Source organism: Salvia hispanica, chromosome 5, assembly GCF_029641045.1.
Source record: "Salvia hispanica isolate PSC_SH4W2 chromosome 5, Shi_PSC_v1, whole genome shotgun sequence".
Classification (NCBI taxonomy): Eukaryota; Viridiplantae; Streptophyta; class Magnoliopsida; order Lamiales; family Lamiaceae; genus Salvia; species Salvia hispanica.
In genome coordinates, this window is record NC_142696.1 from 44474733 (window position 1) to 44609483 (window position 134751).

At 36.6% G+C, this 134751-nt stretch overlaps 18 protein-coding genes and 3 pseudogenes across 30 annotated transcripts; 9 read left to right on the plus strand and 12 right to left on the minus strand.

Moving 5' to 3' along the window:
- Nucleotides 1-6171: 6171 nt before the first annotated feature.
- Nucleotides 6172-8613, plus strand: LOC125188515 (uncharacterized). The gene is made up of 2 exons (XM_048085411.2): nt 6172-7348; nt 7474-8613. The coding sequence occupies exons 1-2, from the start codon at nt 6204-6206 to the stop codon at nt 8342-8344; spliced, it is 2016 nt and encodes a 671-aa protein (XP_047941368.2). The 5' UTR covers nt 6172-6203; the 3' UTR covers nt 8345-8613.
- Nucleotides 8614-13405: 4792 nt separating this feature from the next.
- LOC125186564 (uncharacterized protein C24B11.05-like) lies at nt 13406-15268 on the plus strand. Its single transcript, XM_048082945.2, has 8 exons — nt 13406-13469; nt 13721-13792; nt 13899-13964; nt 14061-14158; nt 14242-14367; nt 14466-14729; nt 14816-14881; nt 14971-15268. The coding sequence occupies exons 1-8, from the start codon at nt 13406-13408 to the stop codon at nt 15121-15123; spliced, it is 909 nt and encodes a 302-aa protein (XP_047938902.2). The 3' UTR covers nt 15124-15268.
- Nucleotides 15269-17473: 2205 nt separating this feature from the next.
- LOC125186836 (receptor protein kinase-like protein ZAR1) lies at nt 17474-20304 on the minus strand. Its single transcript, XM_048083299.2, has 2 exons — nt 18614-20304; nt 17474-18492 (listed from the first exon to the last, which is right to left on the minus strand). Exons 1-2 carry the CDS (start codon nt 20070-20072, stop codon nt 17819-17821), a joined length of 2133 nt encoding a protein of 710 aa, XP_047939256.2. The 5' UTR covers nt 20073-20304; the 3' UTR covers nt 17474-17818.
- Nucleotides 20305-21963: 1659 nt separating this feature from the next.
- LOC125190853 (reticulon-like protein B9) lies at nt 21964-23269 on the minus strand. The gene is made up of 5 exons (XM_048088260.2): nt 23109-23269; nt 22805-22985; nt 22576-22699; nt 22425-22494; nt 21964-22336 (listed from the first exon to the last, which is right to left on the minus strand). Exons 1-5 carry the CDS (start codon nt 23212-23214, stop codon nt 22167-22169), a joined length of 651 nt encoding a protein of 216 aa, XP_047944217.1. The 5' UTR covers nt 23215-23269; the 3' UTR covers nt 21964-22166.
- Nucleotides 23270-28210: 4941 nt separating this feature from the next.
- Nucleotides 28211-28841, plus strand: LOC125190510 (non-specific lipid-transfer protein 2 pseudogene; annotated as a pseudogene).
- A 424-nt stretch (nt 28842-29265) lies between these two features.
- LOC125190509 (uncharacterized) lies at nt 29266-32645 on the minus strand. The gene is made up of 6 exons (XM_048087832.2): nt 32013-32645; nt 31148-31359; nt 30399-30621; nt 30224-30309; nt 30032-30123; nt 29266-29908 (listed from the first exon to the last, which is right to left on the minus strand). Exons 1-6 carry the CDS (start codon nt 32280-32282, stop codon nt 29676-29678), a joined length of 1116 nt encoding a protein of 371 aa, XP_047943789.1. The 5' UTR covers nt 32283-32645; the 3' UTR covers nt 29266-29675.
- An 8317-nt stretch (nt 32646-40962) lies between these two features.
- Nucleotides 40963-41731, plus strand: LOC148926904 (LEAF RUST 10 DISEASE-RESISTANCE LOCUS RECEPTOR-LIKE PROTEIN KINASE-like 1.2; annotated as a pseudogene).
- A 55-nt stretch (nt 41732-41786) lies between these two features.
- On the plus strand, nt 41787-48482 carry LOC125188151 (Protein kinase superfamily protein). Of its 2 annotated transcripts, none has more exons than XM_048084902.2 (4): nt 41787-46502; nt 46663-46698; nt 46794-47039; nt 47412-48482. In XM_048084902.2, exons 1-4 carry the CDS (start codon nt 45824-45826, stop codon nt 48344-48346), a joined length of 1896 nt encoding a protein of 631 aa, XP_047940859.1. In that variant the 5' UTR covers nt 41787-45823; the 3' UTR covers nt 48347-48482. The 2 variants fall into 2 exon arrangements, with proteins under 2 accessions (XP_047940859.1, XP_047940860.1); XM_048084903.2 differs by having other exon boundaries at nt 46666-46698.
- Nucleotides 48483-48570: 88 nt separating this feature from the next.
- Nucleotides 48571-51340, minus strand: NDT2 (NAD+ transporter 2). The gene is made up of 9 exons (XM_048084904.2): nt 50929-51340; nt 50733-50828; nt 50509-50615; nt 50164-50212; nt 49924-50042; nt 49620-49714; nt 49399-49487; nt 49160-49254; nt 48571-48993 (listed from the first exon to the last, which is right to left on the minus strand). The coding sequence occupies exons 1-9, from the start codon at nt 51002-51004 to the stop codon at nt 48628-48630; spliced, it is 1092 nt and encodes a 363-aa protein (XP_047940861.1). The 5' UTR covers nt 51005-51340; the 3' UTR covers nt 48571-48627.
- A 1626-nt stretch (nt 51341-52966) lies between these two features.
- Nucleotides 52967-56288, plus strand: LOC125188025 (putative protein phosphatase 2C 15). Its single transcript, XM_048084756.2, has 9 exons — nt 52967-53193; nt 53349-53868; nt 54167-54338; nt 54433-54586; nt 54671-54734; nt 54845-54952; nt 55040-55165; nt 55337-55563; nt 55855-56288. Exons 2-9 carry the CDS (start codon nt 53659-53661, stop codon nt 56069-56071), a joined length of 1278 nt encoding a protein of 425 aa, XP_047940713.2. The 5' UTR covers nt 52967-53193; nt 53349-53658; the 3' UTR covers nt 56072-56288.
- A 1644-nt stretch (nt 56289-57932) lies between these two features.
- Nucleotides 57933-60301, minus strand: LOC125188023 (LEAF RUST 10 DISEASE-RESISTANCE LOCUS RECEPTOR-LIKE PROTEIN KINASE-like 2.5). Of its 2 annotated transcripts, none has more exons than XM_048084753.2 (3): nt 59505-60301; nt 59309-59341; nt 57933-59217 (listed from the first exon to the last, which is right to left on the minus strand). In XM_048084753.2, exons 1-3 carry the CDS (start codon nt 60181-60183, stop codon nt 58109-58111), a joined length of 1821 nt encoding a protein of 606 aa, XP_047940710.2. In that variant the 5' UTR covers nt 60184-60301; the 3' UTR covers nt 57933-58108. The 2 variants fall into 2 exon arrangements, with proteins under 2 accessions (XP_047940710.2, XP_047940709.2); XM_048084752.2 differs by having other exon boundaries at nt 59309-59344.
- Nucleotides 60302-70306: 10005 nt separating this feature from the next.
- On the minus strand, nt 70307-80461 carry LOC125188022 (rust resistance kinase Lr10-like). Of its 3 annotated transcripts, XM_089058357.1 has the most exons (6): nt 80355-80461; nt 74473-74685; nt 74335-74384; nt 72019-72222; nt 71704-71736; nt 70307-71502 (listed from the first exon to the last, which is right to left on the minus strand). In XM_089058357.1, exons 2-6 carry the CDS (start codon nt 74679-74681, stop codon nt 70394-70396), a joined length of 1605 nt encoding a protein of 534 aa, XP_088914483.1. In that variant the 5' UTR covers nt 74682-74685; nt 80355-80461; the 3' UTR covers nt 70307-70393. The 3 variants fall into 3 exon arrangements, with proteins under 3 accessions (XP_088914483.1, XP_047940707.1, XP_088914484.1); XM_048084750.2 differs by lacking the exons at nt 74335-74384; nt 74473-74685; nt 80355-80461 and having other exon boundaries at nt 72019-73089; XM_089058358.1 differs by lacking the exons at nt 71704-71736; nt 74335-74384; nt 74473-74685; nt 80355-80461 and having other exon boundaries at nt 70307-71534; nt 72015-73090.
- Nucleotides 80462-81262: 801 nt separating this feature from the next.
- LOC125188024 (LEAF RUST 10 DISEASE-RESISTANCE LOCUS RECEPTOR-LIKE PROTEIN KINASE-like 2.4) lies at nt 81263-84130 on the minus strand. The gene is made up of 3 exons (XM_048084755.2): nt 83419-84130; nt 82696-82728; nt 81263-82501 (listed from the first exon to the last, which is right to left on the minus strand). The coding sequence occupies exons 1-3, from the start codon at nt 84089-84091 to the stop codon at nt 81399-81401; spliced, it is 1809 nt and encodes a 602-aa protein (XP_047940712.2). The 5' UTR covers nt 84092-84130; the 3' UTR covers nt 81263-81398.
- A 1607-nt stretch (nt 84131-85737) lies between these two features.
- LOC125186090 (rust resistance kinase Lr10-like) lies at nt 85738-88242 on the minus strand (annotated as a pseudogene).
- Nucleotides 88243-88333: 91 nt separating this feature from the next.
- On the minus strand, nt 88334-89050 carry LOC125189259 (uncharacterized). Its single transcript, XM_048086552.2, has one exon. The coding sequence runs from the start codon at nt 89048-89050 to the stop codon at nt 88334-88336; it is 717 nt and encodes a 238-aa protein (XP_047942509.2).
- Nucleotides 89051-93727: 4677 nt separating this feature from the next.
- LOC125190416 (heterogeneous nuclear rnp K-like protein 2) lies at nt 93728-99614 on the minus strand. Of its 4 annotated transcripts, none has more exons than XR_007170913.2 (12): nt 99349-99614; nt 98616-99057; nt 97395-97496; nt 96487-96708; nt 95981-96039; nt 95804-95895; nt 95592-95704; nt 95397-95459; nt 95180-95301; nt 95036-95098; nt 94439-94666; nt 93728-94005 (listed from the first exon to the last, which is right to left on the minus strand). XR_007170913.2 is itself a non-coding variant. In XM_048087729.2 (11 exons), the coding sequence occupies exons 2-11, from the start codon at nt 99021-99023 to the stop codon at nt 94555-94557; spliced, it is 1356 nt and encodes a 451-aa protein (XP_047943686.1). In that variant the 5' UTR covers nt 99024-99057; nt 99349-99614; the 3' UTR covers nt 94223-94554. The 4 variants fall into 4 exon arrangements, 1 of the variants encoding a protein (XP_047943686.1); XR_007170910.2 differs by having other exon boundaries at nt 93728-94018; XR_007170909.2 differs by having other exon boundaries at nt 93728-94059.
- A 4054-nt stretch (nt 99615-103668) lies between these two features.
- On the plus strand, nt 103669-106926 carry LOC125186535 (putative leucine-rich repeat receptor-like protein kinase At1g68400). Its single transcript, XM_048082915.2, has 2 exons — nt 103669-105095; nt 106061-106926. Exons 1-2 carry the CDS (start codon nt 103754-103756, stop codon nt 106726-106728), a joined length of 2010 nt encoding a protein of 669 aa, XP_047938872.1. The 5' UTR covers nt 103669-103753; the 3' UTR covers nt 106729-106926.
- Nucleotides 106927-107032: 106 nt separating this feature from the next.
- On the minus strand, nt 107033-108511 carry LOC125189258 (core-2/I-branching beta-1,6-n-acetylglucosaminyltransferase family protein). Its single transcript, XM_048086550.2, has 2 exons — nt 107987-108511; nt 107033-107729 (listed from the first exon to the last, which is right to left on the minus strand). The coding sequence occupies exons 1-2, from the start codon at nt 108509-108511 to the stop codon at nt 107085-107087; spliced, it is 1170 nt and encodes a 389-aa protein (XP_047942507.1). The 3' UTR covers nt 107033-107084.
- Nucleotides 108512-108913: 402 nt separating this feature from the next.
- Nucleotides 108914-113126, minus strand: LOC125185999 (Metallo-hydrolase/oxidoreductase superfamily protein). 2 transcript variants are annotated; one of them, XR_016130498.1, is made up of 13 exons: nt 112788-113124; nt 112186-112333; nt 111672-111826; nt 111351-111533; nt 111200-111275; nt 110919-110996; nt 110711-110796; nt 110499-110572; nt 110217-110262; nt 110023-110132; nt 109759-109933; nt 109382-109498; nt 109095-109233 (listed from the first exon to the last, which is right to left on the minus strand). XR_016130498.1 is itself a non-coding variant. In XM_048082297.2 (12 exons), exons 1-12 carry the CDS (start codon nt 113052-113054, stop codon nt 109054-109056), a joined length of 1578 nt encoding a protein of 525 aa, XP_047938254.1. In that variant the 5' UTR covers nt 113055-113126; the 3' UTR covers nt 108914-109053. The 2 variants fall into 2 exon arrangements, 1 of the variants encoding a protein (XP_047938254.1); XM_048082297.2 differs by lacking the exon at nt 109382-109498 and having other exon boundaries at nt 108914-109233; nt 112788-113126.
- A 6345-nt stretch (nt 113127-119471) lies between these two features.
- Nucleotides 119472-126595, plus strand: LOC125187980 (zinc finger protein BRUTUS-like). Its single transcript, XM_048084685.2, has 14 exons — nt 119472-119874; nt 120653-120862; nt 121349-121543; nt 121623-121939; nt 122065-122281; nt 122525-122693; nt 122789-124000; nt 124265-124436; nt 124553-124774; nt 124857-124994; nt 125220-125454; nt 125554-125613; nt 126044-126115; nt 126197-126595. The coding sequence occupies exons 1-14, from the start codon at nt 119590-119592 to the stop codon at nt 126323-126325; spliced, it is 3633 nt and encodes a 1210-aa protein (XP_047940642.1). The 5' UTR covers nt 119472-119589; the 3' UTR covers nt 126326-126595.
- Nucleotides 126596-127305: 710 nt separating this feature from the next.
- On the plus strand, nt 127306-132445 carry LOC125191164 (chaperone protein dnaJ 15-like). Of its 5 annotated transcripts, XM_089059715.1 has the most exons (13): nt 127306-127464; nt 127757-127999; nt 128593-128716; nt 129099-129181; nt 129259-129370; nt 129479-129583; nt 130132-130182; nt 130518-130607; nt 130685-130793; nt 130914-131062; nt 131162-131215; nt 131862-132120; nt 132418-132445. In XM_089059715.1, the coding sequence occupies exons 2-12, from the start codon at nt 127872-127874 to the stop codon at nt 132084-132086; spliced, it is 1230 nt and encodes a 409-aa protein (XP_088915841.1). In that variant the 5' UTR covers nt 127306-127464; nt 127757-127871; the 3' UTR covers nt 132087-132120; nt 132418-132445. The 5 variants fall into 5 exon arrangements, with proteins under 5 accessions (XP_088915841.1, XP_047944612.1, XP_088915843.1 ...); XM_048088655.2 differs by having other exon boundaries at nt 131862-132445; XM_089059717.1 differs by having other exon boundaries at nt 127321-127464; nt 127765-127999; nt 131862-132445.
- The last annotated feature ends 2306 nt before the right edge of the window (nt 132446-134751 follow it).

The following is a 134751-nucleotide window of genomic DNA, read 5'->3' on the forward strand; positions in this document are numbered from 1 at the left end:
AAATAATGCAACATGAACCGAATACGAATGTAAAGAAGTATTAAATCTACATGTGATTAAATAAAATTACCGTAGATTTACCCTACGGGCCATAGGCGATGTACTAAATAAAAATATTTATCACAAATGCATAATTAATCGGGTTTAATCGGGTATTGGTCGGGTACCCTAATACGGGTTTCGGGTACCCAAAACCCGAAAAATTCTAACATTAACTACCCAAACTCATAACCGAACCCATAATTTCGGGTACCCAAAACCCGTCGGGTATTGGGTCTGGATCGGGAATACCCGAAACCCGCGGATTAAATTTTCAGGCCTATCCACAACTTACTTTCTTCTTCCTGTGCAAGCTATTTTTTTTCTCAGCCAATTATATTTATTCTCAGCGATTTGATTTATTCTTTGTGGAGTTGTTATATTTTATTTCATGTATCCCTATCCATAATGATGAGAGGTGTTTAAAAAATTAAAGATAGTAGTCAGCAACATACCTTTACGGGCTTTACCAAGTGATCTAATGATGAAGTTTAATGACCTTTTTTCACTAAATATTTTGAATTATGATAGTATTAGTATTAACTTTTCACTCAATATTTTGAATTATGATAGTAGTAGTATTAACTTTTCATTGTACCAAAATGTTGAATTACTCGAACCACCATACACTCGGCAATCGATTATGCCAATCAACTATTTCGTTCCAATTCCCCTAAAAATATACCTCTATATATTACTTCCACTACAATACTCTCTCAGTTCATCACTTATAACTAATGACATAAATTTTAAGAATTAGTCCGTATTTGATATTATGAATGGAAAAATAGTAGTGAATGGATAAAGTGTCCCAATTTTTTAACGTATTGATAGCAAATTAACAATCACTACTATCTCATGCACACATTGTCAAAATACCAAGTTACATTATCCAATCAAAGAAATCAGCTCCTAACCATACAACTCCCACGAATATTCCATTTCTACCCATAGTTTGTAAACGCATGGACAGGGCCAATTGAACGTAGAGCACGCGAATTCCAGAGTTTGTAAGGAAAAGGTGGTGAACCCTAGTTTGGAGGCTAGGGTTTTACCGAGAGCACAACAGAGAGAAAAAGGTGTTAATTTTTAGTACTCCTTCTCAATGACTTGATCTATTGGAATTCTATAATTTATAGAATTCCCCCTACTTGATTTGACTTATGACTTAGGAAAAAATCAAGAAAAAAACCCAAGAAGATTTGACTTTATAATCAATGCTTATTTTAATATTCGTATTACTTGTGGCGGGTATAAAGATGGTATTCTAATGCGACACGAAGTCGTTGTGGCTGGCGGGCTTCATCCTTTGTCTCTTCGGCTTACTTGTCATCCCCCAGTCATTGACAGGTTTGTATCCCTCGCCGGTGCTGCTTCATCCGGACGAGTCGACAGGTCATCTTGCATGGTGTCTTGTACGTGGTGTGGCTCAAGATCCCTATCATATACTCATAACTCAACACTAATTAAGCTGAGGGCTCGTTCGGTTATGGATAATTGGAAATGCAAGATTCATCTGTTGACTTAAATAAATGTGGGTGGTCCCACACAACCCTGCACCATTGCTGTATGTTTGGTGTTTCACATTTGGAGAGACGAAATGGCAGGATGCGTGTTGTCAGACGATAATGTCCTCATCAATCTTCCAAAATTCCTCCAACTACCCCTCTACCCCAAATTAAGCTGGATCTCCACCTTGAACAATACTGGCTCACTCTCCTCCAGATATTTCCCCCTTATATCGACGAATTCGTCGGAAAATTGATCCGCTCGGATCTAGACTCCCTCCATTTCTTAGTTGCTGAGTCCGTTTTCATCTGGCCTATACCGCCATCGCTCGCAAGTACAATCTCATCAATGTCTCCTTCTATACTTCTCCAGCCCTAGTCTTTTCTCTCCCTACCATTTGGATCTTATCAAAGAAAAGAGGTCATTTTCTACTAAAAGGTACACATTCTGGGTGGAATTCGGTGGTGGAGAGCATGTGGTGCGGCGTCCCGATGATCTGTTTCCCAGTGGATTTCGATCTGCCGACGGTTAGGAAGCTGGTGGTTGGTGATTTAGGAGATTGGAATAGATCTCAGCGATGCGGCGACAGTTGACAGGGAAGGAGTGGCGGAGAAGGTTAGGGTTTTGATGAGCGGTGGTGCTTCGAGAAGATGCGGAATGAGGTTGCAAAGGTTAAACGGATGTGTGGTGCAGGGGTGGTCGATGGATCTTCAGTCAACAATTTTAATCGTTTTACAATTGATTTAAAGAATAAACTCTGTATCAATTAATTGGGTTTCACAGCAGCGTGACGGCCGATGAATTTTATACGCCGACGACGACCTTGCAGCGGTGGATCGTTGTCGTTTTTTTCACAGCAGCATGTGGAGTGCAGACTTAGAGAGAGAAAGTAAAAAACAAAATGCACAACTCCAAACAGTGACGGAGCCATAAAATAGTACCCTTGGGGTCGGATAAATATTTAAAAAACTTTACAGTAGCCAAATTTTTTTGTCTAAGATTTTTTATGTGGGATAATTGATTTATATGTACATAAAAAATGACTAACTTTTAGTACTCAATATGTTTTCATTAATTTAAAAAAATCAGTAAAATCAAATAGAAATACTAATAAAACTAATAAAGTAAAATTTTCAAAATAATTATGTTTAATTAATCCAGTACCAAAACTAACTAAAGCCCTATAATAAAATAGGCCAAAAACTTTTGGCCTTTAACCTAACTAAAGCAACCTTCGTCTTCCTCATCTTTCACTGTAAAATATTCGAATTTACTGTGTTCACCTCAATTCTTCTTACTATTGTTTCCCTCTCTTCTTATTTCCTAGAAAAGGTTGAAGGATCGGATGAATTTAAGTTATCGTGGGGTCAGAAGTGTATCTGTGATAGGTGGAAGATTGATTATGTCATTCTCCGGCAGTGCCCGGTGGACCGGCGGTGGGGTCGGTCGACCCCACCTGGGTCCGTCTCTGTCTCCAAATGACCACGGAAGGCAGACTTGGTGGAAACCAAAAAAGTCAGGGTCACTTTGGTAAACTTGCCACCATTTCTTTATTACTGTAGCGGTCGAGAATTCGAATATTAAGTGGGAGTCGTGAATCATTTCATGTAAGTCAAGCAGCACAGTGCGGGCCTGAGGGTGTATCGAGGGTCGTGCCGTTTCATTTAATGAACACCGAACTGGCTTTATTGCATTGATTTGACCCGAATCGAGGTCAAACAATGATAACCGAACGGGTCCTTAATGTAATTGCAAACATTTACTATGCCTATTTGAATAGCCCATTAAATTTAAAGAATTAAAAATAAAAAATTTTAATCTAATAAAATTCTAATTTTTATTTGGAGAATTGGGGCCATAAAATTTGGAGAATTCCAAAAATTCTCATTTTGGAAAGTCCATGAAAACTAAACATTTCCTTATAAATTTCTCTATTTAATAATATAAGATGCATTTTATTTTTCATTATAAATATATAAATATTTTTTTATTTCTCTTTTATTAATAAGGTTATTAGTAATAGATGGAGTATATTACTAGTAGTATATAGTAAAATGAATAAATGAGGCTTTTATTTATATAATATAACTAAAAAAAAGTAATGTAATTAATAATATTATACTACTAATCAAAAATATAATTCATTAAAAATTAATGATAATATGAACTCTATAGAAACAATTCTCATTGATTTACCATAATATTTCAATTATTTAAAAACAGCTGGAGGAAAGTAGTACTCCCTCCGTCCCATAAATATTGTCCCATTTTTTCATTTTCGTTCGTCCCATAAAGTTTGTCCCATTCTCTTTTTACCATTTTTGGTAGTGAACCCCATATCCCACTAACTCATTCATACTCACACTTTATTAGAGCATCCGCAATGGTCGGCTAGCGACCGGCTAGCCGATTCGTCGCGCTAACCGATCGGCTAGCCGAACCATTGCAACCGGCCAGCGCGAAATCGGCGAGCGCATCGGCGTGGGCTGGCCGATCGCTCGTCGCTAGCCGATCCGCTGGCCGATCGGCTAGCCGCCATTGCAGAGGCCCGATCGGCTAGCGATCGGCCAGCGGTATTTTCCGATTTTTTTTTTTTTTTTTAAATCATATATAAACGCGATTTTCGTTTCATTTTCATTTGAACCACTTGTTTTAACGAGTTTTCTCTCTCTCTAACTTTCTGTTCAAGAGCATCATCGAGCGATGGATCACAACAACGAGTCCAGTCCGGCGACGAGCGGCTCTCAGACTCCCACAGTACCCGTGGGATCTGGATGGGGGCAGATGGGCCCGGGATTTAACATCCCTTGGAATTAGATGATGGGGATGATGGCTGGTGCGCCGGGGGGGGGGGGCGATGGGGGGGAACCAGGGGGGTATGCCGTGGGGGATGCCGGGCGGCGGGCAGGGGAGCGGCGGGCAGTCAGCGCCCGGGTGGGGGGGTATGCCCCAAATGCAGCAGCAGATGATGGGGATGATGTGGCAGGGGGGGATGCCGGGGGGGATGCTGCACGGCATGTATCCCGGGATGCCGGGGGGGGGGGGGTACAGGGGTCACCGGGAGGGGACGCGGTATATCGGCCCTCGCTTGATTTTTTGACGGCTTCGTCTCACACGTCGACCCCGGTGGAGACGCAGTTCTCTGGCGATGACCTTCTGTCATTGCATGATATGGGGATCGATCTCGGGGACGATGATACTCCCGTTCGAGCGACGCCGGGCGCGCCGAGGAAGAAGACGAGGGGGAAGGGGAAGGGCAAGGCGGTCGGCGAGTCATCGCAGCCCACTGCCACCGGCCGGAGGAAGTGGACGGAGGATGAGTACGCCGCGGTGGCCAAGGGGTGGTTGGAGGTGTGCGACGATCCACTGGTTGCGAACAACCAGCGGGTCGTCAACATGTGGGCGAAGATCAGGGCTGCCTATAAGAACCACTGCCCGCACGGGAAGGACTTCAGCAACGAGGAGGTCCGGAAGGGGTGGGAGCGCATCAGGGCCGCAGTGGGCCGTTTTGCGAATTTGTACGCCAACGCCCTCCGTCAGCTCAAAAGTGGGCAGACTGAGGACGACGCCCGGAGGATAGCCGCGAGTCAGTTCCCCTTGGAGGGGAAGTATAAGGAGTTCACCTTCTGGGAGTGCTTCTTGTTGCTGAAGGGCTCGGAGAAGTTCCGGGCGGGGTGCGACGCTGGGTGGCCGAAGAAGCAGCGACTTAACTATAGCGGCGACTACAGCGGCAGCAGCGGCGGATCCCACGACCTCCCCCCGGATGCTGAGGAGTTTCCATCCCCTCCTTCATTTACTGGTCGCCCCCGCCCGGTTGGACAGAAGCGGGCGCAGCGGGCTGCGAGGGGCGGATCCCCCCTATCGCCCCGCGAGGTCCAGTCCTCCGCCCTCCCAGCCGCCCCACTCGAGTACACTCTCCATTCGCGTAACCAAACGCGGGCTCAGATGTTACAGGTCTTCCGAGAGTGGAAGAACGCCACTGACCCCACGGAGAAGAGGATTCTTTTCGAGATGCTCGAGAGCATGCGTGCTGATTTAGAGATCGCGACGAGGAGGCTGGGGGTTCCGACGTGGGCTCAGATACCACGGGTGGCGGCAGCGGCGGCGGCGACGGCGACGGCCACGAGGAGGGCGACGGCGACGGCGATGAGGAGTAGAGAGTGGCGGGGCTCGGGTGTTGAAGCCCTTTTTTTTAAAAAAAAAATCATGTACTTTTTTTTTAAAATCTTTGTACTTTTTTTTTAATGGAATGGATTATTTTTCCCGTATATGTGTCGTAAATTTAATTCCGTATATCGCAATTTTAATTCCGTAAATGTAGTATATTTTGAATTGTTTTTATTGCGGCTGGCCTATGGCTGGCCTAAATCTGACGTGGCAGGTGGTTTTTTTAGTGTTGCTGACGTGGCAGAGGAGAGAATGGCTGGCCTATTAACCATTGCGGATGCTCTTATGAAACTAATATATAAAAATAGGATCCGCGTTCTACTAACTTTTTCAACTCACTTTTCATTACATTTTTAAAAACTCGTGTCAAGTTAAAGTGAAACTCACTTTGTGGGACGGAGGGAGTACTGTACAAAAATATAAAGTCCACCAAAAACCTTCTCCCCCAAATAATTTCGATTCGACCTTCTCTCTTACTCTCTCCTTCAATGGAGGCCCCACCACCCCTCCTCCCCGCCGCTCCTCCCGCTCCCGCGCCCGCCGTCTATGCCGATTCCGTCGACTCCTCCCCCCGCTCCCGCCACACCGACTCCTGGGACACTGAGCCGCCTCCCCCGCCGCAGAAGCTCCGTCTCATGTGCAGCTATGGCGGCCACATAGTCCCCCGCCCCCACGATAAATCCCTCTGCTACATCGGTGGAGACACTCGCATCATCGTAATTGACCGCCACACCTCCCTCTCCGACCTCCGCCACCGCCTCTCCAAAACCCTCCTCAACAACCAATTGTTCTCCCTCAAATACCAGCTCCCCAGCGAGGATTTGGATTCCTTGATTTCGGTCACTACCGATGAGGATCTCGAGAATATGGTGGAGGAGTACGACCGCCTCAATAGTCCTGGCGGGATGAAGCCTGGCCGCATCCGCCTCTTTTTGTTTCCCCAATCGTCGGCGAATATTGAGCAGCTCCTCGTTGAGACGGCGTCGACTAAATCGGATGATTGGTTCTTCAACGCTCTCAACGGTAAGTCGAGTACGATGTCGGCGGCGGCGAGTGATCGCGGATTTTCCGAGTCTTCTTCGGTTAATTGCCTACTCGGATTGGACGATGATTCGATGGGGAAGGCGACGGCGGCAAGTCAAATTGAGGGGGCGAAAGTTGGGGGAAATGGAAACAGTGGAGCGAATCAGGATGTGCACTCTGTTCCCGATTCTCCAATGCTGGAGACGACGTCATCGTTTGGGTCGACTTCTAGCTCGCCATCGGTGGCGAATTTGCCGCCGATTAGGGTTCATGTCGATGAGAATCAGAAGATGGGGGCGCTGGGAATTGAGGATCAGTTTCAGCAGATGACTGTTGGGGTCGCGGCGAATGTCAATTTTGCAGCGACTACGAAGACGGACGGAGTTTCTGCCGGTGGGGTGGTTGCTGGGGTACCGATGGTGGTTGGTGGCGATCCCCCAAATCGGGTAATTTCAGACGATGAGAGATCAGATCCTGGAGGATACAGGAGGGTACAACAAATCCAGCCGCATGTACAATCACAAATGCAGCCGCAGCAGATTTCTCAGGCTCAATTTCAGCAGAAACAGAGTGGTGGCTTTGATTTGGCTTCTCCAGATTCCGCTTCAAGGTGTGTTGTTCTATTAATTTGTGGCAATTCTTCAAAGTTGTCCCAATTTCGTCAAATTGATGCTCTTACTTACACTATTGCATGGATGATCTGAATCAAGCTTTTTGATGATTTGATTCATACAGTGAAGGAGGTATAAGAAACCCCCTATCCAGTCAGAGACAACCTGTTTATCAAGATCAAATCATACAAATTCAATCTGGAAACAATATGGTTGCTGCTAATCAAGCTGAATTGAAATCTGGTGATCAGAATGCTAATAAGATTCAGATGCAGCAACAAGTTCAAGAATCGGGCTATGTTATATTGAACCAATATGATCAGAATCACCCCCAAATGCATCATCCCCAACAATTTGTTCATTCCGGCAACCAGTATATACCCGCTGGAGCGATGCCGTATGGGTCATACTACTCCGTTTATCCTTCCCAGCAGCAGCAGCACCATCAACACCAGCAGCCCGTGCTCGACCAGCAGCCGTTCTACTTCGTCCCTGCTAGACAGCCCCAACCTTATAACATGCCTATACAGCCACAAGGTTATAGCGAAATGGCCCCAAATGCCCCTTCCGTTCGCCCTCAGACTCCTCCTGCTGCTGCAGCCACCCCTCACGTGGCTTACAGCCAGCAAGTAAACGCTCCTTCCTCCAAACTCGAAATGGCTACAGGGGTGTACAGAACGGCAGCTGGAGCTACTCAGCATATGGTGCAAGTCCCGTCTAGCCAGCAACATCAACCTCAATATGTCGGGTTCACTCAGATTCATCATCCGTCTCAAATGATGGCTCCATCTTCAGCATCCAATTCTGCTTATACGTATGAATTTACTGACCCGACACAGGCTCAAATGTATTTTACTCAGGCTATGCCGCAGCAGTTCTCTGCTCAGTACCACCAGACCTTGACATCAGCACCTCAAGGCGTTTCGCCTGATGCTTCGTCTCATGCTTCCTCGGAGAACATGAAGCAGCAGCAAGTTAGGACTATGCAGCAATAATGACAAGTAAGTTTGGATTGTTGATGAAAATTTTTGCAGCAGTGGGTTTGATTTTATGTTTGGAGTTTATATTATACAGTGTCAACAAAGTGTTACTACTATTCTTCTTATTGGTTTGTGGTATGTAAGTTCATTAGTTAATAAGAAACTCGTATTTTACTTCTGTTTATATTGTGTCTGCCATTACTGTTATGGATGGTGTCTGATATCATACTGTAAAAGTTGAACCTCAAATTTACGTGATCAACCTTATAGCACTTATTGAATAAGTATCAGAAACTTTGAACCAATATAGTGAATTTACTCTATTTGGTTTCTGAGCTCGGGGATTTATTGATTGCTGATGTCCAGCATCATATCATACTGTAAAAGTCGAACATCAGAAGTTACGTGGTCAACATATATAAAACCGTATACAACTTCATTAAATTACTCTGTTTGGTTTTCTGAGCTCATCGGGGTTTCAGTGATTGCAATATGTTTCAAGTACGTTAAGACAATGTGTTCTTGCATGAATTTTCTATGTGAAGCTTCAGTTAGGTGATCCTATAATTTTCTATAATCACATTTCTTAGATTTTGCCTTGTATTTCGTACTTAGTAGTTTTACCATTATTATTATCATCTAGCATTTGTGGCAAGTCTCATCTTTAATGACATGTTTAGTTAGCCGCCTCTATGATTTTTATGGTGCAGTTGAATTTGTGTGGCCTGCTAACTTATATATTCTATATAGCTAACTTATATATTCTATATAGCTGGAATGACTTATCTCACATATCATGCATTTGTTGATGTTTTTGTGCTAACATTGCATATTTCACGTGGTAATGAATGAACGTTTGCTTGAAAGCATCTCCTTAGATATTTCTTTAAGACATCTGCAAGTTTTTGCTTTCCCAACCTTTTTTAATGTTCATGAAACCTTCTATTTTAATCTGTATTGCATTTTTCTATTCCTACTTGACCCCACACCACATACTATTGAAATAGTAAATGTCATCTTGTTTTAGATAGACGGTTTTGACTGTTTATCCCGTTTCAAAATATAGATTGTTTCTCTAATAAGAATATTTTTTTCTTGTGTTCTTGTCTAGTTTGCCTTCTATGGAACACTTACCTATCTGGGTTTATTCATGAGCTTTTACACCTTAAATATCTTAATGAATTACACATATGGTTTCTGAATTTTGCGTTTTGCACGTCAATATTCTCTGAACTTTAAAAATATCATGTATAGTCAATGTACTAAAGTGTAATCACATTTGTGGTAATTTTTCACTATTCATCAAGATTTTGCACCAAAAATGCTCCTTAATGCATTGAGGATATTTTGAACTTCCATAAAAATGAGATATATAGATATTGAATATGATATTTTCTCTATCTTTCTCTAATATTGGATATGATATCTTCTTATAGTTTGAGTGTCTAAAATGATATTTTTCGCTTCACATTTTCATCACCTTATCTCAAATCATTTCCTCTTAACTTTTAGAAAGTAAAAAACTAAAACAAAAAATACGAGTACGATTCTTAACTATATTAATTATAAAAATTAAAATTATAAATATAATTGTCAAAATAAATCGAATCAATTATAGTATCACATTTTTTATTTTAATTCCAAATTATATTACATATTTTATTTTAATTTAATTTTTATTGTGATACCTAGTAATTGGCCTTTATAGCCTTAAGGGTATTTTTGATAAAAGAAAAGTAGTTCAAATGATATTAAATTGAAGTTGATGGACTTCAAAAGGTATTTTTTAAAATTTACGAACCAAAAATGATAGTTTGGCAAAGTCATGGACAAAAAAAAAATATTTCCTCTTTAAAATAAAGTGTACTCAATAGTAGTAAAAGGAATGCTAAGTTGCACAAATATATCATTCGATTATTTCGTGTTGGAGAATTTGTGGATTTTTAATACTAGTATGAAGAACAAATCAAACGGACAAAAAACAGTGATTCAAAGTCCAACATTCGACAAATCAGTAAAAAATGGGGACATAAAAAGTAGACAAAATGATCCAAAACCTGCAAAATAATCTTATGCGCATGGCATGGGCCAACTAGATCGAATATTTGAATCATAAAAAGTGCCAAAATATTCAGTCAAATACACTGAATTCAAAATTTCGTTGATTCGTTCTAAACTTCTGAGATAAGTAAGATTTACGGTTAGATCTTCTCGATTTGGAGTGTTTACTCGGTTTCTTGCCAAAAGTATTTTATGAGTATTAAAAAGAATCATGTGAATAAAATATGAGATTTAAAATGACCACAAATTCTAGCATTGTAGAATGCGTGGAGTCGAGAAATAATCAAAATTCCAAGCTCAAATGTGACGGCTTTCAAATTTAAAAGTAGTGGAGAAATATGGGTTTTTTTATCAATCGACGGCCGTAAGGGAGACTAGAGTTGATTTTAGCAAATGTGACTTGATTAAATGCTGTCGTGTTTGTCCTAACACATCGTCTCATTGTATGAACTATGAAGGATTCATGTTCAATGTGATAGATTATGTATAATGTATATTTTGTATGTATGTATATAGACCGATGCATGCACTTTATTTACGAAAAGAATGCTACATGCCTACATGGCTACATGTGATCTGGTAAGATCCATTTGGGTCACAGAGGCATGGTCAATCATACCTCATTACTGCTTCATCTTCAGTAGTTTCACATTAAACATACTAATAATAGAGGAAAATGAGGGAGAGGTTTAACCTTTTAAGCTTCTGATTGTAGCTTACCTTTGTCGCCTTGTCGGACTTAAATTAGTTGGGATTTGGGAAAATGAATCCCGATTTGCCAGCCAATTGTAGAATACAGAAATATCAAATAAGTCCTTGATTTGGGAAGGGAATAGCTCACATTCAAATGGGCCAATGGATTTGCGCATATTGAGCCCAACACTATCTCATATTGAGCCCAATAGGTAATTCTTCTTGTTTTTGAACTTTAATTAAAATTATGGGTTGTAGAAATTTATTCGAAAATTAAGAGCAGAACTAGACTTTTTTATTTTCAATAAGATTTTTTTTGGTTCACTTGGCAGACTATATAATAAGATGATGTTGTTATTATTAGTTTCGTATGAGTTTCCGGAAAAGTAGTGAAGAGAAAGTTGTTAAATATTTTCTTAAAATATCCAGAAGTTATCATCTATACTGGAAAAAAATAAACACTTTTGTTTATTAACATTTGCAGATTTAATTTGCCGTGTACCATGTATACAAAATATTTATATTCAATTCCATACACAGCAAATAAGATATAGATTAAAACAATCGATTTAAAATTCAGGAAGAGATGAACAAACCTAAAACTAAAAAGAAACCAACTTCAGTTTCCAGTTTCACTTTTTTCATGCTTTATTGGAATGAACCAAACTATTTTATGTGCATTTCTACAGTCATATATAAAAAAGGTGTACACATCTTCATAAAATATGGAGATCTGCTTTTGTATTTAACAAGTATAGCAAATCAGCTTTGCCGTGTTCAGAGTTCAGTGCTCACAATAACGTTTATGCATATTAAAACGTGCAAGTAAAAAAATAAGAGACACCTAACCTAATCCGTCATTGAAAATCAGTGTGTAAAAGGAATCACTTTAATTGTTTAATTGCCTAATAAACAATTACAACACAATAATTCATCATATACAAATACTATACAAGCGTATGTGAGTAGCCAATCATGCAATTAATTATGGTTGAGTGTCTATTTTTTTGAGGGGATAGCAAGGTGTGAATCAATACTATATAAGGTCAATTATATTTAGTCATATTAAAGCTCATTTTATACTATCCACAATATGCCATATGTGAAAACTATTTTTCTTTAGCTACCAAAAGTTGTTACTAACGAACATGCTTTGGGGTCTGGATATCTCGATTTAGCATAAAAACATGTCAAGAATTCAAGATATATTTTGAAATTTTTGTTCACTAATTTGTTGAAATTGATAATATATTGTGTGTTTGTTGAAAGTTCTCTTAGGTTCTATGAATAAAGATCTAACACAAAGAGTTATGCTTGATACCCAGGATTATACTTTATTACCTTGTGTAATAAAGAACATATCCTCGGGAGCAAATATTCTTATCTAAAATCCACTATTCTAATTACTTTGTTTTCTGTTTAGAGAATAAAATACAAGTGGAGACATACCAAGCAAGCAGTTTCTATTGCTAAATCCACTCATATCATATCACTATGAATAATCACAATTCTTTTCTCATAAGTATTGCAATACTTTTTTAGTGTATAGTTTTTTATGACAACCTAAATAAAGCATACAGAACCAGAATAAAGTAGAAAGAGGTGTGGGGTGGATCATGCATTAGATTATGACACACATGAATCATTATTTGGCTATTAAATTGTACTACATGATTTCCTTGCTTGAGGTCTATTGCTTCAGATTTGGTCCTTCCTCAGTATTTCCTCTTAATTGGTAAACAAAGAGCAAGTCGCCTAAATATTTGACATAATATTATGTATAAGTTGGCTTTGGGGATTAATCATTATACTAATTACTTGTGTGGCCAAGTGTCACTTTTCCCCCCAGGAGAGAAAAAGACTGTTACAAATTTTCTGGATTATTTTTTATGCGAGAATTATTCTATTCCTGTAATGATATCTCAAACCAATCAAGTGAAAATGAAATCTAATAAATTTCATTATTTATACTCCGAAGAAGAGGCCATTTTCTACAACAATTTTCACTTACAAGGTGGATTACACGCCTAGAAGATTAATGGGGACATACTTTATAATACAAATCCTGAGATAAAAACTATTATTATAACATATCTTATGAAGTTTCTTAATCATGACTAATATAAAATCAATAACAAGATAACGACCCATATGGTCATATAGAATTGATTTGAAAATTCTCTTATAATAGTGGCTACACATGCTTGCCACCTCAGCAAGTGCATGGTATAATTGTAACCTCTAATTATTCTTTATAATGGTGGACACTCCATTATCAAAACATGATCTCATCCTACTCAGCTATAAATATGTGCCCCCTCTATGGCTCATAATCCATTGTGCAACAAACTAAGAGCCACTTCTCAAAAAACAAGCTTAGTTCAAGGTAATCTTATTGTGTGTTTTTTATTACTATCTTTTTTTCATGTTTCTTTCCTATCAAAATTTGTTCCTCTAGTTTCCATGCATGGATTTTATCAAGGCATATGCCTATTGCCAGATTCTATCCTGTGTCAGTATACCTCGGAACAAGATCATTTGTCTCGACAAGACACCTATGGAAAAATATGTTAATTTTGTCAGTAAAACTATGGATACAGATATTGAAATACTAAGGTGAAAGTGAATGTTTTTCAGGTTTTGGTTTTACTCTTACTAAAATGGAAGGTGGAAGCTCTAATGGTCCTAAATACGAGTGCTTGCTCTTCGGTATGCTGCTCATCCTACTCTTTTCCCATTACAAATCTTTTCCTTCATAATTTAAGTCTGCAATATATAGCTAACTATTGAAAATGATTTTCCTGTTTTTCGTCAGATATGGATGACACTTTATACCCTTTGAGTTTGGGGATCAATATGGCCTGTCGCAAGAATATAGAAGGTACTTACACTGTACACCCTTTCCTATCCTCTATTTGAATGGATTTTGTGAATTCATGATGATTGATTACTTATTCACGGTTCACCTTAATTTCAGAGTATATGCTGCATCATATGCATATTGAAGAAAGTGAGGTCCCTAGGCTGTGCTTAGAGCTGTACAAAGAGTACGGGACAACGATGGCTGGCCTTAAGGTATATAAACAAGTAACAGAGATTAAGCTCAGGTAATATGGAGTTAAAGATGGAATAACTTACATCCATGTCATTTCTTGCAGGTGATGGGATACGAGTTTGACAATGATGAGTTTCATGCTTATGTTCATGGAAGATTGCCATATGAGTTGCTAAAGCCGGATCCAGTGCTACGTAACCTCCTGCATTCCATGCCCCAACAGAAAATAGTATGTCCTAATTCTTCCATTTAAATAGTACTATATGTTCTGTCCAAGAGATGCATAGATGGGAAAATATTAAATTTACCGCTGTTTTCTGGCTGCAGATCTTCACTAATGCAGACGAAGCACATGTAGCTCAAGTGCTTAGCAGGATGGGATTGGAAGATTGCTTCCATGGTGTGATATGCTTTGAAACTCTGAACCCTCCATCAGAACCAGTTAAAATCAAGGATGGGACTGTTGAAGCTAAAGATGCACCTGAGATGAATAATGGAACCTCGAGCCATAAGACTCAAATCCTGTGCAAGCCATCTGTGGAAGCAATGGAAGCTGCTATTCGTATAGCAAACGTTGATCCAAAGAAAACAGTTAATACAAAAACATACTTAACATATTAGTACTAACTTTATGTGAAAGCATGTGACTGATGAAGGTTTCTGTTTTTGATTCTCAGATATTCTTCGATGACAGCATTCGCAACATTGCTAGTGGCAAAGCAGCAGGGCTCCACACCGTAGTTGTAAGTTCAACAGATCTCCCAAGCATATTCCTACAGCACGAGAAGTCGAGAATTATTCCCCTTTCTAACCAACTTGAATGAAAATGCAGGTGGGAAGATCTACTCTAGTTCCGGGTGCAGATCATGCTTTGAACAGCATACACAATATAAAAGAAGCCTTACCTGAGATATGGGAAGATGAAGTGGAGCACTTGGAGCAAGTAATCCAATCTTCTGCAGTAGAAACTGTGGTCCTAGCATAGTCAACACTCATATGAACATGCTATGTGCACCATAAGAATCACAAAAAAATGTGACACCTATTAATTAGAGGAGACTACTTACCAGATATACTGTAATGATGTATTGCCTATTATTAATCAATAAAGTTCCAGTATTAATATGAAATTGGCATGGCCACAAAATCAGCACAAAAATCAATAACATTCTGAAACTTGCATCTTCCACATTCATGCATCCAAAGTTCATTAGTACTACAACCTAAAACCATCCATATTCTATGACAGATTCAGTATTTAATAGTAAAGCACTAGGCATTTGAAGTTGTAGATGAGTACTCCAATCCTAACAGCCACCAGGAATGCTATGAAGAAATATATATGTAGCAATAGCATTATGCAACAGAGCATCATCTATCTCCTAATTTGCAGTATCAAGTAAGCGAAGTTCCTTGATCTCTCTACTTACAAAATAATCCTTTCTTCAAGTTCATTGCTCAATTCCACAATCATTGACAGATCACACATGAATTCAAATAAGGTCGCCTCCTGAAAGTCGCAAAGCCTTTTTTTCAGATGGATTACAAATCCAAAGTACTGAAGTTGTTTCTATCTGGGTGAAGTTTTCGATCTTTTCGAGGATGTGATCCACCTCCACCTCCACCTCCACCTGTTTTACGCAATTTGGAAGAGAATTCTCCAATTCACTAAAAAATCAGTAACGAAACTCGATTCGTAGTTTACACTGTTGCTTAAATGCTTAGAAATCTCACAGCCCAGCCCAGCCCATAAAGCTGATAGTTGAGTAAGGCCCGTATTAGTTCACTAGGGGGTGTTCGGTTGCCAAGATTAAATCTCATGATTAATTATGTACTATCATATTTGGTTCATAAGATTGAACCCTACAACTTAATCCTAGATGGATAGTCTCATGATTATTAGTCATGGCAACCGAACGTCACTGTTTGATGGATTTGATTTATTTAAATACTCCAATATTCGAATTATATATTGTAAATTGTTTTTATTTATATTCAAGTGCTAAAATTTTATTATATTATTTTTAGTAAATACGTAAAAATGAAATCATTTATTATGATTATTATCAATAGCAACATTTGAATTTTGCATTTTTATCTTCCTAAAAACCTGAATACAAATTCCGCCTATATATTTATTTATTTTATTACGTGAATGTCATTATTATTATTTTTTTAATTACTAAGGATATCTATCGTCGGGCCTAGGGCTAATCTATTGGAGAATTTTATATTTAATCAAATAAAGCATACTATATTCTGATTTTCATTTTCTCCACTATAATCAAACATTCAGCCTCAACTTTCAAGTTGCTGCATGATTAGCGGCAGCGCCGTGGAGTCCTAGTATAAGTAGTAAAATTCTATACTGCGTTAGGTAAAAATCCAAATTTAGAAGACTAATGTCATTTTTTTCTAATAACCTAAGGTCAAAGTTAACAGTTTCTAACATAAAATGCATTCAATAGGCAACGTAATAATTAAAAATGAATTCACTGTGATTAACATGGACTCATTCATGGAGTATAACTTTTAGAAAAAGATGAGGTTTACGGTTTACCAAGATAGAAGTTGTATTAATTGTTTAAGATCATTAAACAAATCATAGTTTTTTTAATTCTGAAATTAAGAAATGAATATTTTAAAACTAAGTAGACTGATAATAAAATAAAAATGAATAAAATATAGTAAAGCCTAATGCTAAGTCAATGGCCCTTTCTTTTCAGCCCGATTGTGAAATCTGGCTATATTTTTGCTACATCACACATGTGCGCACCTTACTATCTAGGTCGTACACGAAAATAATAAATGTTGGAATGAAATTTCTCATAAATAAATCTTATCGTGTTTGCCGACATATATCTGAAATCATTTTCAGCAATTAATTCACAGAAAAACACATTCAGTGTCCATTGACGATGTATTGTAAGACCCAAAAAAGAAATTGGAAAAATTTTAAAAAAAAAAGAGGAAAAATAATTGATAGATCAATTTAGTAATATTGAGACCCTCATCTATAATGTGTGGTGAATAATTTTACCAAAATAAAAGATAGACTAATTTTTTATGGACAGACTAAATGACAAAAATAGAGTAAAGAGTCAGTGCAATAATCTAAGTACGAGTACTAGTATTTACTCTCTTTTTGTTACTAATTCTTTTCATATTCCACTTCCCACACTAAAAAGATAGTGACAAAAAATGAGACCAAGACATTCGTAGTCCAAACGGTGTAAGCTTGTTGACAACTTCACATGCACAAAAGGAAAAACCATCTACAGACTACACTACAGCTATAAAAATGGATGAAAAGTGAAAACTGAAAGGTAGAAACATAACAAATCAAAGACGAACAAATTATATATAAAATTAATAGCACTAACAACAAAAAACAAACACAAAGTGACAAACTGACTAAAATCACAACAGACAACAAACAAATAATGAGGTCTCCAATAAGAGCAAGAACAAGACAACTAACATCACAGCATTCTTACACACACGGAGTCACAACCACCACCAATGCTCTCAAAATAGACCTAACCTTCAACTACACCTTTTTCCTAGCCATGGAGCAAAGGAGATTCCATACACTTTTTCATCTGAAATGTGACATGTTCATCACAATAGTCTCATTTAAGTTGCTCCAATGAGATCACCTAGCTCAAAAATCTACTATTTCAACACTCTGAGGGTGCCGGTAGTCTCTCTAGGGCGTCTGAGACGTGCCTCATCGAAGGCCTCTTCTCGGGGCTGCTTGAGGTGCACGCCATTGCAATCTTTAGAACTGCGATCATCTCCTCTTCCTTGTCAGCTTCCTGAGCCAGGTTCGGGTCCAGGACATCAGAGACGGGCCTCTTTTCCTCGATGCATAGCTGCATCCAGTGCACGAGGTCCATCTCCGACGTGCCAACTTGGATCAATGGCGTCTTGCCCGTGATCATTTCAAGTAAGATCATCCCATATGAGTAGATATCCCACTTTTGGGACGGCTTCACTGCTTTCATTACCTCGGGGGCTTGGTAGTAGGAGCCAAACAAGGGTTTTGAGGCGAACGTTGCAACATCTGAGGCCGAGCTGCTCTGCTGCCCTCGTTGAGGCTTCTCATAAACCATCCGGTTGGATTGCAAGGTTGGTGAGCCACCAGCTATGTTAGCAAGCCGCCCGAGCCCAAAATCTGAGATTTTGGGCTCCATTTCATGCCCGAGTAACACATTCGATGGCTTGAGATCACCATGGACATATTTCTTCGGACTGCACTCATGCAGGTAAACTAGGCCCTTTGCAACTCCTTTCATGATCTTCAATCTCACACACCATGAAAGAGGCGTGAATGCTACCAAACCGGGCTTTCCTGCAAGATTACAAACGCGAAAGCAGTCCAAATTATGACCAACAAAACACACAAGAGCCGAGAATCAATGATCATACTCAACAAGAAAATATATATAGAGAGAGTGGTTTTTTAGACAAACCATGGATAGCAGCAGCAAGATTTCCATTTGGTACGAAGTCGTATATCAGCAGCTTCTCATCCACAGACCAATAATAAGCTCTAAGAGTTACTACATTAGGATGTCTGAGCTTCCCAATTGCTTCCACCTCTGTCTGAAACTCCTTAAACCTTTGCGAACCTCCCTCGCCCAATCTTCTCACAGCCAAGATAACTCCATCTTCGAGCACAACTTTGTACACGATTCCTATGCCACTCTTACCCAGCACGAAGGCAGAAGCCTTCAAGAGCTCATCAAGATCAAATGCCACATGCTCATCGAGAGGCACTAGATCACAGTGCTCTACATTTTCAGACAATGTCTCCGACTCATCCTTCCTAAAGCACAAGCATTCCTTTGACCTTTTACGCCCCTTCTCAAAACCATAGCCACTCTCATCCTTACCCTTCCCACAACGACAGATCTTCGAGTAACAATAAGAGAACAGCAGCCCAATCACACATATCCCCACAACATCTCCAACAACGATGGCAACTATGCTGGCCTTAGTCAAACCCCTCCCACCACCACCATTCTTCCCCGGAGGGTAGTTGCTAGGCAAGTTTGGAAATGAAGAAGGTGGATTCGCCTCACTGTCAGACGAACAAAGATTCTTCAACGGAGGACCACAGAGCCCCGGATTCCCAATAAAGGCCGTAGGTCCTCGGTTTACAAGAGCACCATTCTGAGGAATTGGGCCCCTCAAATTGTTATAAGTGAGATCAATGTAAACCTTCTCAGGCAGGTTACCAAGACTAGCCGGAATCGAACCGTTAAACTTGTTATAAGACAAGTCAACAGTTCCTTGCAAATTAGAAAGATAGCCCAAATCACCAGGAATAGAACCACTAAAGCTATTGTGGGAAAGATCAAGTTTTTCCAGTAAAACCAAATTCTTTCCAAACTCACTAGGCAAAGAGCCACTAAAATTATTCTGCCTAAGACCAAGATTCCTCAACCTCTTGCACTTAACCAGTGAAGATGGCAATGACCCATTAAAGAAATTCTCAGACAAATCTAATGTTATAAGATAATCAAGATTGCCAACCTCAAATGGCAAAACCCCAGAAAAGGAATTTCCATAAAGAACCAAACTTTGCAACCCCTCAGCCTTGAAAAGATCAGAGGGCAACCCCCCAAACAACCTATTACTCCTCAAATTAACATGCCTTAGCTCAGAGAGGGATCCTAGAGAGGAAGAGAGAAACCCAGAGAGTTTCTTTTTGGGAATGCTGAGAGATACAACTCTCTGTTCATTGCATGTAATGCCATTCCATGAACATGGAGTTTCATCTGAGGTGTTCCAATTACTAAGAGTTCCTTCAGGGTCTAATGTCATGGAATTCTTGAATGATAACAGAGCTACCCCTTCTTCATTTACAGAACTCACAACACCAAAATTTAGCAAATTGAAAAGCAAGAAGGCAAGAAAAGCTAACATTTTTCAAGAAAATGACAGTTGCAAATACACCTACAAGATTGAAGAAAAGGGTAATCTTTACCTTTTGTGAAGCAGAAAACCAAGAAGATGAGAGAGAGAGAGAGAGAGTTGTAGGGGCGAGTGTGTGAAAGCTTTGACAGTAGGGAAGAAGTATGGAGAAGAGCAAAAACAAAAAAAAAAAAAGTCGTTTTGGGGAAAAGGTAAAGTTGTTTTCAGCTAAGCAAAGAGGCCTTGGGAAAATGGATTAGTTTATCCGAGAGATAAAACAACAATGCAAAAAACGAAAAGGAAGCACTGAATTCATCCATCCATCCATCTTGGTTAAATTTGGCAGTGTACTGTGATAACTCCGTAGCGGGAAATGCCAGTTGTGAATTTGTGATAATAGAAGTTACTGTTAAAAGATCTTCTGTATCTATTTTTACAAGTGAATTTGTACGAGTATAAGTGTAGTACTCCAGTAAGATAATGGCCCTATTCATTTTATTTACTTTGAATATTAACCCTATTAGTACATGGATATTGTGTATACTTTTTATTTTGAAATAAGAGATGATAGCAAATTTACAATTGGGAATGCTACACTAGGGAATGGTATTGGAGTGAGGAATGCACTGCTGTTTCCCAAAGTTTTGATTGGCTATTTTGTTGGGAAATTTAATTGGATTATAGTTTCATTAAATAATCTGCAAAATAAGGTTAGTAGAGTCTATTATTTGACCAAAAAATGACTTTGAACTTTATTTGGTTTGAAGTTTGAACCGAGAATCTCGACTTTTGCGATTTACTTAAGTTCACGTTGACAAAATTGGGAGTAGAAATATAAGGATAATCTATAAATATTAAGTAGTACTTATCCTATGTGGAGTGAAGACTTTTGAATTTTTTTTTCTCGTCAAAAAGCATGAGAGCAATAAAACTAAATGCAAATAGACATGTCTGTAGTGTAGTGTGTAGGAGTACGATTTTTTCACCATAATTTATTTTTAAAATATTTTGTGTAGATACGTGTAACTTAACATAAAAAACCTTATAATTTGGAAAATCAAATAACTTAATCAGTGTCAGTGACTAAATAAAAACTAAATAGCTGCATAATGCAGACAAGAACAAGATGATTAAATAATTTTACGAATAGAAAAAATTAAATTATAAAGTGCCTACATTATTTTGTTTAACTTTGAACCACAAAGTTGAGGCACGACAACTTGTATAAAGTTGGATTAAATCACTTTTGCTCATAAAAATAGTCGTTTTGTTGATAAAAGAAAATGGTTTTGATCAATCTGGCCATTTTTATCTAATTTTTTTTTAGTTACATATTTTTGGGTTAGACAATATTGCAAAATACTGGCCATATTTAAGGAACTATTAAAAGTAGACTCGCTTTGACGCTCTATGTTGTCTATAAATAGGTAGACCGTTGCGAAAAAATTATAATTAGAGAAAAATAATTCTTCTAATTCCATGATTAGATCACATGCCTATTTTGATGCTTTTACAAATTTAGAAATATGCGGATTAGAAGCTACTTAATTAATAAAGAAAATAAGGACGGTTATTAGCTGTTAAATTGTTACCAACATTATCATATTCCGTCAAGGATGAAGAATAACGCTCATGGGAAAAATAGTACTTCTAGTATTATGACAATTATTATCAATATATTCGTAAATTATTTCGTAGCGTTTATTTATATGTCACAATTCATTGATGACAAATTCATGTTAACTTTTACCGAAAGGTTCAAAATACAAATTCATTTTGGTATGTCGTAAGTAATTAAATACTACTATATTATTAGTTTTATTTTGATAAAATGCACAGCTTTTTATATTATTGATGAAATTGTAAGGTCAACCAATTATTTCAAATTTTCAATTAATATAAGTTGATAGGAGTAATTTTTTCACTATTCATTCCCCCTTCATAATTACTACAATTTTACAATCATTCATACATATGAGTTTGAAATAAAGTATCAATGGATCTCCCATACATGTATATAGGTGCATACAACACAAATTTAATTAAGTGAGCCAGCCCACCAATTTCAAATATTTCACATATAAGGATTAGTAGTATAGTGTAAATTCAATATTTCTTCTTATCCTTGACTGGGCCTCTTGGAATCTTGTTAAGAAATCTACGATCAATTTTCCTATATATTTTCTTGACATCCCTGCTTCCTCTTCCCGCCAAATAATCCACCTCATCTTGATACCGTTCGTACAGTGCCGGTAAAGTCATCACGCAAACAAATCCTTCACATTTTCAATCAAAATTCATTTATTATTTGTTTATTATAACAATTACTAATATAAATTGATTTATCAAAACAGTGTAGCCTACCAAGGTATAACAGGTTCAAGGAGCTGAAGTAGTTTCCTATCCCCGATATTATCCACAGAATTGCGATCGTCTGTATCCATAGACGAAACGAGATCAAAATTAATGAAAAACTATCACTCTATTGATAAATATAAATAAATAAAATTAATACCACAAAGAAGGTCTTCAAGTCTTGCCCACAAGAAATGTAATAAAATTTGTATAAAAATCTATTGATTTCCGCAAACAGCCATCGAAATGTGGATTCGGGGATTGTAATTGGCTGAGGAGGATTCCTGGACATCAATATACATACCAAATCATTTTTAAACTTTTCTTTATTATACACTTAGTTGGAAAAAATTTATGACAAATTAGTATATGTAAAAAAAAATTACTACCATTCAATTATGCCTGCACCCGAAGACCATATGAACAAAATTAACATAGTAGTCATGAAAATGTAGCAAAGAAGAGTGATGAAGTTGTATTCTCCAACTTCAAATAAAGACCAAATCACTGTCGATCCAATTAATATTGCTGCTGATAAATTCTTCTCTCTCCATAGCAATATGTCAGCAGCTGCAATAAATTAAATTAACCCGTTTATTTAATTGTGAATATAGGAGTATATATGGTCACCTTTTAGTATTTAAATCAATTGAAAATATATAATGTATAAAGAAATTGGTAAGTGAAATAGACCTCTCCCTCCTCCGAAAAGGGAATGCAATGGCTTTTCTCTTCCAAACAATCTTCTTGGGATTGAAGGCGTCTGTGCATCATCTGAATCTGAGGAGTAAATTGGCATTTTTTGTTGTTACTTTTGAAGATGAGAAAGAATAATTGTTCTAGAATGTTTTTGTGGTAAGAGTAAAGAGTAATAGGTTTAAATAGGAGAGGTAATATGCCAAGATTTGACTCCAAGGAACTTTGTTGCTACAAAGAAAGGAATGGCTTCTCCATGTCTTGAAAGATCACCTCCAAGTTTAAGACAAATCGTTTTTTTATAAATTATTTCACATGATGTTTCTTCCTCTTCTTCTTTCCTTTGCCTAACTTACAATATCTCAATAAAATAAAATTGGAGAGAAGTGTTATTTATATTTCTAGCTCGACAGAAGGAAAATTGAAGTTCATAACAAGTTTTCCTGGTGTAAAATTATTAAATTTGTAAATGAGTAAAAAGAAATGAGAGAAAAAAGAAAGCCAAATCAGGGAATGATGGAATTAGTCTGGGCTTAACGAGTGAAAGGCAAAGATATGACCAATGTAGCCCAATCACAACCCAAACAGGCCCAATAAAGAACCTACACTGTAGTGTTCATTTTCGTTGGATAATAACTCAATCTGGACTCACTAAATTAAGTATGATTGAGTTTGACTTCAATTTGGAATTAAACTAATTTGCTTGCTAATCCAACTTATTTATATCCTAGAGCATTGTGAAAATCTAATAAAAATTAAAATAAGAATGGAAAATAAAATATTTAGTTGCCAGTTAATGTTTATATTGCGTAAAGACTCCCATAAGGGCCTCTTCTCTTCCTACCATGAAATGAACCATCATACTTTTCCATCTTCCTCATTGTCGCCTCCTCCTCCTCGTGTCTTGCTTCGCTGTCACAGTCTCATTCCCCCTTCTGAAATTAATTCATTTCTTATCCATATACACAAATACATAGTATATTTTTTACTTTATCAAAATCCCAACTTAATTTAATTAAATATTTTTATTCTTGATAAATACTTCCCCCGTCCCGAGATAGTTGGGGTATTTCTATTGAGTACAATATTTAAGAATTTGATTTGTTAAATTTTAAAATGGAGAGAAGAAAGTAAGAGAGATGATGAAAAGATAAAGCAAAAGAGTGAATAAATTTTTTACTAAAAGACGAAATGACTCAATTATTTTTGAAAAAATAAATAAATACAACTCAATTGCCTTGGGCCAAGGGAGTATAATATTTATAATTAATTGAAATATACTCCCTCCGTCCACGAAAATTTGTCCCAGTTTTCTATTTCCGTTCGTCCCCCAAAATTTGTCCCATTTCACTTTTACCATTTTTAGTAGTGGACCTCATATTCCACTAACTCATTCCTACTCACATTTTATTATAAAACTAATATATAAAAGTAGGACCCACAATCCACTAACTTTTTCAACTCACTTTCCATTACATTTCTTAAAACCCGTGCCCGGTCAAACCGGGAATTATTTTCGTGGACGGAGGGAGTAATAAACACTCATATATTAAAAGTAGTACAATAATAGAAAATAAAAACAATTAAATTTAAATGATAATTTTAAAACATAATAATTTGGTTGATTTGAAAAGAATATACTCCATAAAGAAAGAAAAAATAATAAAAAGTAAATAACCGCATCAGTACAGTAAAGTAAAAAAGAAATAAGTCCTTGACCTTCAGTTTTTGTGGGGTTGCCGAGAACTATTGGAAGAGCGTCACAATTTTGCATTTATCATTATTTTTAAAATTATTTGTTCTACTAGTACTAGGAATTTAAGAGTTTGGTTTATACAATTAAGATTATACTACTACAGTATCCTATATGGCCACCAAATTTGATTCACGAATATATTTGCTCCTTCTTCCCCTCTTGGAATCCTAACAACTTCTAAGATTACTTTTTTTCTTTTTTTCTTTTTTTTTTTTATAATTGATATACTCCATTAATTATGAAAATTTGCTGCTTCCGCTCTCAAATTAGTATGGCATGAAAAATTAATCATTACAGCCATCTCATTTCCACCACACCGCACATGTAAAATTGTTAGCTCTAACGTTTGACCAGCTAAACGGCGCCGTTTCAACTAAACTTGGAACCTTATTAAAGTTATTTTGCTTTTTAGTTTAATATAATATCCACCACCTCATACAGAGAATCAGATTCATCATTAAGTACTCATTGTCAATTCACTATGGAGAGAATATCCTTTTCGTTTGAGTATTTTCCAATATTTTCTCATTGATATATAGATTACATAAATATTGTATAGATAAAGTGCATTTCGAATATTTAAAAGATTGATCCTATGCAAAATTAAAATATTTGAGCAGTCTCAATTGTTTTGAAGTATATTAATAAAGAGCATCGATAAAAATGCATTTTTATATATAAAGTATTGATGAATAAATTTGGAAGATGAGATATGATTAATAACGGCGCATGCGACTCATCACCGTCCACCGAAAAGTAATGTATGCGGCCAGATTAAATTAATCCAACCTGTTGGGTCCTAACCTTGGTCAAAGTAGACCCCAAATGATGTTTTTATAGTATAGTAGTATCAATTTTAAATAATTTTTGGTAATTTTTTTTCATATCTAACTAATTAATTTTATATTTGGCATTCGTGTCTAATTGTGTGAGAGGTCAATATTTTAATCCAAATATGAAAAAGATGTCACAAACACCATCTAATATATCCCAGCTTATCAGGTAACTTATAAGGGCATCCACATCGCGTCTCGATGCAGGCTTTATCTCGTCTCGAAGAGACGAAACCACATCGAGACGGCGATGCGGCCTCCATCTCGTCCCATGTCTCCTTCCGAAAAGGCCAGCCTCGAGACGTCTCGCCACGCGCCTTGGCGACGTGGCGAGCTGTGGTTCGTGCGTGACGCCCACTCGCCGACCCGCGAGTGGGCGTCGTTTATATCCGTTAAAATTGATTTTTTTTATTTTTTTTTAAATCAGAAAAAAATTCAAAAAATAAATATAAAAAAATTCCAAAAATTCTACTAGCCGTTTATAGCCGTTTTTTTCAAATTTGTAATTTTTTTTCATAAAGCCTCCAATCACTTCTATAAATACCAAGTCATTCCCACAAATTATCCACCATAAAAAAAAACTCTCTATTCTCACTCAATTTTTTTTAATGGTGTGTTTTTTTTTTGTTTTTTTATGATTTTAATTATGTATTTTTAAATTTTTTAGGCCTTTAAATTGTATTTTTTATTTTATTTAATGAAGTGTGTTTTTATTAATTGAATATGTTGGAATTAAAAATAAAAAATGAAATTGAATGAATAGTTAAGGGATGAGATGGTTAAGAGATGGAGGGATGCAGATGTTGTCTCTTAGTTAAGAGATGGGGTGAAAAGTACAGTGGGGCCCATGAATAGTAAAGATAAGAGACGGATAAGAGACAGAGATGCGGATGGTCTAATTCAGAATATTTACGTAACAATTAATGTGGCCGTTCGATTTATGAAATAAAATTATCTTGAGATGAAGTTTAAGATACACTAAAATAGATCTTGGATAGGATTAAATTAGTCTTATGCATGGTTGTAGAGTAGGGTGGAGAGGAGAATAATGAGGAGAGCGAGATGGACAAATTAGTAGGAGGGGGTGGGGTGAGATGATTAGTCATGAGATTAGGAGAAAATGAGTCCATTCAAATGGGCCGAAACAGGCCCAAATCTACAATTGTTAGCTAAGATTTGGTTGAAAGTGTGAATGGAGAAGATAAAAGTTATCACGGAAACCGAATGGACACAAAATTGACTACTTATATTTTTATTTGTGCTAAAAGTTATAGTACTATAGTCTGTAGGGAGTATATACGAATTGTAAAACTTAGATTATTTGCGAGCTTTAGATATAGGCAGGAGTAGACTACTTTAAATTTTATTGTGAACGCAATATGTAGCAAAAATGCCAGAAAAGACTTAAATATGAGAATGTTAGTCGTAAAATAAAGGAAGAAAAATGGAAGGGAAAATTGAAAGGTGAAGGCAATTCATTGCTCCAAGAATGATTAAACACGCATTAGTATGGGTATGATGATGGTGATGATGGATATATAGTGCATCATGATTATAATTTATAAACCATCATTTATAAGCGTGACTTGCCCAATGCCTACAAAGTCATTCCATTATTACTTTAATTTTTCTCATCATTTTATTTAATCCGCATTTGTCTGCATACAAGTATTATTGATTTTGCCCACACAATGCATATACATATATATGTACTTTCCTAATTCCTAGTGTATATGGAGAACTATATTCTTCTTTATTCGCCAAATTTTTAGCATTACGCATTTAAATGTCATCTGTCAATCATCGTTTAACAGAAAATAATTATCTCATCATAATAGCTCTAAGTCTAAGCCAAAAGAGAAGTTCTAATAACTATCTCAAGAGAATTAATGGTTACCGCTTATTCAGACATAAAATGCAGTTCAGACATGTTGATTGCCATCTACCTAAATATAGATATATATAGATTTTATGAATATAAAGAGACCAATTTTTATGAACCAAAGAAAAGGAATGTTAGTTGTGGAAGGAGGAAATAATCCATATTATACTCCTATAGATTTACTCAATGACAAAAATTATGTATATATACATCAGTGTTTGTTTTCCTATGTACCTTCCTTACATTATTATTTGCTACTAATTTAATATGACTACAAATTGATTCCTAATACAGTAATACTAGATGTAATTTTTCACCTCATGTACTAAAATCAAGAATCACTTACGAAATTAAAACTTGGTAAGTACACATAAAATTGTCTTATGAATTACTAGAACAATTATTCGTAAATATAACGAATTCATAAATGGCTCTAGTCCCTCCAACACACACACCCCCTAACAAATTTCCTCCACCAACCCTTAAAATCTTGCAATTAGCAATGTGGCATTTGTAGAACAATTGAGTCATGATTCCACCTACATATACTTACAAACATATTAGTAAAAGCAATGTGAAAAGAGATCCAACATTCACATCTCTACCTCTATAAATTGAGCCACAAACCAACCAAATTTCTCATCCAACCCCATAAACACACACACACTCTACTTCAAACCACAACACAATACCAAAAAAATGAACACCAAAACAGCATGCCTAGCAATTCTTGCACTAGCAACGCTAGTCCTTGCCCAAGTGGAGGTGTCCACAGCCGTGACCTGCAACCCCCTGCAGCTGAGCCCCTGCGCGGCCGCGATCACTTCATCGGGGAAGCCCAGCGGCACCTGCTGCGCCAAGCTCAAGGAGCAGAGGCCGTGCCTGTGCCAGTACATGAGGAATCCCAATCTACAGAAGTTTATCAAGTCTCCTGGTGCAAAGAGAGTCTCTAGTGCTTGCCGCATTCCCTATCCTAAATGCTAAATCACAACTATTTCTATTGTTCTTCAAGTGTGACATGTTTTTAATTACGTCCTCCTACTTATTAGTGTGGCATGCTTTAATTACGTACTACTTATAGTTTATAGCTAGTTCTCATCTATATAGATGTTTATTTCTATGATGATGATGAGACGTGAGTGTAATGTGTTACTTGAGATGTACTAGTGTTAATGCCATATTTCCTGCTTCGACCTTTGGTTTGTTTGCTGGATTTTACTCTCGTTTGTTATGGGAAGCTTTTTAAAATTTTCTTTGAATTATTGCATACTGACAAATTGTAGTTTGAAATATGAGAGTATGGTTTGATTTTAGGGATAAACTTAGAAGACGACAATTCTCATGTATTAATTGATGCCCCAAAGTCCATTATATGTAGCTCATCGTAAGAGGTGAATTCAAATTTCGAAACTAGCCGAAAGTTTGTGATTTAATTTTCATAAATCATGATGTAGATAAAGAATTTCCGTTTTAGGTTCAAGGTTGAGAAATTCAACCTTCGACAATTTATAAGGATTTACAAAAAGTTATGTATGATTTGCCACAAAATGATTTTTAAGTAATATTGAGTTATTCAAACCACCAATGAGTGAAATGTGAAATATGAAGTCTAATAGTATCTCTCTATGCCCACCAAAAAATAATAAAAAAAATAATAAACATTGTAAAAAATCAAGAACCAAATTGCAAAGAGAATGCAAAAACACTCCATTCGTCTACTATTTTGAACATTTAGTTACACAATTCAATTTCTCTATAGAATCCCCTTCAAATTAAGACATTTTAATAAACATACTACTACATCATATCGGCAACTAGAAAAAACGCAGCTTGTTCTATAATACAAATTGCGAAAAAACAGAGCATCAACTTCAGCCACCTTTAATCTTGCTAAAACAAAATTTATTGTGTCGTCGCTAAATTATAACCTTATTCCACCATTAAAAAAACACTGAAGCACATTCCTTTTTTCTCCCCTCGGTTTTGTTTCACGTGCTAGTTGGAATTAACAGCACTTCAATGGCATTTGGTGGCGTTTCATGTAGAAGGTTGAAGAAGAAGGAGACGGAAAAGGAGGGGAATTGCAACCAAGTTTACCTACGGCAGAAGAAGGAGAAATCCGGGTGATTGACATGGAGTAAGTTCAGCCAATTGTCAGCAGCTTGCAAGAGAGAATTTGCCAAGTCCCGCTGCTTTCCTGCATTCGGAGTCCATAGTGAAACTTTGTACTTGTATGAGGCCATGCCAAAAGCCGGCAGCGAAATCTGTGGAACACCATCACTCTCAGATGGAAAAGTGAAGACTGGAGATTGCGCAGCTTCGTTTCCTACAGATATGCAAATTGAGTAAGCTTATTCTTAGACCACCACTAAAGCATTACAATGTGCATGCTTTGTAATTTGTGTCACGGGTGAAGAAAAAAATGTGCATCATAATAGCCATCGCCTACCTGTCATGGGGGTATGAAGAGAGTGAAAAGTTAGAAAGCAAGCATCCAAATCTTTAAGAGTTGGCCCAGTTGGTATTCTGTAAATTGGGTACCTATATATGATTGTTGGTAAACATAAGGTTAGGATTAAGAATAGCAACTAATAGATAGTATTAGTATGACGAATTCAATTCAAACAAAGGGAGTGTATACCAGGCCACAGAAAGCCAACTGGAGGGAAGCAGATCACAACTTCTCAGAGTTCTGAGCTCGGGGAATTCACGAGCTAGATCAGATATCTGCGAAAATTTCAAAATAATAGTACGGTCTAAGAAATAAAAGAGAAAATCATATCTCAGATAAGGAGAATATTAAAGAGACCACTGACCTTGTCTGCTAAAGGTTCCCTACAATATGGTTGGTCCCGTGCAAGATACTCAAACAACAAGCTGCCCTCTGAACTTCCAAATTCGCCTTCATCACTTGAAAAGCCTTCTTGAAATTCCATATGATGCTCACTTAACGGGGATGGTACTCCATCCAGTTCACTGTCACTGCTTCCATCACTACTAGAATCCCTACAATATTCTCCATCACTTTCACCAAGCCGCCTGTACATGAATCAGTAAAACGAGGAAAATTGCATCAGAAGTCATTATCCTATGTCAGTTAATACATGGGCTGCAAATACAAATGGCTAGTACCACATTGCATTAAGCACAAAATGTTTGTGAAAGGAGCCAAGCATATGTTTTATAGTAAAATAAGGTAGTACATAATTGTAAAATTAAAAATGACCGACAATGCCCACTTATTTACTCAATTTTAATGGGCAGGCATTTGGAGGATTGGTTCAAGTTATAAGTCAATCACTCATTACTATTGAACAGGAGTGGTAATTCTAAGCATAAACGAGTAGGCTCAGCTCATCCAAATCTATCATATGCCGCTGACAACTAGGGAGGGAGAAAGCACCGTTATTATGCATAGATAGTAAAACTAGACACCAAACATTAGAAGAAACCAGAATGATCATGGCCTCCTGCCAACAATATTAAGGACATCAAATTAAATACTAATAATTTCTCAACAAGTGAAGAAATTTATGATAGAAATCTAAGAGCTGAAAGAAGATACCTCAACTTTGTTGTACTCTTTGAATGGTCGGCATACAACTGGATGCCTGATAAATACGGAACATAATACTGAACGACGCTATCAGTGTCATTTAGTAGTAAAGGCACTCCAGCGCCATAAGCACTCCATTCCTTGAATGCCACCCATAAATCACTAAGCACAAAGTATGGCTGAAACTCAGCATTGCATTGTCTCCAGTCCCTCGCCATCATCTGCAACATTTACATATATACACTCATAAAATTTTGGATAGGAAGAGTAGCATATTCAGCCATGCAACTAATCAACTCTGACTTTTGAGCAATTACACATGGGACAGCAAAATAATTAACATGAACAGATTGACAATGTCTTTTTTTTAAATACATGTTTTAATAATAATGGTCGGGCAAGCTTCAAGATGGAACTGCATAGACTCTATTAGATAGCTTAGGTAAACAATAAACAGCAATTATATAGGAGTATCAATTTTCTTAAATAACACCACGAGGTAGTTAACATTATAGATCAAACGCTATGAAGTCTTCAATTATTTCACAAAACTAACCAATAAATTAAAATTACTTATGGATATACTAATTCGATCATCAAATAAACAACAGGTTACGTAATACTAAGTTTCACAATCACAATAAAAGCAGCATTACTTGTTAAGGGCAGCAACTTGAAGCTTCAGTCCAATTAAACTCTAAATACAAATTTATGTGAGGAAAAACATGAATTTAAGAACGATTTCATCATATTCGAGAATAACAAGTACTAACAATCTCTACTTTAAACCAGCATTTCCTCAAGAAATCAATCACTAATTTCATATATGCTTGGCTCAATTCATCTTAATAAAACGAGCAAAACAAAACAAAACCTTAGATAAATGTTGCGCTTGGACCGAAGGCGCGATTGATTCCAAAAATCTCTCCAAATTACACAGAGACGAGGACTCAGCCGCCGGCGTCGGAGACTCCGGCACAGACTTCTCCTGCGGCAACTCATCGCGGTGGCTCCGCCTCGAGCAGACATCGCTCTGACTCTGAGCTCTCCGCGTTAAATTTTGGCTCCGGCGAGCCTTGGCGGCGCTGTCAAACCGATCGTCGCAATTTCTACTCCTATTGAACTGCACTCCTGCCCCCAACATGCTGTCCTCGAAATTAACACAGCAAAAAGCCTAATCTACCAATTTCAATATTGTATTTATCCACAAATTAATCTGTATCAAATATCAGTGTAGCTGAAAAGCATTTGCAGCGGTTACAAACTTAAATTAAGTATGTCCTTGGCTAGCAGCTATTGAATATAGCTTAGCGCAGAACAATGCAATGCTTGTAATCTCGGATCAAAACATCAAATAGCAATTTCTACAGAGAGAGGGGAGGTAGACTCGGATACCGTTTGTATATATGTTTGTGTATGCGTGTGGTGAGAGAGAGAAAGGGCGAATGTATGTATCAATGTATGGGTGTAGAGAGAGGAAATGTGTGAGTGGAGGAAACTAACGGGTAGCAGCCAGCAAGGAAAGAGAAGTGGATGAGAACCAAAATTCTTTAATTTAATTAAATTAATGTCTTATTTATAAAGAAGTTTATCATTTATGTATCTTAATTAATTTATGATTTAAAATGTTCGTGTAGTTGCTGTGGGGGTTACGAGTTACGACGACACATATTTTTCATGTCAAATTTTTAAATTACTAATAAAATCAATTTTGTTTATATGCAAGTGCATACAAGTAGGGTTTCGGTTCAACAAACATTAATTTTTACTGAATTAATTTGAGGATACAATCTACCTTATCGAATTACATGTGAAAGCCACGTTTTGGTATTAAGTATAGAAGAATTTAATGTTTTAAACATGTTTATTGGCATTATTGCTACAATAAAATAAATTACATATAGAAACAAATTTTTTGAGACTATAGATAATCCAAATTTACTATATGTAATACTCCTAATGTGCAATGAATTCAAGTATTCAACATATTAATAATTTGATCTGAAATTATAGCCTTTTTAGTCCTAATCTAAACTGTGGCAGCAGCCATAAGCCATTACTGGTCAAGCACTAATATTATTAGTCTAAATTTAGATGTTTAACTAAATCAATAATGTCACGTGAAAGTCATTGGGACACGTGTACGGCTATAAACGAATATGATGGCGTTCTCTTATGAATGGACGGTGTGACGGTGTTGTCTTTATGCCCTATCCATTTTACCTTCCCCATATAGTGTATACTTTTTTTGGTAGAAATACGTACATAATTTAAGCGATGTAACACCTTCAAATTCACGAAATTATTTATAATTCGCACAATATAAAACTATAAATGTTAATCTAGGAATTTGCCATTTTGTTTTAGATCGATAATGAATTAAAGACTCACGCATAGTATATGATTAGAGCATCTCCGATGGCGCCCTTTTTATTAGGATTTTCACTAGAACTTCCTACAAAAACCTCATGCCACGTCATTACTAGAATTTCTCATTCCACTGTCACATCACTAGGACTTCCCCTGCACTAGAACTTCCCGCAATAAAATTAAATTCACAATTGAAATTAAAATTTACGGAATTAAAATTCGACACGAATACGAACGGGGAAATGCGAATATTTCATTAAAAAAAACATGCATCATAAAAGAAAAAAAAATTACATAGTAGATAAAAAAAAAAAGCAACCACATCAACGTCCACCCCTCCGCGTCCAAACCTCTTCGATGATATCCTCCTGAAGTCGAATATGGGCATCTCTTTGCCGCATGTCGGCAAATGCGCCAACCGCTCAACCTCTCCATGAGGTACCCCCATGTTCACATTCGCACTGGCCACGCCGTGGCTTGGACCGACACCCATATCATCTTCGTTGGTCCACTGAGTCAGTTCGTCCCCTTCACTTTCGACAATCATGTTGTGCAAAATGATACATGCATACATGATGTCGCCGATGTTGGGAATATACCACTGCCGTGCCGGACCCTTCACCATCCCCCATCGACTCTGGAGCACACCAAATGCGCGCCCAACATCCTTGCGCGCTGCCTCCTGACGGCTCGCAAAGTAGAACTTCTTTGGTCCGACCGCATGCTTGATCGTCTTCACAAAGACGGGCCAGTTTGGGTATATATCTCATCCGCCAAATAGTATCTCATACTGTGCTGGTTGCCGTTGGCGACGAAACTGATGGCGGGACCAACGTCATTGCACTTATCGTTGAATAGGGGCGACGAGTGGAGGACGTTGAGGTCGTTGTTCGACCCGGCGACTCCAAAATAAGCATGTCATATCCACAGCCGGTAGTCAGCTACAGCTTCAAGGATCATCGTGGGATGCTTGGCTTTGAAGCCAGAAGTTGAAAGGGTTGGCAGCGGAAGCGCTCACATAAATCAATTACATAATAATTCAGATCTATTTAGCGGATTATTTAGACAAAATCTATTCGCGTAATTATCACATGTATCATGCTCATAACTCAAATAAAACATGCTTTAAATTAATTGAAACCTAAAACATGCTTTTCTAGGGTTTAGCCATTATACCTTGAAGATTCTCCAAAGAATCGAAGATAGCTAGCGCCTTCTCCACGTGAAGATCTTTAGTACAAAACCACGAATCTTCTATCTGGTTCCCGGACTGTGAACTGATATCAGGGTGGGCTGATCTCACCAGTGCACTAGGACTTAAATAGAGAAGACGGAAATCATTTCCCATGGAGGAGAAATTCGACCACTACTAGGAGTAGAGGGGGCCGAAAATTTTGAGTAAAATACAAGTGTATTTTCTGTCTCCTTTATTCTTCTATTTATAATAAGTCACATATTGGGCCCAGACATGGATCTATGGAAGGCTTTGGATATGGGTTCCTCCAATTAGTTTTTTACTAATTAAATTAAACCCAATTTAATATAAACTTGAAATTGGAATATTACGAGCAGCCACTACAGAAGTAATATTGCACTCCCCATCCAAATCCGAAATTACAAGTACTTCGGGTTTCCATTACTTTATATTTATTTCCCGCGCTTAAGATAGAAACATCCATTAATTAATTATTGTCTGCTATGGACTTAATTAATTAATATCTTATTTATTCCAAGAGAGGACTCAGCAAGAAAATCTTATTTATTATTCATAGAGTAATTAAACTCCAACTAGCTAGGTTCCGAATAATAAAACCTTATTTCAAGCTTCTCTTGAGGATGTTATCAAACGAGACTCACCTCGCGCACGATTCAACATAATAGCAATCCTAGCACCGCTAGATATTAATCACCACTACCCAATATACCAGGCTTATTGGGTTGCGAAAACCCCGCACCATTTGGTAAGTCAAAGTAGTGCATAATCAATACCGTATGCTCAATGCTAACGTACATTGATTGAGAAATAATTTACGAGACCTCGTCTTTCAGTAGATAGCATAAAGACTGTCTCGCTGTTAGATCCATTCAGTGTTATACCACACCAACGTCATCTTATTTCAGTAAGGCTTAGAAATAATCGGACTGACATTGCAACCTTTCACGATAGGTAGTCTAAGCCTATCTAGGTTGTGAAATTATTCTTTTTCTTTGTTTAGAACTGACCTTGTTACCTTAAAGTGAACGACGCCCACAACCGGTCTACTAAAACAAAGACTTAGACTTTGTTAAGTTACTTATATATTTAAATATGCAATAAACATCCATTAAATGTAAAACATAACAACATTATGACAAAAATAATCTGTTTATTCATTTGGAAAATAAAATAAGAGTTTTAACAGTATTCAATCACTCGAAAGGTGATTTCTAGTATACAAACTCTAACAGAAGTGTGTATCCCCTTCCAGGCGACGGGGCAGTTCCTCCACTCCCGATGCATACAATCTATGCTGCCCAACATCTCAGGGAACCCGTGCACCGACCCGTGCATATTTATCAGCCGCTGGCAGTCTTCGGGGCTCGGACGCCGAAGATACTGATCCCCGAATATCGATCTAACGCCCGTGCAAAAATTCAGCAGACACTCGACGGCTGAAGACTCGCCAATGTGGAGGTACTGGTCGAACATGTCGGTCGGGCCTCCGTACGCCAGTTGCCTGATTGCGACAGTGCACTTTTGTAAGGGCGTGTGTCCGGGTTTGCCAGCCGCATCCTCCCTGATCCTGAAAAACCCGTATCTTCTCTCTAAAGTACCCACGATGTGCATAAACAGCGGACGATGCATCCTAAAACGTCGCCGGAATAAGACATCCCCAAAACGCGGCTGCGGAGCAATGTAGTCCTCATACAACCGAATATGTGCAGCAATGTGGTCCCGGGGTACATGACGTCGGCGATGGATCGGCCGAGGTACCGCCGCCGCTGCCTCTGCCGGAGCAATCGATCAATCCCCTCTTCCATAGCGAGATCCAATTTATTATCAATATCACTATCACTATCAATAGCGCCTCCGCCACTACCACCCGCACGACTACTCGCCATTCTAGATATACTTGAAAATAGAGTTTAGAGAGAGAAACTTGTCAACACAAGTGGTGTGAATGAAATGAAGTTCAACGAGCCCTATTTATAGAGTTTTTTTTAAAAAAGAAATAAATAAATTTAAAACTCGGACGTCCGACTGTCGCCATAGTGGCGGACGTCCGCCCGCCCGTGGGTCGGACGTCCGAGCCCATCCGACGGGCATATGAGACGGGCGTGTCCGCCCTTCGTCGCCACTACGGCGGACGTCCTACCACGACGTCCGCCATTGGAGATACTCTTAGGTTCCGTATTAAAATCGGTCATTATTATTGTTAATTGATCGATTTTTTAATTTGTAATGACCGAATTTTTGGTTGTTAAAGCTTGTAGATTGTTATAAATACTATATGTCACCCTCTTAATTTATTATGCATAATGACTAATAAAATCATGGTAGGTTTAAATATATAGAGTGTTAATTATACATTATTATAATTTGTATATTCACTCTGGATACTTTATTTGTACTTATTCTTTTTTATGGAATTTCTTTGTTCTTCTTCATTGTAGTTAGTGACAATCATAGCCAGAATATATACTATCCCCTTTAAGCAATAACCATTAATTCAACATTCCCTTTTGAGACCAAATAAATAATACACTATTCTGTTTCATCCCATGATTTAAAGTGCCTTTTTCACATTGAATTATTTTTGTGAATACTAGACCACTATTGTGGGGACCTGATTTTTATTTTTATGGTGCGACAGATTTGAAATATGGGTTGAAACAGTTTCTTTTATATACATAAGAAAGAAAAACTTCTTAAATGTGGGGTATGGGGTTTGAGGTGAGGGGTAGGTGAATGTTAGCCTAGAAAAACAAGATAATTAATTAAATGGAAAATGGTGGGTTTGAGGGATTTGGGTGCAACCGCTGCACCATAAGGTACAACAAGATCAACTCCAAATCGAGGTGGAAAATAGCATATCCACTTGGATAATATTCAAAGAGGTGGACTAGAGCTACATGGAAAGTGACATTTTGTCATTTTTATTTATTATATAATTTATTAATTTGTATTTTTCTGTTTTTGAGATTGACACTTTTGCTATGTAACCACCTTGGTTTGTAAACCATGAATTTCATTATTGAGGGGAATGTGTCATCTCCACAATTCTATGGACCATATGTGGTGGGTGGATAAACAAAATAGTTTAGAGACAAGACGGGTTAAAAATTCTTAGACTAAATTAAAAAGTGTTGAAACAAAAAAAAACACTTAACTAAACTATATGTATTGAAATATACTCCTGATTATATCAAACTGATTAAAGTTTGAAGCAAAATTTGATTAATCCTTAGTTTTAAAATTTTAACTGTATTCCTTCATAAAATATGTAATTGGGCTTTTTTAAAAAAGTAATAATTTTGAGCCCATATACTGAGCAGGCTAATTAATCGCCCCTATAAATCCACCTATTGGGCTATACATATGTAAATAGGCCGGCCGTTGATTAGCAAAATAAACATTGAGTTATGATTGGAGTCTAATTTTATCACGTTATTTTGCAAAGAAGATTTGCACATATAGTACTTTGTAAGTTTCAAGCTATTGATAAGTATTAATGTGAAGATTGGAATCATAATACAAGCCATAAATTTCAAAAGGCTTAGGCATTTTTTCAACAATTTGGTGCAATAAATGAAAAAAGCAAAGTCATGTCCGAAGTCTAAGAATTGAAAGGTCAGATATAAAAAGAGTGTGGACATCAAAATTCAGAAGTCAGATATATGGCTGCAACAAAAAAAAAAAACCATTAGGAAAGAATGAAAATAATACGGAGTACAAAACATAATAAATAAAAGTGAATAGGCTAATCAAATCAAGGTACAACAATAGTGGTTTGTTGGTGATTTAAGTTCTCTCCCTCAATATGCGTAAGTAACCTACATCTCTATTTTTATTTTCTTAAATTATCCACATTTTATCCTTATAATAACTACTTCTTCCGTTATGAAAAAATAACCAAACTTATAAATAACACATATTTTAATGTTCAACTAGTATCACTCACGTGCGATGCACGATTCATTTTTTTTAAATTTAAACTTATTTTATACTTTAAAATAATTTTACAAATTCATAAAAATATGATTATATGAAATCTGAAATCATAAATATATAAATAAAAAAAATATTAAAAAATATAAAATTAGACCGAGAAAAAAACAACACATATACCGAATGAGAAACAATATTATTATTTCAAGTTCTAAAATCACATATTTCTACAATAACAATATATTGTACCAATAACTTAAACATGAAATACAATTGATAACAATGAAGCAAAAACTAATTATAAGGACAAATATCTTACAACAGAAACCAACATTTTCACGAATAGTGAGAGAATCAAAAAGTGTTGCACTCTGAAAAACCTGTTACATTGGACAGTAGATTCAAGAACTGTCTAGATTAGAATCACTGAAATAATAGAGGAGGTGCAAACATGTTATCTCACCAAGCCATGTTATCTCACCAAGCCATGTTATCATTATATAAAACAACATATGTATACGGTACCACGAGATGATGTCTTGGAAATTGACACTACTCGTGAGGCTTCCAAACACGAGCGATGGAGTGAATGCGACGAACACAATCTGCAAGTTTATTATACAGACAACTCTAAAATATAAATACAACACAAATTTCAAATAAATCTTAAATATATTGAAAAACACAATATAGATTATTCCTATTCGTTTTTCTTCTCACCTCTTCTTATTCCAGCCTCTTAATCTCTTCTTCCACAAAACATAATATAGGTGTCCCATGCAACTAATTAAGAGCCACTACTCCCACTAATTAAAGAGTCACCACTCCCATTAAAATAGTAGTTGTGTAAATTGATTTACATAAATTGTATTTTTATGTTTTCACTAAAATTTGGTCACAAATTTTGAATTTTAAATTTACAAACAAAAGGCTATTCCTTAAATACCCCCAAAGTTTCTCTTATTTTCCTAAATACCCCCAAAATTCCTTATTTATATATTGTATAGATTTGTCAAGTAAAAGAGAGAGTGAAAATATAAAAGAGATAAAATAAAGCAGTAAAAATAGTGAATTGTGGGTTCTATATTTATATTTGATTAAAAACTTTTGACCTAGTACTATTATCTATTTATCTTAAACTGATTAAATCAGTAACGTGGTAAAAAATTGACTTACACCAGTACTCCACTAATGATTTACCCAAACAGGTCTAAGTGGGAAACATCTTTCATTTGCATATTGATGAGGCATATGATTTTGGCAATTTCTAATTCGTCAAAACTACTTTCTCTATATACAAGTAGGAGTATTTGATTAATAATGTGGAGCTAGGCATACGTGTTCATTTTAGATACTGAATCACAGACGAGTATAATCATCATGGACTAAGTATATTTTCAGTAGGACACGTAATTATTAATCATCAATATTAATTTATAAGTTTTGGCTGCTGAGCTTATTTTGCTATAGAACACTATATTCGATAGTCATCGTATCGGAATGTGTAGTGGAATAGCTTAACTAATCAGTTGAGATTTCACCTCATCATTTATTTTGCAAAATAAACAGAAATAATTAACTTGATAATTCTCTGTAATCAAGAATCAAGATGGCCTAGTTGCCACCCATAAAAGATTTATGTAATCCCATCAACTCCTCATAATTAGTAAGTAAACCAACACACAATATAATTTTGAAAAATTGATCCTCCCGAATATTTTTCATAATTAATAGCAAGTTGTTATATTTGCATATGGATTAGATACGGATACTACAATTTGTTTAATCCTTATATTCTCTAACTTTTCATTAATGTGTAAATCGCGTAATTGACAGTTTGTTAAAAAAAAAAAACAGAATAAAAGATGGAATCAAATCGTCAAAGTCCCGATTAATAAGAAAATCCAAAAAGGAAATTAGTATAAAAGTCAAATATCTTATTAAATTCCAAAACCAACTTTATCACAGTCGACAACTTGACGATATTCATGGACCTAGCCAGCTCTCATATCCCATTCTTCCCAGCCACAAAAATTTCATAAAATAATTACCTAAATATTCAAAATTTAACATCTCATCTCCAAAAAAAATGTTCACAAAACACCCTAACTAATTTACGACCAAAAAATATAAAATCTCCGATTTACCCAAATCCAAGATTTAAAATATTGAACTACCCGATTCAACACGGTTGCCAAAAAGGTCTGAATCTCTGATATGAGATTGGTCAATATGATGCATCTCTATAATTTGATATCCAATAATTTGTTTATTTAAAAAAAAATCCTGAATAGTCTTACATTTTAGGCAGACACTGACACCAAAACTACACTTAAATGCAGTTTCTGTTGATCATTTTCATCTAGAAATTAGACATGAAAAAAGACAACCTCCACACTTTCTCTCTTTTCATATTCGCTCTCCTTGTCAAAATCTGCCGCGGCGCACACTACCAATACGAAGCCTGCGCGCCGACAAATTGCGGCAAAGGTCCCAACATAAGCTTCCCCTTTTTCCTCCAATCATCTCAGCCGGATTACTGCGGTTACCCAGGATTCGCGATCAATTGCACAAACCTATCTCCGCTTCTTCGATTCTCGGAAAATGAGTTTATAATCGAAGACATTTTTTACCGAAACCGATCTGTACACGTGTTCAACGCCGCAGTGTTAAACGAGAGCAGCAATTGCTCCGAGAGAGTGATCAGAAACACGAGTCTCCCCGCCGGTAGATTCAATTACGTCGGCGGCGGAGATCTGTATTTGCTTTTCGGGTGCAGAAACGTGAGCAATGAGCTGCGGAGGTACGAGATTGGTTGCAATAGTTCTGGAGGGATTGGTTTGGCGATGTATGGAGGCAATGGCAATGGGAATTTGGGGAGAGCGTTGCTCACGTGCCAAAAGAACGTGGTCGCACGTGTGGGGTTGTATGGGGATGAAGCTGTGGATGTTGCGGCGGTTTTGAGGAGGGGATTTGTGATGAATTGGACGGCTAGTGATTGTAGTGAGTGCCAAGAGAGCGGCGGCCGCTGCGGTTTTAATCAGACTTCTTTCCATTTTAGGTGTTTCTGCCCCGACCGCCCGCATTCTAGGAGCTGCAAACCAAGTAACATTTTTTCTTCATTGCTTACCTTTTTAATCAAGTTTAATGTCTGATTTTTGTGATCCAATTCTGTGCCATTTTTTTTGTTCTTAACACAATGTGTCAATGTGGCTATCGTTTGCTGCCGAATTTCTGGGATTAAATCCACTGGGCCTAAAAATACATGACGGCCCAAAATATATAGTATAGTTTTCGCCATGCCTAATCAACACCAGACATTACACTTCATTTTAATAAAATGGAAAATTTAATCGCATCAATTTCATTCACATCTACGTGGACCGACTTAAACATATTTTCAACCCAAAGTTGCTATCAGCTAAGGGAAAAGCCAACTTTATAGGTAAATAATGTTTGAATTAAGACTATAAATATACGAGTCCTTAAATAGCAAAAGCTAGGATTATAAAGTAGTGTGAACACGAACCCGATTTCGAAGTTACTCATAGAGTTCCGAAAATCTGACTTTTCCTGATTGTGATATTTTAACGTATGACAGGATATGTGTTAGTGCACTAAAGTGTAGAAGAGGGAACTTGTTGTGTTAATGCTCTTAATTGTGATGACCAATTCAAAGTGTTGCACATACTAGAAGAAAGTTAGGAAAGTTGGTAGGGGTATTTTGTACGTAGCTTCTAGGAAAAGTCGAATTCGAAGTCAATTAGCTTGATGGATGGAGTCAATGTCTTGATTAACCAAAACTAGAGAGAGAGAGAGTGGTTGTTGATGGCAAGGATGTGTTATTATTCCTGGTGTTGTGGTGTCTTCTCTTCTTCTACCGCAAGTTGATTCCAAATGCCCCAAAATCCTACATTTGCAGAAACTTCACCTTACGTACGGTTTCTCACGTAATCCCAAATGTGGTTTTTCGCTGTGGACGGTTGTGATTCAAGAAAAACATCCAAGATAATACATAGAAGCCTCAACCTCAAACGTATATATTCCTAACTAGACATCAGAAAACAAATTCTTTCTCCTTGATTTCTTTGTTGAGACATTATTAGAGTTCTCCCACTCTTTCATGAATGTCTCTGCCTCAATCTCCCCTTAACATCATCTTTTTCACATGCTTCAGTAAAGCTACTACCGAAAAAAACCAAGATTATTTCTAAAACTAAATGCTCCACTTTGTTCAAGCACAGGGACAGAAGAGCAGTGTCTAGTAAATCCTTATCCTTACCATTCTTTGATGCTCAACCAATTTATACTCTTACTCCTTGCCTTCAACTTTAATTCCGTCACTTTCAACTCTGATTTATGAGCATTGGTGTTAATGATCTGCTGTTTTCGTGGCTCGGATATTCATCAGTGAAACCTAAGCCCTCTCTCTCTTCCTCATCTTCCCATTCATCCAACCCTGGAGCTTCCAAGATTTTTTATTATGTGAAACAAACTCCAACTGGAAAAAGAGTTGATGGTGATCATTCTCGTTCCCTTTAGCCTGCGTATTCACATCAGCTAATAGGCTGCCAGACGAGTTTGGGACAAGACAAGAAATGGATGTGTAGTGTGTCAAACTTATATCTAATCTATATTAGAAAGAAGACCAAGTCTAGCGTGATAGATGGAGCCAATGACTTGAGGGATTCAACACATCAATATTTAACAAAGTCCTCAAGTAAAGAAACCAACATCTTCTAATACTCAAAACTCATTCCAAATGCCCAAAATCCTACCCCTCTAGAAACTCTTCATCATCAAATTCAATCCCCATGATCATTTCCAAAGCTATCGCAGCTTACACTGGAATATCTCTATCGTCTCCCTGCAACTCATCAGGATCAACTAAGCTGATCTATTGACTGCAGATCTCACTCTAGAGTTGAATGTTTCTAATTTTCGCTACAATAGAGGAGGCCAGTGTTTTTGCACAAAAGGTAACTTTTGTTAGTAATTGCTTATAGTACTAAATTTAAAAACAACACTAGGCTTGAAATCAATAAACCAATAGTAGTTAATTTGGGGCATATTTGACATCCATTTTTATCCGCAAAAAGACATTCCTAGTCAATGTTCCGTGTCTCACTGAATCAAACGAATTGATCAAATGAAAATTCCACTATAACTTATCGATTCTCATATAGTTTTATTCTACCATAATTTCTTCTTCTACCAAATTTAGCTGCTTCCAAATCCCCTTCTGTCTCATTTTCAATCCCCTCAAATCTCACCTTGTCCACGTATCCAATCTATCTCTTGATCGAAATACCCAAGATTATTTCAAGAATGATCTCAGATTCCGATGCGGGGCCTAAATCACCCAATAAGAGCATTGCTGCAAATTGTGGGGGTGATTCAACTACCTATGCATTATTGTAAAGGAGATGACAACCAACCTTTTGATCTTATTATGTTTCCGAAGCTTGTTGAAATGTTTACATCAGTGGCTTCACAACAGCAGGAATTAATGAATTCATCTGTATAAGAGGTACTGTTGTTTTTTTCTTTGCCGAGGAGAAACCAATCCCACGATTGGTATATTATTTGCACAAATAAGTTTATGATAGTAGATAATTTAGTTAGAGTATGTGTTAATTATATGAGTTTGCATAGTACGTAGAGGTTTTCTACGGTGCAAATTTCAGTCAATCATGATAACGTGTTAACGTAGATAAGAAATTTGGTTATATTCTACGTAAATTAACACTTTTTCCTTGACCATTTAGTACTCACTCTGGCATGTGATAACGCGCGAATTAAACAAAAAATTGGTAAAGTAAGAAAGACAGAGGAGATGTGTAGTTAAAATAGCGGGAGGGGGATATATGGACCTCCATTATTATTAGTGTTTTAATGGTGATATAAGTTGTAAATAACTTGATGTATATGGGTAATAGATTTGGATAGATTTCATAAATGGAAATTCCCATAATTTTATGGGACAGACGAAAAAGGAAGTGCACATATTTTTGTGGGACGGGGGGGAGTATTAAGTACTTCGCTTGCAAATTCCGAACTTTCGTAAAATTTGGTGTTAGCATATAAATTTTTAAATATTTAGTTAAATTATAACTATTGATTTATTTTGATTTTGCAATTAATTAAGAATTCAGTGCTAATATAGTTTAGTGACTTTTTTACTTGACAGTATTAGGCGTAAACCAAAACTACATCCACATTATCTGCAACAAAACAACGAAATTAATTATACTACTCTCTCTGTCCACAAAAAATAGTTTCATGTGTGTACGGCACATGTTTTAATGAGAAATTTGGTATAGTTAGAGAGAAGAAGAAAAATTAGGTAAATTAAGAGAGATATGGAGAAAAAGTAGATAAAGTATGAAAGAGGATTTTTCATTTTTAGAAATAGGACTAATTTTTTGTGGACATTTCAAAATAGCAAAATGAGACTATTTTTTATGGACGGAGTTAGTATTAAATCAAACAACTTCATTTATTGAATTATGTATTATAAAAAAAAAGAGCTGGAAGAACGATAACCAGAAGGGAAAAGGAATAGAGCATGTTCGCGCTAGGATGTGGGCCCTTGGGTTGGGGTTCCACCCTTTTGCAAGAAAAGGTAACAAGGAATGGAGCATGTGCAAAAATCTTTATTGATGGACAAATTAAAAAAACAAAGTAAAAATTTATAGTCAAATTTTACGCGAAATTAGAATTTACATACAAATGCCTCTATTTTCTTGGTAGATTTTTTTTTTTTTTTTTTTATATTTGATTTTTTATATTCTTGGTATATATATTTAGGGGAGGTTTACTTGAAATTGACGTGCAAGTCTGCTTGTGATTGGTTGGGATTAAAACAGAACAATTTTTAAACCTGAAATGGCAAAAAGTCAGCACCAAAACGGCGCCAATACACCCTGGCTAGTCAACTATATAGTGCGGAGAGTAAGAAAGTAGGAAACTTCTCACCAAGACTATTTCAACAACCACTATTTGAATAGATTACTTTTGTTAGAATTTTTAAAAAGGTCTCCTACAAAATTTCTTCGCCGTGTTTGATGAGAACAACCGAGAAAATTGAATTGTCATAATCAAAAGTAGACCAGAACAAAACTTGTTTCGATATCTCTCACAAAATTAACCTTCATTTCTCTTACATGGCTGTCCTCACGTTGTTGCTTTTCTTGCTCCCTTTCCATCTTCATCTCTTCAAAGCTGCTGATTCCTCATGCCCAAAATCCTTCGATTGTGGAAAGTACAATCTCACGTTCCCATTTACGAAAGCTGATGATCCTGGCTGCGGATTATTCACCGTTGATGGCTGTGATACTCCATATCCAGTGACTAATTTAGGTGGTGGAGGTCTTGGTTTTGCTATTTTGGATTATGATTCATCAGAGCCAAACAAGATGTTTATTGGTGATTATCAGCTTGGAGTTCAATTGCGTAAACGCAGCTGCTTTGCCTTTATGAACCAATCCATGCTTCGATCGCCTTCTGTTTCCTTCTCATTCTCTCCTAATCTCACCTTGTTCCCCTGCTTAACTGATCCTACTGATAGATCTAGATTTCATGATGATTTCGTAAACTATAGCATGATAGATTGTCTCACCCCCGTGTACTATAAAATTCCAGCAACCAATGATTCTCCTCCGGAAGGATGTTCATTGGTTCAGCTACCTATGAATAACAGTGGAAAGTCAGATAATTTGTTCAGCATGATAGCTGCTAATTTTACTTTAGAATGGAATGTTTCTGATGAATGCCTTAGTTGTTTTAATGCGGGAGGCCAGTGTCTTACTGCCAACAATAACAGTTTCTACTGCAAAAGATCAGGTATCGTTTGTTTGTGTCTGGATGTTTTTGGCTCTAATCCGAATAAATCGACCGTCTTTGTGCTCTAAAATTATACTCCTACCAAATTGTGTTGTTTGCATCAGTATTTTGGCCTAAATCTAACTACTGAAAATGATAATTCTTTGTTTGAATTCTTAAGCAGGCAATCAGTCGAAGACGATATTATTAGCTACATGTAAGCTGATTTTCTCACACACATTGATTAGAAGCGTTGAAATTCGGCAATATAGTAGTATGTAACTCGCTTTATTCTTGATTTATGATCATCAGTGATACCTGGATTTGCTATCTTGGTAGCCTGCATTGTATTTATAATTTGGCGACGAAAGAAAAAGATGAGCGAAGCCTACCTTCTTTCAAGAAACCTATCTTATGATCCCTCCAAATCGAACATCGAAGATGGAAGCTTCAGCTTCGACATTCCCATCTTCTCCTACACCGAGCTCGTTGAGGCTGCCGACAACTTCGACCCTTCCAAAGAACTCGGCGACGGAGGCTTTGGCACAGTCTATTATGGTAATATTCCAACCTTAAAAATGTGGTACTCCCTCCTTTTTTAGCTAAAATAACACATTTCTTAGTCAGCACGAGATTTTAGGAGTTGTTTAATGTGTTTAATTGGAGAGATTAAAAGTGTATTTAAATATTAAGTGGAGATACTTCAATTGAAGAAAAAAAAGTACTCCTATGTATTAATAAAAGAGAGAAAGTGTTGTATTGTTTCCAAAATTGTAATCTTATCTGAGAAAAATGAAAAATGAAATGTGTCGTCAGCCGGGATAAATAGACTACTAATAATCTAATATTTATCTCATTTTTTTTAAAAGCAACACATTTATTTTCTGTGTACTTCTTTAATTTTCTTGCAACACTGGTTCACCGTGGCAGGCAAACTCCGCGACGGTCGGGAAGTGGCGATCAAGCGCCTATACGAGAACAACTACAGACGAGAGGAGCAATTCCTGAACGAGATCAAGATCCTCACCAATCTCCGCCACCCCAACCTCGTATCCCTCTACGGATGCACCTCGCGTCGCAGCCGCAACCTCCTCCTCGTATACGAGTACATCCCCAACGGCACCGTGGCTGAGCACCTCCACGGTGAGCGTGCCAGCTCGGTGCCCTTAACATGGCCCATGCGGATGAGCATTGCTCGAGAGACGGCCAGCGCACTCGCCTACCTTCACAAGTCCGACATCATCCACCGCGACGTCAAGACCAACAACATCTTGCTGGACAGCAATTTCTCCGTGAAGGTCGCCGATTTCGGGCTCTCGAGGCTCTTTCCGATGGACATGACCCACATCTCCACAGCACCCCAGGGCACCCCGGGTTACGTGGACCCAGAGTACCACCAGTGCTACCAACTTACAGATAAGAGCGACGTATACAGCTTTGGAGTGGTGCTGATCGAGCTGATCTCGTCCATGCCGGCCGTGGACATAAGCCGGCATAAGCATGAGATCAACCTGGCGAGCCTGGCCGTGAACAAAATCCAGAAATGTGCATTCGACGAATTAATTGATCCGGCAACGGGGTACAACTCCGATGCGGAGGTGACGAGGATGACGACGTCGGTGGCGGAGCTGGCTTTCCAGTGCCTGCAGCTGGATAAGGATATGAGGCCATCGATGGACGAGGTGGTGGCGTTCCTGCATGATATTCAGAGTGGTGGGGATTTCGACATCAAAGGGAAGATACCACCATCGCCGGAGATGGATGACGTGGTGCTGTTAAAGAGTGGAATTTATCAGGCGTCGCCCACGGCGGTGACGGATACGTGGATTAGTAGTGACTCAACTACGGCGAGTTCTGTTTGCTGATATCTGTATGTTGTTAGTGTGTATATATATGCTATGCATTCTTTGTTTGTTTGATCTTTTATGCATGTTTTTGTCATCTATTTTATTCAATTGGCAGCGGGAATGTGCATATCGTGAAAGAGCTTTATTTTGTGTATTTCCTCTGTTTTGTTGTACTCCATGATACTTGGGATTTCTGAAACATTACAAACAAAACCATCTTGTTAAATACATCCAACAACATATTCATACAACAAGAGAAACTTGCAGTGGCTTTTTATTGACAGCAAAATGGGTGTGAGCTAATGCTTAGCAGTGAGCTCATGATCTGTATTATCCAAAGGAATGAGATGAGTTCTATCATTAGATACAGATTGGTCTAAAGCGATGTTTTCTCCTGGGCTTGTCGATCCCTTCTGAGACTTGGTGCCAGAATCAGGTTTCGGGTTTGGAGGAGATAGTTGCAGCAAAAATCTATGTATCATTTCGTAACTGGTAAATGTAATCACAGCAGATGGAATTGTTCGCAGGAGATTTGTACCACAGCCACGATAGAACCCTGGCAGACCTTCTTGTCTGAAGACTTTCTTGATGCAATCAACGACGCCAGAATACTTTGGCTGAGAGTCCCGTACTTGACCTTGCTCTTGCATCCTTGAGCGGATAACCTAAAGCATGTTCGAGTATTCATTAAATGAATCAGCAAATGCTCTGATCTAGTGGTCGATTTAATGGCCATGGTGGATAAATCCAAGTTTCCAAAAAATGTATATTTTGTTACCCTTTTTGACAAAGATAAATGTGTAATATTGAGGTAATGGAAGGAATCCATACCTCATGAGGATAAGTTGATAAAGAGGCAACAACCTTTGAAGATGATGATGCAATTGCAAGTTCCCCGGGGTTGAGCTCGTTAACTCTTTTATTACCTTCCAAATAAAGAAACAATCAGATAATGAATATTATTTCAGTTACATTATTCCGCACATCTAACAAGAAACCTCTGCCCTAATGATGTATATTAACACAGACAGCAAAAAAATCAGAAACAAAGTTGAAGTGTGCCATTGTACCTCGTTTGGCCAAGTAGAATTTTGTTCTTTCATATGCAGGGAACTGGATAGCTACGTGACTCACTCCAGCCAACGAAGGCAGAAGACCACTGTCCAACAAAAGGAGAATTAAATGCCAAGTTATGATAGAGCAACACAATGTGAACCCAGAAAATTTGGCTCGACCCTTCTCAGTGGTTGTTGAAATAGTTTGCATTTTGTGCGATTGACAAGGAACTGACCTGTAGCATCCCCGGATTCCTTCTTCATGGGCAATTCGACTCAAAGCCGAAAATATATTCTTGTAAGGAACTACACCTGGCCTAAGTCCTTGCGTCTAAGAACAAAACATAATCCAAATTAGTTTCAAGAGAACCTAGACTAGATGAATAGACAAGTCCATAAGCCAATATACAAGACTTGCTATATACAAATTACACGCCATTAGAAATACCGAATAAAAGTTATTAATTCTCAGATATATGTGCCAATATTGTCTCCCCCAACTATAAAGCATTAAATTTACAAACAATCATCCCAACCTACTTGAAGTCGTGTCTTAACAACCCACAAAGGATTTGTTGCAACAGATGTTGCAGCACCTGCTCCCACAGCAGCTACCATGTTTGAACCAATTGAAAGCTGGTCGCTCTTGGTGCTTCCCTCTGTATTGTTGCAAAATATAAGTAAGATTTTTCTTACATTCCACTTCTAGTGGGCCGGAACCAGAGACAAATGAACATCATCAATAACATCCAGCAATTTGTGATGTTATATAAGACCTACCGTATGTATGTAGTAGTTCTTTGAGATGCTCATAAACTGTAAAGTATACCTGGAATGGTCAACAATAGCTTGTCAGTAGAAACATCTGGAAGCTAATAACATTGCCCTGATGATTAAAGTTAGTAAAAATAGCTCCAACAAGGAATAACATTTGTCAGTCAGCTGCTGAGAATTAAATAAACAGCCACTTAATCTGATCCCATCAGCCATGCATTAAATTAAGCCACTCCATGAGCAAATACAAACCTATCAAATCAACATCATTGTTAAACAGATGCAATAAAGACTACTCGGGCACACAGCATACAACAGGCGAAATTCAAATGATCGAAAGACAACACTCACTGCCCAATTCGGAAGCAATGCGGTCAAAGTTGGCGTTAGGCCGCGGTAAAGTCCTCTCAAACCTTCCTTTCTAACAATATCTTGCAGGCTCACAATAATCACACTACCTAGTTTCACCAAAATAAAAAACACATAACATAAGCTGATTAAGCAGAGTAGATCCAAACATAAGTAACCTTTTAAACACAAATCTAAAATTGACAATACTTGGAAGAAACTAATACCATTGCGACCAGAAGTGTGCATTTCAGGGAGGCCAAATATAGCTAACCTCGTCTTTATCACGTCCAAGGGGCACACGAATGTAGCTGCTATTGCACCTAAAATTCAACCAAGCAAAACAATTGACACCAATCATCACCAGATTACGAGAGAACACAGAGGCAAATAGCAGCTACTGTGAGTTACTGAAACAATTACCTGCAGAGGCACCGGCGCCGGCGTCGAAGATGAGCTCTTTCGCGCTCCGGTGGTCGCACGGCGCGGCGGCGACCATTTTCTAAGGTTTGCTCCGACGATCCCTCAAACAAAAATTGAGACAAGGAGTAGTATTCAACAGATCTTCACGAAATTCCACCTTTAGCTACAAATATGCATACATGTCGATATGTGTGTGTGATTGGTTGACAGTGACAGTCGAGTTGAGTGGAATTGGTCTGTGTGTTCTGTCCAAAATAGAGCGGGTTTTGAGTGAAAGCAATCTGTGTGTTTCTTCTTAGGGAATTTCTCTCTTCTGCAGTTGATTAAACGCGAAACAGGAATGGGATCCGTTGAGTTGTAAAACTTTTTGGGAAACAAACCAAGTTTGCGTCTACATTTTCGAATTTCAATGGATGGTATCATTATTTCTTTTCTATTTTTTTTCCTAGTGCAGAATATAGAATCTCGTAAAAATGATAGCAAAGTTTACTTAAAAAATGCTAGATTTGTTATACAAAATTTTGTAAGTAATGTAGAATATTTTGTAGATAATAGTATTAAACTATCTTGCTATATAGTGCGGAATATAAAATCTCGTATAAATCATATAGAAATTTACTAAAAAATGCTAGAAATTTCTCATTTTTTAAGGTAATAGGCTATCTTGCTACGGAATATAGAATTTTGTATGGACTATAAAAATTTACTTAAAAAATGCTAGATTTGTGAATTTTTAGATGCAGAATTATATTGCTACATAGTGATTAGTGCAAAATATAGAATCTCGTATATATTATATCAAAATTTACTGATAAACTAGATTTGTGATTTTTCTTAGGTAATGTATTAACTATCGAAATTGATAAAGATTGGATTTTCATATTTGAAGGAATAAGCTCGTCAATCTCGCTGCCAGTTTTTTGATGGAGTTTTATTGCAAACTGCAGACTAAAAGAATCTTTTGACGTTTAAACATTAAACGTAGTAGTAAATGTCCATAAACTTTGATGTACAAATTTTGTAACGAGGATCACCGGTGGCTTTTCTTACACCATCTCCTATTCCACCTCTTACATACATGAGTAATGGCCCCACCATCATATTTTATGTTTGTGAGGGGATGGTGTAGAAAAAGCCGTAGGTGATCCTCATTGCAAATTTTGGCATTTTAACTAATTTATTAAGTTTAAGTATACAAAAGTTTAGATTCAGGATTGGAAATAGTTGCTTTATGAATTTTTAGTGGAGTATTATATTGAAAAATATGTTTTATATTCGTTGCGGTAAAGGCGATCCCGTCGCCTTGGCGGTCCTCACACTCCGGCCTGATATCATGTAAAGGGAAGACCTTAACCACTGGCTGACAGAAGCTCATCTCCCAAGGCCTCACACTTGTGCCTGAGAGATGGAAGCAACTACACCACAACAGTGACATTTGAGTCCAGGTTCATTGCAACAAGATCTGACCCTTCGTTGCCAACTGCACTACATCTCCGGGGCCAAAATGTTTTATGTTCATGAGTAACGACTAGTACAGAAAACTTGGGCTTCTTCGCGGAGTAAATTGGAAGTAGTAATAATTTTCCAATTTCACTCTCCGCGGATAAATTAATAGGGATTAATTTAATTAGTAGAAACCCAAATTTTCAACAAAAACCATGATGTATAATTACATATCAGAATATTTTTTAAGAATCCATTTAAATATTACTCGATATATTAATAAATAAATATTTATACCTATAAAATATAGTTCTATTTCAGCTTATTTTTTAAAACGGAGTCACCAAGAAAACGGAATCATCACCTCAACGACTAACAACGAGTAGGTACTCCGAATAAAAAGTAAATTCCGAGACTTCAAAACAAGAAAACAATAATTCATTAACTGAATTAATATATTTTCCCTAAATTTAAGATAATTTGCGTCACCTATGTTTTTGCCAATAAAATCTTTGTTAATCCAGTGGAATGTTTTTCTAACTTTTATATTTTATATTTCTGATTTATTAAGTAATTAAAAAGTTGAGATACTATGATTTTGGGGGGCCTTACAGATACAGTTCATTCGTTGTCATCAATCCGCGTTTGGCCCATTTCCGTGTGAATTTTGCTTCCATCTTTCTTTATTCCTTCGAGTTTCTAGTGGATTTGTTTAGTTTTCCAGTCACAATCAGATCTGTGCATAGTGCCATACTCAATTTGCTAAATTAAAGAAAAAAACATAGTACACACACTAAAAGTCTCTCAGTCTTCATTTTTGAGGTAAATCCCATGTTTCCTTTCTGTTGGAATCTTTTTATTTTTTCTTGCCAATTCACTGCTGTATTCTCTTGTCCTCTTTTGATTCAATAAGCTATTTGGGGCTTAGGATCTTATTTTGATAGTGCTGTTTCTGTGTTCACGATTTATGATTGCAGGAAAAGTTTTGAACTTTGGGGGTTTTGTTTTCTACTGAAAAGATTGAATTTTGTTGAAGTGGGGGGTTGGAGATTCGTCTTTATCTCTTCCGTGGCGTTTTGTGAGTCACCTTTTGGTGGGGTGTGTGTGAATTTCACCTTTCTTTGATAAAAAGGTGAATTGGGATTGGGGGATGTGGAAGGGTTTTAGAAAGTGAAGTTGGGTATGATGGTAGGAATTGGTGAGAGTCAAATATATCTTTGATTTGGAGAAGGTTTGGAGGTCTGCAGCTTAGTCTAGCTAGAAGAGGAAGAGCTGTGTGATTTAGTAATGGGGTCGAGTGGACATTCATATGAGCATCATGATCTTGTGCCATTAGCTGCACTTATCAATAGGGAGCTGAGGAATGGGAAAACGGAGAAGCCCGCTGTGAGATATGGCTATGCAGCTCAATCGAGGAAAGGGGAGGATTATTTCTTGATGAAGACTGATTGCCAGCGAGTTGCTGGAAATCCATCAACATCATTCTCTGTTTTCGGAGTATGTAATCCATTTACAGTCTCATTTTAACATAGTGATGATTGTTTTCTGTCATTTACTTTTCTTTTAATTAGGGAAATCTGTTTAAGATTCTGTAGATTTTCTATGTTAGAGATTCGATCATCTTTAATTTGTCGTGACTCGTATCCTAATAAAGATCTTGTCGTGTCCTAATAAAGGACTTGTCGTTAAAAGAACTTGCCCTAATAAAGAACTTAGTTTGGCTGACGATTCTTGAAAGAGGTCTTTTAATATATTATTGGCTTTGTATAATTGGATTTATTCAATCAATTTCTAGATCTTTGATGGCCATAATGGGAGTGGAGCTGCAATATTCTCGAGAGATAACTTGTTAAACTATGTGTTAAATGCCATGCCTCGTGGACTTGAACGCGATGAATGGTTACATGCTTTACCTAGGGCTTTGGTTGCTGGCTTTGTGAAAGCAGACAAGGAATTCCAAGCCAAAGGCACAAATTCTAAACCTTTTAAACTGATATTTTGTTGTCGAAGACTTATTAGTTATGTGCGTAAATAATAAGCTGAGGCTCGTATCCTCTGCAGGAAAGACTTCAGGAACTACAGCAACATTTGTGATTATTGATGGGTGGACAGTTACAGTTGCATCTGTCGGAGATTCACGCTGCATTTTAGATGCTCAGGGTGCCGGTGTCTCCATCTTGACCGTTGATCATAGACTTGAAGAAAATGCAGAGGAGTTAGTTCTTTTTCTAGAGTGTAAACCTCATCATTTTGTTTTTTTTTTCTCTTTCTGAAGATCAATTCTCTTTCTAACTTGCAGGAGAGAGCGTGTTACAGCCAGTGGAGGTGAAGTCGGGCGGCTTAGCATTTTTGGTGGAACTGAGGTATGATTTTTTTTCCGAACTGCGTGTATTCTATAAAGACTTGTTTTTGGTTTGAATTTTGAGGAAACTTAGTCATTGTTTTGAGAATTCTCGCCTTAATTTTTCTTCAGGTCGGCCCTCTTCGCTGTTGGCCAGGGGGTTTATGTCTTTCTCGATCAATTGGTGACATGGATGTGGGCGAATTTATTGTTCCAATACCGTATGTCAAGCAAGTAAAGGTAGCTTCAATATCTCTTTTAGTACTTTCTTGTTTTAGCACGACGCGTTTCACTTTGAAATGACCAACTTTACTTGTTTCCATGTAGTTATCAAGTACAGGTGGAAGGCTAATAATTGCCTCTGATGGTGTCTGGGATGCAGTGTCATCAGAAATGGCTGCACAATCGTGCCGTGGATTGCCTGCTGAGCTTGCTGCTCGTCTAGTGGTGAAGGTATCAAACTCATAAGTCATAACCACCTCGTCTTTAGTTTACACGAATATGCTCTTTAGGCTATATTATGAAATATAGAAAACGGTTGTTGAAATTTTGATTTGCACCGATGGGAAACCAGCCTTTACCAGATTATACAATATCTCATTGCATCAAACTGGTATTGTATAGGAAGCGTTGAGGACGCGTGGGCTCAAGGATGACACGAGTTGCATAGTCGTTGATATAATTCCTCCAGACAACAAGATCCCGCCTTCTCCTCCTCCCAAGAAATACAACAAGCTCAAGGCCTTGTTTTTCACGAAAAATTGGAAATCCACCAATAAAACAAAGAAGCTGTCTGCTGTGGGCACCGTGGAGGAGCTATTCGAAGAAGGATCTGCAATGCTCGCTGAAAGGTCAGTATACAGCCTAAAAACTTGCTTTCTCTGTGTTCATTTTTTTATAATATGAGTATTTGAAGGATTAGATGATCAAATGAGCTCAACATTGTTCGAATGTGAGTTAAATAGTAAGAAAAATGTCTTTTCAAATAACTCAAAATTCAGAAATTTTAGCCTCCGCGTGGGGTTTTTCTTGTGTGTACGCTCCTGTTTTGGAAATGTGAAGACCTAATAAAAATAGAGGGAATAATATGTAAAACTGTACAAAATCTTGAGCATTTGATCTTATTTCTTGAACAATGGCAGACTTGGAAATGACGAGCCAACTGCAGAGACTGGTGATATTTTTGTGTGCGCTGTTTGCCAAGCTGACCTGGCACCGAATGAGGGAATCTCGGTTCATGCTGGATCGATATTCTCAGTGAGCTCGAAGCCATGGCAAGGTCCTTTCCTGTGCACCGACTGCCGGAATAAGAAGGATGCCATGGAAGGGAAGAGACCAAGTGGAGTTAGAGTTGTATAGGTTAGCTTATCTTGTTCAATTGCTACCATTCTTTGATGATCCTTCTTGTTCTTGCTTAGCTGATTATTTTGGATGTTAAAATCGATATATCTTGTCTAGCTAATTCATTGTTTAAAGTAGAGGAAAAGCGAGTGCATTCTTTTGCTAACATACTGCTCTGTCACATATAAATGTGGTGGTTAGTATTAATGATAAATAAATTAAAGATTTCATTCCATTTCCAACATGGTTTAGAATTTTAGTGCATAGTAGTATATCACAACAAAATAAAATTAATAGAGCGAACAAGTTGTCAAGGTGGAAATAAATGCAAATTTGGATGAATGCGACTGAAATTAGGAGAGGAAATGGAAGTTGGAAACAGCCCTGAATTAAACACTGGACCCATAATTTTTTTTGGATTTTCATGTTTAATTTGAATAGCAGGAGTTATAATACACATTACTGCATTTTTTTCTGTGTTTATTTATATCTTAAATCCTACTCCCTCCTTCCCAAGTTACTTGAGTCGTATTCCATTTTGGAATGTCTCAAGTTACTTGACTCATTTCTCTTTTTGGCTAAAAACAAAACATCTAATCACACCTACTTTATTCTTTCTTTTACTTTACCCTCTCTTCTCTCTCTTACTTTATTTTCTCCCCTACCTTATTTTATCTTTATTTAACTCACTAAACACAAATTTCTTAAATCCCGTGCCGAAAAGAAACGCCTCAAATAACGTGGGATGGAAGTAGTACGTCAATGTGTCATTGTCTTTGTCCCACACGGCATTAACTAGTTGACTGACTTGTAAATTACTATCCTTATTTGGTTGACCCTAATGTAATCCCCTAGTTGACTTCCAAAATTATGATTATTTATTGTATAATGGTCAATAATGAGATCTCAGAAAATCAGTAGCTGTAAAATTCATGACAAATCCTCTGCAAATCTACAACTTCAATTTGCACTCCACTTGAGATTATGCTGCTGGAAACCCACTGGCTCAAGGATTTTGTTGTGATGTTTAAGTGGAAGATGTGCAAATTTATGGATGATCATAGAAATATGAATTGTTCACAATTTTTCCTTTTATGTGCTTTTTTAATCACGGGCACATATATAATTGTTGAAAATGAGAAGAAAAGTGGTAGAAGAATGGAAAATTTCTTATAATTACATTGCGAAAGAAGAGATGAAGAAATGTGACAGTAAAGAATAGAGAGGTTCAGAAGCTTGGTGGTGAATAAAGGTATAAGGTTTATGTTGAACATCAAGTTTTCCTTCCAACATTTCTTCCACCTTAATTTGTCACCGAAGTTGGTCCTTAGGAACGCTCCACAGCCCGACAAATATAATAATCAAGTTTCTCTCTAAGCTCGGCATTCATGTCGACCTCCAGTTTCTAACTAGATCATCGTCCTCTTCCGCAGTCATCTCAAGCTGCTTATAGAGGAAGCATGCATATTTCACCCGCACAACTTCCCCTTCCTCCAACTATACATATCACACTCCTCAAGTTTAAATCAATCATTTACATAGTAATCCTTTGGATGGTGAATGAACGGTAATACGTGTCTCAAATCCCACATTATATAGGCCTAACCGTCAAGATGATGACGGGCAAGGATCCTCTGCTGTCCTCTTTGCGGTGCTGTGGATAATCCGACACTGTCTAATGCTAACCAATTCCCCTCTTTTCCCTATTTCTCTCTCCACATGCATCCATCTTATAAATTGCAATTGTAGTAATATACTACTAGTAATTAAACACCATCTTTGCCTGTTGGGGTGAATTTTAACTTCGCTATCAAACAATGTACTTGTAAGGATCACATACAAACATTTGCTCATAATTCACCCATATAATATAGACATGTGAACAATTTTTCTCCTACTATTTATTAAGTATTTCTATACTTTTTCCTCTCACTGCTATCATGAGGGGCATTGTACCCTAAATACATGGCTAATGTAATTCAATCAACCAACAAAGTTTGAATATTGTTACGCTACAATTTTACTCTCAACTTCCATACAAATTAAAGCAAAATATTATACAGATTCAAAGGTTGTAAAGCTTTGTGGTGATCTTGGTGGTGAGTTAAGGTAAGGCTTAGGTGGAACCTCCAAAGTTCCAGTTTTCCCCTCCAACATCTCTACGACCCTTGTCATTGATGGTCGGTCCTTAGGGTTTGTCTGAATGCACCACAACCCGACAATTATCAAATTTCTCTTCACATGCTGGCTTTTATCCTCTTCATTAATTGCTCCACAAAGATCACCATCTCTTTTTGCATTCATCTCAAGCTGCTTGTAGAGATAGTGTGGGAAGTATATCTCACTCGAACAATCTGCATCTCTCGGATCAATGCTTCCCTTTCCTCCAGCCATTTCCAAAATCAACATTCCATAACTATACACATCAGACTTGTACGAGACTTCTCCAAAGTTTCTAGAAAACACCTCAGGGGCAATGTACCCTATAGTACCTCTTGCCACAGTCATAGAGACTATGCTTGATCTGTTTGGACATAGTTTAGCAAGCCCAAAATCCGAAATCCTAGGATTCATGTCCTTATCAAGAAGAATGTTCTGAGGCTTGATGTCCAAATGCAAAATCCTCGTATTACAACCTTGGTGCAAGTACTCTAGCCCTCGAGCTATCCCAAGAGCGATCTCAAACAATTTCTCCCATCCTAACCCAGATTCTTGAGACGAGGAAACATTGTTGCCAATAAACTTCTCAAGAGATCCATTAGGCATGAAATCATAAATGAGTGCTCTTTTAGAACCTTCGAAACAAAATCCTAAAAGCGCAACAATATTAACATGGGAAGTTCTGCTAATACTTGCGACCTCATTCATGAAATCTTCCCCATTATTTCCATTTGATTCATTCAAGACTTTCACTGCCATAAGACGGCCATCTGGAAACTGTCCTTTGTAGACACTACCAAATCCTCCTCTTCCCAGGTTTTTGCTGAATGAGTTTGTCATTTTCTTGATGGTGGAGTGTTTGTATCTCAGCGGTGCAAGATTTCCATTGTTCTTGAGAAAGAGTTCGATGTCTCTATCATGCTCTTGTTTTTCCTTTGCACGTTTCATCCGAGTGAAAAGGAATGTAAATATAATGCAGGCTAAGAGAGCAAATCCAGGTATCACTGATGATCATAAATCAAGAAGAAAGTGAGTTACATATATTACAGAATTGCAACGCTTCTAATCAATGTGTGTGTGAGAAAATGAGCTTACATGTAGCTAACAATATCTTCTTCAACTGATTGCCTGCTTCAGAATTCAAACAAAGAAATTAACATTTTCAGTAGTTAGAGTTAGGCCAAAACACTGATGCAAACAACACAATTTGGTAGGAGTATAATTTTAGAGCACAAAGACGTCGATTTATTCGGATTAGAGCCAAAAACATCCAGACACAAACAAACGATACCTGATCTTTTGCAGTAGAATCTGTTATTGTTCTCAGTAAGACAAAGGCCTCCCGCATCAAAACAACTAAGGCATTCATCAGAAACATTCCATTCTAGAGTAAAATTAGAAGTTATCATGCTGAACAAATCATCCGACTTTCCACTGGAATTCAGAGGTAGCTGAACCAATGAACATCCTTCCGGAGGAGAATCATTGGTTGCTGGAATTTTATAGTACACGGGGGTGAGACAATCTATCATGCTATAGTTTACGAAATCATCATGAAATCTAGATCTATCAGTAGGATCAGTTAAGCAGGGGAACAAGGTGAGATTAGGAGAGAATGAGAAGGAAACAGAAGGCGATCGAAGCATGGATTGGTTCATAAAGGCAAAGCAGCTGCGGTTACGCAATTGAACTCCAAGCTGATAATCACCAATAAACATCTTGTTTGGCTCTGATGAATCATAATCCAAAATAGCAAAACCAAGACCTCCACCACCTAAATTAGTCACTGGATATGGAGTATCACAGCCATCAACGGTGAATAATCCGCAGCCAGGATCATCAGCTTTCGTAAATGGGAACGTGAGATTGTACTTTCCACAGTCGAAGGATTTTGGGCATGAGGAATCAGCACCTTTGAAGAGATGAAGATGGAAAGGGAGCAAGAAAAGCAACAACGTGATGACAGCCATGTAAGAGAAATGAAGGTTAAGTTTGTGAGAGAAATCGAAACAAGTTGTGCTCTGTGTTCTGATATTTGTTTATTTTCCTAGATTTGGCTATGACAATTCGATTGTTCTGATCAAACACTTTAATAGACTTTGCTAATCTCCTTTTTTCCACGGAGAGAAGTTTGATTAAATAGTTGTGGTTGACTTTGACGTTGCACTCTTAGGGATAAATTTTTAAAAATCGAGCTTTAATCTCATCCATTCACTTTAAGATTTAATAATGTAGGATTGATTGTATTTATGTATGAGAGATTTCGGAAAAAAGGATTAATTTCGCTGACCTTTCGAAATGAGGGATTAATTTCGTTGACCTTTCAAAATATGAGTCTGAGGCATGCGAATTTTTCAGAATAAGGGATTTTCGATTCTTTATGCATTTTTTCTTCTTTTTAAAGATTATTTCGTTCATAATATTTATTAATTGACCAAATTATCCTCGAAATTTTTTTAGCACGATTTATAAAAGAAAGTCAGCTTTTTCTCTCTGGATAGAACTGTTACAACTTACAATGCATTGCTGCTACAAAAACCTCATTCAATCAGGCAGAGTCAGCAGCTTCCACAGCCTTTGGTGCCTCATCTGCTTTCAACTGCTCCAATGCCGACACACGTTCGTCCAGTGACTTGTAAGTGTTATCTATCTGAGATGGCGTGGTGGGCAATTGCGTTAGTAATAGTTAATGCTAAGTTGATTTTACACAATAGCCCTTTTCCACTATTTCGATAAATATTAGTAGTAGTAATGACAAATATATACACCATTCTCTCTCATAATAATGATAAATATTTATTTCCAAGAAAATTAATGATAAGTCTTTAAATTATGTACAATCTTCAATACTTTAAAACAAATATATATGGATATATTAGAAATAAATCATATTGTACGCTTGATATATTTTATGCTAAGTTAAATAAGATTAACTAATCTTGTACACAATGTTACTCCTAGCTATTCTATTTTGTTAGCCATTTTTCATGAATATGCCATGATATAATATTGTATTGCATATCATAAAACTACTTAATATTATAATTGTATCAAATAATCGAAAGTTTAATTTCATTTATATATGTCACATATTAATATTATAAATAATTGGTATATTTAAGATACATACTAGAATATTCCCACGATATATTATGTAAAATATATAATATTATTACGTTACAAAAACTGCTAGAATATTATATAACCATCATTATTGCCAAAATAACTATCATATGACATAATACAATTATATACCAATAACTAATAATAATAATAATAATAATAATAATAATAATAATAATAATAATAATAATAATAATAATAACTTATATAGATAACATGTAAACTTATATGCAACACATCTAAAGGTCATAGTACTAATAGGGTGAGTTTGGCCATAAATCCGTAATGATATATTAGTAGCATTATATCATTATTAAGTTTATTAGTTTCATACGTATACTATTATTTTTATATTTTTTTTAGTAGGTATTATTATTATTATATATCATACCTTATTTGAATATTATGATATTACCTTCTATTGTTAGTTAACATTTTTATATGGTTACATTCTCAATTATTTTGATAAAACTAAGATTAACAAAAAGTTACCATTAAATATAAAATCAAAATTAAATATTCAATCGAATGAAGTTTTTTAGTTTCATAAACCAATGGAGCATCTCAAATGGTAGATTTAATCTAAAAATTTAGAATGTTATTATAAAATTGTAATTTTAATATGAACATAAATATTTTTTTAATGAATCTTGTAATTTTATTAAACTGAATATTTAATTTAATCATAATATATAAATATACATTGAAATAAAAAAATGAATAAAGTAGAAACAAATATGATCCACGAATAGTCAAGGGCATAGATATGATAACTATGAACAGTTTTCATGATGTTGGTGTAAATGGCCTATGGATAATAGTAAGACGTGGCATTGTAATATTAAACAATTGATGGCTACTATTAATTTTTTATATAATTAAACAGACATAGATTTAAAATTTAATTTATCAATTTTCTTTATAATTTCACAAATAAGTTGTGACTATGTGGCATTACTTTTCCTTAGTAGTGAGTAAGTAGGTTGTGATATAGTAACACCAAGGTTAAATATACAATATATTTAAAATTAGTTATAAAATTTAAAATTTCATAAATTTAAATTTGAATTATTTTGACAAATTATTAATGTCGTATTATAGTATGTGTTTTGGTTAACATTAAATTATTTCACTATAATTGAACAGTAAATTAATATGTAGTCTAACTAAAATTGAATTATTTTTATATCAATATATAGTTATATTTACATGTATTTTATTCACTAGTAACTTTAATAATGGGATAAGTTATAGTACAAACTAAATTGGTTTAAATTAAACAAGTGAAGCTAAACATAAATAATCACTAATAATAGAAATTGAAATATCAGGAGTATATTTTATTAATACTTCAAAATTAATCATACAGTACATATTAAATAATCTGAATAAGTAATTTTTAATACCTTGTTTTGAATTATTAAAATATGTACGTGTTTGATTACAAATAAATGCATGTTTGATTACTAAATAATTTTATAATAATTAAAGATTAGTATAGTTGAAATTGATCAAAATTATTAAATTACGTAACTAAAGTATATGGTTCAATGTTTTTTAAATGTAGGCATTGGAATATAATTAGGAAAAATAATTTTTTTCATCGTGCCTTTGGATTTATTGAGTTTCCAATGAAGTCAAGAATGAAGAATGGAATTTGAAGTCCAAATTGTCGTATTATTGATTGGATACAAATATACCAACGCTACTTATTTAAGTTACAAATATAATATATTCTACTACTACATATAACTATTACTAATATATGAGGGTATATTTAGTCTTTAAAAAATTGTTACTCTCTAGATGCATAAATTTCAACAATTGAGCATTAATTACACAGAATTTTAATAATTTTTTAATATTATGGCTGGCCATAATGTGGCCATTTAGCACTACTCTTGGTTGAAAGAGGCGTGCAGTTTGGGGGTGGGGGTTGGTTGGGGTGATTTTTTATAAATTGTGTTAAAATTTGTAGAGGGTAATTTGGTCAATTAATAAATGTTAGGAATGAAATAATCATTAAAAAGAAGAGAAAATGCATAAAAAATAAAAAATCCCTTCTTTCGAAAAATTCGCATACCTCGGACCCATATTTCGAAAGGTCAACGAAATTAATCCCTTATTTCGAAAGGTCAGCGAAATGAATCCCTTTTTCCGAAATCTCTCATTTTGTATTGGAGTACTATACGCATTTTAGCATGGCCATATTGTAGGATTATTGATATTTCATGTTATGAATGCTCAAAACTTGTGCATTATAATGTCTTTTTTTGTTTAATATTGACACGATTATAATTATTTTTATACTCCAGTGTATAAATATATATACGTTGCTACAGCATTCCGGCTCAACCAGTGATTCGATCGGTCAGACTAGTTGAACCATGAACCAGTAGTTACGTCGGTTTATTCATCGGTACAATTTTTAAAACATTGCTTAAGGAGAAGTTTGATTAAATAGTTGTAAGAAGCTTTATTCTTCCCCAATGATAGAGACCGCAACTTAGTTTGTAGGAGAGTTCTGCGATCGAAGATTAACCGCAGTCACAAAGGTTTGGCATGATATGGCAGGTGAGAAATCTACCTATTTCTTCCATTTTCTACGTTTTGATTATAAACCAGAGGATCCGGCTTATGAAGTCATACTCTGGATGTTTTTCACTATTTTAGGTTGACTCTCATTAGGCTATACTTGTTAAGGATGAAGTTTCTTAACTTGGATAATTTGCGTCGAACGTCGCGGGAGCTATTGTCCGACGATCACTCCGGCGTCAAATTTAGGGATAAAAGGTAGTCGCCAGAGCTTTGCCGGTCGATCAAACCAGGAATGATACGATAAAAGGATAATTGATATTTCTTGAATGAAATAGAAGAATACAATATCTTCTATTTATAATAGTACTCTGACTTAGAGAAAAAAAAAATAAAGATACTAATAATATATGAAAAGATATGCTAAATCAATACTAAACTAAATAAAAGATATGTGAGAATATTCCTAGTGATATACTCGTATCATACTTCCTACTAAAAAAACGGTTTTTGGGGATTTCCTTTTATATTTGTGTTCACTTTCATGTGTTGTTGCTTGGAATTTGCTTCTTATATAGGGTTGGAAATAGGACGGTGAATAAAAGTAAATGGCGGGAGGATTTAGGGTTCAACTTCAACCTATATACATGCAATTTGATAAAATTTAAAATATATATACTGGGTCTTGTTAGGATGAGATTTTTAGGCATAATTGAGAAATGAGATCAATCTTAGCCACTAATTCACAAGATTAACTTAATGTCAACAGCTATCACATTATGTCTTAATGTCAACAGCTATCACATTATGTCAACAAGAGGTTATAATTGACTTTCCATTAAATTGTATTTGAAAACATTTTCTAAAACCATCTCTAAAACTCTAGCGGCAAAGTCTTCAAATCTTCAATCTTCAAATCTTCAATCTTCAAATCTTCATATCTTCAACATTCAAATCTTTAAATATCTTCAAATCTTCAACATTCAAATCTTCAAATCTTCAACATTCAAATCTTCAAACCTTCAAATCTTCAACATTCAATAAAATAACACTTATTAAAATGTCAACAACTAACAAATAACACTTATAATTCACATATCAATAGCGCGAATATCGAATGTCAACAACTCGTATAAAATGTCAACAACTAACAAATAACACTTACGATTCACATATCAATAGCACGAATATCGAATGTCAACAACTCGTATTAAAATGTCAACAACTAACAAATAACACTTAAAATTTACATATCAATACCGAGATTATCGAATGTCAACAACTCGTATTAAAATGTCAACAACTAAAAAATTACACTTACAATTCATGTATCAATAGCGCGAATATCGAAGGTCAACAACTCGTATTAAAATGTCAACAACTAAAAAATAACACTTACAATTCACATATCAATAGCGCGAATATCGAATGTCAACAACTCGTATAAAATGTCAACAACTAACAAATAACACTTACAATTCACATATCAATAGCGCGAATATCGAATGTCAACAACTCGTATAAAATGTCAACAACTAACAAATAACACTTACGATTCACATATCAATACCAAGAATATCGAATGTCAACAACTCGTATTAAAATGTCAACAACTAAAAAATAACACTTATAATTCACATATCAATACCGAGAATATCAAATGTCAACAACTCGTATTAAAATAGCTTAAACCAAAGTAAAGTCGACACTGATATTTTTGTTTTTCAAATTAAGAAATAGCTTAAATTAGAAAAGAAATCATGGAAAAAGTTTAACAAACGGTATAGAATAGTAGAATACCAATAGTTTAAACAAACAAAAGTCAAACCTAGCTAAGAATAGCAATTTAGAAAACTTCCAAAATTACTGTAAATTGAATGAAAATGATTCAAAATGACCTGTGATGATTCAATAAACACGAGCTCAGTAAAATTTAGATATAAAATGAAAATAGTTTAAAAACCGTGAAATTAAGCAGAGTAATAACTTCAAGTGAACTGAACCAGAGAGCTACGCTCTACTTCAAAATTAGCTTCCAATAACAAAAAATAAAATTATTTCAGTAGCAGGTTTCCAGTAAGCATCAACAAATCAACATACAAATTTGATATTGTACGAAAATTAACAGAATTCTGATCGCGATCACCTGGTGCCGGTAATTCGAGTAGCTGTTGGATCCAGCGAACAGGACAGCCCACCGAGTCCCCTCGGAGTCGTCGGCGCTCAAATTCCTCCTCGCTCTCCTCACACTCTCTGCGTTTTTCCTCTCGCTCCACGCCGTGGCCGATTCGGATATGTCGAGGTCTCTGCTCCAGAATTCAGAACCGGAAAGAATAGGTGCAGATCCTTCGTCGGAGGCGGAGGCACCGACGGAGTGGGAGAGCAGGAAGATCGGGAAGCACCACTGCTCGTCGGACGGATCGGTGGCCAGGGACGAGGCGGCTGTTGCAGAAGGAGCAAACACTCAGAAAACTAGCAGTTTGAACGTAATCCGCCGAATTGCACCGCTGGAGCCTCGGAGCAGCCGCGGCGGAGGCCATGTAGTGTTGATTTAGGTCTCCGTTGAACGGATTGTGAGGATCCGACGGCTGATAGAGCTGCGCCACAGCTCCGCCGTTGAGATCCAAGGTGAATTCGGTCATGCTCGTAGTCCTCTTCATCGGCGGCCGACCTCTCTTCCCCACCATCATGTCTGCTCTAGAAGCTTCCTCTCACAGATTTATGATTCAATCGAGGCGATTTGCGAAAGAAAGGGAGAGTGTAGGGCTGGGGAATTATACTGAAATACCGGACTTACCGTACCGAAAAAATACCGAAAATACCGTTTTTTTCGGTATACCGTAGTTTTCGGTACGGTATGATACCGTGATCGGTACGGTAACGGTATTAGATTTCCCATACCGCGGTATATACCGAAGATTCGGTATATACCGATGCTTCGGTATACCGTGATATACCGGTATACCGATTGATATAGTATAATATATAAATATATATTTATATATGTTATATTTAAACTAAATTTTAAAAAATAAGAATTTTTATTATACAAAAATAAAAGAATCAAAATTGGGAACCCTATTTTTTGAAATAGTTGAAAACTAGATTTTTTTTTAATATTTTGGATATAATAGATTTTTTCACGGTATAATGGTATAACGGTATGCCGTACCGCAAAACACGGTATAACGGTATATCGGAATGCCATATCGCAGTTCGGTATACCGCAAAAGTACGGTATACCGAAATGCGGTACGGTATACCGATAACACGGTATGGTAACGGTATGGAAAACTGCCATACCGAATTTTCGGTATACCGAAGTCCGGTATACCGAAACTTACGGTACGGTATCGGTATGGTTTTTGTTATACCGTAACTTTCGGTACGGTATACGGTATGGCACTCCCGGTACGGTATACCGTACCGAACCACCCCTAGGAGAGTGCAGAGAAGGGGAAGACTAGGGAAGATAACGAAGAGCCAGAAACGACGACGGATTTGACGGCGACGAAATGGAGGGGAGAAGTTGCTGCTCTTTGTTTTCAATTGGGTTTAAACGAAATTACCATTATGCCCTTTTATAATTAATTAATCTAAAAATATTTTTTGTATGCCAAAATCTGGACCACTCATTTAATAAAAATGAATGGCTGATATTGCATCTCATTTCTCAATTATCCTAAAAAAATCTCAATTGATCACAATTCTCTATATACACGTATATATAATATGATTAATATGGTCACTGAGAAATTAATCCAAACTAAATCATGTTTATAAAACCGTAGGTCGAAGATGTAGAAGCCTTTCTAACCGTGGAAACAGGTCCAAAGTAAATTATACTACCTCTGTCCCTGAAAATTTGATACATATTACCATTTCGGTCCGTCCCTGAAAATTTGATACACTTCACTTTTACCATTTTTGGTAGTGGACCCCATATTCCACTAACTCATTCCTACTCACATTTTATTATAAAACTAATACTTTAAAAGTAGGACCCACATCCCACCAACTTTTTCAACTCACTTTCCATTACATTTCTTAAAACCCGTGTCGGGTCAAAATGTAGCAAATTTTGGGGGACGGAGGTAGTACTATTATTGATAATCTTTTGTAAATCATAGTCCATCTAAACGGCGCGTTTTGTTGCTAATTCTTTTTGTAACCATTCTAGACTAAAATTTGATGTCATTAAATCTCAACCAATCAAAAAGCAAGCCATAAATTTCTTGTATAGTATACCAGTAATAAGCTGGTCATTTTCAACACCCAATGTCTAGTAAACCTTCCCTAAATTTATATACTACTATTAAGAAAATTCTTGTCAAGAAATAATACTACTACCTCACAAAGCAAGCGGTTTTATATTTTAGTAATTGTTTTATTTCATTTTTTGCTAATCAGCTTAATTGGTCAAATTATTTCCAAAATTCCAATAATTAACACACTGTAAGATAAAAATAATTTTTAAAAGCCTAATTCCTACAATTTTTATACTAAAGTATCTTTCAACAAATCATGTCCATAAATAGCGGAAAACGAAAACAGCTTAATTTCCACATGTCAATGTCTTCAATCTAACCTCTATTCCACATACAGTTAAATTGGAAATATATGATTGAAGAATACACGTACAAAAAAATATTAACTATTTTCATTTATATATTGATGTTTAACCTTAACCACGCACTTCAGTCAGCAGATAAATCCAAAAATTTATCCCTCTCTACTTTTGCTCCTTGTTCATGCTTTTGCACTAATGATCCATCTCTACTTTTGTCCCATATACGCTCTTTGAGAAACTTTCGAAAGGATCATCCATCTTACAATTACTCTGAGCTAAGCACACTTAGTCAGCATTTTCAGTCTTCTTTTGATAGAAAAGATAAATAAACAAAACATGATGCACACATTTTAGATTATCTTTGACCGAGTTGCATCATAAGGGCAAAGCAATATCCCAGCAAGATTTACTATCCAACTAGCATGCAGAGGGCAGCAACAGAAGTTCATGAGCATAGTATATATACCGAGGAGTTCCAAGTCATTGTGCTTGATGCCAACAATGTTGGAGCATGATAAGACCTTTGCGCTTGATGCCAACAATGATGGTGGAGCAGGATAGAACCGTTGCTTCTATTCGCTCCTATAATGGTGGAGCAGGATAGGACTGATTAGCATAATACTGATCTTATTTCTTGAACAATGGCAGACTTGGAAATGATGAGCCGACTGCAGAGACTGGCGGTATATTTGTGTGTGCTGTTTGCCAAGCTGACCTGGCACCAAATGAGGGAATCTCGGTTCATGCTGGATCGACATTCTCAGTGAGCTCGAAGCCATGGCAAGGTCCTTTCCTGTGCACCGACTGCCGGAATAAGAAGGATGCAATCGAAGGGAAGAGACCAAGTGGAGTTAGAGTTGTATAGGTTAGCTCATCTTGTTCAATTGCTACCATTCTTTAATGATACTTTCTTGTTCTTGCTTAGCTGATTATTTTGCCTAGCTAATTCATTGTTTAAAGTAGAGGAAAAGCGAGTGCATTCTTTTGCTAACGTATTGCTCTGTCACATATAAATGTGGTGGTTAGTATTTAAGATAAATAAATTAAAGATTTCATTCCATTTCCCATATTGTTTAGAATTTTAGTGCATTTATCACAACAAATGAAAAATAATAGAGCAAACAAGTTGTCAAGATGGAAAATAAATGCATATTTGGATGAATGCGACTGAAATTAGGCGAGGAAATGGAAGTTGGAACAGCCCTGCAAATTTAATACTGGACCCATAATTTTTTTGTATTTTCATGTTTAATTTGAATCCCATGAGTAATAATATTTGCAACATTTTCTGGGTTCATTTAATCTTAAATCCTAAGTATGTCATTGTCTTTGTCCCACTCCCACTCCCACACGGTATTAACTAGTTGACTGACTTGTATTTCCGGTTCGGTTCTCGGTTAACCGAATAACCGAGAACCAGTCACCCACCCCTACTTACTATTATCCTTTTTTGGTTGACTCGTGTAACCCCACTAGTAGACTTTGCAAATTTGAAATGACATTAATAAGTAAGGACTGTAGGAGTATTTCTTCCCTACCGCTTTATTTAAAGCTCAAACTTTGGATTTCATGTCGAACTGGGCTATACACATCCGTTTCGCTGACCTTCCACGTACTTGTGGATAGTGTGTGTACACACAGGCACAAAGCTTTCCAATATTATTTGCTTGGATAGCTCGCTGTCGGCTCAACTTATTTCTATAAAGTGCAATTATTCTTTCAGTAGGCTCACCTTAACCTCGATCAATAGACTCACCTTTGCCTTTTATTTTGATAAAAAAAAAAAGCTCATGCTATGCTTCTATGTGCAGTTAACGACTTTGTGCAAGTGATATTTCCCGCGTTATATTGAATCAAATTGAGAGTTTGATATAAAAAATTGTGGGGGGACAAAGTTCCAATATTGTTACACTATAATTTTACACAACTTCCATACAAATTCAAGCAGAATATTATAAAGATTCAAAGGTTGTAAAGCTTTGTGGTGATCTTGGTGGTGAGAAAAGGTAAGGCTTCGGCGGAACCTCCAAAGTTCCAATTTTCCCTTCCAACATCTCTACGACCTTTGTCATCGATGGTCGGTCCTTAGGGTATGTCTGAATGCACCACAACCCGACAATTATCAAATTTCTCTTCACATGTTGGCTTTCATCTTCTTCATTCATTGTTCCACAAAGATCACCATCTCTTTCTGCATTCATCTCAAGATGCTTGTAGAGATAGTGCGGGAAGTATATCTCACTCGAACAATCTGCATCTCTCGGATCAATGGTTCTCCTTCCTCCAGCCATTTCCAAAACCAACATTCCGTAACTATACACATCAGACTTATAAGAGACTTCTCCAAAGTTTCTAGAAAACACCTCAGGGGCAATGTACCCTATAGTACCTCTTGCCACAATTAGAGAGACTATGCTCGATCTATTCGGACATAGTTTAGCAAGCCCAAAATCTGAAATCCTTGGATTCATGTCCTCATCCAGAAGAATGTTCTGAGGCTTGATGTCCAAATGCAAAATCCTCGTATTACACCCTTGGTGCAAGTACTCTAGCCCTCGAGCTATCCCGAGAGCGATCTCAAACAATTTCTCCCATCCTAACACAGATTCTTGAGACGAGGAAGCATTGTTGCCAATGAATTTTTCAAGAGATCCATTAGGCATGAAATCGTAAATGAGAGCTCTTTTAGAACCTTCGAAACAAAATCCTAAAAGTGCAACAATATTAACGTGGGAAGTTCTGCTAATACTGGCGACCTCGTTCATGAAATCTTCCCCATTTCCGTTTGATTCATTCAAGACTTTAACCGCCATAAGACGGCCATCTGGAAACCGGCCTTTGTAGACACTACCGAATCCTCCTCTTCCCAGATTTTCGCTGAATGAATTTGTCATTTTCTTGATGGTGGAGTATCTGTATCTCAGCGGTGCAAGATTTCCATTGTTCTTGAGAAAGAGTTCAATGTCTCTATCATGCCCTTGTTTTTGCTTTGCACGTCTCATCCGAATGAAAAGGAATATAAATAGTAAAGAGGATGTAACAGCGACTACAGCCATACCACCTGTCGAGACAAAAAAAAAGAAAAGAAAAAGACTTGTTTTGATGAATGCAAGAAGAATGGTAGTAAAGAGAGATACTACTATTAATGAAGTTGCATATAGATTTGAAATTATTGATCCCTGATCATCATAGTTAGTATTGATAATGAGAAGGATTGAAAATTTGAGAATATGTTAGCAGCGCATGGTAAAAGGGGACATACTTATGAACAAGTTCTTTCGAAGTCCCGTATCTCCTGCAAACAAATTCAACATCAGCCTTGAGATTTTAGGTGAAACAACAGTAAACTCACCACTTCTTTCAACATCGTTATAAACTTTATGATCCTTGTTGGACGTATGATAGAATGGAATGTGATTCGGTTTCTAATTCCATTATGTTCATTTGCTTGCTACGATGGAATGCAGGGGATAATATAATGAAAATGGAAAAAAGACATCATTTCATTCATATATTCATTCCATTCCGCTCCAAGAATTTAAAATTGGTAGATGTTGAAGTCCAGCATTAGACGTACCTTTTCTGCAGGAGAATTTGTTATCGTTGGCGGTAAGACACTGGCCTCCCGCATTGAAACAACGACGGCATTTATCAGAAACACTCCATTCTAGAGTAAAACTAGCAGTTATCATACTAAACAAATCATCCGAGTTTCCACTGGAATTCATAGGTAGCTGGACCAATGAACATCCTTCCGGAGCAACAGTTTTATCCTTGGATGCTGGAATTTTATAGTACACGGGGGTGAGACAATCTATCATGCTATAGTTTACAAAATAGTCATCAAATCTAGATCTATCAGTAGGATCAGTTAAGCAGGGGAACAAGGTGAGATTAGGAGAAAATGAGAATGAAATAGAAGGCGATCGAAGCATGGATTGATTCGTAATAGCAAAGCAGGTGCGGTTCTTCAGTTGAGCTTCAAGCTGACGATCACGAATAAATATCTTGTTTGACGATGAACTATAATTCAAGATAGCAAAACCAAGATCTCCACCACCTATATGGATCACTGGATCGGAATCACAGCCATCAACGGTGATCAATCCGCAGGCGGGATCATCAGCTTTCGTGAATGGGAACTTGAGAGTGTGGTTTCCACAGACGGAGGAGTGTGGGCATGTGGAAGCAGCAGCTTTGAAGAGATGAAGATGGAAAGGGAGCAAGAAAAGCAACAGCGTGATGGCATCCATGTAACACAAATCCAGACAACTTGTGTTCTGTCTTCTCATTTAATTTTCCTAGATTTGGCTATCACAATAAGATTGTTCTGATGGACTTTGCTAAAAGGAGGCTATTGGAAGGATATTTAATCTCCTGTTTTCTAATGAGAGAAGTTTAATTCTAAAATTTCTATCAAGAAATAATACTACCTCACAAAGTGGTTTTATGTATTAGTAATTGTTTTATTTTATTTTTTTGCCGTTTAATTGGTCAAATTTTTTTAAAATTCCAATAATTGACACATTTTAAGATAATATAACAAAATTCTTCCATCCAATACAAAAAAAAGTCATTAAGAACATTTTTTAATGCAATTAGCGTGCGTTTCCAAATATACCACTCCAAAGCTTCAAAAAATGTTTTTATTGTTAGAAAGATTATGTTAATTCATCCTTGATTTGAATTGTTGTTATTATTTTTTAAATTTTTTCAAATAATTGTGTCTCGATTTTTGTGTTCTTAAAATATTAGAGCATCCGCAATGGTCGGTAGGCCAGCCATAGGCCAGCCATTCTCTCCCCTGCCACGTCAGCAACACTAAAAAAACCACCTGCCACATCAGATTTAGGCCAGCCATAGGCTAGCCATAGGCCAGCCGCAATAAAAATAATTCAAAATATACTACATTTACGGAATTAAATTTACGACACATATACTGAAAAAATTCGTTAATTTTATTTAAATAAAAAAAGTACATTAACCAAAAATAAAAAAAATTACATAATAAAATAAAATCCGGGCTTCAACACACGAGCCACCGCCCCACTCTACTCCTCACTAATTTATTAAAAAATACATTAACAAATGTTAGTATGCTTTGAATCCATTATAGTTTGCCGCTAGCCGAACGGGGGTCTCGCTGTTTTAGGTCTTAAATTTGTATTGGGTCTAGCCCGTCGTCTGTGTGCCTATTTAAAAATTACATAATTAAAAAAATTCATAAAAAAACATTTAAAAAATACATTATATATTTTTTCAAAAAAAAAAATTTTAAAAAATTAAAAAATAGCGCTGGCCGATCGCTGGCCGATCGGCACGCCACAATGCCGGCCAGCGCATCGGCCAGCGCAACGCGATCGGCTAGCCCACGCCGAAATTTTGGCCGATTTCCCGCTAGCCTACTCCAATGGTTCGGCTAGCCGATCGGCTAGCCGATGGCTAGCCTACCGCGGATGCTCTTAGTAACTTTTTCGCAGTGATCTATCATGATTCACAAACTCCTTACTAAATGCAAATTATATACCTTTATTGAATTTCTACTATTTTTCAATCAGATAAAAAGAATTTTTAGAAGGCGAATTCGTTGTATTTTTCTTTCAACAAAACACACAGCATTAATAAACGGAAAAAGAAAACAGCTTACATGTCAATGTCTTCGATCTAACCCCTATTCAATATACAGTTGACTTGGACCGCTACACCTACAAATATCAACTACTCCATTTTCATTCATATATTGTGATGTTTCGCACTGCAGTCATATATGACTTTTGCGTTCGATGAAATATGAATATTAAAGACCGAGTAATATCAGATTTGGATGATTAACCTTGATGTCATGCATACTTTTGGAAAAATGAAATTAGACTTCACAAATGCAAGGACATACCTGGTCGTGTGTAGGCCAGGGGCATGAAGAGAGAATTTGACATGTCAGGCCTGCACAAATAAGGAGCATTAGTGAAAAGCATTCAGAAGCAACATAAAATCTTAACTGCTTTCGTAATTAAGTTGGGATTCTAATTACAAGCAATGTTCAACTCGGTCAGATTCATGGGCCGATGCGCATGGAGGCAACTGGTTAGGAGAAACAACAGTAATACTTGCTCCACAGGCATTCCTCAAGTTCACAATATTTTGGCCTGAAACTCCAATCAAACCACCTGCTTGCGAACCAGCAATCAAAAGCTGGGACATGTTCAGGACCAACTTTTGCTGCCTCCGCATTCCCATCATCGTCCTACAACACATGGAATTCAATATAAATATTTAACCATACCGGAAATGCCATTCAAATGGCTAAGACTAAAACCATAGAGAAAACAACTCATGAGCATAACACTTCTTTTGAATCTGAAGTCCAAATCAATACCAATATAAAAGTTTCCTTAACTTCATTCCCAAACAAAATTCTCTCAACTCCTGATCTCCTCTCACGACATTCATGTTGGAATAATTGAATGAACAATTACATAAAGCTCTCTATGATGATTAACCGAGAACGACAGAGAAGGAGCATAAACTGTAGAGCGGAACCGTACCTTGATCCATCTAGAATTGAACGGTGGAATTGCTTTGCAGCGGCTATGGATCTTCCAAACGATCAGAGACATTCTTTGCAATAGTCTGCCGAGAGAATACAGAGATATCGAATGTTCTTCTGACGTCTGGGGACCATAACCCTAGCTTATATTTATATTAAATATAAACTCTTTTATTTTCTATTCGGTCCCTCATCAAATAGAAAATCGCATATGGTATCTACACTTATTTCCATAACAAATAAATACACTTTAGCCCAAACTTTAATCTTTAATAGATCACTTTAATTGAGCAACTGAAAGATAGCCATACACATTAAATTAGTCATGTGGAAGCCCAAATTTCTAACAATCTCCCACTTGGGCAACACATGACACCAAATAAATGTGTACAAAATTTCACAGTTATATTCATTAACTAGATGTCCCAAAACAAATTACGAATTCTGTTGTCATGGCAGAAGTAGCTACAAGTGTTTGCTCAGCACTTCTCCACGAAATGGCTCTACAGCCAACAGACACACGTAATATAAAATGGATCCTTTACTGTATTGGCATCTAACAAAATCAGAATCAAAATGCCTAAAGATCTCTCCAAATGATCCGATTTTTTTTATGCGAGCATGTAATGCTTAGTTCTCTATAAATATCTCATAACCCGTTTTGCTGCTTCCTAATGATCCATATCGGGTTATTGAAATATCTGCCCAACATATAAACAATTAAAAATAAATTGGGTCTTATACACACTTGAGCACACATTAGGCTCCCAATCACCAAAGTATATGGAACCTTCTGCATTTTCTAAATCTCAAGATTTATCTTAGGGCACTGAATGAGACTAGGTTTGTCTCCTTTAGTCATAGGGGTATTTCTTTACTTGCAATTATGCATCTCAAATACTTTAGGCACCTTTTATAATCGAAAATTATTTCTTTCGATTCCAAATACAAAAGAGGCTTCCCCAAGATCTTTCATCTCAAATTTATTCGAGAGAAAATTATTGGTGTTAGTGCAACATATCATTATCGAAAATTATTTCTTTCGATTCCAAATACAAAAGAAGATGCATTTGCTCCCACTGAACTTGTGATACACACAACCATCAATAGCATTCATTCTTAATCCAAATGAAAGAACTACTTCATAAAATTTGTGGTACCATTGACGAGTCTTAATTTAGGTTGTTGAGATTGACTTTAAATGATATCACCCGCATGAGATTGAATGTTTACAACAATATCATCTTGAGGTTCTTAATATGCTTCTTCTTCAATGATAGTAATTGATACCTGATCATTGTCAGAACCAGTAGTAGGTGTCTATACAGACTCCTCCTCAAAAGTAATGTTCCTTAACACATTCTTCCCCCCAAACTCAACATCCTCAAGGAATACTATATTTCTCGTCCCAAAAAATTAGTTCCTTTTGTGGGATCATAAAATTTAAAAACCCCTAAATTTTTCTGGAAGACCAAAGTGAGAATATATGCTACAGTCTTTAATGCCTCTCCCTAAAGCGAATGCGACAATGAAGAATGATAAATCATACTCCTTCACATATCTTTAAGAGTTTTATTTCGTCTTTTAGCTACACCACTAGGCGATCCCGGCATAGTGTACAAATCGACGATCCCACACTCTTCCAAATAGAAGGCAAAATGTCTTTGACATTGTTCACCTGAGCAGTCATTTCTGTCGTAGTATTCGCCACCACAGTCAGATCTGACTTTCTTAATGCCTTTGTTGAGTTGGAGCTCAACATCAGCCCTGAATATTTTGAACTTGTCTAAAGCCTCAGACTTTTAATAAATTAAATGTAAGTGCCCAAAACAAGAATATTCATGTGTGAATGATATAAAATATTGTTGATCATTCCAAGAAACCGAAGTGAATGAACCACAAATATCCGTATATATCAATTCTAAAATGTATAGCTCTATTGGCATGCACCTAATTTCTTAAGTTTGGTCTGATTTCCTTCGATACATTAAACACACAAATCAAGTTCTGAAAAGATAAGTGTATTCAATACAACATATGACACAAGTCTCACAATCCTTTATTTTCAGATATAACCAAAACACTTGTGTTATAAATTAACCAAATTCTAATTATTTAATTTGCTTAGTCCCTTTTGATTCAACATGTAAAGCTTCTGAATATAAAGTAACATAATTGAGCATACAAAGATTGTTATATGCACTTAAGGAAACCGTGCCCACAATACTAGAATTATTTGAAGGAAGAACTTTACTATTTCTGAATGAACAAGAGAAACCAAATTTGTCCAAAGCAGAAATGAAAACCAAATTTTGTCTAAAAGACAGTACAATAAAGTATCCTTCAATGACAGAATAATTTCAGTCTTTAATAACAATCTACAATGCCCAATAGTCTCTACTTCCACCGATTTGTCATGTCTCACATAGATGTATCTTTCACCATCAATTGACTTTCGGTAGCTCAGACAGCCTTGCACTGATACCCTTATGTGAGTAGTAGCACCAGGATCTACCCACTAAATATCATTAGGGACTAAATCCAAATTAACTTTAGAACAGACCAAAACAAGAATTGTAACTTCCTTTGCACGCCAAGCGTGATATTTACAATTCTTTTTATATCCATGTTTACCACAAAAGAAACAACTATCATTATCCTTATGTTGTTTCTTTTGTGATGAACCCTTATCCATAGTAGCATTCTCAATAGACTTTCTCTTAATGCCCTTTACTTTATTTCTTGAGATACCGACCAGCTGTGCAACACCAAATGCACAAACAAGTCTTTAGAATTCAAGCTTAAGTGAAGCAACGTGAGACATTTTCAGAACATGCTCCCTTATGTTGCCCTTGCTCTAATACTTTATTGAGATCAATCACACTTGTCTCAGCCTTAATGTTTTTCACAAAACGTTCCTTAATTTTGGCAAGGTATTCACTGGCCTTAGCGATATACTCAGATGCAGTGCCCCGAAAGGCTTCTGGGATGCTACACCTAATGATCAGTAGACTTACACGATTCGAGTGTTCTTACTTCTCATAGTATCTCCTTTCATAAGAAGTACTACCGTCCGTAGGAGAAGTAGGTTGCTCAATCCTTACCGCGTAATCCAGATCCATGCAATCCAGAGCAATCAGAATATAATCATTCCAATCCATTAAAATTTGACCCATTCAACACTAACATATTGTTCATGTTGGAAGAAGCTGTAGAAGTAAATATCATGACATAATAGAGAACCAAAACCGAAATAATTGTCATGCTCACATAATAAAATTCAAATAAAAATGTAACATCTCGAGGTACCGACACAACATTCATATCAAGTCTTTGGACAGTGATATGAACTTGTAAGTGACAATCTCTTTGTAGTGATCAAACACTGACAATAAGATCATGTCAAGTAATGTCCACCTTTGGGCATCACAATTACTTACACGAAAACTGTATAATTGTCACCTATTTATCACCACAGGTATATGTGTATCTCGTGCCAAATATTAATCTTCCTTTGGGCTGACTAATATCCGCATTAAAATACACACACACATCACCGTCCTAACATTCGCAATAAAGAAGTCTAGACAAGAGAGGTTACTTTTGCAATGTCTTGCTTCGACTAATCTACTTTGAACATTAGTAAAACATTATGAGGTTCCGAGCACAACATCCACATCATGTCTTTTGACAGTAATGTGAACTTGCAAGTGGCAACCTCCTTATAGTGATCAAACACTGACAATAAAATCATGTCAAATAGTGTCCACCTTTGGGCATCACACTACTTACATGAAAAATGAATAATTGCCACGTATTTATCACCAAATGCAAGTGTGTATTTCGTGCCAAATATTAATCTTCCTTTGGACCGACTAATATCCGCATCAAAATACACACATCATTAAAAGGAACATTAGATGCACCAAAATTATTGAATTTAAAATTTTAAAAACTGAATACAAACGCTTGCAAGCAAGTCGTTGATAATTTTCCGGAATATAGTGGCCAGCCAACGAGTCACTGGGTTCGCGTACCTCGTGAACTTAGCAAGTCGCTGAATCCTGACGGCCAGCCCTATAACTCCCCAGCAAATCGCAAATTGCTGATTCCTAATGGGATTTCATATAATTTTTCCAAATCCGATTTTCACTAAAATCGACAAAATATCTGAATTTTGATGTTTCCAAGAACGTAACCAATAACCATAAATAACCAAAAGCAACATCAAAACCACCAAACAAATCCACAAAACACAAATCCTGTAATTCATGAATTCACCAAAATATGCAGGAGTGAAAACCTTAATCACTTTGCAAAAAAAAATTGCATGTTGGGTCTTTGAAACAATTCATATCATTTTGATAATAATAAGTTTGGACAAGAATATACAAATTGCGAGGTTCCTTGCATAAACTGAATTAACCAAAATTATAGAAAATACCAGCAATAATTTTCCTTATCACAACAAATATGAAATCATAGAAACGCGTTAACATGATTCATATTTATCAATTCATTATACCCCCATATATATGGTATGCGTGCATTCAAACTCATAGCGGCTGCCGTAGCATATACTTTAAAAACACAAAAGACAACCATTATATGTTTGCATATCCATAAAAAATCACATAGGCGTATGAACTTAATAAACACCCACGACAAGTACAAGGAAGTTAATTCCTCACGTCGCACGCAAAACTGTAACCCACTATGGGAGAGAAGGTTAGAGAAGGATAGGCCACGCAAATTCACAAAATCAATTCCAAAGCATGAAGTGTATAAACAATCAATTCATAGTAGGCGTGATTGTATATCCATAAAATCACAAAGACATTAACCACAATTAATTTTTCCAATTCCAGATCTCCAAATAGATCCATAAACCATAAACCCTAATATTTACGGATTACCGAGAACGACAGAGAAGGAGCATAAACTGTAGAGCGGAAGCATACCTTGATCCATCTAGAATTGAACGATGGAATTGCTTTGCAGCGGCTATGGATCTTCCAAACGATCAGAGACATTCTTTGCAATAGTCTACTGAGAGAATACAAAGATATCGAATGTTCTTCTGACGTCTGGGGACCAAAACTTTATTTTCTATTCGATCCCTCATCAAATAGAAAATCGCATATGGTATCTACACTTATTTCCATAACAAATAAATACACTTTAGCCCAAACTTTAATCTTTAATAGATCACTTTAATTGAGCAACTGAAAAATAGCCATACACATTAAATTAGTAATGTGGAAGCCCAAATTTCTAACCATTCAAAATACAAGGGACGCAAAAAATGCATAAAACAGCATATATCTTTTAATTATTGCAAAAGATCTCCATATTGATCACAACACCTTTGTATCTTGTTCAGTTGCTGCCATTCTTTGATGATCCTTCTTGTTCTTGCTTAGCTGATTATTTTGGATGTTAAAATCGATATATCTTGTCTAGCTAATTCATTGTTTAAAGTAGATGAAAAACGAGTGCATTCTTTTGCTAACATATTGATCTGTCACATATAAATGTGGTGGTTAGTATTTATGATAAATAAATCAATGATTTCATTCCATTTCCCATATGGTTTAGAATTTTAGTGCATTTACCACAACAAATTAAAATTAATAGAGCAAACAAGTTGTCAAGGTGGAAATAAATGCAAATTTGGATGAATGCGACTGAAATTAGGAGAGGAAATGGAGGTTGGAACAGCCATGCAAATTAAATACTGGACCCATAATTTTTTTGTATTTTCATGTTTAATTTGAATCGCATGAGTAATAATATTTGCAACATTTTCTGGGTTTATTTACTATCCAGTTGACTTTGTAAATTTGAAATTACATAAGTATTTATTTTAGAAGGATACGCATAATATCTATGTAGTTGGATAGCATATATTTCTCCCAAAATTATAATTATTTTTAGTATGATGGTCAATAATGAGATCTCAGAAAATCAGTAGCTGTTCAACTCCAATTCATGACAAATCCTCTGCAAATCTACAACTTCATTTTGCACTATACAGTCTATACTTGAGATTATGCTGCTGGATACCTACTTGCTCATGGATTTTGTTATGATGTGCAAACTTCTGGAGCTATATGGATAATCATAGAGATATGAATCGTTCACTATCCTTGATATGTTCGGACACAATTTAGCAAAGTGTGTCAGTTCATGCAGCTTCTCCCATTAATCTTGGAGGTATAAGTTCTCCAAATATTGTCTTTTAATTTTCCTAACAGTGACATTTAACACTTAATTTCTACTAAGCCAATGCTTAATTATCAATCAACCAACAAAGTTATTGTTACACTAATAAAGCTTCCATACAAATTCAAGCAAACTACTAGAAATATTCTAAGGTTGAAAAGTTTGGTGCTGATCTTGGTGGTTGACTAAAGGTAAGGCAAAGGTGGAGCCGCTAACGTTCCAAATTTCCCTTCCAACATCTCTACGACCCTTGTCATCGAAGGTCGATCCTTAGGGTTTGTCTGAATGCACCACAAGCCAACAATTATCAAATTTCTCTCCACATGTTGTCTTTCATCTTCTCCATTCACTGTTCCACAAAAAAAATCACCGAATTCCTCTTCTTGAATCGTTATTGGATAAAGATCACCGTCTCTTTCTGCTTTCAACTCAAGCTGCTTGTAGAGATTGTGGGGGAAGTGTATCTCACTGGTACGATCTTCATCTCTCGGATCAATGCTTCTGCGTCCTCCAACCATTTCCAAAACCAACATTCCATAACTATACACATCAGACTTGTATGAAACTTCTCCAAAGTTTCTAGAAAACACTTCAGGGGCCATGTACCCTATAGTACCTCTTGCCACCATCCTCGAGACTACGCTTGATCTGTTCGGACACAACTTAGAAAGCCCAAAGTCAGAAATTCTTGGATTCATGTCCTTATCTAGAAGAATGTTCTGAGGCTTGACGTCTAAATGCAAAATCCTCGTATTACAACCTTGGTGCAAGTACTCTAGCCCTCGAGCTATCCCAAGAGCGATCTCAAACAATTTATCCCATCCTAACCCAGATTCTTGAGATGAGGAAGCATTGTTTCCAATGAACTTTTCAAGTGATCCATTAGGCATGAAGTCATAAATGAGAGCTCTTTTAGAACCATCAAAGCAAAATCCTAGTAGCCCAACAATATTAATGTGGGAAGTTCTACTAATGCTTGCAACCTCATTCATGAAATCTTCCCCATATTCATTAGATTCGTTTAAGACTTTCACTGCCACAGGATGGCCATTGGGAAACTTTCCTTTATAAACACTACCAAATCCTCCTCTTCCCAAGTGTTCACTAAATGAGTTTGTCATTTTCTTGATGTTGGAGTATTTGTATCGCATTGGTGCAAGATTTACATTCTTCTCCAGAAAGAGTTCAAGCTCTTTTTCACGCTCTTGTTTTGCCTTTGCACGCTTCCTCCAAATGAAAACGAATGCGGTTACCAAAGAGGATGAAAGAGCGGCTATGGCCATACCACCTGTCGAGGAAAAAATGTTGTTTTGATGAATCTGATCTGATCATATGAATGTAATGACCTAGGAGGTATGCTGACCACATTCAAACAAAAGGATACAATGGAATATAGGTAGTACTAATGGATTATGAAAAAAAGGATTTAAATGAAAATGGGATCTTATCAAAGATTTGTAAAGTGGATCGGTTGGACATTACCTATCAAAGTTGTCTTTGAAAATCCTGTTTTTCCTGCAAACAAAATCAACATTAGCCTTAATTGCAAGCTATCGATTTTCACTATGGGTGTTATGTGTACAATGTTGTTCATTGTGTGCAGTGTATATGTTGTATGCAGTGTGTGGTTGTGAGGTGTTAGTTTTACGATTATAAATATTTAAAATTTTTCCCAAAGTGTATAAATATTCAAAATGTTGCCCAAAACTCGTCTTTTATATATGTATAGTTTGGAATTTTAAATATTTTTTTATATTGAATTCAAATTATTGGATTGAGTGGATTTGAAATTAAAATTTAGTTCGTAATCTTAACATTTTTATGGTACTCCTAAATAATGGAATTGGAGTTAAATAATTAAATTCTGAATTTATACTCTCAATTTATGGTACCAAATGCACCCTATATAATTTTTGATGAAAATCCGGTGCATGTACGCGTATTTATTCACAACGTTAATGATACTTCTTGAAATGTAAATAACATCAAATATGGTGATTAAGTACTTATTATTTGTAAGTATAAATTTCATGTTCCACATTTATTTGCTTAGTGTAAAAGACAGATTTCCACTGTATGATTTTCAAATGCATATACAAGTCATAAATTTTCACCTTACAATAGATTTTAGTGTATTCATTTATGAATCATAGTCATGTTTTCTATTTTGATTCGTTTATTAAAAAAAATCACCAAATAGTATACCTGTTTTTCGACAGTAGAACTGTCGGTAGTTGTGAGTTAAACACTGGCCTCCTCCCTTGTAGCACTGAGAGCAATATTGAGAAACTTTCCATTCTAGAGTAAAGTTAGCCGTCAAGAAAGGCGAGCTGTCGGACTTGATAGGTAGCTGAGCCACCAAGCATCCTGAAGGGACAACCGGAGCTTGACGAGTTTCCGGAAATACATAGTAGACGGTGGAGATGTTACAGCGTAAGACGCGATAGCTTTTGAAATAGTCGCTGATTTGATGATCGGGAGTTTGATTATAGCATGCGAAGAAGGTGAGTTTGGGGTAGAATGTGAATGAGACAAAGGGAGACTTAGGCAGCGACATATTTCCGACAGTGTAACACGTGGGCAATCCCAGTAATTGTTGAAGCACGCCGTCGTGAATCAGGAATGCATTTGTGGATGTTTTATCCAGAATTTGAAACGAAGATGATGGATCTGCTGTGCGTAGCGTTGGATGTCCGATTTGAGAATCGCAGCCATCGACTGTGAATATTCCGCAGTCGGGATCGTTGCTGGTGGTGAAGGGAAATTCTAGAGTGAAGTTTCTGCAGGCGTAGGATTTTGGGCATTTTGAATTAGCTTTGAGAAGATGAACAAGTAGGAATAGTACTAACAACGTAATCATATGATTGGAAACAGCCATACTCTCTCTCTCTAGGCCTTCTTTTACATATTATTGAATTTAAAATGGGAAGATAAGGAGTTCATTGTAATATACAGTTGATATTGAGAAATTTAAGCTAAAAATCTTAATAATGAAAATATTTGTGGCTAGTGTGAGGCTCAGAGACATGCAGGTAGGCCTGCTTAGCCAGTTCTCCGGTTCTCGGGTACCCGGAATCGAAATCAGAACCGATCAGGTAATCGAAGAACCGGAACCAAAGAATCCGGTTCCGGTACCGGTTCTAATGTTTTCATAAATTCCGGTTCCGGTTCTACCCGGAACTGACCGGTTCTTACCCGGAACCGAATAATATATATTAAATTAAAAAAAAATTTAATAAAATTGAACTATAGTAATTAACGGTAATTCATTTATTATTATCAAGGTTGGTTTTGATTCTTTAGCATTACTGAATGTATTCCTTTGCTACTTTGATATTGCTTAAAATAAATGCTACTCTTGGTTTGACAATATAATTTTCCAATTTATGTGTTTGGATCATTATTTACCATTATACTTTGAGTGCTTTAAACAAAAATAATTTTAACAGATCGTGAAAGCTCTTAGAGGGGTGGAGGTTACTAATTGAGGAAACATGCGAAAGAATATACCGTAATTCTGGTTTGACATCACAGACAACTCGTGGGCTAAGTGGAGATAATGTAATTTTTGTTATATATAAGTTAAATCTAGTTTGGTGTCAGATTAAAATTAGGTAAACAATAAACATCTGTTCGTTAATTAGTATACTTAAATTAAAATTAAAACTACAAATCGGTTCCGGTTCGAAACCGGTACCGGCCGGTTCTTACCTGGTCGGTTCCAAACCTGATCCGGTTCCAGTTCCGAGATTTATGAGATTTTGCAACCGGGTACCCGGTCAACCGGACCGGGTAGAACCGGAACCGGCCGAATAAGCAGGCCTACATGCAGGTTAGGTGATTGATTTACAATTGGATTCGAATTTATTAGTATGATAATGCAAGATGTCTAATGTAATAAATGTCCACAGTAATAAGTTGATGTTACTATAATTTAATAGTAATTGACTTGGTGTTAGGATTTTTAATATTACTTGACTTTTATAGTATTTATTTATTTATTTTCGTTTTGGATTTTCTATTTGCATATAGTATTATAACTCCATTAATTTATGGAAGACTATCCATAGCAAATTTAACAACTCAAACAACATTAATTATGGAATCCATTAGGGCCTTGGCTAACTGACTTGGTGTTAGTGTAGATACTAATCCTTTCAATGGTGAATGCACGGTTATCCATGTCTTCAATTCCCACATTATATTACGCCTAGCCATCAAGACGACGCCGGCAAGGATCCTCTGTTGTCTTCTTTGCGGTGCTGTGGATAAATAATCCGACACTCTTTACTGCTAACTAATTCCCCTCTTTTCCCTATTTCTCTCTCTGCATGCATCCATCCATCGTATCAATTGCAATTATATATAGTACTAGTAATTAAATTGCTTGGTGAATTTTAATTTCGCTATCAAACAAACACATCATTCCGGGAATGATCACCTACAACATTTGTTAAATCATCTCCTAATATATCCACCAATATAATATGGACACGTGGATACCTTTTCTGTTACTATAGTATTATTTTTATTCTACAAGGCAAATGATATGCAATCAACCAACAAAGCTCCAATATTATTACACTACAATTTTAATCAAATTCCATACAAATTCAAGCAAAATATTATAAAGATTCAAAGGTTGTAAAGCTTTGTGGTGATCTTGGTGGTGAGTAAAGGTAAGGCTTATGTGGAACCTCCAAACTTCCAAATTTCCCTTCCAACATCTCTACGACCCTTGTCATCGATGGTCGGTCCTTAGGGTTTGTCTGAATGCACCACAACCCTACAATTGCCAAATTTCTCTTCACATGTTGGCTTTCACATCTTCTTCATTCATTGTTCCACAAAGATCGCCATCTCTTTTAGCATTCATCTCTAGCTGCTTATAGAGATAGTGTGGGAAGTATATCTCACTTGAACAATCAACATCTCCCGGATCAATGGTTCTCCTTCCTCCAGCCATTTCCAAAATCAACATTCCATAACTATACACATCAGACTTGTACGAGACTTCTCCAAAGTTTCTAGAAAACACTTCAGGGGCAATGTATCCTATAGTACCTCTAGTACCTCTTGCCACAATCATAGAGACTATGCTTGATCTGTTAGGACACAGTTTAGCAAGCCCAAAATCTGAAATCCTTGGATTCATGTCCTTATCCAGAAGAATGTTCTGAGGCTTGATGTCCAAATGCAAAATCCTCGTATTACAACCTTGGTGCAAGTACTCTAGCCCTCGAGCTATCCCAAGAGCGATCTCAAACAATTTCTCCCATCCTAACCAAGATTCTTGAGACGAGGAAGCATTGTGGCCAATGAACTTTTCAAGAGATCCATTAGGCATGAAGTCATAAATGAGAGCTCTTTTAGAACCTTCGAAACAAAATCCTAAAAGCGAAACAATATTAACGTGAGAAGTTCTGCTAATACTGGCGACCTCGTTCATGAAATCTTCCCCATTTCCATTTGATTCATTCAGGAGTTTAACTGCCATAAGATTGCCGTCTGGAAACTGTCCTTTGTAGACACTACCAAATCATCCTCTTCCTAGATTTTCGCTGAATGAATTTGTCATTTTCTTGATGCTGGAGTATTTGTATCTTAGTGGTACAAGATTTCCATTGTTCTTGAGAAAGAGTTCAATGTCTCTATCGTGCTCTTGTTTTTCCTTTGCACGTTTCATGCGAATGAAAATGAATATAAACATTAAAGAGGATGTAAGAGCGACTATAGCCATACCACCTGCCGAGACAAAAAAAAAAAGAAAAAAAAAATAACTTGTTGCTTTGATGAATGTGAGAAGAATGTAATAAATGAAAACAATATGATTATCGGTGATCACATTGAAGTTCAACTAGAGGTGAGCATTCGGGTTTCGGTTTGAATTTTGTCTAAACTAAACCAAAATCGAAAAACCAAATCTAGTAGAAAATCCAAACTGAACCGAAACCAAAAAACTGAAAAATTAAAACCAAAAAATTGAAAACGGAACTACTCCACAAAAATCGAACTAAACCGAAAAAATCAAAATTATATGAAATTTCATAAAACTGAAAAACCTAAAATCGAAAAACACAATGACATTGAAATGTAAACCTACACTTAGTTGATATTTTAACACACTGTGTTGACATTGATATTTAAAATGTCAACACAGTATATTAAAATGTCAACACAAATTTATTTTTATATGTTTATGTGATCGTGTTGATATTTTTAATACACTTTGTTGATGTGTTAACAAACTAGCAATATAAAAAAAAGTTAGCATTATAATGCACCTTATATATTTATAGTATACACTGTACATAATATGAAGTGTGTTATATTGCTAACACACCCTAAATTGCTAACTACAACTAAATAATAGACATTAGATTTTCAAATCATGGGGCATGATTATCATTCTGCTCTGAATATCAATACAGTAAACAAAAAATATCAATTAAGGTATTTATGCCAACCAACATCAAATTACTTATAATTAATTTTTTAAAAACATCTCAAAACTTTAAATGCATATAACTGTCTAAATTAAAATTATTTTTTCACAATACATATTAAATTAAAGATACTTTTATAAGAATTATATCCAGATCTCACTTGTATATATTCCGATGTCAAAATTAGAAAAATAATTCTTGAATTTATGTATTTTTCGAGAAGCAGTTTAATATCAATATAACTATCATAATATGTCAACATAATACTTATAAAATGTTAATTCAAAATTATGTTGGCATACTCAAGGTACTGTATTGATATGTTTAATTATAATACTCTATATTGAGAGTTTGATCCAAAACCTTAAATTTGGTAATTCTTCTTATCTTCTTTTGAATTTTTTGCTCACCCTAAGTTCAAGTACGAATGAAAGAAAGATACTTTCTTTCACATGGTTAAAGGGGACATACCTATGAACAGGATCCTTCGAATTCTCGTATCCTCTACAAACAAATTAAACATTAGCCTTGAGATTTAGGTGGAACAACAGTACTCGTCATTTCTTTCAACGTCGTTATAAATTTTTAGTCTTGGTGTCATGGAAGTTCATTTTTTACTATAATTAAATACTACTTGAACACGGATTGTAATCAAATGATAACTCACATAATTACTAATAACTCAATCTGGAGACAGACGTACCTTTTCTGCAGGAGAAACTGTTATTGTTGGCGGTAAGACACTGGCCTCCCGCATTAAAACAACTAAGGCATTCATCAGAAACATTCCATTCTAGATTAAAATTAGAAGATACCATGCTGAACAAATCATCCAAGTTTCCACTGGAATTCATAGGTAGCTGTACTAATGAACATCCTTCCGGAGCAACAGTTTTGTCCTTGGATGCTGGAATTTTATAGTACACGGAGTATAGACAATCCATCATGCTATAGTTTACGAAATCATCATGAAATCTAGATCTATCAGTAGGATCAGTTAAGCAGGGGAACAAGGTGAGATTAGGAGAGAATGAGAAGGAAATAGAAGGCGATCGAAGCATGGATTGGTTCATAAAGGCAAAGCAGCTGCGGTTAAGCAATTGAGCTTCAAGCTGATAATCACGAATAACCATCTTGTTTGGCTCTGATGAATTATAATCCAAAATAGCAAAACCAAGACTTCCACCACCTAAATTAGTCACTGGATATGCACGATCGGGATCACAGCCATCAACGGTGAGCAATCCGCAGCCGGGATCATCAGCTTTCGTAAATGGGAACGTGAGATTGTACTTTCCACAGTTGAAGTATTGTGGGCATGTGGAATCGGCAGCTTTGAAGAGATGAAGATGGAAAGGGAGCAAGAAAAGCAACAACGTGAGGACAGCCATGTAAGAGAAATGAAGGTTAAGTTTGTGAGAGAAATCGAAACAAGGTGTGTTCTGAATCTGATCTACTTTTGTAGTGACGATTGTTGTGATAAAACAGTTTAATAGACTTTGGCTAAGAGAGACATAGTCTTGGTGGGCCACGCTACTTGGGAGGGGTAAGGGGCAAATGACCCTCCTCGACATATATTTATCTATCATTTTGTACTTTAATTTTTCCAATTTTTTCAGTTTCCTTTATAAATATCCCATCTCAAATTATAAAATTTCTTTAAAGAGTAGTGATTTAGAGAAATAATGTCTCCAAGCCATAATAACATTGTGACTAATTTACCCTAACATTAAAGTATTAAATAGATATATACCTAATTAAGGAAAATTTAACCAAATTAATTATTCTTATCTAAATGCATATATGTTAATTGGAGATAAACTTAATCATGCAACTAGAGTAATGAATTTAAAATTTTTTCAATCAAAACCATTCTTGTCGTGTAAATTTTTAAAACAATTAATTAAAAAATTAGTAATTTAGATTACCAGTATTAATTAACACACTACATAACTAAATTATTATATTTAATTGTAAAATAATTTGATTACTTAAATAGCATCACATGCTTTTTCAAATAGATTTTACGTTGTGCTATTCTTTCATAAATTATTTATTTCCTTAAATTTTCTGAAACATTTTGTCAATATAGTAACAATGAAATCATTCATTTAATAGTATATGAAAAAATATGTAAAAAATTAAACATTTATCTTATTCAATTTGGTTTATATAATAAAATAATATACTATTTTTTCATTATCTTTTCAATTTTTTTGTTATTTTTCTTTGCTTTAACTAAATTTAATATTTTTTATTTAATTAAGCTAGGGCGTCTAATATTTTAATATAACTATTTAATTTTAAAATATAGTTAAGAAAATACAATTAATTTTTATTCAGATTCAAATCTATTGTTTTAAATGTTAAAAATCAAAGAAATTATTAATTTAATACAAAAATAATTGGATGAATCTACTTTTCTCATTTTAGATTATTTTAATATACCACATGTCAACTACTACTAATTGATTAATAATTAAAAGTAATAAGAATCATAAACTCTACTAATATTATAAGATAGTGCGGAGTATTATTTGTTTAGAGTTAGGAATTCTAATATTTGCAAAAAAAAGAGTGAGGAAATATTAAATATGTAGCTTTAAAATGTTAAATATATAAGTTAAGAACATGCGATCATTTATTGATCACTGTTAAACATAATCTTTCAAAAATTATAAATTAAAGAAATTATAATTTTGTAAAATAAAGAATTAAACTTAAAATCATAAACACTAGACTCAATTAGCATTCGTACACCATGTATCAAATTTAATTTATTGCATGTTATAGTTAAATATTTTAATATATTTAAAATATGAAATAAATGATATAAGAACATATGATTTTATCGAGGTTCAACTATAATGGTCCAAGATTTAAGAATTTAAAAAAATCAAAATAAAAAAATAAAAAATTAGAACTAGAGAATTCTTAAAATCAAAACCATATACTCACTTAATTAGTAGTATTAATATATAATATAGTATTATCAAATTTTAATGTGTTGGGTGTTATATTAAAGTGAGCTAAAAAATTTATTATTTTTTAAAGATTATTGTGAATAAAAAGTGATTAAAAGAATAAGTTTATCAATATTGAAGATTATAGTATTATAATTACAAAGTAATTATTTTTTGTCACATGTTATAGTAACTCTAAGTATTTACAGTTCAAAAATATTAGATAACTAATTATTTATATTTTATAGCGCTAATTATTTGTTAAAAATGATTTAAATTCACATTTATAAAGACTAATTCATTAAGAAGTCTGAAATTATTTGTTTGTTGATAAATCTTATTTTATTTGTAGACAAAATGTACACTAAATATATAAAGCTAATAAAATTAATATTTAAAATTTTAAAGAAATATCTTTAAGTAAATGCATTAAAATGGATATATATAAAAAAAAGTTATGTTTTAAACAATTAGATGATTGCAACATGTTATTAAATGCATGCATCATCTATGCATAATCAAAATTTATATCCTTAAATAGGTGTATTTAGTAAACAAATTAATGTAGGGGCAATAAAGTACATATACAGAATATAAATTTAATTAAAAATATGATATAATATATACTTACCATTTTAAGCATTATGGCTTGGAGACATTATGTCTCCAAAACATTTTCCTTTCTTCATATAAATATTTTTGCCCATTCTGAGTTGAATTCCTGGATCCGCTTGGTGAGAAGCTTCCTGGTACAACATTACTTGCTATCACTCTAAATGGAACCGCGTTTTTACTCTTTCTAGATTAAAATTTGTTCTCAACCAATCAAAAAGCAAGCCCTAAATTTCTTATAGACTATTGGCATAGTCAATTTCTAGTAAACTTCCCTAAATTTATATACCGATCAACGATCAAGGGAAGAAATAACAGCACTACCTTAGAAAGTGGTTTTATATGGAGTACATATTAATTGTTTTATGATTTTGGTTGAATTGGTCGGCGAAAACTACCTGACTACCTGTTATACCCTCTATTGACTTTGACTCGCCCCTTATACATTTCTTAAATTCAACTAATTAACACATAACTAATCATATATAACTAAAGTCGTGCACAAACGTCTTACTAATGCAGTTTATATACCCATCGAATTTCTACGATTTTTTAATCACCTAAAACGAAATTTTAAAAGCCAAATTTATACAATATTTTTTTTACTTCTTTGAACAAATCATGCATCGCAAATTGTGGAAAAAGAAAACTGCTTCATTTCCACATGTCCAATGACGGACCCAGAAATCGGAACTCGTGAAGTCGAAAATAATTAATACTACTTATTATACAATATAAAGTACTAATATTTAAATAATTACTATATACTTATAATTTAAATATTCTTTTTTAAGGCATGGTAATTAATTAATGCTATCATCCATATTTTGAAAAAATAAAAAACACGTCACACAATATATTGTTTAGACTTATATAACAATTTTAATATTTTAAAATTTTTATTTTAAATTAGTGATATGTAATGCAATTTTTTTTATCATTTTTATTATTTTAAGTATGCTTTTGTTAACTTTAAAGAATACCATTAATTTATTTGTACTTTCAAAAGTAATATTAAACTCAAAATCAAGTTAAATTAATGAGTCATACTAATAATGTAAAACACAATTAAACTAAACAAGAACACGTTAAATATCTTAAATAAATTATAATAAAACAAAATTAAACCAAACCGCTAGGTTTACTAAATCAAAACAGCGCCGCCGTGTTCTCTTCTCCATTGTATACTATTTCCAAACTTTTTCTCTTTTCAATTTTCTCAAGGAAGCTCTCTTCTCTTCATTGAAATGATTTCACCTCCTACACTCTATTCCTCTAATTCTCTTCCTCATTTCTTCTCTATGAAGACGAAGCAGCTATAGGGTGGGGTCGGAGCTGGAGCAGGCCTGGGTCGACGGCCGAATTTGGGAGCTTCTCGGAGGTTTTCACGGACCGGCGGTGGGGTCGGCCGACCCCACCCGACCCCACCTGGGTCCGTCAGTGCACATGTCATTGTCTTGAATCTAACCCCTATATGATAGTACTTAGTATAAACTTGACTTGGAAATACAAAATACTCCATCCGTCCCCAAAGAATATACACTTTAGATTCGGCACAGGTTTTAATGAAAATTGGTAAATATGAGATAGGTAAAGACAAAAAGTAATAAAAGTATTTTAGTGGAGAATGGGTAGAAAAGAGTTTCTAAAGTTAGAAAGTGCATATTGTTGTGGGACGGATTAAAAAGAAAAGAGTGCATATTCTTGTGGGACAAGGGGAGTATCAACTATTTCACATATTAGAGCATCTCCAAAGGGAGGTGTAAATGGAGAGGTAAACTAATATAACTACCATATTTACATTTTCTTCATGAAAAATCATTCTCCAAGGGGAGAGTTATTTGAGAAAGTATTATATATTTTCCCATTTTGAAGAGGTATCTTTACCTCTCCATCAATGGAGAGGTAAAATCATATAACCGCCATATTTATCTTCTTTTCATAAAAAATCATTCTCCAAGAGAGAAGGCATTGCACTTTATATTATTTTGATGCTTTTGTATTATTATTTTATTTTTTTTAAATGATATAACTTTCTATATACCTTTTGTCCTTGGAGTTGATTGATTTTTAAAAAGGTATATTACACTTTTTTGAGAAGTTATAAACATAATATACACTTTTCATTTACCTTCTCCCCTTGGAGTTGCTCTTACAATCAAACCTTAACAGTTAGAAGATAAATCCACATTCCATATGAATTTTGTGTTCGATGAAAAGTGCCAATGGAGATTGTGACGACTGATAGGCACTCCAACCGTTGGACCAAATTAAGTTCATAACTGGCGCAAGGATTATGTAACTCATCAGTAATGGCTGAAATAACCGTGTTTATTTTATTACTGTTTGTAAATACAGTAAATATGAATATTAAAGATAAAGAGTAAAATAATCTCTGATTTAATAAAACTATGAATCATGGTTTACTTTAATCCCCTTGATGTCATACTTTTTAAAAGTCAAATACTTTTAATGTGAGTATTAATTTGGCAATAGTTAAAATATGGGATATTTCTATCTTAAGTAGAAAAATTGGCAATAAGCGATATACAGTCTCATAACTGCATATCACTTATGTGCTTTGACACATTCATGGTTCACTCTACTTTAGAAGTAAGAGTCATTCCTTGTACTAGCATTTAATTTGCACTAGCCATCGCTCTACTATTGTACTGGCGTGTTTTAGAGTCACTCATACGCTCTCTGAGAAACTTTCCAAGGGATAACCCATCTTAGAATTACTCCATGCCAAGCACGCTTAGTCACTGGTACTGTGTCGTGGTACTGTGTCGTCAATCTGGAAGTCAGATTCTTACTACAAAAAACTAAAGAAAGTTTTGAATTAAAAATAAATAACTCGCAGTTGCTCAATATAAGGCTGCGACAACCAATTCCTACTACCGAATGAAACTTATTTTTAGTTATTTAAATCACAAATATGGATTTTCAACCTTCTTTTGCTTGAAAAGATAAATAAACAAAACAAGATAAAAACACACATTTTAGATTATCTCTGGTCATATAACTCTTAGATAGATGGGTTTATCTACCCTATAAAACTGTCCGTATAATTTCCATAAATATTAGAGGATAAACTTTTTGGGTTTGATCGAGTTGCATCATAAGGGCAAAGCAAGATCCCAGTAAGATTTACTATCCAACTAGCATGCAGAGGGCAGCAACAGAAGTTTGTGAGCATAGTACCGAGGAGTTCTGAGTCATTGTGCTTGATTCCAACAATGTTGGAGCATGATAAGACCTTTGCACTTGATGCCAACAATGATGGTGGAGCAGGATAGAACCGTTGCTTCTATTCGCTCCTATAATGGCGGAGCAGGATAGGACTGATTAGCATAGTACTGAGGAGCTTGAGTTGTTGCGCTTGATGCATACATCGGTGGGAGCGCTGACATCATTCCAACGTCATGATTACTGCAAAAAGTTAGGAAATTCAACTTCATAAGCTGCATCTAAATAAAACCAGACAGCATTTTGTTGATGCAGGAAAGTAGAGACATAATTTGCTTAATGATATCCTGTAATAATTGAGCTCAGAACTGATTCGCGTAGAGGACAACCAGCCTTTTGCACATGATATCATTGTAAGACTTGATCATGCAACCAAGGGTATTTTTTATTGCGAAAAAAAAAAAAGAACCAGGTTGAGCCATATAAGATGCAGTAAAACTATGAAACTTAAGAGTCAATGAATCTATATTGCTTCTACAGTTAATTATCTTGTATCTTAGCGAGAAGTAGTAATCATCGGTGAAATTAGACTTCACAAATGCAAGGACATACCTGGTCGTGTATAGGCCAGGGGCATGACTATAACCATGGTAGAGAGGATTGGACATGTCAGGCCTGCACAAATAAGCAGTATTAGCGAACTACGACAAATGCTCACATTTAGGCTTTGGCAGTTAGCAATTACAAATAGATTACATTGGCTGTTGAGTAGGATATTGTTGCAATTGACCAGCGGCAGTGAGCTGCATTTGACCCCCTGCTTGTCGCATCAACTCAGCATAGACATATTCATCAACCCGCTGCTTCGCAAGGGCAACCTAAATGATAGAACATTGGCATAAAAATGTGTAACAGGACAAGAAATCCAAGCTTCATGAAGAAAGCAAGACATTGTATATTATAAACTTCAGACCTGTTGAGCGCCACCACCTAGATGAATCTGTCTTTGTGTTTGTTCACCTCTCCCACCATAAACCTACAACCAGAATGTACAAGATACAATGAAGAATCAACTATGTTAATTGATAACGAGGCCAGAATTCAAAAAAAGGAACTGCAACCCAAATAGTATGTCACTGATAATATGAATTATTAAGGCAAAAGCTACCTTAATATTTGCTCCGGACTCGTTTCTAATCCTTGAAATATTGGCTCCGAACCTTCCAATCAACCCACCCACCAGATTTTCAGGAACCAAAAGCTCCAACGTAACATAATCACCTGCAAATTGTAATAAAGATGATGTCCTCCCAGTACTAAGATATGACAAAGTAATAGAATGAAATAAAATTAATTTTACTCTTAAGTTTAAAAAATTACCTGATGTAGGATCCACATATGGTTGAGGTTGCCGATGAACGCCAACATTATTTGTTGGGCTGATAGATATTACTTGTTTAGGTGGGTTATCCCTACAAATTGCAAAAGAGCGATATTAACACTAAAAAAGGAGAATCCAGCTTTTAGAAAAACATTGAAGTAAACACTGATACCCACCTGAGTTGGCAGCCAATTTCCACTACAGCTCTCAAAACAGCAGGAATATCTCCGGATATCTGCAAGAAAAATACCATCAACATCTCGAAAAGCCACACAAACAGAAATGCAACCACCTTAATGTATCAGCAATGGACATATTAGCTCACAGTTAAGCATAAATATTTGGAGCATTGCCGCACACAGATAGATCCAAGCTTACATCAGCAGAAATTTCACATATTCACCACTACCCAGTGTATTTTGAAAGTAAAACTTTGGTGTACTTCTGATACATCTAAAGGCGAGAATAAAAAGCATTCAGGAGCATGAAAAAATTACCTGGTTTCGTAATTAAGTATCACTGCGATTTAAATTATAAGCAATGCTCAATTTCAATGATGCTTTTGTTAATCTCTTTGCATTATAATAGAGTTGCTTGAAAATATCAGCTAGACTCATAAACTGAATATAACTATAGCATGGTGTCTGATGAAAGCAAAATATGAGATCACTTTTAAATTAACCTGTACAACTCGGTCAGATTCATGAGCAGAAGCGCATGGAGGTAACTGATTAGGAGAAAGAACAGTAATACTTGCTCCTGAGGCATTCCTCAAGTTCACAATATTTTGGCCCGAAACTCCAATCAAACCACCTGCTTGAGAACCAGCAATCAAAAGCCTTACTGCATTAGCTGGGACATGTCCTGGGCCAATTATCGCTGCCTCTGCATTCCCATCATCGTCCTATGACAGATGGAATGTAATATAGATAATTAACAATACCGGATAATGCCACTCAACTGGCTTAGGCTAAGACTAAAACCATAGGGGAAATAAGTCATGAGCATAAAACACTTCTTTTGAATCTGAAATCCATATCAATACCAATATAAACGTTTCCTTAACTTCATTCCCAAACAAAAATCTCTCAACTCCTGATCTTCTCCCACGACATTCAGAATTTCACTCATCTTAGATATAAATCGATAGTATATCGGGGAAGAGTTTATGCATTTCAACAAATTCCTTCTTGCCCTCTAAATACGAGTGAAGCAAAAAGTTACTTTTTTTCATTCATAAGACCGCATATATCTTCTAATTATTGCAAAATCTCCATATTGATCACAACACCTTTACAACAAAGTCAAAGCTAGGTGCTTAACTTATCTGCTTATCAACAGTGTTGCCATTAGTGTATTTTCCTCAATAGTCGATATAATAAAGAAAATGTCTATATTGTGATCCATGAAATCTAGAAATATTAGATTATATCTTGGTGAAACTAATCAAGTGAATGTGCAAAACAATTAATAACGATGACGAATAACCAGTCAACAGAAAAATATGAAGGAAATACAAGCAATTCACAGTCCTCAATTAAAAGAAAGCCATTCATTCTAGTTTGATTTGAAAGCAGTGTTTCGTCCTACCTTGAGGATCAGAGTAACAATCTGATGAAGAGCATTTTCTGCATCAGAAAATACATTGTCGCTGTCCTTCGAACTGATAATAATCACCCTCTCTTCATGTTTCTGCAAAACACAAAACAAATCATAATTTCAGCAAAATAAATAGGGTGACCAGATGGATAGGCAATTCTATAATAGAAGATGAAACAGAAAATGACAAAAAAATAAGGTTAAGTAAAACAAAGCCAAGAACAACTTGGTCTTCATAATGCTTGTCATTTGGTTAAGTCTCATCCACATCAACAATAAGTTGTACTTTATCCGGATTTTGTGCATATAATAAAATAAAGATTTCAAAATTAAGAATTCCCCACAGAACCATGGTCCAATAGACCAACTGACCAAGTAACAACCCAAAGCCCAACCTTCCCTAGTTGGTTTGAGACTTTGAGGAGATGGGGTGAGGATGGGGACAGGTTTACCAGTTAAGCCAGAGCTGATCAGCCAACTGTGAACCATACCATCCTCCTCAGACACCAAACTACACACACCCATGCACATACACACCAATGGGAGGGGGATAAATAGGACATGCAGGTAGGAAAATGGAGGGAAAACAGGGATTATGATATCATCGAAACAGGGAGTGGGGAGGGGTGAATATGGGAGTAGGGGTGGGGAAGGGAAGAGGGGAGGGAGTGTGCTTTGTATTTCTGTAAATCCTGACCTATGTAGATAGGCACTTGGTTACTGATTTGAACATAAGCACAAATCTGGTCCAGAAGCAATTCAAAAATTTCCAGCAGGAACGGATAGAATCTCAAACAGATTCCTAGACCCGGCTTACTGGTCTTAATTTTGATTACAGACTTAGTTCTTCTATCTGTCAAGGAAAAACTGCAGAGCAAGAAAACAGGTAAGTGAGTTGTTAGTTATATATGTATACATTGATTTATATACTAGTTTTACTATCTAAAGTAAGAATCATACTATCACCATGCAAAATAATCTCGAACAAGATGTTAATAAGAATCCAAAGACAGAAACTTTTTTTTGTAAAAGTTTACTAGACAGAAATTTACCCAATTCTGATAGAAGACTAAAATTCAATTCAATTTATACCTTCTCAATAACTTACTGGACTTCAATGAAAAAATTCTTTCTATATGTTATTGCTAAAAGTACCAATAAGGAAGAAACAAAAATAAAGCCAAAAACAGAGACATGCATCAATCTTCTTACCGAAATAGCATCAGCAATCTTAATCGTAGCCTGAGTATCCTCTCTAATCTTCTGAATACGGTGCCCTGCTCTTCCAATGACTTTCCCAATCTGCCGAGAGGGTACAACAATTCGGTATATGATATCATGAGCGGCCTTTACACGCCGCTTTGCTTCTGGCAAATCAACCAAGGCCCCATCCTCCACAGAGTCCTCCTCACGGGGCCTCTTGAGAGTTCCAGCAGTAGACTCTGTGATTGACACAACAGCAGTATTGGCAAGATCTGAGTTATCAGACAGAACAGTAGGCTTGGCAAGCACTGAAGCCGTAACATGGTTAACATGAGCATCAGATTCCAACCGGGTATTGGTGGTTGGAGATGGATCCGGGTTTCTTCTAGGGTTCACAGGTGTTGGGGCTTGCGACATGGTTGATGGAAGAGGTGACAAGGTAGCAATTGATCTATATGAGCCACAAATTCAAGCATATTAATAGCTACTAATAAAGTAATAATCCCACCTAATTTTGAAATGAAACTGTTTTTTTGTTATGTTAAATTGGTTTAATTTGTAACCAAAAGCTATTCAAACTGTAATCTTCGAACTCCCTAAACTAATCGCTACAGCACCTCTCTCGTAATTGACATTCATGTTCCGAAACGTAGTAGTAAATTACTTATTTCATGAGACATAAAATGCCCAATCTATTAAACTGGCAATTAGAGGAAGCAGCTAACTTGGAGTCAGGAATTACCGCAAGGTTTAGAATTTTAGAACCATTGCAGACGGCGAGTAGGAAGATGAATCAGCAATTGCGGCACGATCCCTCCCTTCCGTTAATTTAATTGAAATTCACCACACTTGTTCAAGATTTTGGAGCGGATGTGTCGCGAATCAAGGTTGTGGATGACGGCGGACTACCGAGGCGCGTCGGTGGGAGCTGGGGTTGCGGAGCTGGGAATAGACACGGCGTCGGAGGAAATATCGGTAATTCTCTGTGGATTTTTTGTTTCATTTACGGTTTTTAACATCGAATTTTCACTTTTAATAGTACTCCATACACACGTGGTAATCGTGTCGAATCGATAAGCGTTAATTTTGGATTAAATAAAGATAATTAATTTGGTTACTTACAAAGATCCACCAGGCTTTACGGGTCTGGGTTGTGGTTCGTTTTGGGGCCCAGATTCTTAATGGGCTATGATTACTTTGGGTTACTTTTTTATTTCGTATTAATTTCTTTTAGTAAAATACAGTATTGCCTTTTTACACCAGGCCCAAAAATATTGTCTTTCTATTTATTCAAATAATTCTGATACAAAATTGCACTTAAATATTTAGTACTAATACTCCTTCTCTCATAATAGCATCCACTTTCTAATTTTAGAACGTTAATAAGGGGTGACTTATTATAAATTAATAATATTTTAATTACTTTTTCTTTCTATCTATTTCTTTCTTTTACCAATTGTGTATTAAAGCTCGTGTCCAACTAAAAGTGTATACTTTTGTGGGCCGGAGGGAGTATTATTTTTGTAAATAAATTTTATTTGAATGGAATCTTGTTTAGAGTGTAAAACAGAACTATTAAAATTCTCCATATAAATTTGTTTGTTTAGAGCTTATTCTTTTCAGAATAAAATAAATTGTTATATTTGTATAAAAATGAGGCATAAAGAAGACAGATTTTAATGTTTTCACAAAGTTAAATTTGGAAAACCATATGATGTAACCTCGAAATTTGAAATGTAAAAATGTAAAACCATAGTATTTCGTTTTTAACTTTAAGTCTTTAACTTTTTGTGTCGAGACCAATTGATTAGTCTGTATGAACAAAGTGTCACTAATAATGAAAGTAAACATTCAACCTTAGCTCATCTGTAGTATCGTCACTTTCGAATTTTTCAATTTCCCATGCAGAAAAGGGAAATATGGCCATAATTTGATTGAATTCTGAGTCTCTCTCTACATGCAGGTGGGCAAGGCTCGTATGATCTCAACCTTGTTGTGTCCTGCTCAAGCCAAATAGCACTGCTCTTCTGGTTAAATCCTATTTAGGAAATACTACTAAGTAGCATTAACCAAGAATACACTTTCTATTACCTGAAAATCAAGCAAAAACAGCTCTCTTTTTTCTTTTCACATTCTATTAGTCGCTAAAATACATTAATTAGTTATGTTTGACTACTAAGTTTAGTACCAAAAGACGAGAAAGTGACACCTTTTTTTGTCAGAAGTCTGGTGTTGTACAAAGGCAAACCCTGGATTATTCATGATACTGTTTAATTAAAATATTAAATTAATTTTACTAGGATTTAATTGTAGAATGAATGTTTAAACCAGTCAATCGACCTTAAAAAGCACCAGCCGAAAGAATACCTTTTGGTAAAAGAGGGAATTAAGCTACTTAGTAGGAGTACTTTTCTTTCATTAGACCAGAAATAAAAGGAACACATATATATTTTTATGGAGTCTTTGTAGTTCTATTTGCGTAGTTAATATAGTAGTAGTACTAATATTATGAATTAGCCAAAAAAAAAATGGCCTTTACCTTCTGAAAACTACCTACTCCTAAGAGCACTCCCAATGGAGTTCCCTAAAAACTCCCTTATTTCTCCCTAACTCCTGCCACATCAGCGCCACATCAGCACCAAAATTTATCCCCAGTTTTTAGCCAAGTGCTACATTGGTTTCTCCCTTATTTCTCCCTTATTTCTCCCTAACTCAACATTTCATTTTTACATCATTATTTTTTATATTATTTAATTTTCCCTACAAATGTATTTAATAAATAGACTAATAATGAACAATTCATCGTTGTATTAATCATTGGAAAATATAATACAACGAGAAAAAAAAAACTACAAATAAAAAACGCAAATAAACAAAGATTTAAAAAAAAAAAATCTAAGACGGAGGGGCCGGAGGGGCGTCGGGATCGAGCCCCAGCGTACTCTGCAGGTGTTGGATGCATTTCCAGAGGGCCGCCTTTTCTTCAGGGGTCCCGCCGCCGGTGAAGTACAGCGTGTACATCTGGGTCAGATTGGCGACATTGCTCGAATAAGTGGCTTTTTCTAAGTCGATGACGGATTCCGACGCGACTTCCGACGTTGCGCCCTTCCCCTTCCGCCTCCCCTTCGCCTTCTTCACTCCCTCCGGGCGCTCGTGCGGACCATCCCCACTCAAGTCGATGTGGGCCGCGCTCCCCTCGCTCTCCGAAACGCTAAGTCGCGAGCGCACCGATTTCCCGTGCAGCGCGTCGTGCATTCCCGTCCGGAATTTGGGGAGATCCTTCAGCTTATCGTAGATGTTCCAATACTTGAAGCCCTTCGTCGACAAGTACTGGCTACTATACATCCGGATGGCCTCATCTCGGACCATGTGCTCGTTCTGGCCACTCGTCATGTGAGTCATCAAGTTAGAATAAATACCGTTGAAGTGCCCGCAGTCCCTCATGAGGCGCTCCCAATGCCGACGGATCGCCTCGCTGCCATGGTCCTTCATTGAGGCAGTCTTGTGGCTCCTGTACTTCGCGGCAATCCGCTCCCAGAATATGATCTCAGTCTGGTAGTTGCTGCGCTCCGCGTCCTGTGACGTGTCCGCCCAGCAGTCGGCTATCAGCTCGGACTCTTGCAGAGTGTAAGTAGTCCTTACCCGCTTCGGCCTCTCATCGGAACCCGTATCAGTCGCAGCCGACGACGCCGGCGCCTTCCCCCTCCCGCTCCTAGAAGGCGGCTCGGTGGGCGTTTCTTCCACCTCGAAGTCCTCCGCGCTCAGTGTCGCGGCCTGAGATTCTTGGTCGCCTGGGGTTGATCCGGGGGTGTCGAACTGGGGCCGATACACATCGTCGGCTGGAAAGGGCATTCTGCCGGCAGAGTTGAAGTACGGAGAAAGTCTCCGCGCCGGAGGAGTCTGCAAAGGAGACGGACCCCCGTATGGAAGTTGGCCGGGAGGAGAACCCATCGCCAACAACGACTGCATCCACTGCTCGTTTGCTTCATCCGTGTTGGGAATTTGTGAACTCGACTCTTTCCCCTTACCCTTATCCTTACCCGATCGGGAACTTTTCTTCCAAAAGCTCATAATTTTGATGAAAATTGAAGATTGGGAGAAGAGATTGAAAATGGAGAGAATGAAGATTGTGGGTGATGAATGGAGGAAGTGGAGGAAATATTTATAGGGGTGGAATGTAAAATAGCCGTTGGGTTCAAAAAAAAAAAAAAAAAATTTTAATTATCGCCGATTATCGCCGAGCGTCGCCACAGTGGCCGGCGATCGCTCGGCGATAATCCGGCGTTAGAACGCCACTCGGCGAAGCAACGGCAACATTATCGCCGAATTATCGCCGACTTCGCCACAATGGCCGGCGATAATTCGGCGATAACCGGCGATTTATCGCCGAGAATTCGCCACCTCCATTGGGAATGCTCTAATATTCCGTCTGTCCCTGGACACTTAATTTTTTCTACCTCTGTAATCAGTCCTGTATACTCCTCAGGAGAGTCAGGAACTTTTCATTTTTTTACCCACAGCCAGTGTCTTATCTCTTCTGTTCTAAATTATCTACTCTACATTCATCCATTATCAAATTTTCATTTTACAAACCCTACATACAAAACCTCTTAAAAAACAAAATAGGAAATAAAACCAAAAATAGAATTAAAAGGAAAATACAGAAAAAAATAAAAAATAAAAAATAAAAAGAAGAGTAAAAGTTGCGACAGGGCTAATTTTTTATGCAAGAAATGGTGCATCAAAAACTACCACTACTCCAAAATTTAATCCCACTTTGAATACTACCCCAAAAATATGGCACCACTACCCCCATTTGTCTAATCACTTAGGTACTTACTTATTTCAAGCTAATCGATTCTTTTTATTTGAAATGGTACCTACAATCCTTTATCTTAAACTCAAACGATAGTTAATCTGAATTCAATACTATACCATATTTTCATTTAAATGAAAACAAAGAAATAGTGAATATCTATTCTGATATAAAAAAAATAGTTGAAAAAATAACAGAAATAATTGAATAAAAAAGCAGCATCATTAATTAGAATCGAACTCCATAACCACTCCTGACTTCCTCCATTATTATCTTCAGACTTGAGCTCTCCTCACTTCTCTCTCTCTACTCAACCAAACCGTTACCAACAATGGCGGCACCACCACCATCACTAAAACCAAACCCTACCACCGCCGTCTTCATCCTCCTCCTCTTCCTCCACCACGCCGCCGCGTGGGACCATCCCGACGCCGCCCCTCTTCTCCTCTTCAAATCCACCGCCGACCCCCAAAACTCCATCCTCACCTCCTGGAACTCCACCTCCGACCCATGCAGCTCCTGGGCCGGAGTCTCCTGCATCCGCAACCGGGTCGCCCGTTTAGTCCTCGAAAATTCCAACCTCCATAACTCCCTCCCCTCCTCCATCGCTTCCCTCACCCACCTCCGCGTCCTCAGCCTCAAGCAAAACGCCTTCTCCGGTCAAATTCCGGATCTCTCCAACCTCACCGCCTTAAAACTCCTCTTCATTTCCCACAACCGTTTCTCCGGCGATTTTCCGCCCTCCTTAACCTCTCTCTCCAAGCTCTACCGCCTCGATCTCTCCTACAACAACTTCTCCGGCCAAATTCCCCTCGCCCTCAACCGCCTCACGCATCTCCTCACTCTCCGCCTCGAGGACAACTCCTTCTCCGGCGCCATTTCCGCAATTAACTTGCCGAATTTGCAGGATTTCAACGTGTCGGGGAATGGGCTTGCTGGAGAAGTACCTAGGTCGTTTTCCGGCTTCCCTGCGTCGTCGTTTTGGGGGAATCCGGCAATGTGCGGTCCACCGCTGGAGAAATGTGATTTAGCTTCGACTAACCCTACCCGCCCCGGCGGAGCAATGGCGTCGCCGGTGAGCCCTAAAACGACCGTTTCGTCCTCTCCAACGGCGGTTCCGACGGAGACTAATCCACCGTCACCGCACACTTCCCACAAGAGTAAAATTAGTAATATTGCTATAATTGGTATAATAATTGGGGATGTTTTGGTTCTAGGGCTAGTTTCGTTGCTACTGTATTGCTATTTCTGGAGGAACTACTCGAGCATGTTGACGTCGGAGAAGAGCTCCGTGCAAGCGGAGAAAATAGTGTATTCGTCAAGCCCTTACCCGAACCCCCAGTCCGGGTACGAGAGGGGGAAGATGGTGTTCTTAGATGGTGAGAGGAGGTTCGAGCTCGAGGATTTGCTGAGGGCGTCGGCAGAGATGCTGGGGAAGGGCGGGTTTGGGACTGCGTATAAGGCGATTTTGGATGACGGGAATGTGGTGGCGGTGAAGAGATTGAAGGACTTGAATGTGCCTGGGAAGAGGGAGTTTGAGCAGCAGATGGAGGTGTTGGGGCGTCTGCGCCACCCGAATTTGATCGGATTGAAGGCTTACTATTTCGCTAGGGATGAGAAATTGTTGGTTCATGAATTCATGCCTAATGGGAACTTGTTTTGGTTGCTTCATGGTGAGAAATTTTTACCTCTTTTTGTTTAAAATGATGCTGCATTGTGAATTATGATGTGTTAGGGATTGCAAAATTTTATTATTGGATTTGTTAAAAGAAATTTTGATCATCTTGTTGTCACATGGTGCTCTGACTGGCTCTGTTTTGTTGTTTCTTGTCTTGCAATTTGGTGCCCTTTTTTTGTTTTTTTGTTATCTTAGGTGGGGGTGTTGATAGTATTTAATCTTGAGTGTTGTTCGGTTGCGTGAATTTGACCTGGTACTAAAATCTCGGGTAAGTGTCATAAAACTAATCTGGGTTCAATTTAATTTTTAGCAGCCAAACACCTTCTCAAAGATTGTCTCTTATTTAGATTATTGATATGGTGCCCATAAAAGCCAATAATTAGTGGTTGAAGGTTAAGGCATAGGGCCCATGATGTGTTGAATAGTGGGATGGTCTATCTTTGTTGAAAGGTGGAGGACAGTGACACAGGGGTGTAACTATGTCATTATTTAGTTTGCACTTTGCACGTGGTGTTGAAATGCGGTTGTTTCTTAGCTAGTTATGCTCTGTTCTTGTTGCTTGAGGCTCATCTTTGTTTGTTTGTTGTTAGCTTGGCCCAAGGGGTGGTTTGGATAGCAAAAGTGTTCGAAGATTAGGGGTTTAGAGTTTATGGTTTCGGGTTTTTTGCTTCATGGCTCATCCAACTTGTTGGTGGTTTGGTTTTAGATCATCGGTTTATCGTGTCTTTATTTCGGGTTCTTGAAAGTGATGATGAATCATGATTTTTTTTGGGATTTAGTGCAATGAATGCGTAAGCATAGATCTTGTGTAGGGAATTCTGTTGATAAGAACATGGGTGGAGTTAGGACCACTGCAAATAATGGAGCCAAAAGAACACACAAAAAAAACCATGCTGCATTAATCATAAACTCTTGCCTTTATTAAAGTTGCTACACTTTATTCATGAAACCTTTTCTCAGGCAACCGAGGCCCCGGTAGAACTCCATTGGACTGGACCACAAGGTTAAAGATTGCAGCAGGAGCAGCAAGGGGGCTAGCCTTCATCCACAGCTCAGGGCCCCCCCTGAGGCTAGTGCACGGCAACATCAAGTCGACAAACGTCCTTATCGACAAGCTAGGCAATGCCAAGCTATCTGACTACGGCCTCTCAGTCTTTGCATCTGCCCCGTCTGCCTCTAAATCCAATGGCTACCGTGCTCCAGAGGCAGCTTTGGACGGCCGGAAGCTGACCTCCAAATCAGATGTCTACTCTTTCGGGGTCCTGTTGCTGGAGCTGCTGACTGGCAAGTGCCCCTCCATAATCGACAACAGTGGGCCGGGGATAGGGTACAGCGGGGTCGTTGATCTGCCTAGGTGGGTGCAGTCCGTGGTGAGGGAGGAGTGGACAGCCGAGGTGTTCGATTTGGAGCTCATGAGGTACAAGGATATCGAAGAGGAGATGGTGGGACTGCTGCAGATCGCGATGGCGTGCACACAGGTGGCACCACATCAGAGGCCGAAGATCAACTATGTGGTGAAGATGATAGAGGAGTTGAGAGGGGTGGAGGTGTCGCCCTCACACGAGGCACTAGAGTCGGTGTCAGAGTCACCGTCGGCATCGGAGGATACCTGCAGAGCTAGTGAATGATGGGTGGCTGTGGCTGTGGCCGTGCAAGAATGAACTAGGATTCAATTTGTTGTTAGCAACTTTGGAAGTTTTCTTTAGTTCAACTTTTGTATATAGAGTATTGATAATATGAGTAGGTTTTTGAGGATCAAGTTGTGATATGCCTCCCACTCCAAATTATTTTTTATTTTAATTTCTCTAATTGATCATCTTATAGTATTTCTATTCGACTTGGCTTGATGTTTCACTAACACAAAATAGGCACAATAATAATAATGATCGAATACCAAAGCTCACTTTCTTTATTTACTTTGAGCAACCAATTGAAAATACAACCATAAAATGGCAAAACTAAATATGAGACAACATTTAAAGGTTCAAGAATTAAATCCAAGTAATTTAGGTGCAATCCTAAGTAAAGGTTGCAAAGTATTAGGATGAAACTTTCTAGCAAAAAGGTGGCAAACCGAGCTAAATTCACCATTGTAGGTGCAATTGAACCGGAACCGAACCATGTTCAGGAACTCTTCACTCACATCATTTGCCCTAAACATAGCCGGATGCGAACCGCCCCCTGACCAATCAGTCCAAGTAATGGTCCGATTCGACGTCAAACTAGAACAAACTTTAGTTACCAACGTTGGAAAATAGTGCTCGTCCATGTAGCACGGTGGCACGCAATAGTCTCTAAAAATAGGATAGTACGTGACATCCGATACTATGGCTAGTGCAAGCTTCCGATTGGCTTCGAACCACTGGGAGCCCTTCCGCCAATTGCGTAACTCGATTGTGGGCCCCATCCGCTTGTTGTACCGGCCCCGCCCGATCCGGCGGGGGTCGTCGAAGGCGCTGAGGAAGCTTTGGTTGGAATTGATGAGGTAGTTGTAGATGGTGGAGAAGTTGAATATAGGGATGCATGATTCGGATAGTAGAATGAATCTTTCGTTTGCGAAGTCGAGAAGCGCGTTGGCTAAAAGACGCCTTTCCGCATCTATCATACTCGCTTTTCCCCACTCTACCAACTGTAATACAAGAAAATTAACAATAAAAATAACTATAATCGTATCCTTAATTTGGTTACAAGTTTATTGCATAGTCTTGACTATCGGAAATATGTTAAATAGCATGACCGTTGCTTCATTTTCTGATCTACTGTGTCCTAAAGTCATTTTTTGGCACCGAATATGTAACTAGGACGGTTAATTTATTGATGTAGATTTTTTTATCCACACCACGCCTTAAAACGACGTCGATAAGTTGATTGTCCTAAAACTTTTACCTTACTAGGTATTTTACGCTTGTAGAATACTGATGACTCGGGGGGCTCGTCGCTGAACTCTGGCGACGTATGGAGGTAGATTGAGAAGAGCCCTTCATTTCCTTTGAAGAACATCTCCCAAAGCGGCGCCAACGGCAATCTCCCCCTAGTGAGGAACATGAACGCGATTTTGGGAGTGCGATTGAAAGGCGGTTCAACGATATGAGGATCCATGGAGGCCCTCCACATGAGCTCCTCGTCGCTCATCAAGTGTGAAAGCGTATCAGGCGTACGCGAGAGATTGCATCGCTGCGTGCATGTGCATTGTGGAGACGAGGAAGGAAAAATGAGGGGAGGGAATGCGTTGAGAGAGGAGAGGGAGAGATCCTCGTAGAGCACGAATCTTTTGAAATGGTCGTTGATGATCATGCCCAAAACTAAGACAATGAATGTAATTGATACAGAAAGTATTATAGTTGTGGCAACTTGGAATTTCCCATCCCTGATTTCTCTTCGAATTCGTAGGGAGATTTCATTTACAACCATGATTTTTTTGGAGGGAATTAATGAAGGTTGTTTTGAGAATGAATTTGTTCTTGGAATAGAGGATCTTGAGGGCACGAGTCGAGGGCCTGGAACGACAAAGCATGGAAAGTATTGGTGTGAACATGAATAGTGTGTGTTTTGTAGTGCATTTTGTGTTTATTAGTGTGTTAAAGCCATTATAAAGAGAGAATTGAGGGGAGGATTAGCTTTCTCATGTGTGTTGCTGTGGAAAAAGCATGGATTAGCTTAATTTCAGAAAGAATATATTGTAGAAATTTAAATTAAAAAAAAAATATGTCCCATCGCAAAATATGTTTTTGGTATGAATAGAATAGGAAAAGAAAATTTTAGTAAAGGATGTGAGGAAAAAGAAGGAACAGAGTTCAGCTATGTAGAAACAAATAAATCAAGATCATTCAATATTAATAAGCATTATTGTGAACTGAATCTTTACTAAGCATTGTCATGATGCAATAGATAATAGTAGTTACATTTTGTTCTAACATTCTCACTGGGGATTAAGCAACACGTTTTTGTTGGAACTAAGGATCTCTTGAACGGAGGTAAAGAACAGCAACGGAAGCTGCTGCGCCTGCTCCCACAACTTTAACTATCTGTAGATGGTGGTGCTTAATGGAAAGAGTGCTGCATAGATAGTCCCACATCCAACGCGAAAAGAAGTTCAGCTTGCAAGACGATTGAAATCTTTGCATTGAGAATTCCTGGACATGGCAACGCAGAAGAGATCGTGTCAATTGCACACATACAGACAAACAACACACATACAGGTTGTTTTAGAGCGTGGGGGGATTGGGGACTCAAAATCAACTAGCAATATTCATCCTGATTATTTGTAATAAGTAGACCGACCTAAGATTATATAAAGTCGGCAAGGTCTTAAACAAGTAGCTTTTGCCGTGCTCATATTTTATCCATATTTGCTGCAAATTCAGCTACACTGCCTCTGTAATATTCTAGGGAGAAGTCCTGCATATTTGAGAGAAAAGTTTTTATTCCAATTTAGTGAGCAAGATATAACCAGTAAGATTAGTAGAATCTTTATGTTCTTGTGCAGGTCTTGAAGAGGTAGTTTATGACACGAACCACATAATGCATGACATGAGATCTACAAAGGCATGGCTACTGCTGATAGTACTAAGTAGACTAATGTTCAACGCAATATTTTAAAAAGTAGTACTTGAAAAGTGGAACATAGAGGAAGTAACTTTCGGATAAGCTCATGTTACCTGTGGCAATTTATTATGCAGGGCTAGATGATCAACATGGAGTCTCACGTTTGATGCAGCATGGATCCATAGACTGCGGTCAACTTCAGCATATGTATGTTTTACAATGTCAAACAATGTTTTCGCTCCTTCTTCTATAGCCTTTAAGATGCTAGATTCTCTCTTTCTGCGGTTTCTGGAAATCCATAACATGACACGAAAGAATTGGTAAATAGTCGATGGCTCAACAATCTATGGGGCTATGTACTGTCAAAGGGTTCTTACTTGAGATACCCACAGAGCATATGCTTCGGCCACATGTTAACTCTACCATGCATTGGTATTAAAACGTGCGGAGACAACTCCATAAACTTGTATGTCGTGTCAAAGTAATCCTGATAAAGAAACAACTTGCAACTCAATAAGATCTCGATTTTAATGGAAATAAACTGTAGAGATGATATTCCTACAAAACTTACACTCATATTCCCACCAGCCGTAATATCCAAGAGTGCACTTCCTTGGCTGAAATAACACAGGTTTCATCAGTATATGTCAACTTGAAATATGCAGAAACAGAATTTCCTTAGCTAGTCTACAGTTCATCTTTCACTGTATTATTCAATCTTATATATGGATGTCGAGATTCAAATTTTCCAATATTGTATTTTCAAGTGCATGCATCTCTCTCTGTATATGTATCTATTTACAATAAACAATCCGTAATAACTGCATCCAAATTCTTATCTGACAAAGCTTACCCTACACAATGATCCCCGACTATCAACGAGTTAGTTGCAACATGAAGTAATGCAACATGGCCGTCCGTATGACCCTAGAGGTCACCATGATAAGATGAACCACAGTTAGTTCGAAGGAGAGAAGCTTCGGTTAAAATCACACAGTACATGGCACAGAAATTAGGAACTGTAAACACGAAAGAAACACAGAAGGCATTAGGCACAAAATTCACCGGAGCAGATATGAATCTCAAGCGTTGACCACCAATACAGATTTCTTCAGATCCCACTACTGGAATATGTCCCAGAGACCAATCACCTACATCGGAAGCATTGCTGATAAGTCAGCAACAAATTTTATTTGATTTCATGTGTCTAATAACCACATGTGTGTCAAGTTTTCACCAACGTGGAATATAGACCAAGTAGAAAGAACCGTACCTTTCCCAATTCGTCTAGCTGTGTTCTCATGGGCCAAAAGAGTAGCTTCGGGATTGGACTTCTGGACAACCGAGAGACCTGTAAAATAATTTATAAAAAAAAAAAAACAGGCCATGGTGAGAAGTGAAAGCTTAGATTTAGTCTTCAAGTTTCTGACTATGATGCTACTGTTACTAGTTTAGTTTTTTTGAGTGGAAAGATTTCTGTTAGTTGACTGACCCCAAAATATTAACAAAGAACAAAAAACATAAGGCACAAACAATGCTGTATAAAACGCTTACCATCCACATGATCGTGATGGTGGTGGGTGACAAACACAAACAATTTTCGTGGGAGTGCAGTAACAATTTGCTCCAGCTGACAGTGCAAAGCACATTATAACGCAAAAGAAGACATTAATTTTGTTTAAATATCATGTAAAAGACTTGATACCTCTTTGTGCATAACGGAGCTGCATCCAGGATCTACAATGAGAGCATCTCCTCGTGCAAGAACATCACCTCCACCAAAGTCATCATCACTTGTACCAGGTGCAAAGACAATCAAGTTTGTAGTGTGGTAAGGCTTTGCTGTTCTGCTTTTCATGGGAACAATATTAACGCCAGGAGGATATTCCTGCCAAACGAGAAAGGAACTGAAATTCTGCAACCGCAGTATTTTCTTTCATGTTTTGGTAATATAAACTAACTTGGAGAATATAGAGCTGTGTTGATGTAGTAATATACCGATCAGAGAAAATAGAGGTAACTCTACCTGACATCTCAAGGTGGAAGGAGTATGCAAGTTCCTAGTTTGAAGTGAATCATTCAGAAGACCAACAACAACTAATGGCCCTATACGATCGTTATGAGGTTTCACTTTCAGAAGCAGATCTGCACAACTTTGGGTGCTCATCCACTTTGAGCAATCTGTATGGTGTAATTACTATCTAAGCCTTCTTGTGAATAAGCAAGCCACTGGTGTAAATACAATTCAAACAAAACACTATAGCATTGCTTATAGATTACACATTAACTTTCTGTTGGAGAAACTAGCATGTCCTTCTAGAGAAGAAAGTAAAAATATCGGTGGTAAAAATATTCAGAAGCATATTTTTTGACTCAGGTCCAAAAAAAAAGGATTATTCAGGAGCTTCATTATATAAAGAGTTACATTCTTCTCCTAAGCAATACTAGTATACTATAGGGTAACTCAATTTCTCTTAATTCCCCTCACACATCAGCCAACAAAGATGCGGACACTGCGTGCAAAAATAAGACTAACAAACCTCCTAACTTCCAATCATTAATTTCTGATCCTCCGACAATATACAGAGTCTTGACTGGAGGCCCCGGTCCAAATTCAGGCTCCTCTATAACCTTGAAGAGGTTCCACTTTACGTTTGTGGTCTTATCATATCCCACTTGTTTGAGCGCCTACAAAAAAAGCCATTTAGATCTAAACTTAAATGCCTGACTGTGAAATTAGCCATGACCTCCACTTTCTCAGAACGTATATCGCAAGTTAAATACTTTTCATACCTAAATTACAACCAAAACATCCATAATGATCATATGTAACAATGCAATATAAAAGGAAAAGCAGAATTTTCGGCAGACCTGTGGTTACAGGATGTTGATGATTCATCCATTTCCAGGGAAAGCTGAGCTTAGGGATAACATAACAACTTTATGCTAAATTCTGACTGTAAAACATCATATGCCCCAAAATCCATTTCTCAATTAACACTAGAATAACCTTAATTATAATATAAGTACAACCTACTAGTTCCAGCTCAAATTCATTATAGCAGACAATCCCCTCATTGAGGTAGCTAAACAAATTCCTAATAAATAAAAGGAAGAAACTGCATTGTGATGCAATGGGAACCTGATCAACAGCGGAAGCAACATCAAACTGGTTCAAAAATTCCGCGGAAGAATCATCCTCAACTTCAAATTGAGGTTGACTAGCAGTCAAGGAGCGATCAACAAGTGATAATTGTGCAGAGGGCAAGTCCCAAAGATCGGAATCTTGATATGAATCATACTCGGAGTCATGGAATTTGGGAGGTAGGGTTTGCTTCGTGAGTATGAATTCGGCGTCGTTTAATGGATTTTTGATGATCACTGCCAAAGTCAATCTCTGAGTGCCCATGTCTGTTTTCTCGAGGATCTCAATTCAGGGTGGTTTGTTAGTACTTAAAAATGACACTACAACAAATTTTATAGGAGTATAATTTTTTTTTAATTTGGGAAATTAAGAACTCTTTATATTACTAGAAATTGATTATTTGTAGAAATGAAGATATCCCCATTTGAGGGAAAAGGTTGTGAAGAACATGAAAATAGATTTATTAAATTATTCTAGCTATGGTTGGCAGAAATAATGTATTATTGGAATTAATCATTAAATATAAATAAATGTTTAGTGTGGAGTGTGTGGTTATTTGGGTGGACATTTAATGTGGACGACCGTTAGATCACCAATTTTTTTAAGCTCATCAAACGGGTGTGTAATAATTGTTAAAAATAATTCGATGGTTAAACCTACTTTAAGGCTAAATCCGGCGGAAATGCCGATGGAAAGGGCCAATAAATCTATATTTCGATTGATTACGATTATTCTAGTTTTAAAATCTTAATAATTGCTGTGGAGGTCGATTAAAAATAAATTTTCATTTTCCGTGTTAGATGTGGCGTTATTTTATGTGATTTAATTGAACAACAGTCAACATATCAATGGGTAATGTTCTTCCTACCCACAAACAAAGGTGACCAAAATTTTAATGAAATTTTTTCTTGCCAATTTTTTCAATAGAGTTGGTATATGATTATTGTGTATTTATATTGGGCTATCTTAGTCGGGAAAAACATTTAAATTAATTTAATTGGGCCAAGATTTTCCGCCGGCTGGTTTGGGCCATATCCTAAGTCCATTATCATATTCCATTTTAATCATGTCCGATGTTTGGATAATCACTCGAATATGGCTTTATTTACTTTATTTATTAATTGTTGTATTAATTTTTAGAACCAGAGAAGCAACGCGGGCGCAGAGCTATCATATACCTAAAAAATTAAAATTATTACGTTTGTGTCCAATAATAGATGATGCCTCTTCCAATTTTGCTACACCAGACCTAAGTTCGAGTAGGAAAAAGCGACAAAAATAAAATTTGAATATTAGAACATCACATGATATTTTGGCCGAATTATTTGATTTGAAAGTGCATGAAGCCATATGACGACATATATGATTTCCTAGTGGATTTCCATATATCTTTTCATCTCATCTTTGATAAAAGTTGACATAATTTTGGTGTGGCATACATTTACAAATTATCATTTTGTGTGTCTGAGAACATGAAATGATGTTAAGGGTGATGCATTTCTGTCCACCATATCTTACACAATAATCATCCTTAGTTGTGAAGTCTAGCCTCACAATCAGCATGATATCATGACTCATATTTGCACTATGAACTCCAAATATATTGTCATTTTGTGAATATTTTGTGTTGCATTTGATGTATGGGTGTATCTTTGTATCTTACTTTACTTGAACGAGTGCGAGACTATATAGTTCATCAACATAGGTCATTTAAGACTGATCCGATCAGAATAGTTACGGAGTTATCTTAGTCTCTAATTCACAGTACCATGTAATTGCATAACATGAGCCAGTTACTAAATGTTCATCCTAATCTTATAACAAAAAGATCATATATTGTATACATACATATCAACAGAATTTGGCCTTTCACCCTATTCAACGGCCGTGGGCTGCCAAAAATGTCACAAAAAGTAAAAACAATGTTCAAAACACAATCAGCACAACCATCTTATATAGCTGCTGTAGTTGGTGGAGAAAATTTCTAGGCACTATGGCTCAAGTTCTCTATTAAAATAACCTAACTCATCATTCGATACGAACCAATTAAATTTTATCAATGCTTTGTGTTTTATATTGAAAATGAGTGGTAATTTTGACCACCCAAAAAAGTACTAGTAAAGGATAAGATGGCATGAAAAGTGCCAAGTAAAATGGTGGGAGATTGCATTTTAAATTGAAGAATGTGGGTTAACCATAAGCATAACACACGCTCACTTGTTATAATATTGGATAGTGGAATTCGGACTTGGGCCACCCACAAAAATCACTAGTATATTCAATATTGTTTTTGTCTACTGTCATTCAATATGACTAGCATAGTAAAAAAAATTTTAAAATGAAGTTTTGTACGAGGCAGTCTAATGCGTCCAAATTCATAAGAGGAGTTTGAACTCAAATGTTTAACCCTCTTCACAAAATTGTCCCTAATTTCTTCATAGTTTCTATTTATTTTAATTAAACAAGCAATGCAATAACCACTTGGATTGACCGACCCCCTTTTACTTTTTTTTTACTTGGGCATAATAAATTAATTAAAATAATGTGAAATAAAGGTTTATGCATGATGAACCAATGAAGTTATGCATAATTATTATCTCGATTATATTAATTAATAAATTTGTTAGATTCATTTTCGGTATTACTACTATTTCAAACTACTCATTTTACAAAATTCAGGATTTTTTGGTGGGGCAGAACTTATCCAAATTTAAGTGCTTCTTAGTTTGATAGCAACTGAAGTTACTAGGTACTTCAATTAAATAATGTAGATTAATATGTAGTCCACGGCCTAATTCAAGCTGAAAAAAAGAGGATTGTGGATCACTCCCACTTAATAAGTTTGTGGGCTGGATTCAATTGAAAAGTCCTCAAAACACTTGTCATAAAACTGATACATATCATTACAGCTAGGAGTCAGGACAATGGTGCCATTACATTAATTTGGAGTTTGGACCCTTTTATTGTCTTGTAGCCAAATATAAGAAAAATCAAAGCTGGAAATAAAATTTCCACGTCGCATGTTTTTTTTGTGACCTTTCTAGAGCTATAAAATTATTTGATTCAGAATAAATTTATTTGTACATTCAATTATAAGTAGTCAAGTACCACTCCGATGCTATAGAATGGATTGTTTTACGATTTCATAACAAAAAGAATTTTTTTTCAAACCTTCTATGTTATATTATGATTATATATGTATATGGAACTAGGGGTGTGTTATATTGCTAACTATTTAAATTGCTAACTCTGCTAACTTATCAATATAGTGTATTAAAAATGTCAATACGGTGACATCAAAATGTCAACACATAATATCAGCACACTATATTGAAGTTCAACAAAATTATGTATTGACATTTTAATATCATCGTGTTGACATTTTTAATGCACTGCATTGATGAGTTAGCAAGTTAGCAACTTAAAAAAGTTAGCAATTGATCACACCCCTATGGAACTAAAGGTATTCTATTAATTTACAAGAAGAATTTTGTGTGCATTATTTGAAATATACCAATAGTTTTTTAATAAAATCATTTGTGCAGCAGATGATAGACTAAGCAGAAACAAGCCTTTCCAAATATAATTCCACAATCCAAAGATAAAATATTTCTCCTAAAATTAATAGATTAGTGATCAAAATCACTCAGTATAGTAAATTGTAAGTAACTTAAAAAGGACCAGTAAATATCAAAATTATACTACAAGATGAGGATATCATATACTATATGCTACCAAACTTTAAGCATCTTAGGCTTCGTTAATTAGGTCACTTTTTGGTACTAGTATTATTTAGATTATTAAGTCAAACGTTGTACCACGTCTAATGGGACATGCGGAAGTTTTTTTTATTATTCAAAGAAATGGCATCATGTAAGACCATAGTTTTCATACTACAAAACATTCAAGTTCTGTTTTGTTTCCTCCTTTTCGCTTTTTTACTAGATTATGGTGATTTTCAATACATTTAATTTTATAACACGTCAGAGTACAAGTCCAATTGCATGACATATGTGTCAAAAATAGTTTATTATTCGACTCAATTAGGAGCTGGAATAATTTAATGGAGTATAGTACTTAAAAATCTCACCAAATTAACTGCCTTACGGATGGCTCGAGATTCTGTGTAGTACGTCGAGGTACAACCCACCACAGCTAGCGGAAGAGGCGGGGGTTTGACGTGTGACGACACGACCGTCTCACATGGCAAACTTGTATTGGCCAGATGCCCATAACGCCGTTACCTTTCACCGTCACCCATTTGCCTCGACACTACTTGCAGATGTGTGCATTTGTCTTGCTTAGCAAATTACATTTATTACCTGTCGCAATAAATTGGTTTATTTTTCTTGCTTTTTCCTGTGTTAGAAAACAATACTACTACCCACTATCATAGAGTATTTGTGAAGGTTGGAGTAGGAAATGTATTAGGATCTGGATTAGATGATCCTTTCCGCTAGTAAATATAGTTTACTAATACTGACTAATGTAGTTCGTACCTCCATTAATGATGCAGTATTATTCTGAAGACATTCGAAATAAGATTTTATGTAAAAAAGCTGTTGGATCCACTGGCGGAGCCACGCTGGGTCCAGGGGGGCCCTTGGGCTCCTCAGCCATTTGAACTTTATGTATATATAATATATGTAAGGGTTTTTGGCTTTTTAAACCAAAACCTTTTCTCGAATTCTGGTTTTTCCCATGAACTATGAGATTTGTTTTTAAAACCACAAACTTTCATTTCGTTAGGATTTTCCCAACCCGACCCGAATAACACATTTCCGACCCGAATAGCATAATTCAAAATGTTAAAGTTGTGTTTTGTTTATTCAAAAGTTGTCATTTGTTATGTAATAATTGTGACTGTATGTATTATTGTGCCAAATAGGATCCAAGTAATCAATTTAGTGACAAATAGGATTAAAATTGACATGTAGACAACCCGGGTTTCGTCGTTGACCCGCCGGGGGAAAATCCTAACAAAATGAAAGTTCGTGGTTTTAAAAACAAATCTCATAGTTCATGGGAAAAACCGGAATTTGAGGAAAGGTTTTGGTTTAAAAAGCCAAAAACCCTATATGTAAACAATACATTTCAAGTGTATTTCTAGTTCGGCTAGTTTCAAGCCCAGCCTACCATCCAAAAGATACTTAGTTCGACACCTCTTAGGGGTGCATATTTTGTTTCTTTATTTTACATAGCTTCTTTTTATATTCCTATATGTATCATTATTTTCTTTCAGTTTGCAATTTTATGCAATGAATTTCACACACTAATATATTCATAATTTAAGAAAATACTTAGTAAATTAAATCACATTGACTTTGTCTTTGAATATGTTTATACTAGTTTTTATTGTCCATATTTTAATTATTTTCATTATGTATCTGATCCTCTCAACGATCCCCTATTGCTTATGCGGCTATTCTTCATCGGGTCTCGACAATTTTCAATTAGAAATTTGGGCACTCCATTGGTAAATTTCTGGCTCCGCCACTGATTTGAATCATTAAAAATGCAATTTGCAAATAACAATATTGAAATAGGAAGATTCTAAAACTGACGCTGCATACGGCATATTGCATGACCTCATTAATTTAGTAGTATATGACTACTGATTATTTTAAACTCTCGATTTATGCAATACTCGTAGACGTAATAATATATTGTACTCACTACACTTATGATGTCACGTTCATGGTTAAATCACAATGACTATAAATTCACGAATAATAATCAGATTTCTATTTACTCAGTATTAGTAAAAAGATAATACATTAAAATTCAAAATTTTAGAATTTGGTAGGAGTTCAAATTTCATTGATCAGCAATTCATATATTTGATGTTCGATAGGTATTCCAAAACTATAGTTGAAAAATTCTATCATGGGGTATGTTAGAAATTGGACTTCCACGTGACTAATTTAATATGTATGACTATTTTTCGGCTGCTCAATTAAAGTGATCCATTAAAAATTAAAATTTGAGCTAAAGTTTATTTAATTGTAGTCATATAAATAAGTTTAGATACCATATAAGATTTTCTATTTATTGAGTAAGTTAGGGTTATGGTCCCCAACGTCAGAATAACGATTCAATATCTCTGTACTTTCTCTCCAGACCATTATGAAGAACGTCTCTGATCATTTGGAAGATCTATAGTCGCTGCAAAACAATTCCGTTGTTCAATTCTAGATGGATCAAGCTACGCTTCCGCTTTCCAGTTTTTGCTCATTTTTCGTCTTTCTTAGTTAATCATCATAAATTTTTTTATGTAATTGTTCGTTCAATTACTTGAACGGAGTAAATCGTGAATAAAATTCATAATGGTGAATTTAGCTTTTAATGATACTTTTGAATTGTTTATTACACTTTAAAATTTTCGACTTATTTGGCAACAATATTCAAAGTATCAAATTCGAAAAAATATAAAAGTTTGGCTTTATGGGTTGATTTATTTCGAAATGGAAATTATGCGACTAATCTGCAAAACTCACTCATTCCACGTACTCCGCCTTTCCTCTCACGTGCCGGGCATCGACTCGACTCAATCACTTCTGCTGACGTGTCCCACATCGCCATGTCACCATCCCTTGAATCTCCATCGCCACGTGTCCAACTACTAATTGCCTCTCCCTTTATCCATTAAAATTGATTCCTCGCTTCATTTTATCCCCAGGTAAAAGAAGAAAAAATAAAGAGAAATTCTATTTTCCAGAGAGAGAAACTTGGGAGAAAATTCCTAAAACAAAAGGGACCTTCTTTCGTTTTCCTTTTACGGAGCGGTTTGTATGAGTAGATGGCGACGCCGGGGATACAGAACGGAGGCGTTTCGGTGATAGCTTCCGCGCCGACGGTAGCGCCGGTAGATCCGAACGGCCGCTCGGCGGCGACGCTGAGGCTTTCGTCTCCGATTAGGATCTTTCTGTTCTTCCACAAGGCGATTCGAGCAGAGCTGGACGGGCTCCACAGGACTGCCTTGGCTTTGGCGACTAATGGAAGCGGTGGAGACATCAAGCAATTGACGGAGAAGTGTCATTTCTTAAGGTCAATTTACAAGCACCATTGCAATGCCGAGGATGAGGTATGTGCTGAATTTTTATTTCCCTTTTGTTTTTTTTGCTGCGTGTTCTAATTGGATGCTGCTTGTTTTTAGTTGGCTGAATTTTTGTGGACTAAAAATTTGCCGTATTATGTAGTATTTGGTTGGGATAACTGGTCTGTATAAACATTTCGGATGAAAATATCTCAAATTTAGGTCTCTGCGTAGTTAAGAACTTACGGCATGATTTGTAGTTCGTAATACGTCATGTGTTGTTAAATTAGAAACAAAATTAACACAGTCGCTGGAATTTTGAATCACCTAAGGAGGCAACCAAACACGTATATGCTCTTCTTCATGACTTCATCACGCTTTAAACTGTGGTTGCTGATTTCTATTTTATGAAATTTTGTTGCTTAAAAGCAAGTTGGAAAAGTATTTGCTATCGCCAAACTATATCTGTTGAACAATGAATATGTGACATGCCGCTTTAGAGTAGGGAAATATGCTTGTTGAAGTTTCACATGCTTTCATTTTTTTATGTGCCACAGCACTGAGTACTCATATCTAAGGGAAATAGGTTGTTAACGATGTTTCTAGGTGTGAGTACTCATACCAAAGGGAAATAGGTTGATTATAGATGTTTCTTCAGGAAACAGTGTTATCTGTCTTAAATCAATGCTTAGTTTACTATCTATAGCTTTTTCAACAGCAGTTGCAAGGATCAAAAACTAGTTATATATACTCTCCTTGATTATTTATACAACTGTTTGTAGTTTGCAACCTAACAACTAAAAAGTCTTCCATATATTAATGACAGGTTATATTTCCTGCCCTTGACATCCGTGTGAAGAATGTGGCACGGACTTATTCCCTCGAGCATGAGGGTGAAAGTGTGCTTTTTGATCAGTTGTTTACGTTGTTAGGGAATGATATGGAAAATGAAGAAAGCTACAAAAGAGAGTTGGCCTCTTGTACAGGAGCACTTCAAACATCAATTTGTCAGCACATGTCTAAGGAAGAGGAACAGGTTTAGTTTTGGTCATCCCTCCTTTTGTTTCTCCCCTATCCCCCCTTTCCTTGTCTGACGACTACATAAAATCATGCTTACCAGTTACCACAAAACATATACTAATAATTTCAGTTAGTGAAAAATATATCCTCAAAGGCATATTGTTGCCTTTGGTCCATTAATGGATCAGCAATAACTCATTTGCATTACCACTGCATCTTAGGTGGAAAATGTCCTTCCTATTTTTCGTTAAGTGGGAGCTAGATCTCCAGTTGTTGCATTAAACTCAAGATAGGCTAGGCTTCTTCACAGAAGTTGCCTATCCCAAGCTTAATTTTTCTGTTGGTTCATGCAACATCAGTCCAAATCAAGAGATTTATTCCCTGGCTTGAACCATATTATCCTAGACTACATATGATACTACTCAAGAGTAGAAAAATATGCCTTTGTACTGCTTTAATCATCTTAACCTGATGCATTACAATGTTGTTTTCTAATGGACAGGTATTCCCCTTACTTAGTGAGAAGTTCTCATTTGAGGAGCAAGCGTCATTAGTTTGGCAGTTCTTGTGTAGCATTCCTGTAAATATGATGGCAGAATTCTTGCCATGGCTTTCGTCATCAATTTCACCAGATGAAAGGCAGGATATGCGTAAATGCTTGCACAGAATAATTCCAGATGAAAGGCTGCTTCAACAGGTTAGATAATTTGATTAGAAACACTAACAGAAATGACTTTCTGGTCTTGTTTTCCTAACTTGCCTTTGTGTCATTGAAGGTTATTTTTAATTGGATGGATGGGGTAAAGATTTGCAACAAGCGTAAACGTTCTGAGGATGATCCCAGACTCTCCAGTAGCTCTCATGCATCTCCCTCGACTAACGAAAGAGATCTTCTTCCATCTGATTGTACTGCTACCAGGTCTTTGCAGTACCATCCAGTGGATGATATACTGCATTGGCATAAAGCTATCCAGAAGGAATTGATTGATATTGCTGATGCAGCTCGAAGTATAAAGTTCACTGGAGATTTTTCTGATCTATCTGCCTTCAACAGAAGGCTTCAATTCATAGCTGAAGTCTGTATTTTCCACAGGTATTACTTTTCCTATATTTTAAATCAGATTTATGCGTTCCAAATGGTTTTCTCTTGGTACTTCTTTGTACATAGTCCCTATATGCAACGTCTACTTAAAATTTAATTGCTTGCATTTTCTGCAGCATTGCTGAGGACAAAGTTATATTCCCTGCTGTAGAAATGTCATTTGTCGAGGAGCATGCAGAAGAAGAAAGTGAATTTGACAAGTTCCGATGCTTAATAGAAAGTATTGAAAGTGCTGGAGCTAATTCATGTGTTGAATTTTATTCTGAATTATGCTCACAGGCTGATCACATAATGGAGACAGTAAAGAAGCATTTTCTCAATGAGGAAAAACTGGTATGTGATTAGTTCTTGGTTGTTTCTGTTCTACATTTCTTTATGCACTTGTGTATCATTGGCAGAAAGCCATTTCTCTTATTAGGAAAGAGACAGAGTGCTAATCTTGAATTCTCTAGAGTATGTGTAAGATGCACTAATGATGAGGTTTACTATCAATCATAAAAGACTGGTTTCATACATTTAAATGTTAACAGTACTTCATTTAAGTGCCTCGAGATGTCTCAATGAATTATATTGCAGGTACTTCCACTTGCAAGGAAACATTTCAGCCCTGAACGCCAGCGTGAACTTCTTTACCAGAGCTTGTGTGTAATGCCACTCAGATTGATTGAGTGCGTCTTACCATGGTTGGTTGGTTCACTGAGTGAAGAGGAAGCTCGGTGCTTTCTTTCTAACATGCACATGGCAGGTATACCTTGTAATCCTCTCTTCTTAATCTTTGGGATTCAGCATCCAACACTTGTTGCTTTTTATTTTTTCTAAGCAAATGATGTTATTGTGCAGCTCCAGCATCCGACACTGCTTTGGTTACATTGTTTTCGGGCTGGGCATGCAAGGGTTATCCTAGGGAAATCTGTTTGTCTTCTAGTGCAATTGGTTGTTGTCCTGTCAAGGAGATTGAAGAAACACAAGAGCATTCTGCCAGATCTTGCAGGAACTGCGCCTGTGCAAATTCTTCGAGGGCAACTTGTGGACAAACATGTGTAAAGACAATTGATCAGGGAAATTTAGTTTGTTCAGTTGAAAATAGTACTTGCAATTTTTCGAAGACAGAATCTCCAAAAGCTTCTAACCAGTCTTGTTGTGTTCCTGGCCTAGGAGTGAACAGCAATACTCTAGGAATGAGTTCTCTAGCTGCTGCAAAATCCCTACGTTCGTTATCTTTCGGTCCGAGTGCTCCTTCTCTCAACTCTAGTCTTTTTAACTGGGAAACAGATAATAGCTCCACTATTAGAGGACATACATCAAGGCCAATTGATAATATTTTTAAATTTCACAAAGCAATCCGAAAAGATTTGGAATTTCTAGATATTGAGTCTGGAAAACTAGGTGATTGTAATGAAACTTTCCTTAGACAGTTTACTGGTAGGTTTCGTCTTTTATGGGGTTTATACAGAGCACATAGTAACGCAGAGGATGATATTGTTTTTCCTGCCTTAGAATCAAAGGAAACTCTTCACAATGTTAGTCATTCTTACACGTTGGACCACAAGCAGGAAGAAGAACTCTTTGAGGATATCTCATCTGCACTAGCAGAGCTCTCCCAACTTCATGAGAATTTGAGTGGAAAAACTACCTCGTGCAATTTGGGTGGAGGTTTATTATTGGGTTCTTTAAGTTGTATTGATCGTGTAAAAAAGTACAATGAGCTGGCAACAAAGATTCAGGGCATGTGCAAATCCATTAAAGTAACACTGGATCATCATGTTCTGCGTGAAGAGGTTGAACTTTGGCCATTGTTTGACCATCATTTTTCTGTTGAGGAACAAGACAAGCTTGTTGGCCGTATTATTGGAACAACAGGAGCTGAGGTGCTTCAGTCAATGCTGCCTTGGGTAACATCTGCTCTTACCCAGGAAGAGCAAAACAAAATGATGAACACATGGAAGCATGCAACTAAGAACACTATGTTCAGTGAATGGCTTGATGAATGGTGGGGAGGGACCCCTGCAGCATCATCAGAGGCATCCACGTCAGAAAATAGCATCTCACAAGGTATTTTTTTTAAATTCAGTCACTTATTCTCTATGTAGTAAGTTAATGATTTGATCGTTTGCTGCTGCTTTGTTTTTTTTTTTTTCCCTTTATGGGTTAGGGTGGGAGGTTTGGGATCTTTACCCTTCTCATTCACCCTTACAAAAGGATACAACTAAGATACAGTGCTTGTGGTTAAAGATTGTGTTTGTTACTAGTAGGATATGTCACCAAATTTCTAGGCTGATGTTCATAAAGCATTGTGTGTGTACTTTTTTTTTCCAGAAATTGATGCCCATGAATCTTTGGACCAAAGTGATCATACATTTAAGCCTGGGTGGAAAGATATATTTCGGATGAACCAAAATGAGCTTGAATCAGAGATACGGAAAGTCTCTCGTGATCCAACCCTTGATCCAAGAAGAAAAGCGTATCTTATTCAAAACCTGATGACCAGGTACCACCATCTTACTAGTATCTGAATGTTTGGTTTTGTGTTGGTCTGTTGGAATAGTTGTCATTTTGGTTAGCTATCTCAGGACATTAACTTAGGTCACTGTAACTATTGTTTAGTCGGTGGATAGCTTCTCAGCAGAAGTTCTCACAGTCAAGAACTGGTAAAGCTGATGATGATAAAGATTTACTTGGACGAACCCCTTCATATCGTGATCCTGTGAAAAAAATCTTTGGATGTGAGCATTATAAAAGAAACTGTAAGCTGCGAGCTGCTTGTTGTGGCAAGCTGTTTGCATGCAGGTTCTGCCATGATGAAGTCAGCGACCATTCAATGGAAAGGTACCTCCTCAAAAAAAATTAGATCATTTATACATTGCATCTCTACCATAATGGAATTCTCAGTATTTCATTATATCTGCAGGAAGGCAACATCTGAGATGTTGTGCATGAGTTGCCTACAAATTCAGCCAGTTGGACCTGTTTGCAATACTCCTTCTTGTAATGGGCTTTCAATGGCGAAGTACTACTGCAGCAGCTGCAAATTCTTCGATGATGAACGGTGAGCTTTGATTAGTTTTAGTTTCCTTCTTGCATCCGGTTATAGAATATATGTGGATAGGGTTTGTTTAGAGTTGTCTTAACTTCTCCAGTTGGATGGTACATGAAAAAATCGGCTTGTAAGTGATATAAAAGGAGTGACTACTTGCTTCGCCTTCGGCGACGTAATGAGTTTGGTCTATCTTTCATCCTTATTTGACACCATATATCTGTTTTTGCTATTCAGGGATGTTTATCATTGTCCATCCTGCAATCTGTGCCGTGTTGGAAAAGGTCTTGGTATAGATTTCTTCCATTGCATGACATGCAATTGTTGCCTTGGGATGAAACTAGTGGACCACAAATGCAGGGAGAAGGGTCTTGAAACTAACTGCCCAATATGCTGTGACTTTTTGTTCACATCAAGTACGGCCGTCAGGGCTCTTCCATGTGGTCATTACATGCATTCTGCTTGTTTCCAGGTCTGTTCTTGATAATTTTTTCTGGTTTCGTTTTCCATTTCTGACAAACAATTGACATTAGCGCATCTACTCATCTCATTATCTCTCATTCACACCCAGGCATATGCATGTACACACTACAGCTGTCCTATTTGCAGCAAGTCAATGGGAGACATGTCGGTGAGGACAAACTCTTCAAATTTAAAGCAATTTTTTGTTTATGCTATTTGTGAAATTGAGTTGAGACAGAGTACAGACTGTAAGTAATGACCAATGACCAATCACCCACAAAATGCACCAAACATATCTAGGCACATATAACATATATGTGTTCATTTATGTCACGAGACTAAGAGGTTGATGGCCATCGTCTATATAATATCCGGTGTTAATACTGTATCTATATCAGTATATCCCCTTAGTTCCAATAGTCGGTTCTTATTGAGAAAGTTGCATCCTTGTGCTGTAAACAGTCCAAATCACACCACCATTTGTTAGCTTTGGGTCAATGTTTCAAGTTATGTTAGACCACTCACATGACACTGAAGTAGAACAATCTGTGTGTGGTACATACTTAGTTTGCTATTTACTAAGAAACCTTTCCTACCAGGTCTACTTTGGAATGCTCGATGCTTTAATGGCGTCGGAGGTGCTCCCCGAAGAATATAGAGATCGGTGTCAGGTGAGCCTCTCTCCCTCCTTCTCTCTATCGGCCATCATCTTTTGCACGACCAATTGAGACTGTCAAGTGTTTCATCTGCAGGACATCTTGTGCAATGATTGCGACAGGAAAGGAACTGCACCATTTCACTGGCTGTATCACAAATGTGGCGTCTGTGGTTCGTATAATACAAGAGTAATCAAGGTTGATCGAGATAATTGCTCTACTTAACTAGAGATTGAATTTATATTCTTCCCAGAATTCATTTCTGTATATTGATGGTTGGTGGTACCCCGTGGGCTATACCTTCATGTAAATGGTCTCCAATGTTTTTGAACAAAGTTTTGTTTTGTTTATGTTTTTCCCCTTTTCTTTCGAATTTATTTATACTATATATACGTGAAATAGCTAGTATTTTACGCCTGATTGTCAATAGCACTTTGCTTCGGTATATGTCAACATGATCAGAATAAAATGGATAAAGTTCCACTTCAATTTTTATTGTGGTTGGTGTGTTTTGGTTATTGGCTTGTTTATCTAGTTGTGTATAACGTAGCTTGTCATATTTCTCTTGATTTTTTTTTGAAGATTTTTGGGCATTTATTTGATTAAATCCGAAGTTATTTGCTTGTCTAAAATATAGCATCCCATATTCCCCTTAACATGAGCAATTAACATTACACCAAAAAATTTATTGACACACATTTTTGGTGATCGAAGGTCGACTTACAGACTATACTATAGTGATGACATTTGGTCATTTTACTTGTATCCCTTTCTAATTTCTTTAAGATGCACAACTTAGCTGCTTTAGTTCAGAAAGTTGAAAACTTATATGGAACCATACAATTAGCTTAAGATTTAATCTGATAACTGGCAATGATTTTTAGCCGTAGTGTACAGATGTAGAAATCCGATATGAGAATTTGATCAATGTATCCCAGAAAAATACACATTGTAGGATACGTATGGTGTAATTAATGTTGTATGTATGCCTACTGCCTAGTAATGAACAAGGCAGTTGTCCATCCCCATTCCCCACATGACCAATCGGAATTTAAAGTATCTTTATGTTAAAAGAAGAAACGAAGAAAGCAATCGGAAAAATAATTTAGATACCAGTTATTATTGACCAATTATTTCCTTTCTACAGAAAAAGCAGTCAATTGACCTGTTTTGCTATATAGTACTAAATCATTATTTTATTATAGATACGAAAATAATAATGTCGGAAAATCAGAAATGGAGGCAGGAATTGTAATTTCTTATTCCATGACCACTTGACGCCATCAAACCAGTGACAAAAAAATAAAATACAAAAAATGCTTTAAAATCGATTCATCTTCTCCGCCCAAATTCGAAAATCCGAGGTAATTCTTAAAAACCCTTGATTATATCTGTGAATGATCTTTGAGCTGGAGCTGTTAGCGTTTCGATTTGCTTTTTTCTGCAATTGAAAATCTGCGTGGAATAGATCTTATCTTACAGACAGCTAGAATTTCGTACTGCTATTTGTCATTGACAAGCCCTTATTTTTTGTTGATTTATGCATTTTATTCTGAGAAAGTTTTCAGCGATCCGAGGCATTAAATTTAGCAGCTATTCCAGCTCGGTCTCCGATATATTTTGAAATTTGTGAATTTTGATTGCATTTGCTTGCAGATTTGCAGACAAGGTGACTGCTTGTACGTGAAACGCGAGTCCTGATGCACTTGAGGATGTTTTGTGGATGCTGAAATATCAGTAATTGGGAAAAGATTAGAGATAAGAGGAGAGTATGTCGGGGACAAAAATGGAGGGACCATCTGCAGCTGCGTTGCGGCGAGATCCTTATGAGGTGCTTTCTGTTACCAGGGATTCTTCTGATCAGGAAATTAAGACTGCTTACAGAAAGCTTGCACTAAAGTATGTGTTTTGCTAAACCTTTTTACCTGATTCCATCCTCCTATTGTTTTCGCTGAAGCATTTACGAATTTAGATAAGTCAGTTGCGCATTTTGTGTCTCTGTAGAATTTCAGCATTATTTTTCTTCAAATTTGATAACATTTCAGTTCTTATTTTAGGGGGATAATTGTGTTCTTTTGATACGTGTGGACTGTGGTACTTAATGAATATTGGCTTTGGTTCGGGATTAAGTTGAATGTGGATTCAAAGGTTGAAGGAATCTACTGGTATTTAAGGAGATGTTTGGTTATGTTCTCATTTAATGACTGTCATGAGATAAATTTGTTTTGATCAAAATAAAATGGATTAAGCTGTCTATTTTAGTGGGTCTTTTGATCATGCTATTTGATTTTCCTTGATAATTGCTATTTTCTGATAATCAAATTGGCTAGTATTGCAAGATGAGTCGAACAAGTCTATGATTATCTTTTATTCTTGTAACTACAATGAGGCATCTGGGCCTGTTTTGAGAAACTACCACGCTGCATGCGTCAACACTATATGTTTTGAAGTTTCCTTAGACTTGTTACGGAGAAGTTTTTTTGTGTTGTCAGGTATCATCCGGATAAGAATGCTAACAACCCTGAAGCTTCAGAGCTTTTCAAGGAGGTCGCGTATTCCTATAGTATTCTGGCTGATCCGGAGAAAAAAAGGCAATATGATAATTCGGGATTTGAGGTACTCTCCTGTCTTCTTGTTAGTTTCTTGATTTTGAATTTTATTCTTTTCTTGGTTGTTAGGGACTTAGGGTTGGTCCTTTCTTTTTATCTTTTCCGGTTTGTTATGTTTGTTGTTTTCATACACAATTATCTCCAGCAATCACTTCTTGCTACTTTGTTTATCATGCATGTGGTACGGATGCATCCATACTATCAAATGCATTCGGTGATAAGAGTATCATGTTTTTACATAACCCATCTAGAACAGAAGTTATCTAAGAATTTATATTTTTACCCTAATAACTAATTTTGTGTCATATGTAATTTATCTTTCTCTTTTACGGCCATTTATGTGAGGGTGTCTTTTAATTTCTGTTGCATCTGATATTGGTGATGATAAGGCCCTTGATGCTGAAGGAATGGACATGGAGATTGATTTGTCAAATCTTGGAACTGTCAACACAATGTTTGCAGCTTTGTTCAGGTTCTATTCTTCTCTGAGAATCTGATCTTTTCCTATGATTAACTTGTAAACTCACTATTGGCTACTCATTTGTATAGCAAATTGGGTGTGCCGATCAAGACTACAATTTCTGCCAATGTTCTTGAAGATGCTTTGAATGGAACGGTTACAGTTAGACCTCTACCTATTGGAACTTCTGTGAGCGGAAAAGTGTGTAACCCTTTACCAGAAAAAGGCCTAGTCATAATGCTACTGTCTTCTTTCTTCGTCTTTATGTTTATCTAACTGTAATTCTATTGTCCAATGATTTATTAACAGGTTGAAAAACAGTCTGCTCACTTCTTTGGTGTAACTATCAGCGATGAACAAGCAGAGTCAGGAATAGTGGTTAGAGTGACATCTGCTGCCCAAAGCAAATTTAAGGTGCCTTACTTCGAATAACTATGTGCTATCTGCAATGGAAAGAAACACTTGTTTCTTTTATTCTAGATAACCCTTATCTTGTACTCTAATTAACTGGACTTCACTTCATGGTTCATTTTTCTTTCCCTCTAATCAGAGGCTCATTCATTATATCTCAAAGTACTGTAATACGGTTCCGCATAATTAAGTTATACTCCCTCCGTCCCACAAAGATAGTCCCACTTTGACCCGGCACGGGTTTTAAGAAATGTAATGGAAAGTGAGTTGAAAAAGTTGGTGGGATGTGGATCCTACTTTTAAAGTATTAGTTTTATAATAAAATGTGAGTAGGAATGAGTTGGTGGAATATGAGGTCCACTACCAAAAATGGTAAAAGTGAAATGGGACAAACTTTGTGGGACAGACGGAAATAGAAAAATGGGACAATCTTTGTGGGACGGAGAGAGTATCCTATACTTAAATGAAAAAAGGTTTTTCACTTTTTTACTTTGACGTTCTTATTTAATGCATATAGTTCCTTTCTAACTGTTCCGTTACGTAATTTTCAGCTCCTGTACTTTGAACAAGATGTAAATGGGGGATATGGTTTGGCATTGCAGGTATTTTTGACTTCCATTTCCATATTTATGATTGTGTTGCTATTTATTTTATCTCAGCCTTATTTTTATCCTTTAATGGATTTCAAAATTTACCATCTTGGTGATTAATGCTCTTGTATCAAACTTAAAAAATCAAGGCTGCTAAGTTGATTTTCATTAGTTTCTTAAGGTTTTCTATGGGGAAGCTTTAATCTTATGTCTTAGATTTCATAAACCAACTATGATTATTGTCTTTTGAGCTCTATTTTGAAACGATAATTTGACAATAATGACTTCCTAATGGAGAAGCATAACACCTTTTGATGACTTGTACGGTTGTACCATTGTTAATACAGGAAGATAGTGAAAAGGCAGGCAAGGCTACATCGGCTGGAATGTACTTCTTGCATTTTCAAGTGTATAGGATGGATTCAACTATAAATGCGGTGTGTACACTCTCTGTTCTGTTAACCTGGGGCTCATATTCTATAATTTCTTTGATGAATACTTCTTGGTCATGTAGTTGGCAATGGCTAAGGACCCAGAAGCTGCTTTCTTTAAAAGACTCGAAGGCCTTCAACCTTGTGAAGTCTCAGAACTCAAAGCTGGCACTCACATATTTGCTATATATGGTCAGAAATTCTTATGGCATCCTTGTTTGTTTTTCTTGGCATAGGAATCTGAACATTGAAGTTTGCTTTATATAGAAAATATGAACTCATTAGGGATTATGTTTTGTGTGGTTCCTGCAGGAGATAACTTTTTCAAACCTGCTACATATACTATTGAGGCCCTTTGTGCGAAGACATACGAGGATACAACACATAAGCTTCAGGATATTGAAGCACAAATTTTGAGGAAGAGAAACGAGTTAAGGCAATTTGAGACAGAATATAGGAAGGTAATTCTACGTTCCTGTTTATAATAATTTTGTACGGAGTAGTAAGGAGTTGTGGATGCATTTCTTAACACACAACCACTCACCCTCTTCGTTTTTCAGGCACTGGCACAATTTCAAGAAGTGACTAATAGATATACTCAGGAAAAGCAGTCTGTAAGTTTGCATTTCGAAATTCCTTCATAAGTATTTCTTTTCTGGCTAAGTTCTAAACTCTGAAGCTTATTTCCCTTTCCATTTAGTTACAGTTTAATTTCTTGGTTATATGAGTTTATTGCTATGCAATGAGAAGAGTATTAGTGAGCCTTTTTGTAGTTAATCTGCCTTTGAGATTTTGCTTATGATCTTTGAGCTGTATGGCGTGGATGCTGATATGTGGGGGTTGGGATAAAGGGTGTTCTGTCAGTTTCTTGAACACTCAGTGCCAATGTTCTGAAGCCTTATTATTTTTAATTGAACATAATTGGAATTGGATCACTGCCCTTTGATGCTCACAAATAGAAGAGGGACCTCTGAGATCCATTCTCAGTGTTTGCATTGGACCACTGCCCTTTGATGCTTGGTTCAGTACATTACATAAATGTGATTTCTGCTATCTGGGAACACATCTGTTTCAGTAGGAGTACTTGAGCTGTTTTTACCCCAAATTCATGCTCTACTTTACCTGTCCATCTTTCTTTTCATATTTTCTCTCAATTAAGCAATCCATATTAGTTAATTGGTACCATGGCTTATAATTTAGTTGGTGACTTATCAACTCAACCTTTTTTGTTCTCACCATTCATGGTATTTGCTTCAACAGGTTGATGAGCTGTTAAAACAGAGAGATAGCATCCACTCTTCTTTTACCATATCAAGGACTGTTTCTCTCTCAGGGAATGCACATTTTAGCAATGGAAGTAGCAGCAAACTAGGGGAGGATAATAACTCCGAGAGTCCTGCGGAAGAAGGCAGTTCGGATTCAAAGGATAAATCTTCAAAAAAGAAATGGTTCAACCTTAATCTCAAAGGATCCGACAAAAAGTGAATGGTGATGGAGCTACAGCTACCTGCTTTCCAAGGTTTGAAGTTCGTTCTTTCCTTCATGTTTTTATGTGTGGCAGTTTTCTGTCAATATAAGGCTCGGCCGTATTATTTGGTGGAGTTACATGCTGTTCTTGAGGATGTTCCATTATGGTTGGCCTGTCATATTGTTGCTGTAAAATGTATGTAATTAGGTCTCTATTCATGGAGCTGATCGTTGCCCGACGTTGAGCTGGGATAGTTGGTAGAATAGTTGAAGGAAATTGATTTATATCTGTTCTGGTTTCACTGCAACAGTAATTTTGTTTGGAACTCAATTCTTTACTTTTTGTCAGTTGCATTGGCACAAGGGTTTTTCGGATATTATGCTTGTCGCAGGAGGCAATTGAATTCTTGGATTAAATGATCAAAATCCAAATACAGAATTTTGTTCATTTTAGGCCTTTTTTTTTGTTTAAGAGTCGTGTGATTCTTAAAAGTGCCTTCATCATATTCAAAGTTGCTGCTTTTCATTCACCGTCTTCAAATCTTGGAAAAAATTTGCTTTAACATAGCCTTTAAAGACTGAGACACATAATTTTGTTTATGTAGTAGTAGTATGGATGGTGACTAGATTTTCAACTTTTGCTTCTATCATTAATATTTTTTTTTGTTTTGTTATTTTCATCCGTCTTTTATGTTAATCGTAGTATTACCATATTTTCTGGATTTTGTTGTTCTCTGCTATCGTTCTTTTCCCTTTAGAGATTAGGTGGATCTATCAGTATGTTATATAGTTGAGACGTTTCTTTTCGGCATGAAGTTTAACAGGTAAATGTTTATTGTGTTAAATGTAGGAGATAGGAAAAAGTAGAAAGAATAAAATAGAAAAGTGAATAAAGTAGAGATTAATTAAGAGAGAGAATGGAGTTGGGAAAAGTAAGTTAATTATTACTCCATATATATGGAAATGACTAAACTATGAAGAAACTTTCTAAAATGAAAGATGACTTAATTATGGTGGAACGGAGGGAGTAATTAATTTGGAGTTTGGGGAATTTGGCTTCCAAGATTGTCTTAACCGGCCAAATTTAGAGTCCTACCATTAGCTTTGAATTTTGATTTTAAATTATTATTATCTCTGCTTGTTGAAAATTGCAACTTGTATGTTAAATACTTCATACCAATAAAATATCACATGATGATGAAACTATAAAAAGAGGGAATGAGAAATGGAATTATTAATTGTTGGAATCTATGTCCGGTCAATGAACTTTGAGCAATTATAATTTCAACGAGACATTTAATTTTGTGAAATTAAATGATATAGCGTCGATCTATGTTCGGAGTAGATGACCGTGGTATATTCATTTTCTCAAATCCGATTCCCGGTGAGTGAGAAATAAGGGATTAAAGTTGTGCAAAATTGCAAACTTAATGAGCTATGAGAAAAGCTTAAGGAATAATTAAGAGAGTTAATTATTCCACATTGGAAGTTACAACCTTATTAAACTAGTATTTAAAAAGAAGGATTATTATATGGAATAATTATAGTGGACTAAGATGGGTTGTAGAGCCCACACGCGCGCCGCCGCCGCCCGCCCCGCCTCGAGCCGCGTGCCGCGAGCCCTTGGTCTTGGTCTTTGGGTGGTCTTTGGGCCTGGTCATGGGCCTAGTTGCGGGCTTGGCCCAAGACTAGTGGGTCTAGTTCTTTTTAGACCACCACCGTTTCCACGTCAGCGAGCCAAGCGGGATGCCATCTCGTCAGTATGACGCGGTAAGCCAACGTGGCTGACACGTGATAGTCCACGTCGTGAACGAATCTACAAGCTTCTAGATTCAGACTCTCAGCTCTGTAACGCTTCGTAACCGACGACCATTACGGTCTAGCATTGATGACAACCATTGTTGCCGTTGACCCCCTGCAGTGGACCGAGCCTATAAATAGGCTAGCCATTCTAGCATTCTACACACAGAAACTAGAATCCACACTCTGCATTATGCACTCTCTCCTCCCTCTGCATTGTTCTTCTATCGAAGCTCTGCCCTCTCCTCCATCCAGTTCGCCGGAGCTCTGTTGACAGCGGTGCTGCTTCACCAGAGACGCAGCCGTTTTATCTTTGGGGACGAAACGCCAATCTGAAGAGCACTACCGGGGCGTATCTCATCTTGCGGAAAGAGGCCTCCTCGATTCGGCTATTTCCTTTTCCTACGGTTTATAGTTTCGATCTCCTTGTAATTCAGTTTCAATTATTTCTCTTGTATTTCTTTTGGATTGTATTACGTCCGGCTTTTTATCTCTTGTAATCCAGAAACCAACATTAATCTACTTGCATTCTTGATAGGCTTAATAGGAGTATTAAAAAAAGAGAAACCGATCTGAGACTGAAAGGCCTTATTAAGCTATATGGTATTTCACATACTTAGCACAGATATAAATTATAATATCTCCCGGTGGATAAATGCCCACAAACCCATTAAATAAATTAATCAGCTAGTATTTAACTTGAATTACAAGAACGAAAAGGGCAGGAAACTTGCTATTTTCATTTAACTTGAAAGTGCATTTAATAATAGTGATGATAAACAAATAAATTTTGTACAATCAAAATAAGATTAGTATTAATAATTTGATATATTAATTATACATTAAAATAATAAATGTAGTAAATAGATAAGTTAAAAAGACT

Bases quoted from the DNA above. Each gene is read 5' to 3' on its own strand.
- LOC125188515 (XM_048085411.2), top strand. From the start codon at position 6,204: ATGGAGGCCCCACCACCCCTCCTCCCCGCCGCTCCTCCCGCTCCCGCG. The intron at 7,349-7,473 runs GTGTGTTGTTCT...TGATTCATACAG, and splicing joins TCTCCAGATTCCGCTTCAAG to TGAAGGAGGTATAAGAAACC.
- LOC125186564 (XM_048082945.2), top strand. From the start codon at position 13,406: ATGGCTCATAATCCATTGTGCAACAAACTAAGAGCCACTTCTCAAAAA. The intron at 13,793-13,898 runs GTATGCTGCTCA...GTTTTTCGTCAG, and splicing joins ATACGAGTGCTTGCTCTTCG to ATATGGATGACACTTTATAC. The intron at 14,159-14,241 runs GTATATAAACAA...CATTTCTTGCAG, and splicing joins CAACGATGGCTGGCCTTAAG to GTGATGGGATACGAGTTTGA.
- LOC125186836 (XM_048083299.2), bottom strand. From the start codon at position 20,072: ATGTTAGCTTTTCTTGCCTTCTTGCTTTTCAATTTGCTAAATTTTGGT. The intron at 18,493-18,613 runs GTTTGTCTAAAA...GTAATCTTGCAG, and splicing joins TCTTGCTGCTGCTATCCATG to GAAAGCCCGGTTTGGTAGCA.
- LOC125190853 (XM_048088260.2), bottom strand. From the start codon at position 23,214: ATGCCAATTTACTCCTCAGATTCAGATGATGCACAGACGCCTTCAATC. The intron at 22,700-22,804 runs GTAGTAATTTTT...ATTGATGTCCAG, and splicing joins GGTGCAGGCATAATTGAATG to GAATCCTCCTCAGCCAATTA. The intron at 22,337-22,424 runs GTAGGCTACACT...GAAAATGTGAAG, and splicing joins CTTGAACCTGTTATACCTTG to GATTTGTTTGCGTGATGACT.
- LOC125190509 (XM_048087832.2), bottom strand. From the start codon at position 32,282: ATGTTGGGGGCAGGAGTGCAGTTCAATAGGAGTAGAAATTGCGACGAT. The intron at 30,310-30,398 runs GTCAGTGGTCTC...AAATTTTCGCAG, and splicing joins GGGAACCTTTAGCAGACAAG to ATATCTGATCTAGCTCGTGA. The intron at 29,909-30,031 runs GTAGGCGATGGC...GCATATCTGTAG, and splicing joins TCTTCATACCCCCATGACAG to GAAACGAAGCTGCGCAATCT.
- LOC125188151 (XM_048084902.2), top strand. From the start codon at position 45,824: ATGGCTGTCCTCACGTTGTTGCTTTTCTTGCTCCCTTTCCATCTTCAT. The intron at 46,503-46,662 runs GTATCGTTTGTT...TGAATTCTTAAG, and splicing joins TTTCTACTGCAAAAGATCAG to CAGGCAATCAGTCGAAGACG. The intron at 46,699-46,793 runs GTAAGCTGATTT...TATGATCATCAG, and splicing joins GACGATATTATTAGCTACAT to TGATACCTGGATTTGCTATC.
- NDT2 (XM_048084904.2), bottom strand. From the start codon at position 51,004: ATGGTCGCCGCCGCGCCGTGCGACCACCGGAGCGCGAAAGAGCTCATC. The intron at 50,213-50,508 runs GTGAGTGTTGTC...TGACCATTCCAG, and splicing joins CATTGCTTCCGAATTGGGCA to GTATACTTTACAGTTTATGA. The intron at 48,994-49,159 runs GTATGGATTCCT...AACATGCTTTAG, and splicing joins TATCAACTTATCCTCATGAG to GTTATCCGCTCAAGGATGCA.
- LOC125188025 (XM_048084756.2), top strand. From the start codon at position 53,659: ATGGGGTCGAGTGGACATTCATATGAGCATCATGATCTTGTGCCATTA. The intron at 54,587-54,670 runs GTTAGTTCTTTT...TCTAACTTGCAG, and splicing joins CTTGAAGAAAATGCAGAGGA to GAGAGAGCGTGTTACAGCCA. The intron at 54,953-55,039 runs GTAGCTTCAATA...GTTTCCATGTAG, and splicing joins CGTATGTCAAGCAAGTAAAG to TTATCAAGTACAGGTGGAAG.
- LOC125188023 (XM_048084752.2), bottom strand. From the start codon at position 60,183: ATGGCTGTCATCACGTTGTTGCTTTTCTTGCTCCCTTTCCATCTTCAT. The intron at 59,345-59,504 runs GTATCGTTTGTT...TGAATTCTGAAG, and splicing joins ATTCTACTGCAAAAGATCAG to CAGGCAATCAGTTGAAGAAG. The intron at 59,218-59,308 runs GTAAGCTCATTT...TATGATCATCAG, and splicing joins GAAGATATTGTTAGCTACAT to TGATACCTGGATTTGCTCTC.
- LOC125188022 (XM_089058358.1), bottom strand. From the start codon at position 72,733: ATGAGAAGACAGAACACAAGTTGTCTGGATTTGTGTTACATGGATGCC. The intron at 71,535-72,014 runs GTCTAATGCTGG...CATCAAAACAAG, and splicing joins TTCTCCTGCAGAAAAGGTAC to TCTTTTTCTTTTCTTTTTTT.
- LOC125188024 (XM_048084755.2), bottom strand. From the start codon at position 84,091: ATGGCTGTTTCCAATCATATGATTACGTTGTTAGTACTATTCCTACTT. The intron at 82,729-83,418 runs GTATACTATTTG...TTTTGTTTGCAG, and splicing joins GTTCTACTGTCGAAAAACAG to GAAAAACAGGATTTTCAAAG. The intron at 82,502-82,695 runs GTAATGTCCAAC...TTTCCTCGACAG, and splicing joins TTCAAAGACAACTTTGATAG to GTGGTATGGCCATAGCCGCT.
- LOC125189259 (XM_048086552.2), bottom strand. From the start codon at position 89,050: ATGGCTGTCCTCACGTTGTTGCTTTTCTTGCTCCCTTTCCATCTTCAT.
- LOC125190416 (XM_048087729.2), bottom strand. From the start codon at position 99,023: ATGTCGCAAGCCCCAACACCTGTGAACCCTAGAAGAAACCCGGATCCA. The intron at 97,497-98,615 runs GTAAGAAGATTG...TGTGTTTTGCAG, and splicing joins AGATTGCTGATGCTATTTCG to AAACATGAAGAGAGGGTGAT. The intron at 95,302-95,396 runs GTCTGAAGTTTA...TCTATCATTTAG, and splicing joins TAGGTGGTGGCGCTCAACAG to GTTGCCCTTGCGAAGCAGCG.
- LOC125186535 (XM_048082915.2), top strand. From the start codon at position 103,754: ATGGCGGCACCACCACCATCACTAAAACCAAACCCTACCACCGCCGTC. The intron at 105,096-106,060 runs GTGAGAAATTTT...ACCTTTTCTCAG, and splicing joins CTTGTTTTGGTTGCTTCATG to GCAACCGAGGCCCCGGTAGA.
- LOC125189258 (XM_048086550.2), bottom strand. From the start codon at position 108,511: ATGGTTGTAAATGAAATCTCCCTACGAATTCGAAGAGAAATCAGGGAT. The intron at 107,730-107,986 runs GTAAAAGTTTTA...CTTGTATTACAG, and splicing joins AGCGTAAAATACCTAGTAAG to TTGGTAGAGTGGGGAAAAGC.
- LOC125185999 (XM_048082297.2), bottom strand. From the start codon at position 113,054: ATGGGCACTCAGAGATTGACTTTGGCAGTGATCATCAAAAATCCATTA. The intron at 112,334-112,787 runs GTTCCCATTGCA...CTTTTTTTGTAG, and splicing joins TTGCTTCCGCTGTTGATCAG to GCGCTCAAACAAGTGGGATA. The intron at 109,234-109,758 runs GTAACATGAGCT...TGCCATGTCCAG, and splicing joins TGCATAATAAATTGCCACAG to GAATTCTCAATGCAAAGATT.
- LOC125187980 (XM_048084685.2), top strand. From the start codon at position 119,590: ATGGCGACGCCGGGGATACAGAACGGAGGCGTTTCGGTGATAGCTTCC. The intron at 120,863-121,348 runs GTTTAGTTTTGG...TCTAATGGACAG, and splicing joins TGTCTAAGGAAGAGGAACAG to GTATTCCCCTTACTTAGTGA. The intron at 121,544-121,622 runs GTTAGATAATTT...GTGTCATTGAAG, and splicing joins ATGAAAGGCTGCTTCAACAG to GTTATTTTTAATTGGATGGA.
- LOC125191164 (XM_048088655.2), top strand. From the start codon at position 127,872: ATGTCGGGGACAAAAATGGAGGGACCATCTGCAGCTGCGTTGCGGCGA. The intron at 128,000-128,592 runs GTATGTGTTTTG...TTGTGTTGTCAG, and splicing joins TACAGAAAGCTTGCACTAAA to GTATCATCCGGATAAGAATG. The intron at 129,182-129,258 runs GTTCTATTCTTC...TCATTTGTATAG, and splicing joins ATGTTTGCAGCTTTGTTCAG to CAAATTGGGTGTGCCGATCA.